Source organism: Sarcophilus harrisii, chromosome 4 (assembly GCF_902635505.1).
Source record: "Sarcophilus harrisii chromosome 4, mSarHar1.11, whole genome shotgun sequence".
In the NCBI taxonomy this organism is placed as follows: domain Eukaryota; kingdom Metazoa; phylum Chordata; class Mammalia; order Dasyuromorphia; family Dasyuridae; genus Sarcophilus; species Sarcophilus harrisii.
In genome coordinates, this window is record NC_045429.1 from 286,407,102 (window position 1) to 286,551,280 (window position 144,179).

Genomic DNA, 144,179 nt, shown 5'->3' on the forward strand with positions numbered 1-144,179 from the left:
CCAGAATGGTTGGATTATTTCACAATTCCACCAAAAATGCATTAGTGTTCCAGTTCCCCCCCCCCCCAAACATTTGTCATTATCTTTTCCTGTCATCTTAGCCAATCTGAGAGGTGTGTAGTAGTTTATCAGAATTGTCTTAATTTGCATTTCTCAGATCAATAATGAATTAGAGCACTTTTTCATGTGACTAGAAAGGATTTCAATTTCTTCATCTGAAAATTGCCTGTTCATATTCTTTAACCATTTATCAATTGGAGAATGGCTTAAATTCTTATAAATTTGAGTCCATTTTCTATCTATTTTAGAAATGTGGCCTTTATCAGAACCCTTGAATGTAAAAATGTTTTCCCAGTTTATTGCTTCCCTTTTGATCTTGCCTGCATTAGTTTTGTCAAACCTTAATTTTCATACAGAAAATAATAGAAACAAAGAAGGAGGATTTCTATGGGAAAATATGATACTCCTTTTCATTAGAAATTGGGAAGGAGAGGTGATTTAGGTATACAAGAGTAACATTACTCTTTGTGTGTGTGTGTGTGTGTGTGTGTATGTGTGTGTGTGTCTAAAATTTTTATTAATTTTTTTTGATCCAGTAGTAAATAGGATAGAGCATGTGGTCCACACAAGTCAATGCAGAGAAATATTTACAGCAGCATTCTTTGTCAGAGTAAAAGTATTGTAAATAAAAGTGATGTGCATCAGTTGGAGAAAGCCAAATAAATTCATATATATTGATACAATGGAATAGTAAAGCACTAAGAAATGAGAAACATACCAACTCCTGAGAAACATGGGAAGATTTTTTTTTTTCAAACTGTTCCAAAGAAAAGAAAGTGAAGAAAAGAGAACAAATGTGATGACTGCAATAAAGTTAAACACTAGAGGTTTTCAGACCACTGTCAGGACTTATTTTGGCTTCAGAAGACCAAAAATAAAATTTATCTCTTCTAAGTTGGGAGAATGTTAGACAATTTGTACAAAATGAAGAATACATTGGCCATGTGATGAGTATGTTGGTTGGTTTTTCTTGAGTTTTTTCTTTTGTTATATATATTTATTTTAACACACATTGTTTTTTGAATAATGTTGTGAGAGAAAAGCAGAGCAAAAGGGAAAAACTCTGGAAGAGATTAAAAAAAGAGAAAAAAGAAGTGAACATAGCATGTGCAGATTTACAGTCTCCTTCTTTTTCTAGATGCAGATGGTATTTTCTGTCCAAAGTCTATTGGGATTGCTTTGAATCACTGAGCCACTGAGAAGAACTAAGTGTTTCATAGTTGGATCATCACACATTCTTGCTGTTATTGTGTACAATGTATTCTTGGTTTTTCTTGTTTTGCTCAACATCAGTTCATGTAAATCTTTCCAGGTCTTTCTAAAATCAGCTTGTTAATTTTTTTATAGAACAATAATATTCCATTAACTTATTTAGCCATTCCCTAATTGATGGGCATCTACTCAGTTTCCAGTTCTTGGGTAGCATTATTATTATTTTTTTTGCCTGAGGCAATTGGGATTAAGTGATTTGTTCAAGGTCACACAACTAGAAAGTGTTGTGTCTGAGGTCAGATTTGAACTCAGGTCCTCCTGACTTCTAGGCTGGTGCTCTATCCATTGCACCACCTAACTGAACTGCCCCATGGGTAGCATTACTCTTGAAAGTTTCTGTGGTTAACTAAGGATTTAATGAACAGTATCTCTGATATTCTAACTTAGGTTATGTGCAGTATTAGTGGAACTCAGGTTATGTGCAGTATTAGTGGAACTCAGTCTGGCTTTACCAAATCAGTTGATCCATCAACAAGCATTTATTAAATATATTTGTTTTTGTAAATGTAAATTTTGTTTAGTCATTTTTCAGTAGTATCCAGCTTTTCATGGAATCTCACAGATATTGTAACAATTCCCTACTTCCTAAGTTAACTACAAGGATCTTCAAGATTGATGCTGCCCATGTAAATGTAATAATAATTACCTAATGATTTTATAAGGAATGGCTTAGATGTTACAGTAGATACTGAGGTACTGGGCTTGCAGTCAGGAAGACTCAACTTCCTGAGTTCAATCTGGCCTTAAAGTCACTTACTAGCTCTGTGACCCTGAGCAAGTCACTTAATTGTTTGTCTCATTTTTCTTATCTGTTAAATGAGCTGGAGAAGGAAATGGCAAACCATTTATTTATCTTTGCCAAGAAAATCCCAAATGAGGTCACAAAGAGACATGACTGAAAAAATGATCAAACAACTGCAATGCTTATATAACATGTAAGCAGTTATTAAGTATGTTAGACAGACATATGCTAAGCATAGGGATACAAAGAATATGCAAAAAATTGTCTGTGATCTCAAGGAGCTTACATTCTAATGAGAAAGACAATATGTACATTTAGAAAGGGTAGTATTTAAGGGGAAGGTACTAGCAATGGTGAAGGGACCAAGAAAGGCCTCCTGCAGAAGGTGGTACTAAGTCTTTCAGCCAGGGATTCTCAGAGACATTAAAATGAGGAAGGTTATGGAGGGCAGGCATTACAAAGTTGAGCAGATGGGAGATAAAATTTAAATATGTGAGGAATGACAAATAGGCTGGGTTATAGAGGGGAGTAATGTGTAAGAAATGTGGCAGCTCTAACTCATGGTAGAATGAAATGAAGCAGTCATAGATCATTAAAATATCAGTTAACAAGATCTTTACTTAGCCATATTATAGAACAAATATTCAACAAGAATATTCTGGCATTTTAGCTTCTATAGATCAAGTATCCCTTCATCTCTGTGTGAAAATTTGTCTGATCACCAGGGCAGAATGTGGTGATTCTACAATCACAAGTTTTAGGACATGCACCAAATCTGAAGGGCCCTCATTTTACATAGGTGGATAACTGGGAATCCACGTCATTATAACACATATAGCAGAAGCTACTGCAAGGGAAGCACAGCTTGAATGTCTCCAGCCTCCATCAAGTTCTTGGGACCATCTTTGTTCTCTTTCAAGGAATAACAATCCATATTGTCAGAGAGAAAGAACTCTTATAGGTAATGATTGTATCATATCTGGAAAACTAGGTAGAGGCCAGGTTATGAAGGACTTTAAATGCCAAACTGAGCTTATATTTGATGCTAAAGTTCTGGGAAACTATATTGGTGTTCATTGAATTGGGGAAAGGGCAGGATGGGTGACATTGTCAAACTTAAATTTTAGAAAAATCACTTTGTCAAGGATGGATTAGAATAGAGACAGACTTGAAGCATAGTCTAATTAAAAGACTGTATATTGTAGTAGAACAGGTAATCACTTGAATTAAGGTTGTGGCTCTGTTAGTAGGGGAAATGTCTCGGTAGAAATATCAATTTTGGCATATTTAAAATTTTAAAATATTAAACATGCACTCACATAACCCCAGACTAAGCTGGTGATGACATAGAGCAATGTTTGTGACCTTCTCTTGTTGCCATTCAACCTGCTCTATAAATAAACCTATGTTAACAGGAATTTCTCATCCTATGAGATGTCAGCAGATAATTCAGAGTATTATGGACTAGAGTACTGGAGAAATGATTGAAAGCAAGATTAGGAAATCGAGAGGTGGTAATAAAAACTTTAGAAAATAGATTGGGACCAAGAAGATTCAGAATACGAAGATGTTGTATTTGCAGATTGAGGCTCAGAGGATAATAGCCAAGAAGCTTCAGAAAGAGCAAGAACTGAAATATGCACAGACTAGAATTGCAACAGAAAGGAAAGAAAGATCTAAGAGTGCTGGACCTAGTGTGGAAATAAGGACTAATGGACTACCAGAATCTAGCAACATACTGCCAGACTCAGAATGGGTAAAGCTTAGTCCTCAAGAGAAGTAAGCACAATTTTGGATTGTTGTTCCATTTCAGAAGTAATCAGAGGTGGGGAAAAGGGGGATAGTGGTAGTAAATTTTTTACTTATTTTCCATCTCAGAAAAGGCAGTATTTACATTGGAAAAAAAAAATCATGCTTTCTCTTTTTCTCTATGTGTGTATCTATGTGTGTGTTTTTATGTATGTACACATACATATATATACACATATATTATCTCTTTACATATAATATCTCTATTATGTATGTACATATATATAATTTGTATTAGTGGCTAGGGGAAAAAACCATTGCTTGAAAAATACTCTTAATTACAATTATAAGTATTTAATTTCTTGGTTTTGAATGTGCTCAAACTTTATGATAGAATTTATTATCTGAGTTATAGAAATAGTTTCCTAAGTTTTAACACTATTGTCTTCTTCATCATTTAGATTATCCTGGGCAAAAAATACCCAAGACCCTCGTATTGCCATAGGTCAGCAATCCCCACTAGAAAAACAAATTGTGGTAAGTTAACTAGCATAGCACTATGTAACAGGAGAGCTATGGTATTTTTAATCAGCAAATTTCTATGCTAGCAACATTTCCCAACTCATTTTGCAGATTACAAAACAAAAATTAATATTTACATAGCGCTTAAATGTTTGCAGAGTGCTTTATAAATATTATCTCATTTGATCCTCATCAGCCTTCCTTTGGGAGGCAGGCTATATCATCTTCATTTTATAGATGAAGGCAGAAACTAAAATGACTTGTCCAGGATCACAGTCAGTGCTAGTTTAAGTGAATTTTGAGACGGAATTTGAATTGAGGTCAAAATATTGGGTTGAAATTTTTAAAAAATAGCCTCAGCTATATAAATTTGGCAGTGAAAGCAGACCAAACCTAACTGCTATTTTTTTTAACCAAATGTAGAGAAAGCCAGCCCCCAGTGTCTTTTCTTTGAGACAGCCTTTACTGTTTTGCTCATGTATAACAGTATAGAAAAATATAAAAAACAAAACAAAACAAAAAACAAACAAAAAACCACCAAAAAATTCCCACTTCATTTTGACAGAGTTTAGGTGGTTTACATACTCCAGCAGCAAGAAATCTGTTAGCTCAAAGATATAAAGAGGAACATGAAACACTTTCTAAAGAAAAGGCTATGTCTTTTGATTACCGACTTGCTAAAGCAGAAAATTACTACTATACAAGAATAATGGAAATGATGGAAGAACAGAATGAATTTAAGAAGCCCCCAGTAGAGCCAGTAGCAATACCAAAAAGCCAGAAAAGCTCAGAAACTAAAGAATGGGACTATTTAGTACCAAAGAGAGAGTTAAAACATATAAAGAATCATATACACAGAACAGAACAGGCCAGATATAGTAAAGATATAAAATATAAATCATTGCCCCAAAGTCCAAACAAAACACATTTTCCCCTAATTCTATTATCTGAAAATAAAAAGAATGATATCAAGAAGACCCCATCCATGAGAAAGCATATAAATGAGTGGGATCAGAAGCGGCAAACAAAAGAACATCTAGAACGAATGATTAGAGGTAGAGAATTTAATGAGGAAAGGATCAAGGAAAGACTTTCTGTAAGAATTCCAAGTCATCCTCCTCCATTTCAAAAGCATATGAAGAAGCAGCACCGTAAAACATTTGAATGGAGCACTGCTTATCCACTTCTCCAGCCTCAAGATGAAAGTCTAATTGAAGTGGATATCCTTAGGGAAGAACCGTTAGAGAAAAAGGATGTGAGAAAAATTAGACAATTTCGTAGAAGATTTTTAACTGTTCCTTCACTTTTGAGGAGTCACTTAGAAAAACTAAAGCGTTATTAAAATTTTATTATTTTTGTGACACAGGTTATCTCTTTCATAGATGAATCTGACATAACGGGATCTCTGGGGGCCCCAGAAACTGTACCCTTTTCAGGGAGTTCCCAGACCCTGGGAAAAGCCTATAAACTCCCAGTTAAGTGGTTTCATTCAGTTGGAGATCTCTGTCTGATAGTCCTCTACTGATTAGCCCAGACAGTTCCCAGACCCAGGCCAAGACTTATCCCATATAGTCACGATTTTGTTAATTCTCTTAAGAGTTTTGGCTGCTAAGAAAGCTTCCTTCTTAGTGAACAATAAAAATCTCCTTTTGCATACAGATTTCGGGTTTGCGAATTCTTTCACATAGGACCTGCACCTGGACCAGGTCTCTTCCCCCTCACCTCATCAAATCTATTTTTATTGTTATTTGAAAATTGTTCTATAGTTATAAAAAGGTCCTGAGGTGTAATGCTGGAGAAACTGAGGCAAAATAGAGAGATTAGAGAGTTTTTAATATTTTATTTCAGAGGGAGAGATTGTGCTGGGGCATGTTGCCCCCAGGGCTGATGTCTCAAAGCATCCAGCAGTGAATGTGAGTTCTCAATGACATATATATGGCTCTAAGCTTGGGTAGGTAGACAAATACAGGAAGTTGGAGTCGGGAATCTCCAGGCAGGGACCATCAATCTAGGTCTGACAGTTTGGGGGTAGGAACATAAATTCTAACAAATTGGGAGGACTTAGGAGGTGTCCAACTAGAGCCAGGAAGTCTGAAACTTAAAGATTTAGACAATGCCAATTAGGTAGCTGAGAGAGGATATTCTGGAGTCTTGTCTTCTGGCATGTCAGATCTCCACAGCCCTAATTATTTCAGTTCTAATGAGCAGAGAAGGGGGTTGCAACCAAGGGGATTGAGGCAGAACAATTCAGGGAAACTGAGGCAGGACAATTAAGGAAACTATAAAATTATTCCCTGAGGCAAGCATGGAAGAGCACTGTTGGGGATCAGTTTAATTTTAAAATTCCAACCTCTGTGGAGGTTGCTTGTGTCCACCTTGCTGTGTCCAGCCAGAAATCCCAGGTTATATCAAACCCTTGTGTTTAAATTTTTCCTAAAAATCTCTCTACAGCTTGTGCTATCTTTGCCAAATCCCTTTTGAGTCAGTTTGACATGGATTTCTCCCTTGTGATGTCTTTCCTCTCCCCTCTCCCCACCAGGGTTTCATGATATCTTTCATCTGCCCACTATGCCTCATGGTATCTTTTTCCTTATAGCTAACAAACTCTTTATGGGTCCTAAATAACTTTTAGGATTTAGCTTGTCAGCTAAGGACATTCCATCATTCCATCATTTGGAACTAGGAATTGTACCATTTGTATATAATATTTGGTGCCAAAAATTGTTTTCCTAAAACATGTTATTTACCAGATAAAGAGTTTAGTATGGTAAGGTTACCATATTAAATAAAATAGTTTATATAGTGACTTCCTGGGAATGGTGACTAATCTGCTAATTTATTGTACCTTTACATAAATTATCAATAATTTTTAAATTTCCTTTTCCTTAGATTTCATTTAAAATTTTCCTTGTGTAACCCTTAAGGGCAGGAATGCTTATAAGCATTCCATTGTATCCACAGTGTTTGCACAGTGCCTGTGGGTACATAATAAATGCTTATTGACTATGACTAGTAATTTTGTTGTTTTCTCTTAAAACAAATTAATTTAATAATAGTTTAGTCTTTTAATGGTCATTTTAAAAACTAGATTTATTGCTTTATCTCCTTTGATTTTCATATATTTTAATTTGGTTATTTAGTTCATTTAGGATACCAACACTGAGGTGATTCAGGCCAGTTCTAATAGACTTGTGATGGAGAGAGCCATCGGCATCCAGAAAGAGGACTGTGGGAATTGCCTGTGGATTTCAACATAGTATTTGCACCTTCTTTTGTTGTTGTGTGCTTGCTTTTACTTTTTTCTATTTTTTCCCTTTTTTGATGTGATTTTTCTTATGCAGCATGATAAATGTGGAAACATGGATAGAATTGCACATATTTAACATATATTGGATTTCTTGCTGTATAGAGGAGTGGGGTATGGAGGGAAAGGAGGGAGAAAAATTTGGAACACAAGATTTTGCAAGGGTGAATGTTAAAAATTATCTTTGCTATATTTTGAGTGATTCTTTTTTTCTTCTTTCTGAGGCAATTGGGGTTAAGTGACTTGCCCAAGGTCACACAACTAAGAAGTGTTAAGTGTCTGAGACCAGATATGAACTCAGGTCGTCCTGATTTCAGGCTGGTGCTCTATCCACTGCATCACCTAGCTGCCCTTCTTTGTATATATTTTGAAAATAAAAAGTTATTTAAAAAATGCCAGCTTAACCTGTATATATCATTTTTAATTTTTAAAAATTTTATTTATTGTACTTTTACAAAATAAGTAAAAAAAAAAAACCAGAAAAATACAAAATAAAACAAGACAGAACATTGTCATTGTCATGTACCCAGCAGAACATAGGGAGGATTCAAAATATATAAGAATAAATTTCCATTTCAAGAAAGCATATATAAATAGAAGAAATTATACTCATGAGTATCCATCTTTTCTTTGCTTCTTTGTAGGTTGTGCTTTTGTTCTCTGCTGCCTACTTTTTAAACTTTATTTTTTTCCCACCCCTTTTATCCCCCCAAACTCCTCCAAGCAGGCTATAGTTAAGCATAGATACAATTACACATACACACACATATACATATACCTATACATACATATAAATATATCTATACATACATATACATATACAAATACATATGCACACATGCATTTACCCATCTGTAAACATTTATCTAAAACAATATTAGTATCACTGACATAATGTAGACTTCTCTCTTGACTGAATCTTTAAGTTTATCTTTGTTCTTAAGATCAATGATTTACTAGCCCTACTTTTTTTTTTTCAAATAGATTTTACTCCTGATTTGCATGGATAATTTTCAACATTCACCATTGCAAAACCTTGTGTTCCAATTTTTCCCCCTCCTTTCCCCCTACCCTCGTCCCTAGATGGCAAGTAATCTAATATATGTTAAAAATGTGCAATTCTTCTATACACATTTCCAAAATTATGCTCCACAAGAAAAATCAGATCAAAAAGGAAAAAATGAGAAAGAAAACAAAAATCAAGCAAACAACAAAAAAAGAGTGTAAATATTATGTTGTGATCCACACTCACTCCCCACAGTCCTCTCTCTGAATGCAGATGGCTCTCTTTATCACAAGACCATTGGAACTGGCCTTTCATTGTTGAATAGAACCACATTCATCAGAATTGATCATCATATAATCTTGCTGTTGCTGTGTATAATGATCTCCTGGTTCTGCTCACTTCACTTGGCATCAGTTCAAGTAAGTCTCTTTAGGTCTCTCTGAAATTATGCTGCCGAGATTGTTTCTTATAGAACAATAATATCCCTTAACATCCATATACCATAACTTATTTAACCATTCTCCAGCAGATGGTTTCTTGCCACTACAAAAAGGGCTGCCACAAACATTTTGCACATTTTGCATTTGTAGGTCCTTTTCCTTCCTTTATAATCCCTTTGGGTTACAGGCCCAGTACAGATACAGCTGAATCAAAGAATGTGTACAGTTTGGACATACTTCCATATTACTTCCCAAAATGGTTCAATCAGTTCACAACTTCACCAACAATGTATTAGTGTCCCAATTTTCCAACATCCCCTCAAACAGTCATCATTATCTTTTCCTGTCACCTTAGCCAATCTGAGAGATGTGTAGTGATACCTCAGAGTTGTCTTAATTTCCAATTCTCAGATCAATAGTGATTTTGAGCACCTTTTCATATAAGTAGAAATGGTTTTAATCTCTTCATCTGAAAATTATCTGTTCGTATCCTTTCACCATTACCACTGGGAGAATGGCTTGGATTCTTATAAATTTGAGTCATTTGTATATTGTAGAAATGAACCCTTTATCAGAACCCTTGAATGTAAAATTTTCCTCAAGTTTTATTGCTTCCCTTTTAATCTTGTCTGCATTGGTTTTGTTGATACAAAAGCTTTTAAGCTTAATATAATCAAAATTATTTATTTTTGCATTCAATAATGTATTTCAGTTCTTCTTTGGCCACAAATTCCTTCCTTCTCCACAAATCTGAGAAGTAGACTATCTTTTGTTCTTCGAATTTGCTTATAATATTACTCTTCAAGTTTAAATTGTGAGCTCATTTTGATCTTATCTTGGTATAGGGTGTTACATTTCCAATTTTCCCAGCAGTTTTTGTCAAATAGTGAGGTCTTATCCCAAAAGCTGGGATCTTTTGGCTTTGTCAAACACTAGATTACTATAGTCATTGACTATATAGACTATATATACGCTTTATAGACATATATAGACATTGTGAACCTAACCTATTCCACTGATTGACGGTAGTTAAGTTTTAGGTCTGGTACAGCTAGACCACCTTCATTTGGATTTTTTTTTTCATTAATTTCCTTGAAATTCTTCACCACTTTGTTATTTTCTCTAGCTCTGTAAAATAATTTCTTGGGAATTTGATTGGCATGGCATTAAATAAGTAGATTAATTTAGGTGGTATTATCATTTTTATTATATTAGCTCAGCTTACCCATGAGCACTTGATATTTTTCCAAGAGATTAGATATGACTTTATTTGTGTGGAAAGCATTTTGTAATTGTGGTCATATAGTTCCTGACTTTGCCTTGACAGATTGATTCCCAAATATTTTATATTATCTACTTTTATCTTAAATGGAATTTCTCTTTGTATCTCTTGCTGTTGGATTTTGTTGATGATATATTAAAATGCTGATTATTTATGTAAATTTATTTTATATCCTGCAACTCTGCTAAAGTTGTGAATTGTTTCTAGCAGTTTTTCAGTTGATTCTATAGGATTCTCTAAGTGTATACCATCATATCATTTGCAAAGAGTGATAATTTGTTTTTCTCCTTATCTATTCTAATTCCTTTAAGCTCTTTTTCTTTTATTGTCAAAGCTAACATTTCTAATACAATACTGAATAGTAATGGTAATAGTGGGCAACCTTGTTTCACCCCTGGTCTTACTGGGAATGTTCCCCATTACATATGATGTTTGCTGATGGTTTTAAATAGATGCTACTGATTATTTTAAGGAAAACTCCCTTTTATTCCTATCCTCTCTAGTGTTTTTAATAGGAATGGATGTTGGATTTTATCAAATGCTTTTTCTGCATTTATTGAGATAATCACATGATTTTTGTTAATTTGGTTATTAACATAGCCAATTATGCCAATTATTTTCCTAATATTGAACCAACCCTGGTTTCTGGTATAAATTCTATTATTCTGGGGATAACTTGTTGTAATCTTTTTGCTAACGTTTTATTTAATATTTTTGCATCAATATTCATTAGGAAATTTGGTGTATAATTTTCTATCTCCATTTTGACACCCTACCTGGTTTAGGTATCAGCACCATATCTGTGTCATAAGAGGAATTTGGAGTAGGACTCCTTTACCTATTTTTCCAAATAGTTTGCACAGTATTGGAATTAATTTTTCTTTAAGTGTTTGGTAGAATTCACATGTAAATTCATCTGGCCCTGGTGATTTTTTTCTTAGGGTCTTATTAATCAACTGATTAATAGCTTGTTCAATTTCTTTTTCTGAAATGGGACTATTTAGGTAATTTATTTCCTCTTCTTGGATAATCTATATTTTTGTAAGTATTTCTCCATTTCACTTAGATTATCTGATTTATTGACATATAGTTGGGCAAAATAACTCCTAATTATTGCTCTAATTTCCTTTTCATTGGTGGAAAATTCTCTTTTCATTTTTGATACTAACAATTTGATTTTCTTCTTTCCTTTTTCTAAGCAAAGTTATCTGTTTTTTTTTAAAGTAAAACCAACTCTTAGTTTTGTTTATTAATTCAATATTTTCTTACTTTCAATTTTATTATTCTCTCCTTTTATTTTCAGAATTTCAAATTTGGTATGTAATTGGGCATTTAAAATTTCTTTTTCTAGCTTTTTTAGTTGCATGCCCAATTCATTGATCTTCTCTTTCTCTGTTTTATACAAGTAAGCATTTAGAGATATAAAACTTCCGCTAAGAACTGCTTTGATTGTATCCCATAAATTTTGGTATGTTGTCTCATTATTGTCATTCTCTTGGATGAAATTATTGATTGTGTCTATGATTTGTTGTTTCACCCATTCTTTAGGATCAAATTATTTAGTTTCCAATTTATTTTTGGTTAATTTTTGCCTGGCCTTTTATTGCATGTAATTTTTATTGCATTATGATCTGAAAAAATGCATTTATTTTTGCCTTTTTGCATTTGATTTTGAGATATTTATGACCTAATACATGTTCAATTTTTATATAAGTTCCATGTACTGCTGAGAAAAAAAGTATAATCCTTTTTGTCTCCGTTCAGTTTACTCCAAAGGTCTATCATACCTAACTTTTCTAGAATCCTATTTACCTCCTTAAATTCTTTCTTAATTATTTTATGGTTGATTTATATAGTTCTGAGAGAGCAAGATTGAGATCCCCTAGTGTAGTTTTGCTGGCTCTTCTTGCACTTAAACTTCTTCTTGAGGAATTTGAAACTACTTGATGCATATATGTTTAGTATTGATATTACTTCATTATCTATGATATCCTTTAGCCATGATGTAGTTTCCTTCCTTACATCTTTTAATTAGATCTAGTTTTGCTTTTGTTTAATCTGAGATCAGGATGGCTACCCCTGCTTTTTTTTTTTTTTTTTTTTAAACTTCAGCTGACGCATAATAGATTCTGCTTCAGCCTTTTATCTTTACTCTGAATGTATCACTCTGCTTTAAATGTGTCTCTTGTAAACAACATATTGTGGGATTCTGGCTTTTAATCCAGCCAACTATCTACTTCCATTTTATGGGAGAGTTCATCCCATTCCCATTCCCAATTAAAATTACTAACTCTATATTTCCTGCCTTCTTGTTTTCCCCAAGTTGTACTTTTCTTTTTTCTTTCCCCCTTTCCTTCCTTCCCAGTTTTGTTTCTGACCACTACCTCCCTCAATAGCCTCCCCATTTTTTAGGCTTTCTCTCTTTCTTATACATTTTCCCTTCTACTTCTGATCTTCCTTTTATTAGTTTCCCCCTTTCTTTTCTCCTTCCCCCTCCTACTCCTCTATAATATGAGACAAGTTTCTCTGTGAAGCTAAATATGTCTGATATTCTCTCAACGAGACTATACTATGATTGGTTCTGATGGATGTGGCTCTCTTCAACAATGAGATTATTCAAACCAGTTCCACTTACTCAGTAATAGAGAGCCCTCTACACCCAGAGAAGAGGATATTGGGAACTGAGTGTGGACCACAACATAGCACTGTCACTCTCTCTGTTGTTTGCTTGCATTTTGTTTTCTATTGCAGTTTTTTCTTCCTTTTTGATCTGATTTTTCTTGTTGCAGCAAGATAACTGTACAAATATGTATACATATATTGGATTTAACATATATTTTAACATACTTAATGTCATCTAAGTACATACCTGTCATCTAAGGGAGAGAGGGGGGTGGAGGGTAGGAGAGGAAAATTTGAGACAGGTGGTTTGGCAAGGGTTAATGTTGAAAAATTACCCATGCATATGTTTTGTAAATAAAAACCTTTAATTTAAAAAAAAAAAAAAGAAAGAAAAGAATCCCCTTTCCTCCTCTAGTTTTTTTTTTAATATCATCACAATAAAATCAAATTATACTGGCACCCTCAAATACCACCCGTAACAGAGATACAGATCTCAAGAGTTAAGCATATCATCTTCCCATAGAGGGCTTTTTAACTTTTAAAAGGAAGTTTTTTTCCCTTTAAACTTTTATCTTTTTATGCTTCTCAAGTTCTGTATTTGAAGATCAAATTTTCTATTTAGCTCTGGTCTTTTCATCAGAAATAAATGAAATTCACCCATATCATTTACTGTCTATCTTTCCTCCTGAAAAATAATGCTTAATTTTGCTGAAAAGTTGATTCTTGGTTACAGTCCAAATTCCTTTGCTTTTTTGGAATATCAGATTCCAAGCCCTTTGATCCTTTAAAGTGGAAGCTGCTAAGTCCTAGGTGATCTTGATTGTGACTCAATATTTGAATTGTTTCTTTCTGTCTGCTTGCAATATTTTCTCCTTGATCTGATAATTCTGAAATTTAGCTATGATGTTCCTTGGAGTTTTCCTTTCTGGATCTCTTTCAGGAGGTTATCAGTGAATTCTTTCAATGACTATTTTGCCCTCTAGTTTTAGGACATCAGGGCAGTTTTCCTTGATGATTTCCTGGAAAATGATGTCTAGGCTCTTTTTTTCATCATGGTTTTCAAGTAGTCCAATAATTCTTAGATTGTCTCTCCTGGATCTATTTTCCAGGTCAGTTTTCATTCCAATGAAATATTTTACATTTTCTTCATTTTTTTTGTTTTGTTTGATTGATTCTTGATGTCTCATTGAGTCATTCACTTCCACTTGTTCAATTCTAATTTTTAGTGAATTATTTTTTTTAGTTAGCTTTTTATTTCCTTTTGCATTTGGCCAATTGAACTTTTAAATGAGGTGTTTTGTTCAATTGTATTTTCTTTCCATTTCACAAATTCTGTTTTTCAATTAATTGATTTCTTTTTCAAATCTATTTTGTAAAGACTGTATGCTTTTTCTCATTTCATCACCTCTGTTTTGTAAGGAGCCATATGATTTTTCCATTTCACTAAATCTATTTTTTTAAGGAGTTTTCTTCAGATAATTTCTGTATTTCCTTTTCCAAACTCTTGCAAAGTTCTCATTTCCTTTCCCCATTTTTCTAATTTCTTCTGAGATCCTTTTTGAATTCTTTCAAGGGAGTCTTCTGAATGGGAACCAATTCATTATCATCCTTTGGGGTTTCTTCTGGAGATGATTTGCCTTTAGGATTGTCAGGGTTTGAAGTCTGTTCTCTTTTTTTAATAAAAGCTATCTATGGTCAGAGTTCTTTTTGCTTTACAAATTTTTCTTTTTAAAGATTGAGATCTTCTCTTAGGGCAAAGGTTGGGGAGGGGAGACTTTGTATACCAAGCTTCCTCTATAGGTGACAGTGACTTTATGCTGCCTTGAGTTGGTGTTGCTAACTTCCTTCTGGTGCTAGGTTAGTGTGACCAAGTCCCACGTTATTCTGGGGTTCAGAGGCTCACTTTTTGCCTTATGTATTTTTGTGGGATGTCTCACAGCTAATCTGCTGATGCACGAGCTTCCAATCAGGACAGAGTAGCCAATGTTACTGTATTTTGGCTAAGAGCCTCCCAATAGATTCTCCTGGGTACCTGTGCTGCACCTGTACCTGCACCTGGCTGCTTTCTCTCCCTCCCTCCCCCCAGGAAGAGCTCAGATGAAGACCTGTCTACTCTCTGCCATCTTTATTCTGCATCTCCCCTTTTTTTTCTTTATAGATTTCTATATAAATTATAGATTTATATAGATATATATAGTGTAATATACTCTTCATGGTATGTATGAATATTGACAATGAATATGACAATGACAAAATCCCATTTCTAATGTAAGTTTTCAGAAATATGAACCCTCCTCTGTTAAAGGCCAACTCTGAGGAATCAGAGAATTCAGGCCAGACCAGGTTTTCCTGTAGCTTGTCTGGAATCCAAAGGCTGTGTTAACTCAGGATGTTGGCCCACTATTCCTCTGTTGTCTCTTGGGAAGTGAATTGTCTTTTTGATAGCAAGAAAGCTAGGAAACAGCCAGGGAAATGTTCTCGTGAGAAAGTTGCTTGTTATGGCTATGTCTAAAGATATATAAACCCCTACCTTCAGATAAATAAATGGAGCTTATTCTTCACATCTCCCACTTGGTCCTTGTGATTCTTTCTCTCTTCATATTCAGTTGGCATTAAATCACTATGGCAGGCATCCCTGGTAAGCCACTCCCAGCACTCCTCTCCCTCCTAATGCCTTTGTGTCTTTCTTTCTCTTCACCTAATTTATATAATCGCTAATTTTACCTTTTCCTTAGCTGGTAGGCTAAATTCTGAAAGGAATTTAAATATATTCTAAAAGAGAAGTGAGGTTTGAGAGGAAAGATACCATGAGGTATAATGGGGTTAGGAGAGATGTGGCAGGGGGAAAAGGGTAAGGGGAAAGAACATGAAACTGAGTGTATGGTGACTGACAAAAAGGAAGTCAACAAACATGGTATGTGTCATAGGTAGATTTGTAGGCAAAATTTAGCTTCAGGGACTAGACATAACTTGGATTTCTGATTAGAATACTTCCATAGAGGATGGGAGCATGGAACTAAACTGATCTCTATCAGAACTTTTTTCCTGCCTTCCCCTGAGAACAATTCTATCAATGCTTCAGGTTTCTTTCTGCCTACCACACCCACCATTCAGAATCTCATAATTACTCTTATATTTTTTCTTTTTGATCTGTTCTCCAGATCTGTCATTTTTCTTCTAAGATGTTTCATATTCTGTTCTATTTTTTCATTCTTTATTTCATCCTCTTATTTGTTCATCTCTTGTAGCTTCACTGGCTTTCCCTTCTGCAATTCTAATTTCCCAAGAATTATTTTTTTCTTTGAAATCCTTATTTCCCTTTCTAGTTAGTTAACTTTTTTCATAATCTATTTTTCTTTGCTATTTTATTTTTTTTAAAAACAGTTTTTTCCCCTCATCTATTGGGAGGCTCTTAGCCAAAATATAGCAGCATTGGCCACATTGTCCTGGTTCAGAAGCCATTGGAACAGCAGACTGGCTGTGAGACCTACAAAGCTATTATAAATGGCAAATAGTGAGTCCTTGAACAGCAGTGAATCCTTGAACCCCAGCATAACAAGTAGGACTAGCTGCATCCACTCAGGACAGAGGAAGGAAGTCAGCAGCACTAGCCCCAAGGCAGCATGAAACCACTGTTGCCTGAAGAGAAAGCTTGGGATAATCTCCCCTTTGCCCCGAGAGCAGACCTCAACTTTTAAAAATGAGCAAAAAAGCAAAAAGAACTTTTTTTAAAAATAAACTTTCATGGGTAGCTTTTATAGAGACAGGGAAAAACAGACCTCAAACTCTGAGGACACTAATGGCAAAAACCTTTCTAGATGAAGCCTCAAAGGCTGATGAGTTGCTCTCCATCTCAAAAGTTTGTCTTGGAAGAATTCAAAAAGTATCTTAAAAGAGAATTAGAAGAAAGGTGGGGAAAGAAAATGAGAGCTTTGAAAAAGGAAACAAACTGAAGAAAATCACTCCTTAAAAATTTGGCAAAATGGAAAAAAAATTACTACTTAAAAATAGATTTGGCAAAATAGAAAAAGAAAACAACTTGAAAGGCAGAATTGGTGAAATGGAAATAGAACAACTCCCAAAAAAGTAGAATTGGTGAAATGGGAAAAAAATCTAATGAACAAAACAACTCATTTAAAAGTTCACTTGGCCAAATGCAAAAGGGGATAAAAAACCATAACTGAAGAAAATAATTCACTAAAAATTAGAATTGAACAAATGGAAGTGAAAGACTCAACGAGATATCAAGAATCAGTCAAACAAAACCAAAAAATAAAGAAAGAAAGAAAAGAAAAAATAGAAGAAAATGTAAAATACCTCATTGGAAAAACAACTGACCTAAAAAATAGGTCCAGAAGAAACAATCTAAGACTTGTTGGACTACCTGAAAATGATGAAAAAAAGCAGTCACAGCATGACTATTTGAAGAATGAAAGTCTCTTAACACAGTTTGCTTCAGTTCTTCGTCTGTAAAATGAGCTGAAGAAGGTAATGGCAAACCACTCCAGTGTCTTTGCCAAGACCACACCAAATGGGATCATGAAGAGTCATACAGCTTAACAGCAACAAGTTTGCTTTAAGGAGGAGGCAATGGGAAGACTTTTCAGAACAGGTTGTGCCTGAGCTAATCCTCAAAGAAAGAAAGGAATTCTAGCGGAATGGAAATAATACATAATTCCCTAAATTACAATTTACAGAACAGGGTTACAAGGCTAAATAAACTTTTCATCTTCTTTTAGCTATTTAGTTGATTCTGTCCCAAAGCTGTTGTATCTTTGAAAATTCTCAGGGAGGGTTTTAGTTTTTTCTTGAATAAGTTTCCCTTTTGTTTTAGGGAATAAACAAGACAATTCATAAAATTCAGATAGAACAGAATCTACTGTAAAAATAAATAGTAGTCTCATATCATTTATGGCAAAGTTTCCAATTTTAACATACAAACCATTTTAAAAATTACTGACTTAACTTTAGTATATGAGATTCCCTAAATTTTAATGAAATGTTCCAGAGTCAAGAAAAGATTAAGTGTCAATTTTTATTAACAGGATCCTCAGAATTCTGACTCTCCATAACTCAAAAGCAGGCTATTTGTTGGCAGAGTTTTAAAGTAACAACTGTGATCTAGGGACTTCTGGCCAAGATGGCAGAAAGGACACACCCATATCTACTTAAGCTCTGTCTTTTCTCTCAGAATAATTTATTTCATGACAAGCCTCAGAATTAGTGCTTGACTGAAAAAAATCACAAATAATTACCAAGAGAAGATATCCTTGAAATTCGCCAGAAAAGATTTGCATTTGCTCATGGATGGGGATGGATAGATTGGGCACAAACTGAATGCAGGCAGCGGCAGCACAGCAGATGGGTAAGGCAGACAGTTCACAGCTGAGCAGATTGGAGGGGAGGGTGGGGTGTGATCTCAGCCATCTCTGTGGGGAGATCTTTAACACAGTGTTGGCTACTTTGCCCTGGCAGCAAGCCAGTAGACAAGCAGAAAAGCTAAAAACACAGGGGGTAAAGACTACAACCCCAAAAAGCTAGCACCACACCCACCCGGAATGTCTCAGCAGCTCTCAGAGTCTCAGAATGCAAATGTAGTGCAGCCATTGCTGCACTGCTAGCGCCTCGTTGCTGCCCCCCCCCAAAAAAAAGCAGACTGCATTTGTTTTTCTTGTTAGTTTGTTTCCTTGGATTCTTCTTTGACAAAATGGGCAAAAAATTAAAATGGACCATAACCACTGATAGCTTCTATATGGATAGAGAGCAGACTTTAAACCCTGAGGAGACTAAAAACAGACTGTCTCCAGATGATTCCCCAAAGGGGGGAATATGATCTGGTTCTCAACATACAAGACTCTCATAGAAGAAATTAAAAAGGCTCTTAAAAGAGAGCTAGAAGAAAAATGGGAAAAGGAAAGGGAAGCTTGGCAAGAGTCTGGATAAGTCATCCCACTCATTTAAAGATAGAGTGGCTAAAGAAATCAAATCCTTGAAAAACAGAATTAGTAAGTTGGAAAAAATTAGCTCTTTAAAAAATAAAATTGGCGAAATGGAAAAAATTCCATAAAACAAAACAACTCATTTAAAAACTCAATTGGACAATTAGAAAAAGATATTAAAAAAGTGAGTGAAGAAAATAACTCATTAAAAATCAGAATCGAACAAATGGAAATGAATAACTCAAGGAGAACACCAAGGATCAAACAAAACCAAAAAAAATGAAACAATGGAAAAAAATGCCAAATGCCTTTGTGGGAAAATAAGAGACCTGGAAAATAGATCTAGGAGAGATAATCTGAGAATTATTGGACTTCCTGAAAAATATGATGAAAAAAAGAGCCTGGACACTATTTTCTAGGAAATTATCAAAGAGAACTGCCCAGGTGTTATAGAAACAGAGGGTAAAATAGACATTGAAAGAATTCGATTACTTACTGAAAGGGACCCTAAATTCAAAACTCCAAGAAATATAGTGGCCAAATTCCAGAACTATCAGATGAAGGAAAAAATACTGCAAGCTGCTAGAAAAAATCAATTCAAATATAGAAGAGCCACAATAAGGATTACTCAGGATTGAGCAGGATCCTCATTAAAGGATCAAAGGGCCTGGAATATGATATTTTTAAAGGCTAAGGAACTTGGTATGCAGCCAAAAATAACTTACCCAGCCAAAATGAGCATCTTTTTCCAGGGAAGAAGATGGACATTCAATGAAATAAGTGAATTTCACCTATTTTTGGTGAAAAGAATCGGAACTAAACAAAAAGTTTGATCTACAAATATAGAACTCATGAGAAACCTAAAAAGGTAAAAACAAATATTGGGAAGAACTATATTTCTGCTATAAAGATATATAAAGAACACATGTATATTTTGTTCTAGAAACAAAGAGGTGGAAAAGGAAATTGTACCCAGAAAAGGTTAAATTGGGGGTACAACATCTTATGAAGAGGCAAAGGAGACCTATTATATCTGAGAGAAAGAATGGAGGGGAATGGCATCAGAATTGGCTTAAAGAGAAAAATATTAGATATATTCGATTTATGGTGAAACGTCTTCCACCTCATTGAAAAGTGGGAGGGCAAAAGTGAAAAGGGAAGGAGTAAGCTAAGTGGAAGGGAGTAAGCTAAGTGGAAGGGAATACAGAAATTGTGAGGAAAAGGGGTAAGATGGGGGAGGAACTCTAAGGTGAGGGGAGGAATACTAAAAAGGGAGGGCTGTGCGAAGCAAGTGGTGCTCACAAGTTTAATACTGGGGAGAGGGGTAAGGGGGAAGAAAAGGAGAAAAGCATAAGTAGGAGTTAACAAGATGGCAAGTAATACAGAATTGGTCATTTTAACCATAAATGTGAATGGGGTAAACTCTCCCATAAAGAGGAAGTGGTTAGCAGACTGGATTAAAAACCAGAATCTTACAATATGTTGTTTACAGGAAACACACTTGAAGCAGAGCGATACATACAGAGTAAAAGTTAAAGGTTGGAGCAGAACCTACTAATGCTGCAGGTGAAGTAAAAAAAGTAGTTGTAGCCATCCTGATCTCAGATCAAGCAAAAGTAAAAACTGATCTAATTAAAAAAAACTAAGGAAGGACACTATACCATGCTAAAGGGTAGCATAGATAATGAAGCAATATCAACATTAAACATATATACACTAAGTGGTGTAGCATTTAAATTCTTAAAAGAGAAATTAAGAGAACTGCAAGAAGAAATAGATAACAAAACTATAATAGTGGGAGATCTCAACCTTGCACTCTCAAAATTAGATAAATCAAACCACAAAATAAGAAAGAAGTTAAAGAGGTAAATAGAATACTAGAAAAATTAGATATGATAGCTCTCTGGAGAAAACTAAATGGAGACAGAAAGGAGTACACTTTCTTCTCAGCAGTTCATGGAACCTATACAAAAATTGACCATATGTTAGGGCATAAAAATCTCAAACTCAAATGCAGTAAGGCAGAAATAGTAAATGCATCTTTTTCAGATCACAATGCAATGAAAATTACATTCAATAAAAAGCCAGGGGAAAATAGACTAAAAAATAATTGAAAACTAAATAATCTCATCCTAAAGAATGATTGGGTGAAACAGCAAATCATAGACATGATTAATAACTTCACCCAAGAAAATGACAATAATGAGACGTCATACCAAAATGTGTGGGATACAGCCCAAGGGATAATAAGGGGAAATTTTATATCTCTACAGGCCTACTTGCATAAAATAGAGAAAGAGAAGGCCAATGAATTGGGCTTGTAACTAAAAATGCTAGAAAAGGAACAAATTAAAAACCCCCAGTCAAACACTAAACTTGAAATTCTAAAAATAAAAGGAGAGATTAATAAAATTGAAAATAAAAAAAAACTATTGAATTAACTAATAAAACTAAGAGTTGGTTCTATGAAAAAACCAACAAAATAGAAAAACCCTTAGTAAATATGATTAAAAAAAGGAAAGAGGAAAATCAAATTGTTAGTCTTAAAAATGAAAAGGGAGAACTTGCCACTAACGAAGAGGAAATTAGAGCAATAATTAGGAATTACTTTGCCCAGCTTCATGCCAAAATTTGATAACTTAAATAAAATGGAAAAATACCTTCAAAAATATAGTTTGCCCAGATTAACAGAGGAAGAAGTAAATTGGTTAAACAGTCCCATCTTAGAAAATGAAATAGAACAAGCTATTAATTAACTCCCTAAGAAAAAATCCCCAGGACCACATGGATTTACATGTGAATTCTATCAAACATTTAAAGAACAATTAATTCCAATGCTGTATAAAGTATTTGAAAAAATAGGGATTGAAGGAGTCCTGCCAAATTCCTTTTATGACACAGACATGGTACTGATACCTAAACTAGGTAGGTTGAAAACAGAGAAAGAAAATTATAGACCAATCTCCCTAATGAATATTGATGCTAAAATCTTAAATAAAATATTAGCAAAAAAAATTACAGAAAATCAACCCCAGGATAATACACCAAGTAGAATTTATACTAGGAATGAAGGGCTGGTTCAACATTAGGAAAACTATTAGCATAATTGACTATATCAATAACCAAATTAGCAAACCCATATCATCATCTCAATAGATGCAGAAAAAGCCAAAAGCCTTTGATAAAATCCAACATCCATTCCTAATAAAAACACTTGAGAGGATAGGAATAAATGGACTGCTCCTTAAAATAGTCAGGAGCATCTATTTAAAACTGTCAGTAAGCATATGTAATGAGGATAAACTGGAACCAATCCCAGTAAGACCAGGAGTGAAACAAGGTTGCCCACTATCATCATTACTTTTCAATATTGTATTAAAAATGCTACCTTTGGCAGTAAGAGTTGAGAAAGAGATTAAGGAATTAGAGTAGGTAATGAGGAAAGCAAATTATCACTCTTCACAGATGATATGATGGTATAGTTAGAGAACCCCAGAGATTCTACTAAAAAGCTACTAGAAATAATTCACAACTTTAGCAAAGTTGGAGGATACAAAATAAATCCACATAAATCCTCAGCATTTTTATATATCACCAACAAAATCCAACAGCAAGAGATACAAAGAGAAATTCCATTCAAAATAATTGTTGATGGCATAAAATATTTGGGAATCTATCTACCAAAGGAAAATCAGGAATTATATGAGCAAAATTACAAAACACTTTCCACACAAATAAAGTCAGATTTAAATAATTGGAAAAATATTAAATGCTTTTGGATAGGCCGAGTGAATATAATAAAGATGACAATACTCCCTAAGCTAATCTATTTAATGCTATACCAATCAGACTCCTAAGAAACTATTTTAATGACCTAGAAAAAAATAACAAAATTCATATGGAAGAACAAAAGGTTGAGAATTTCAAGGGAATTAATGAAAAAAAAATCAAATGAAATCAAATGAAATTGGCCTAGCTGTACCAGATCTAAAACTATATTATAAAGCAGTAGTCACCAAAACCATTTGGTTTTGGCTAAGAAATAGATTAGTTGATCAGTGGAATAGGTTAGGTTCACAGGACAAAATAGTCAATAACTATAGCAATCTAGTGTTTGACAAACCCAAAGATTCCAACTTTTGGGATAAGATTTCATTATTTGACAAAAACTGCTGAGAAAACTTGAAATTACTATGGCAGAAATTAGGCATGGACCCACACTTAACAAGTACACCAAGATCAAAAAGGGTCCATGATTTAGGCATAAAGAATGAGATTATAAATAAATTAAAGGAACATAAAATAGTTTACCTCTCAGACTTGTGGAGGAGGAAGGAATTTGTGACCAAAGACAAACTGGGGAGCATTATTGATCACAAAATAGAAAATTTTGATTATATCAAATTAAAAAGCCTTTGCACAAACAGAATTAATGCAAACAAGATTAGAAGGGAAGCAACAAACTGGGAAAACATTTTTACAGTTAAAAGTTCTGATAAAGGCCTCATTTCCAAAATTTATAGAGAATTGACTCTATTTTATAAGAAATCAAGCCATTCTCTAATTGATAAATGGTCAAAGGATATGAACAGACAATTTCCAGATGAAGAAAAGGAAACTATTTCCATTCATATGAAAGAATGTTCCAAATCACTATTGATCAGAAAAATGCACATTAAGATAACTCTGAGATACCACTACACACCTATCAGATTGGCTAAGATGACAGGAAAAAATAATGATGAATGTTGGAGGGGATGCGGAAAAACTGGGACATTGACGCATTGTTGGTGGAATTGTGAATGAATCCAACCATTCTGGAGAGCAATCTGGAATTATGCCCAAAAAGCTATCAAACTCTGCATACCTTTTGATCCAGCAGTGTTACTAAAGAAGGGAAAGGGACCTGTATGTGCCAAAATATTTGTGGGCAGCCCTTTTTGTGGTGGCTAGAAATTGGAAAATGAATGGATGCCCATCAATTGGAGAATAGTTGGGTAAATTCTGGTATATGAATGTTATGTAATATTATTGTTCTATAAGAAATGACCAGCAGGATGAATACAGAGAGACTGGGAAAGACTTACATGAACTGATGCTGAGTGAAATGAGCAGAACCAGGAGATCATTATACACTTCAGCAATACTGTATGATGATGTATTCTGATGGAAGTGGGTATCTTCAACACAGAAAAGATCTAATTCAGTTCCAATTGATCAATGATGGACAGAATCAGATACTCCCAGAGAAGGAACACTGGGAAATGAATGTGAACTGTTTGGATTTTTGTTTTTCTTCTTAGGTTATTTTTACCTTCTGAATCCAATTCTTCCTGTGCAACAAGAGAACTGTTAGTTTCTGCACACAAATATTGTATCTAGGATAGCTATAAGATATTTAACATATATAAAACTGCTTGTCATCTGGGGGAGGGGGTGGAGGGAGAGAAGGGAAAAGTCGGAACAGAATTGAGTGCAAGGGATAATGTTGTAAAAAATTATCTATGTATATGTACTGTCAATAAAAAGTTATTTAAAAAAATAAAGTAACAGTTGTAATGTCTGGACTAGCTTTTTGGTGGATCTCTGGACAAGCCTTGGTCCTTGGTCTTAGTGGAGGAGTGAAGGAGGGAGGAGACTCACCACAAAGATGGTGAAAGATGGAGTCTGGAGTCTTCTTTGTGTCTGTGGCTGAGACTCTCAGCTCCCAGTCTTCTCAGCCCTTCAATACCTCAGTATGATTACATCACTACAGCAACTGAGCATGTGCCAGCTGCAACCATTACATTACCATATCACACTAAGTATATGCCCAACTAGAGTGATTAACTAGAGAGAACCATTATTCCATTAATCACACTGAGTAGGTGCTTAACTATAAGCACCCTGCTGTCCTTGATTCAAGTATACCTTTCCAGAGTTCTGGCCCTCTACAAACAGTGAACTGCCTTTGTTTTCCTAAGGTTCCCAGATCCTTAAATCTTCTGTTAATGTTGAAGGCCAGTGGGTTTATGCCCATACTGGCTCACCATCCATGTAGTGGGCCAGTAAGTCCATGCCCATGTTGGCTTACCATCTCCCTAATAATTATAAAGACATATTGGGTAAAAATCAGGAATCTTGATGGAGAACACATGCAGTAAAAACAATTAGTAAGTATACTAATTACCCCTTAAAATGGTAAATACATTAGTATGACAATTTCTGCTATTTACTGCTCTGTTTCAACAAGTACCTTAGTATTGATAAAAGATTGCAACTATTCATAATTCTGTTGATCTTCATGGGCATCACAACTAGGCTATTTACAGTTTTGTGTTAAGTAATTGGTATTGATGGTTGGAGTGGGTACTGAAATATCAAAGTATAGAATGTACATTAACCCGGGAGGGATAATGATGTCAGCTGAAGTTAGCTAGTAACATTGTTACACTAGCACATTGTTATACTAGCCTAAAAGATATATTAAGCTGGCACTCGGATTAACAAAATGAAGACTGCAAAGCAGACTTTTCACTTGGCTTCAGGTACCCACACACTTGGTTTTCACTGGAGCTGGACTCCAACATGTTAACATTGTCAATGCAAATAAATTACAATTTACAAATTCCTTTAGTAGGTTTTAATTAGAGCTCCTTTAAAACTGCTTTTACTATCATATTTCAAGTAACAAATTTCACTGAACTGAGTATATTTTCTTTCTCTGCATCTCTGTATCCCTGCTGCAATCAGGGAAGGAGGGAAGGGGGGGATGGAGAAGAGAGACTGACTCTTTCCTCTATGCACTATCCTCCTAGTCCTGGGGAGGCTGACTTAATTTAGTTGAATTTGCTCCCAAATTACTACACACACACACACACACACACAAATTATCTGAAACCCCATGTAACATCAATTATATCCAGTAAAGCAGTTAACATTCATATAACATATTTTATGCTAAGCATTTTTGCAATAACGTGATATTCACAACAATCATTAATTTTCTTTACAAATCAGAAAACTGGGAAGAGAGAAAATAATTTGCCAGAAATCACACAGCTAAAACATCTGCACCTTAAGCAGAGAATGGTGAGTTTACCAAATGCAGAGGCTAACTGTCTTTCTCACCTCACACTGCTGTGCTTGGCACTGCTAGGGGCACCCAGATTCTTCCCAGGCAGTTGCTGGACAGCATCTACTGAAAGATAGGCTGGGGTGACTAGTGTGAGGACCTCCCTTTGATGGTAGTTTCAGAGACCAGGGCTCAGGGAAGCTGACCATAGGGACTGACCCACATTTCATCCCCACTCCTTGAAGCTGGGTTGGGGAGGTATTTGGGCAAGGTTGTGTGAGCCCCATGGCTGTTGCTGCTTTCATCATTTCCTCAGGTGAGGCTGAATTTGAGTTTCCCTACAGTTCTTCAGCATTCTCTTAATCTGCTCTGAGATGAGTGGGGCTAAGAGAGGTACATGGGCTATATCAATATTGTTAGTAATCCTCACCATTAAAATACATTCAGGATTCCAGGGTGAAACATGCTAAGTGATTAGAGTTGTGGATAGATAGGGTCCTTTAATACCTTCTGGAGTACTTTCCCAATGGAGCAGAAGGGGACTCTGTACAAGATAGGCATCAAGGAAGGATTAATAAAAAGTTGCTCTTTGTCCCATTTGTTTTTTCTCCCTGCTACTTCTTCCAGCATGGGGTAAACTCCTGGAATTATCCCCAATATATCAGGAATTTTTTCTTGCAATCTCAAAATGATGAATTGCTAAACTCCTTAATCCTCATTATCAAAACCCTGAGAATTTGCTAAGATGTTATTTTAGCAGGTTTATAATTTTAATTAGCTAACTTTATTTTGAAGCCTCCAACTTGGCCAGAACTGGGGTCCAATAAGAAAAGTCAGGCTTTTTTCCCTTTTTTAAGGTGAGAGTCAAGGATATTAAAAAATCTTTCCCATCTAATTACAGTATAGAAGTTTTTTTTTTTTCTTGCTGGCTGCATTTTAAATCTTTCCAGGTAACAAAATGTAGCTCACAGAACAATCATGATAGACATTCTGCATACAGACATAGGGAAAAAAATGACATGGAAGAGAACTGTCCCGTCTTTAACAAAAGACACAAAATTTCTCTTCTAATGTGAAAAAGGTGACAAGGTTATTTCTTTGCCAAAAGCCACCCTATAGCTTACTGCCTCCTCCTCCAGAGTTCCAGAGAAGGTGAAAAGGTATCAAAAGCTCCCTAGGAACTTTGCCAAAACTTTCAAGAATTTCCAATTCTGAGTGTCTCCAGTCAAGAAAAATTTGCTGAGCATGGAGCTGAAGATGACCTAGGCAAGTCTTCTTCCAGTTTCTTGGGGTGTCCCAACTATAGGATTTGAGGGAGAAAAGAATGAGGGGATTACCTTGACAGGGAGGGGATGAAGCTGGGGACACCAGACTCTCCCTGTAAGGGCCACCAAATTTTGAGGTTCAAAATGAGACCCCAGAAGATTGAAGTTGCAGATTAATGTTATGAAATATCTCAAAAGAATTTGCAGGCCCCTTCCAAGTGATGGGGCAAAGTTTATTATAATTGTAATACCAATTCAATTGGGCTACATTCCAAAAGGATTTAGCAAAGAATCAGGAGCAAGAAAATAAATTTATGGGAAAAGACAGAAAGATCCAATTTTTCATGTTACTGATATTCTAATTTTATGACTTAGAACTGATGAGTGGTTTGGTATGAACCTCAATATTAAATTTTATGGTTTAGAGGTGGGTTCGAAATAATAATCTGGTAGACATCTCACCATTTGTCTCAGAAACCATGTTATCTGGCAGTCAGCAATATTTGTAGGACTATACTATAATATTCCTAAGGCCAGGAGACTTTAGGATCATTGACAGATTGTTAGAACAATAGCACTTCTAAGGATTACTGCTATAAATCTCCTAGAAGTTGCAGTTCATCATCATGACAGGTAGTGTCCATTCAAATATAAACATGAGACAGTCCCTGTCTGCAAAGAACTTTTAAGTATACTAGTGACTACATCACATTGAAAGAGACTGCACTACATCACATTGCCCTTCAGGGAAAGGGGTCTTAGGACAGGCACAGGGATTATGAATAGACCATAAATAGAAGGGCACGTTCTTTCCAGTAGCATTGGAAGTTCTGATTTGACTATTGTTCCCTAAGAAGGAGGTGTTTAGCAGAGGAATTGATCCCTGGAGTCAGTCAGGGAGAAGACTCTGGTAGAAATCAGTTTAGCTCCATAGTCCTACACTCTGGGGTGGTTGTCCATTCTGAAATCCAAATTATATCAAACCCCTGAGATCTCTGTAGAGTTCTGGAGCAGTCTCACCTTGCCATGCCCTGTCAGAAATTCCAGTCATATCCCTGAAGTTCAATTTTTCTTATAAAATCTACTTATGGGCCATCCCATGGCTGCTGCCCTTCTTTGAGTCAGCCTGCCATGGTACTCTGCTTTGTGGTGTTTTCCCCCTTTTCTTCTCCCCATGCCTTCATTTTGTCTGTAATCTCTTCCTTAAATAAATCTACCTTTGCCAAAGAGACTGCACATTCTGAATTTTCCACATGACTGAAACCCAACTTTTGGTGCCTACCATCATCTGGTGTCTACATCACTCATATAATTTTGGTTCTCAAATCACATCATTTATCACATTGATGCGGCTTGAATGGTCTCAATTCCTGGTGGTCAAGTTAATGGCAATAAGAGAGTTGTTAGGAATCCCCTTTAAATTGGCCACAAATTTAGGAGCGAAAGAATTCACTCATTCCTGAATTATTAGCTGCAAAATTAAAGTTTATTGTTGGTTAGAAATCAGTTTACCAAGAGACTGATTTCTATAGTGGCAGATCTATTGGAAAATTATGTTTTGGCACTGAGAATGCTTTCTCAGTGGACAGAATTGTCCTGGCAAATTGCTTAGTCCAACTGCAAATAACTTGGTTGAGAGAGGCTGTTATATTGGGTATCTTGGTAGGGGCTGGGACAGCCCGAGTAGATCAGACCAAGTTGGGGCTGGGACAACTCAGATCAGGATTCCTCAGTCGAATAAGAATTTAGAATTTTGATTCTCACATCCTGAAAAGTTTGGGCTCTGTCTAGACTCCTTGGAGCCTGGAAGATCCTGATCAAAGGGGACATAATCTTAGAGTGATAATCTTAAAGGGAACAGTTCCTCTCCCCCTTCAATATCACCATGATTCATTTATTTTCTGTTTCTCCTAATCTATTTTGTCTTTATGTTGAGGAGAAAGACAACCCAACAAGATTAGAGTCAGTGTCATAGGTTTGGTGAAAGAATTTGCACACTCAGTCTCCAAGTTAGGTGGCAAAGAGTTAAGCATTATTATGCTTAACAATGGGCTAACTTTCAAAGGAGTTTGAAAAAGGGAATCTTAGCAAAGAGGCAGAAGCAAGAAGAAATTACAGGGCTAATTCCAGAGGAACCTAGCAAAAAGGCAAAATCAAGGAGAAAATTTTGTAGGAAAGAGTGTTGTGCCATAGTTCTCGTTTATTGTCCTGACTGTTTCCCTAAATTAATTCTGCCTCAATCCCCTTAGTTGCAAACCCCGACTCTGGCTCATTAAGACTGGTATAACTCAGAGTAATAAATTGTCTGTGTAAACTCAAGATAAGACTATCTCAGGTATCTGACATCTTTACTTCTGTTTTTTCAGACATCCTATCTCTAGCCAGACACTTTCTTACTTCCCAGTTAGTAAGAACAAGATAGAACAAGAACAAGTGGCAGTTTATTCAGGAGGAATGAAGAAGTCCCTCTAGACTTTGTTCCTCTAAAAGCAGGAGGAGCTCTTAACCTTTTCTGTTCCATGGACTCTATGGGCAATCTGGTGAAACCTATGGATCCCTTCTTAGCATAATGTTTTTAAATGCATAAAATAAAACATAGAGGATTACAATGAAAATCAATTACATAGAAATACTTTTATTAAAATATTAATATTTTTAGTTCATGGACTCCAAGTTAAGTGTCCTTGTTCAACAGGACTGTCATGTGTTAGACATAGAGGAGCCTGTTTTCTTTTAGTGAGATGACTGAATTTCCCAACAGCAAGTTCTTTATGATCTCAAGATATAAGACATTCATATTTTCTCTTCATCAAGCATAGTACAAAACTAGGTTCCCTTAACAACTCAAGTCAATCATTAAGTGGAACCTGCCTTTGGAGCAGAGAGTTCAGGGAGAAACTTGACTACCTAACAGAAAATAACTTTGACTCCCATGTTAAACCCCATCTTTGGAAAAAGGAGATGTAGCAGAACTAAAGGGTCAGAGGCTTGAAGAACAGAGCAAGAAGGAAGGAGACACAGAGGCATCAAAGATGAATGAGATTGCAGGGAGGAGGCAAAGGGTTGGAGCACTTGCTAAGAAATAAACTATAAGAACCTATCAGAAAGTGTGCATTAATCCTGGGCTGAAATTACACGGTTCTCAGTAGTCAAGACTGGCAGTACTAGCCATTTGTAGCTCAGGGAAATGAGACCAGCTGAAACAAATCAGGTTACTTCTTTCACATTCTGTAAAACTGTTTATCCAAGCTTCAGTGAGTATGCAAACTGGTTTATTTTTTATTTTCAATTTAGATTTCATTTGCTAGGAAATCTTGATGGCCAGCAGAAAAATCAACCCATGTATGCTTTATCTAAGATTTTGAAATAGTTGATAAGATAAATAGCATTCCTTATTCTAGGGACATGGAAAGTTTGGTTTGGACTGAGTGTGGACTTAGGAGCTAATTTTGGACAGCAATATTGGCCCATTAGAAGACCAGATCTTCTTGCATCCTTTGAATTTGAGATTCATATACCTTTATTTTATAAACTGACAAGGACAGCAGTCAGCAAAGGGATATATGAATTCTGAATTTATTTATCAGTCTTATAGCAGGTCAATATTGTTCTGCCACTTTGTTCTAAATTAGTTCCTATGCTCCCAATGTAAGCCAAACTTGACATCCCCCTAAAATAAGAAATGTTCTCTCTTATGCTATATTTGTATAAAGCTTTAAATACACTGTTTAGCATTTCTGCCGGCCAACAGAGTTGGTAAATCAAATCTAAATTAAAAATAACAGATAAGAGATGAATAAACTGGTACTTTATGCTAGTGTGGAAAAGTGGCCTTGGTAGGATGTAGAAGGTCATTAGATCAGCCATCATTCTTTGACTGGTATGCATCACCCTAAGCTGTGGATCCCTGGCACTGCAGCTTTCCCTCTTGCAACTGAAGTAAAGGCTCATGGCTTTTCTCTAAGCAACTGGCCTTGTCCTGCCTCAGTACGGTGTTTCCAATCCATGATTACATTTCCCTCTGGCTTCTAAGTTTCTTGCTTTCTCAGTTCTTATGTGCAGCTCACAAATTCTTTTTTGGGGGGGAAATCAAGGTCCATCCAGCAGTCAGGCTTCTTTTCCAAGTCTTTCAAATCCAAAGGTAGTTTTTTTTAAAGGAAGAACACCATGGCAATAAAGACCTAGGATTCATGGCACTAAGTGCCAACAGATATTGTGGGATATCTCCTTTTAAAGGATTGATAGAACATTTGCTTTGAATAGATTGGGTGAAGGCCAGGGATTGTGGCTTTCAAAGCTCTGTGATTCAATATTATTGGTTAGTCATTGTTTGTGTCATTCAAAACATAGGTGTTTGATGACATTCAAACAAAGCATTAGACATACATTTCTTAAATCTTAAAAAAAATTACACATTCCTGTTGAGGAAGGGGGAAAATTTTGAAAACTGAAAAGCTGTCAACATGGTAGCTTAGAAGTATAAGATGAAAGATGTCCAATTTGATTTTGTAAGACAAAGAAAAAGTCAATATATATATTAAGGAATGAATGGAATGATTGGAAATCTGGGGATATTTCTTAAAAGTGAGTTTGCAACTATGCTGAGGATATAAAGAATGGATAGCATACCCAAAATGGCAGTCAGGTTGGAGAAGAGGGTTGAGAAGAGGACAGGGAAGGAAGAATCATAAGTGAAGGAAAGGCAAAGAAAATAAGGGGAGTGATAGAAATGGAAAGAAAAAGGAAACTGCAGAAAGAAACTAGAGAAGGATAGAGCAAAAAAAAGGAGTTAGGAGTAAAACAGAGAACAGAAAGAAGAAAGAATCTTTCTTGTTTTGGACCTGAGATCCAGAAAGGACTCCACAAATGTCAATGTGAATGTCTTCTGTCTTCAGTAAGTGGATATGGAATCTTGAGGAAGAAGAGTGCTAGAGGGAGCATCTCTCTTATAGAGCAGCCAGTGACCTGCCCTCCAAGTGAAGAATCAAGCTGGTCATCCTCTTCACTAGTGCTTCAGGGGGAGGCCAATATCACTCAAAAGGGGTATTCTAAAAGAAGAAGAAAACCTCTTTTGGACATAATGAATTAGATGCTCCATGGACATATCAAACTCCATAAAATCTCAATAACTTTCCTCTCAAATACTCCCCTATTCCTAACTTCCCTATCATTGTAGAGTACCACCATCATATTCCCAGTTATTCAGGCTCATAAACTGGCTAAATTCTCAATTCCTCCCTTGCACTCAACACCTCATATTAAATTTGTTGTTCCATCTTGTCATTACTACCTTTATGACACCTCTTGTAGAGGTGTCTTTTTCTCTTATGTAGCTACCATCCTAATGAAGTCTTGTAATGTCTGGGTTGCCACAAATCTTCTACTTGGTGGTCCTACCCCAGTCTTTCCCCACTGAGGTATATCCTTTCTTGAGATGCCAAAGTGAACTTCTTAAAGTACAAGTCCCACCATGTCATTTCCTTGTTACCTCCCTCATTTATTCAAGCTCCAATGGCTTCTTATCTCAAGGATCAAATATAAAGTTCTTTGGCTCCTTCCTATCTTCCTATACTTATTTCACAATATTTCCTTCCATATACCCCATGATATAATAACATTGGCCTTGTTGCCCCCTCAAACATGACAGTCCATCTTCTATCTCATTATCTTTTCACTAGCTGTTCTCCATATCTAGAATTCTTTTCCCTCTTCACCCCTCTCTTGACTTCTCTGGGTTCTTTCAAGACTCAACTCAAATATCACTTTCTCTCTACATCCTTGAGGGCAGAAAGACCATGTATTTGTCTTTCTTTAACTCCCTAGTGCTTAACACTACTCACATATAGTAATAAATACTATAATAAATAGTAATAAAAAATAAAATAAATGCTGTAATAAAATTATATAAATATAAACAGATAAGTAGATAAATAATATAATGCATTTTTGAAAGTTTAATGAATGCTTTTTGAACGATTTACTCTTTTTCAGTGGCATTGATTACAGAACCCAGAGAGGACTTTGCATATTGTGTCCATCTATCTATAGGAGGATTGCTTTAATCTAGAGTAGGATCTCTTTTCTAATGTGCTGATTGTTTTTAGGATTCCCTGCCTTCTTGTCCTTTTGGGTCCCTTCTTCTTTCTTGAGAATGTCAGGAAAAATAGGGCAGTTGTAAGAATTTGATAATTTGTGAATTGAGTAGAAATGAAAAATTAGAATTTTAGATCTAGGAGAGACCTTCACTAGTAATAAACTTAGTTCATTGAGATTATGTAATTTGTCCAAGGACACACACAGCTAGTTATGCATAGAATGGTAAAGGAAGCAACCAATTGCTTTTCTAAGGGTCTTATCTCTAATGAGAAATATGCTTACTACCTTTGTGACATTGGGTAAGTCACTTGTGTGAGCTTCTGTTTTCTCATGAATAAAATGAGGGAGTCTGTGCTAGTTCTAAATCTATAATCCTAAATTGAATGAAATTTGATAGTATTACAAAAAGAGACCTAAGCAATAGATTCTTAAAATAGAGTAATTAAGGGAAAGGAAGTCTGGGTCTTCTCCTCCCCTAGAAATGTCTCCTTATTCTTTTTTTTTTTTCTGGTTATGGGAGAAGTTATCTAAAGGGAAGGAAAGGAGAATAGACATATTTTCACCATAATTTAACATAAAATTAGAAAGACTGTTAGGTTAAGCACTGGATATAAAATTATGAAGATTATCTGAGTACTTTGTTAGATAGTCACTAGTTTTATAACCCTGGCCAAGTTAATTTCTCTCAGTCTCAGTTTCCTCATCTAGAAAATGGGAGTAATAATAGCACCTACCTCACAAGATTATTGTGATGATCAAATGATACAATATATAAAGATCTTTGTAAATCTTAAAGCATCATGTAAATATTAGCTATTATTAAGTAAAAAAAAAAAACCCTGCTGTATTGTATTGTACTGCACTGAAAAGATTATACTAGAAAAATCCCTGTTGTAGATATTAGGATTTCTCTGGGAACTAGAACTCCAAGCTTCAGGAGAATGAATTGGAGGAGAGATGTGGATGGGAACATGTAAAATCAAAACTCATGGAGACACATGGATGGGAAGGAACACGGAACTTACTTAGCTCTTCAAGGAATTGTCCTAAAACAGAAAGAGAAACAAATAGGTCACTGTCAAATGTCTTGTTCAGGTAATTCTTAGCTTGGGCTGATTTTTCCAAAAACCTCCCTGACTTCTGTCTTTTTGAAATAGTCAGAGATCAAGCTTTGCTATCTTTCCACTCAAGAATCTAGAAATGTTTGCCCTTTTATTTTTTGATAAGTATCTCCCAGGACCCTTAGGGAATCACATGTATGTATTGTGTGCATTTCTGGAAATCCAATATTCTTTAATCTTGGCCCCAAGTCCCAGCTTTCCTCTGCACCTCATTTTAAAGAGATTCTACTTTTGATTGCCACTGTTTCCCACTTTGACAGTCTACCTGCTAATCTTCGATGCAGCCAGTTGTAACAGATGATCATGGCAATGAGGGGTCCCAGAACTGGCACTATCACAAAAAGTGTTATCTTCCAGCAAGGCACTCTCAGGAAATGGGGATCTAAATACAGAATCACAGGATAAGAATGACAATCTCAGTGAGGGAAGAGACCTTGGAAACTATCCTGTGACTCTGTAACTCCACCTTAATGCTTCCCCCCCAAAAAAAGTGGTTATTCAAATTTTGTGTGAAGGGATTCAACTGAGATAGAATTAGAACTTTCTTCAGTGACTTATTCCACATTGGGATAGCTCTTATTTCCAAGCATGATTATAATAACCATATCAAATGTAAATCATTCCCAATCTCTGCCAATTTATCAAAATCCTACCTAGCCTTCAAGGTTTAGCTCAGGTACCACTTCAATTCTTTTTTCATCTACTCAGCCCACAGTTATGCTTCTGTCTTTTGAACTCAGAAGGGATTTTAGCAACAATTAGTACAGATAAGAGTTTTCAAACTCTCTGCTTATGAACAGCATTGAGACCTACAAAAATCCCCAAATCAGATTCAAATGTAATTCAGTAGTGGTGGTGGTGATATTTTTTAGTCACATCTGACTCTCATGAACCCATTTGTGGTTTTCTTGACAAAGATATGGAAGTGGTTTTGTTCTTTACTTCTCCAGCTCATTTTATGGGTGAGGAAACGGAATCATATAGGATCAAGTGACTTTCCCAGGGTTACACAGCTAGTAAGTGTCTGAGGCCAGATTTGAACTTAGAAAGATGAGTCCGCCTGACTTTAGACCCAGAACTATTATTTACTGTACCACCTACCTGTCTCAGCAACAAATTCCCTTACATGAATAGCATTGAGACCTGCAAAACTCATCAGATAATTGAGTAATGTTTAACAAAATAAAAATACAATATAACATTGATTATGTTAATTTGTGGTTCTCTAATTTAGTTCTATTTGACTTTGACACCACTAGTTTAGATCCCTCTTTGGCACATATTAGGAGCTTAATAATTGTTATTGAGTGACTGTGTGATTTGGGAGATGATAAAATTGAAATCCAGTGAGATAGAAAAATTTGTCCCAAGACCATGGCCAATAAATTTCAGAACAGGATAGGATAAGGACTCAGGTCTCCTGATTCTAAGACCAGTAATAAGCAAGTCACAGGATGACTTTATTCTTAACCTTATGGAGTCTTCTTCAGGGTGGATCCTTTGCTTCAGCTTGTACATAGCACTTTTGTTCACTTAATGTTTCCTCTTCTATTGTTTCTTTGTTGATCAAAATCCTATACTTGATATGATTAAGATTTTTCTTCTCCAAAAAGTCTACTTTGACTAAGTCCATTCCATTTTGATCCCTTATCCTTGCTCCATGTCTTTACTGTGTAATAGGTAGCCAGTTTGTTTTGATTTACAGAATTTTAGACTACATTGTTGGTGTGGAATAATCATATGTATGTTCCTTCTTTACATCCCATCTTCCCAATAATCATATGTATGTTACTTCTTTATATCCCATCTGCCCCCTTCCCAATGACCAATGCAGTGCTATATATTCAAAATGACATATATATATATATATACACACAGGAAATAATGACCAACCAAGTTCTAATGACCTCACTTTTGAAGAATAAAATATATATTTTCTCTAGCTTACTGACTCTTATATTGATCTCTTTCATGATGTACATATGGGTATATATATATATATATATATATATATATATAATCTATTGAATAAGGAAATAACTGTGTTCTTATGTCCATTTCCTACCATCAAGCCCTTTACATTTAAGGTCTGCCAGGGATTCTATCTCCCTGGTGCCTGAAACAGGAAAGATGAAGTGCAGCTGGTGAAAAAACAATTTTAACTGAAGACATTGGTAGGGAGAAAGAGAGAGAGAGAAGAGAAAGAGAGAGAGATGAACTTACCAAAAGTTCGGTGAAGATTCTCTAAAACACAAAGGAGAATAAAAGTTATTAGTTTAGGTTTGATAAACACCAGGTCCAGCCTACTATTCTCTCTTTTTAGGGAATCTGTTATCTACTTTCTTTCAATTGTTCCTGGAATTATTCAATTTTGAGAGAGAGGAAGTAATTTGAAAATAATTAGAGTCCAGGAAAAAAATGTTTTCTCTAAAGGGAGTAGACTGGATGAGAAGGACCTCTGGTAAGACCATAGAGAGTTTTTTAAAAATAATTTTCTAAACTGAAAGAACTTAGAATAGGAAAAAATTAATAACAATGCAATCTAATTCTTTCATTTTACAAATGGGGAAATTGAGGTTCAGAGAAACAAAGCAGTTTTCCAGAGTTGAAAAGCTGCAATAAGAACTTAGGTCTTTTTATTCTAAATTCTTTCTACTACTCCAAAATGTGTTGGTGAACTCAGGGCTATGGAGGAGGGTTGGAGAGACTATGAATCATCTCAGCATCTACCAGGGCATCTACATCAGCATTAATCGAATTCTGTCCTCACTTTCCTAACCCCTTCCCCACTAGAATTGAAAAAAGGTAGTTTCTGAGACTGTTGGTAGATTTCCAATTTCACCCTTGGTACTACAATAAAATAGGGATACACAGAACTTACCAATCTCTGCTTGGAGTTTACCTAAAATACAGAGATAGAAATATATGTTGATTCCTGTGTTATGAAACTGAGCCCAAGATCATTTCTTCTTCCCATATAACATTTGTATTGATTGATATGTGACCCTGTACATCTTCAGTTGTTTTTATTTCTTGTCTTAATGAATATAACATGAGTTACTAGTTGAGGTTATAAACTACCCAAAGGCTTCTACCATAGAAGTAGACCACAACTTGAAATGTGACTTCAGGAGCATACAACATACTGCTTCACTTTTTCATCTTTTTGGCTAAGGCCTAAAAATCCATACTTTTGTGCTGGAGCCAGCTCAAACGGGAGAAAGCCAATTCTGAAATTTTCAGTGTGAGCATTTACAACTCTGAAATTGACAAAAGCTATAAATTAGGACTTGACTTAATATTTTATTGAATATTTAGACTTCAATGGTTGAGAAAATGTCAGTAATATAGATTTAAAAGCAGATACAGCACAAATTTTTGAAGAGCTCATAGATATTTGCCAGTCTTACATATTCACTCCTGCCTTTGAACTTCAATATGATTTCATTAAAAAGAATTTTAAGTAGGACACAGTGGGAGATTCCAAAATTAATAAAGTATATTATGAGGTAGTATATGAGGGTAGTAGATTGGGGGTCAGATGGAAAGAAAAGCCCTAGTCAGCTGGGGAAAAGACTTCAGAACTGAAAACTGGGATTGTGACAAAGCAAACTTGGTTTATTTCATAATTTTGCCAACATCAAGAACCATATCTTTTCCTTTTATTTCACGGTATTAGAGTTTTGTATATAGGGGATACACACGAAATAATGATCAACCAAGTTCTAATGACCCCATTTTTGAAGAACAAATACATATTTTTTCCCAGCTTACTGATCCTTATATCAATCTCCTTCATGATCTATCATGTACTATAATACCTCTCAGTCTGTGCTGCATGTAGAGAAAACCAAGGCCAATAGTGATTTGCAGGATAAGAATAGGCAGGACAGCAATTAGAACCAGCATTCCAGGATTAATCCAATAAAAAGGATCTGAAATAGGGAACAGTACTGAAGGTTAGTTTCCTGTCGATCTAAAGTTCTAAAACTGCTACTATAGCCACAAGAAATCCTAAAAGATCATTTCACTTATCTTCCTACCTTTTGAAAGGAAATGTTTAAATCTAGAGAGACCTTTAGAAATCATCTACTCCAACTATTTACACATGCAGAAACTGAATGAAGTTACTGGTCCAAGTTCATATAGTTTATAAATGCAAGAGATCTAAATTCAGGCAGTCAATTAGCATTTATTAAGCAACTATTATGTACTGGGAACTATGCTAATTGCTCAGGGATACAAAGAAAGGAAAAAACTCAACAACATATAGTTCTTGCCCTCTGGGAGCTCACAATCCAATTAGAGTTGCAAAGAAAGGCTTCCTGTAGATGATGGGAATTTATCTGGGATGTAAAAGAATGCAGGGAGAAAATCTAGGGAATGTTTTTCATGCCGAGGAAAACTAAGGAAACCATGGAACATGTAGATATATCATTTTACATGTCATTGTTTCACCCACTCAATTCTTTAGAATTAGATTACTTTCCAATAAATTTTTGTTCTATTATCCATGGTCCTTTTTATTACATGTAATTTTTATTGCATCATTATCTGAAAAAGATATATTTATTATTTCTATCTTTCTGCATTTGATGGTGAGGTTTTTATATCCTAATGCATAGTCAATTTTTGTATAGGTGCCATGTACTACTGAGAAGAAAGTATATTCTATCCCTATTCAGTTTTCTCCAAAGGTCTATCATATCTAACTTTTCAAAAATTCTATTCACCACTTTAATTTTTTTTTGTTTATTTTGTGGTTAGATTTATCTAGTTCTGATAGAAAGAGATTGAGATCACCCACTAGTATAGTTTTGCTATCTATTTCTTCTTTCACTTAAACTTCTCGAGGAATTTGGATGCTATGCCATGTGGTACATATATGTTTAGTACTGATATTACTTCATTATCTATGGAACATTTAGCAAGGTGTAGTTTCCATCTTTATATCTTTTAATTGGATCTATTTTTGCTTTTGCTTGATTTGAGATCAGGATTGCTATGCCTGCTTTTTTTTTTTTTCTTCTGCTGAAGCATTATAGATTCTGTATGTATCTCTCTGCTTCAAATGTGTTTCTTGTAAACAACAAATTGTAGGGTTCGGGCTTTTAATCCAGTCTGTTATCTGCTTCCATTTTATGGGAGAGTTCATACCATTTACATTCACAGTTAAAATTACTATTTCCTGCAATCCTATTTTTCTCAAGTTATAGTTTTCTTTCTCCTTTCCCTCCTCAGCAATGTTTTGCTTCTGACCATCACCTCCCTTAATCTGCCCTCCCTTTTGTTTCAGCTCTTCCCACCTTTCTTATGCCTTTCCCCCCTCTTACTTTTGTCCTCCCTTCTAGTAGCCTCCCCCTTTTCTTTCCCCTTTCCCTTTTACTCCCTTGTAGGGTGAGACAAATTTCTATACCAAACTAAGTATGTATGATATCCCCTCTTTGAGCCAAATCTAGTGAGATTAAGATTCAAACAATGCTCATCCCCCTCCCTTCTTTCCCTTAATTGTAATAGGTCTTTTGTACCTCTTCATGTGATTTAATTTACTTCATTTACCTTTCTTTTCCTTTTTCCCTAGTATAATCCCTTTTCTACCCCTAGTTTCTTTTTTATATCATCACATTAAAGTCAACTTATACTTATGGCATGTCATCTTATTGATGAACATAAATGAAAAGAACATATTTGATCAAAGGAACATTTATAAAGTGCTTATGCAATGTCTAACGCATAATATAGATGCTTGTTCAATTAATTCCCTACCATGAAGATACCTGCAGATTTTGTACCACTTTCTGTTGCATGGGATGAAGAGCTAAAGAAAGTCTCCTCTTTCTTTTTGTAGCTGACATTTAGATAGCACTTGAAGGTTTGCAAAGTATTTTATATACCTTATCTATTACATTAAGTTTTCCAAATCAAATAAGCATATACTTTGCTCAACAATTTTAATGTAAATTTTATTAATAATTAATAATTTTATTAGAGAATCAGAAGGTGATTTTCATAGGGAATACTTAAATGTAATTAAAAAAAATCTAAGTATTTTATTAGACTGTAATTTTAATGAGACAACATTATGATAAAATATGATTTGAGGCTGCAGAAACATAGCTTCTAGGAATAAGGAAGTGATAGTTCCACTGTACTCTGCCCTAATCAAACCATATCTGGAACACCATATAGAGTTTTTGATGTCATGTTTGAGGAAAGGTACTGATACTCTGGAGTACCCAGAGGAAAGTAATCAGAATAATGTGGATCTTGAGTTCATGTCATATGAATATTGGCTGAAGGAATTAGAGATATGAAGTCTAAAGAAGAGATCACTCATCTCAGGACTTGAAAGATGTGTTCAGGTATTTGAAGGATAATCATGTTGAAGAGGGATTAGGTTTATTTTGTTTGGTTCCAGATAACAGAACCAGGAGCAATGGATAAAAGTTGCAAAGAGGCAAATTTAGACTTTATATTAGGAAAAACTTCCTAATAATCAGAGCAATCCAGAAGGGAAGGGGAGATAGTGGGCTCCTTTTTGAGGTCAAGCAGAGACTGTGTAACCACTTCTCAGGTAATTTAGTGGAATTTCTTACTTTTTTGGAGGTGTGGGTTGGTTAGATTAACACTGAGATCTCTTCCAACTCTGGATTTTTATGACTCCTGGTGAAATATGTTACTATTACAATATGTGATCCATTTTCTGGTACACTGTCATTAAGATTCATGTGAATTCACATGCCATTCATGTGAAGTTTAGAGATAGAAGAGAAGGAAATGAATGAATGAAAGAAATGAGGGAAATGAAGAAAAAAAGTTATGTTAACTATTAAAAAGATGTTATTGCTGCTCTTATAGAAAAACATTTCGATGTTTAAAGGAAATAGGAAAATTTTTGTGTCAGTAAAAACTTGGGAGGCATATATATATATATATATAAAGAAACAGCTTTCAGATGGGATTCAGGTTATTTTGGACAGAAAATAAATTGTGGCATAAATATAAAAACTCAAATTACTATATGAATTATGTGGAATATGTTGCTTGTGAACAGTTTGATGATGCTTTAAAGAGGCAGAAAAAGCATTAGTATTAAAAATGAATAGAAATGAGTATAAAAAAAATGCAGGTTCAAGGACACAATTGCATTGGGTATATTGGACCATACTGAAGACTTACATCTGCATGGGAATACAGTGTCTCTACTTAATCTTAATAATGTCTCATTGCAGTTTGCATTCAATGGTTTAATTATTATAAAAGGTAAAATTTTTTAAAAATGAGAAATCTTAAAAAACTGCATGGTCAGAGCTCTGGCAGTTAGAATCGGTCAGCTGACAGACTTCAACAGATTCTTGATTGGTGAGAAAGAGAATTGATTACCTCAAGGTAAGAGCTTCAGAATAGTTGTTGATAAGATGAAGCTTCTCCTAAGTGCTTATTGAATTCTGCTGCCATCTATGGCTGAGAAAAAATTGAAGCAAAAACCCAGAGCAACTATTTTTACCCAGATTTATTTACCTTGATTTAAAATGGTCAACTGGAATTCTATGTGCTAAGAGTTTTGTTCTCTTCAGAAGATATAACATCTGGGTGAATGAACATAGAGGTATCCAGTCTGATGAGCTTAGTACTCTGGCATAAAGGCAATTGCTACTCACATTGAGGTTAACACTTTCTGAAATGTCCTTGTAAGTGCAGTTGTAAATTGTAAGAACTTATAAATAAAACATTCCAGTATAGTAGAAGATTTATTTAGTTGGAGAGTGGTAAGGACCAGCAGACAAGCAGTTAACAAAAATAATTTTTTGTTGTTCAAATGATCCTGAAAAGCCTAATTACATTAAGGTTTGAATTTCAGAATGAGTTACTCAATCACAAAGACTTTCCTCTATCATTTGCTTCTATGACAGATTCCTGTGTGTGCACCTACTTTTCCCTATACATACTGAACACATTGACGGGAGAACAGGATCAAGTTTTACATACAGATTGTAATATAGTTTATCATTTATGTGCTTAATTTTATATATAATGACAAGTTGTATTTATATAATGCTTTAAGGTCTGAAAAATACATATATTAACTTATGTTATGTAAAATAGCATAATTATTTCTTTTACCTTTTTTCTGAAAAAATGGTTATGTTTGAGATTTAAAAGTGTATTATTATGAATGACTAGTTGTATAAATAGAAAAATCATATCAGTGGGGGGGGGTTCACAATTGAGAGTTATGGATAGATGCTTGAACTTGGAGTCAGGAAGTCCTGAGTTCAAATCCAGTCTCACTTACTAGCTCACAGTACTCACTTACTACTCACTTACAGCTTACTAGACTTTGGGGAGTTACTTTACCTCTGTTTAATAATAATACTAGTAATAACAACTAGTGCATACAAAACACTTACTACGTTCCAGGTTTTGTGTTAAGAGTTTTTTAAAATTATCATCTCATTTGATTTTCACAACAACTCTGGGAGATAGGCTCTATTATTATCCCTGTTTTACAGATGAGGAAACTGAGGCAAGCAGATTTATAAAATAAGGATAATGATAAAATCAAATTAAAAGAGAAATTGACTAATATTGTAAATAATAACCCAAATAGGAAAAAGACTAACTTAATGAAAAATGACATATAGTTGGATGGCTAGTCCACTAAATGCATATATCTATATGTATACACATGCACACATCTATATATATATGTGTGTAAGTATATATGTATATATCTTTCAGGAACAACACACGGATAGAATTGAAGAAAGAATTAAATGAGAAAAAGAAACCTCACTGGATTGCACTTGTATGATTGTATACTTCCAAACTAATGCCTGATCCAAAAACTCATCTTTTCAATTTAAATGCTCTTCTAGTGATAATATATGTGAAAAAATACTGGAACATCACAATTTGCAAAGAATAAGAACTATAAGTGACTCAAGGGCCAATGGTAAGATATTGCAAGTAGCAGGTAGTGGTTAGCTATTTGTGACTAATTACCCTTCCCCCAAAAAGTAGTATAAGAGATATCACCAGGGAAATGTGTTATCAGAAAAGGAGGTGCACTGGTGAAGTGAAAACAGTAGAAGAAAACAGTTGTATATACTGTATTCCTTTGGTTCTTGTAAAATGTTAAAAAAAAAATCTAGAAGAACTCAATCCAATGTGTTGGGTGGGTCCCTTTGGAGGGTTTAAAAATGTAAGAGGGAATTCACAGAGAACAGGACTGAATGAGAAGGCATGACTAAGATTATTGCACTGAGGGAGGAAATACCTGTATCATGACATAATAGGTTTTCTTAAAATTATTCTCTCTACAGCTTAAGTTTCTTTTATTCTGTTTCCAAGAAGAGAATACAGCTCTTATAATGAGGTTATCATTGACAAGTGGCTGGGATTACAGATCATTCACTTCCTCTTTCTTTGACCTAACATACTCAAAAGTAAAATGAATTTAATGTTTCTTGTAAGCTCCTTATATATTTGTTTAAAAAGTCAAAAAAAGATGAAGACTATGAAGATTTGGCTCTGCCTATTACTTCCTCTATTATCAAGGGCAAGTCATTGAACCTCATTGGTCCTCAGTTTCCTCAACTATAAAATTAGGAGGTTGGAATAAAAGCTCTCCACAGGGGCAGCTGGATGACACAGTAGACAGACCCCTAAAGTCAGAAGGACTTGAGTTCAAATTTGACCTCCAACACTTAATATTAAATCACTTAACCTCAATTACCTTGTAGAGAAAAGAAAAAAAAAATCTCTAGGGTCTCTTCTAGAACTAAATCTTAGTAAAGCATTTATTATTAATTATTGGCTCTTTTACTTTATGCAGTTTTTTGTTAACATCCAGAACAATCTCTATTCTTAATTTAGCATGCAGTCTATATATCCCAGTGGGGGAGCCTTTTAAAACCAAAATAATGAGCAACCTTCCTGTAGGCAGAGAGCACAGAGGAGAGGAATTGAGCAAGTAGCTGGAAAAGCTTCATGGTATGGTATCTTTTCAAATTCACCTGTATAGAACACATTTCTATATAAGACTTTTTATTTTGTTTCTATTTCCATATCTCCAAAGGATCACACAGAAATAGTGCTTTGTTGGCTTGGGTACAGTGAATCTTTACCACAAACTATCATTTCCACTGCTTTTATTAAGAGCCTTCTCCATGCCTATAGAAGCAATGCTGCTTCTGGTCACTATATAAGTCACACTTTTTATGTAAAAGAACATACTTATGCAATGCTTTGCACCATATGTGGGGAGAGAAGAGTAGGAGGTAGTTGTTGCTATTGAAGTTCTCACTACTCTTTTTCCCTGTTTTAGAACACCATCTACTTTTTAATTTCTCTCTCTTCTCTCCAAATCATAATCACCCAGCAGCTGACTTTCACAATAGTTCTCTTGAGATAGGTGGGTGCAATCACAGTCATTTTACAAATGAGAAAACCAAGGCTGAGAGAGGTTAAAAGACTTGTGCAGTTTGACAAGGTAATAAGTATCTGAGATTGGATTTTTAACTCTTATGTATTCCTGACTCCAAATCCATCTTGCTATCCTTGTAGCTAAGTACTCTGAAACAAAATACAGGACACCAAATGATCCAGGGGGCATTTGTCACTCAGGTTGTGGAAATGACAAACCACAGAATACTATTGGACTCTGGAAAAAGCCTGCATTGCAGTTAGCCTTAAATACCTTTCAAACCTACCCTCCCAAGTACTGCCACTTGAATTGGGAATTCTGATCCTTCTAATTCAAGATGGAGATGATAACAAGGAAGACCGCAAAAGGAGTTTCCAAGGTTGTTAGCTAAATTCATCCCTGAAAAAGAAAAAGAAAAAAAAAAAAAAGCAGCAGAGAGGGATAAATCTGGAAATAAAAAAAAACTAAAAGGAAGCAAAAAGCTAATTAAAGTGACTAACCAAGAAAAAAAAAATGATTTGCCTGCTAAAAATGGAGAAAAGTAAAAAATAAAAGGAATCCAGGCCCTGGATCAATAAAAGAGGGGAAAAAGAAAAGTAAATTTGAATGAAATCTTATGCCGTTTTTTTCTGTGGTTTTTAAATTTAGTACAGGTAAATCTGACCATGTCATTCCCATTACTCAATAAACTAGGATGAAATATATTCTCTTTTTTTTTTTGGCTTTCAAAGTCTTTCAAAATCTATCTATGCCCAAGTTTGCAGCGAAGGAATTTTACTAAACTCAAAGGCTATGGTAAAAAGCTTTTATTGTTAAGGAAAACACCAAGATAGATTCTCTTGGTGGGCATATCATTCTCAAGAGAGAAGTGATTTGCCAAGAGACATTTTCTGAAGATCCATTTTATACATGAGTCTAAGAATTAATATCCTGTCAGATTTCCTCCAAGCACTTATGCAGGTCCATTTAGGTTTGTATATCAAAATAGACATTTTCTGAAGACTCATTTTATGCATGAGTCTAAGAGAATCCTGTCTCCAGAGGATGCAAGACCATTTGGGTTTGTATATACATTTTGTTGATGATTTTACATAACTTTACAGGGCTGTCTCAGGTCAAGCAGAATTTTATTCTCATCAAAACCAGCCCCTGATGTTGGAACTTCTCAGAATTATGTGTTCACTACAACTTGTTATGTTAGTGGTAGTTCAGAGCTCTTTTCTAAGAAAAATAATTGATATTTAAATATTGCTTTAAAGTTTTCAAAGCACTTTTTGTACATCATTACAAACATTTACTACTATATGTGCCAGGAAGTATGCTAAGGAATGGGGAAGGCAAAAGAAAGGCAAAACTCAGTCTTTACCCCCAAGAAGCTCATAGTCTAATGGGGGAACACAATATACAAGCAACTATGTATAAACAAGATATATGCAAGATAAATTGGAGATGATTAAAAGAGAAATGGCATTAGAATTAAGAGGGAGGAGCAGCTAAGGTGGTACAGTGGATATGAAGAGGAAGGGAAACTATTCCCTTTATTGAAGCTGTGTTCCCTTTAAGATTATCACTCTGAAGCTGAGTTCCCTTTTAGATTATCACTAAACTGTGTTGTGTCCCCTTTCTGATTTTAGAGATCAGGATCTCCCAGGCTCTAAGGAGTCTAGAGAAGGCCTATCTTCCTAGGATAAGAAAAGCAATACTATTCAAGGGCAAACCAATTCTCATAGATCTTTTTGAAATTCTAAATTCTCATTCAATTGAGAAATCCTGGTCTGATCGGCTCAGGCTGTCCCAGCCCCACAACAAGATGCCCATACAGCAGGCTTCTTTCAGCTCAGCTTGTTGCAGAAGCCCAAATAATTTGCTAGGACCCTGCCCGCTGATCAGTGTAAAATTTCATTTCCCAATAGGACTCTGCCACTATAGAAGTCAGTCTCTTAGCAAACTGGTTTCTATCCAACAATAAACTTTCATTTTGCAATTAATAATTCGGGAATAAGTGAATTTTTTCACTTTAAACCTGCAGCCGATTAAAAGGGGATTTTTAAAAACAACTCTCTTTTTGCCACTAATCTTACCACCATTGGGAATTGAGGGGATTCAAACCTCATCAGATACAGCACCAGCCCTGAATTCAGGAGAACCTGACCTCAAATCTGATCTTAGATACTTAACACTTCCTAGCTGTGTGACCCTGGGCAAATTACTTAACCCCAAATAAAAAAAAATTAAGAAGAATTGGGAAAATTTTTCTATATATGGAAGGATTTTAGCTGAAACTTGAAGGAAGCCAAGAGGCTGAGTCAAATTATGGAATATAGTCTTTGAGGAAAAGCAGAAGAAGGTATCCAAATACTCTATGGGGGGAGTGGGCAGTAAGATGTAAAAAACTGGAAAGGTAAGTGAGGGGGCCCCGGTCAGGTTATGAAAAAGCTTTAAAATCCAATCAAAAGACTTTATATTTAATCTTGGAGATGAAAGAGAACCACTGAAGTTTATTGAATAGGAAGGAGAGGGCTGACATGTTGAAACCTGCATTTTAGGAAGATCAGTTTGAAAGATGAGTGGAGAATAGACTAGGGTGGGGAGAAAGACTAGCCAAAAGGCTATTGCAATAGTCTAAATATGAGGTGATGAGAGTGAGCCAGGGTGGTAGAAGTAACAGAGGAGAGAAGGCAATATATGCAAGTTATTAGGAAGGGAAAAATGGACAAAACTTGGCAACTGATTGTATTTGGGAAAAGGCGGCATATAAAGAGTCAAGACTGACACCTACATTGTAAGCCTGGTTGCCTGGAAGGATAGTGGTGCCTTTGAAAGTAACTAAGAAGTTGGGAAGAGGAGAGAGCTTGAGGGATAAAATTATAAAATGAGTTTAATTTTGAAGATGTTGAGTTTAAGAAATCTGCAAACCTTTTGAGGCAGTCAGATGCAAGACAGGAAGAATGATTAGGGCTTGATAAGTAGATCTGAGAATCATTAGCATAGAGTTGAATTGAATTCTTGAGAGCTAAAGAGATTACCAAAAGAAATTGTATTGAGAAGAAAAAGAAAAAGACCCAGAACAGAGCCTTGTAGGACACCTGGATTAGCTAGCATGAGTCAGGGGTCCTCAAACTTTTTAAATAGGGGGCCAGTTCACTGTCCCTCAGACTGTTGGAGGGCTGGACTATAGTAAAAACAAAAACTTTGTTTTGTGGGCCTTTAAATAAAGAAACTTCATAGCCCTGGATGAGGGGGATAAATGTCCTCAGCTGCTGCATCTGGAGTGTGGGCTGTAGTTTGAGGACCCTTGACTTAGATGAAGAACTAAAGGAGATTTAGGAGAGTACTCAGACAGGCAGGAGGAGAACAGGACAGAGAACACTGTCCCAAAAACCTGGACAGAAGAGAATATAAAGGAGATCTCATTTGAGTTTCACAAAAACTTTGTGAGAAGAAACGGATTCAGAAAATTAATCTGTCCACTTAAAGTTTATAAGAGTTTGGTTCTGAACTTTAGTTTTCCTCAATCTGAATTTGGGCTTTATCTACTATTTCAAACTGTCTTTACCTTGTAACATTTTACAATTTAGGAAAATCTAAATCAGAGACTAAGAGTTGGAAGAGAATCATATTGTTCAAACCTCACATTTTACAATGATGAAATTGGGGTAGAATTTTAATCACTTGTCTAAGATCATACAAGTAATAAACAGCAGAACTGTGATTCAAACTCTGGTTCTCTTACTCCACATCAATCCCTATTTAAGCTAAATTATCCTGATCCCAAATCTTTATGCCAGATAATTTCTGCTGACATTTGCAAAAGTCTGGAAATCATTATCTTGTGTGGAGAGAATTTGATTTTACTTAATATAAAGTTAGTGGCACTTTCTTTGTAGAAGACCTAACAGCTTTTCTATATCCAAAATACTAGTACTTGCTATCCTTTTCTAAAGGGTCATTGCCTCTTAGTTTAATTTTGAATAACAGTTTAAAAAAGGAATACATTTACATGGATTTTAGGTTTTTCATAATAGGAAATTAAAAAATGGGAACCAAAGAAATAAAATCTTGGCTAAAAATAAAAATAAAATAAATGGTGCAGGGAATGGGAAGGAGAAAGATATAGGTATGACTCCTTCCTTACCTCCTACTAGATTCAGAATATTTCTTTTCATCTGTTAATTCCCTCTAGAGAAAGTATATGTTAAATTTATTTTTGTCTATAATTCCTGCAGATTAATAACATAATTTCTAGTAATGTTCTCAATAACCTGCAACTCCACTAAAATAACTTGATATTATATGGCATTTGTTGTGACAAAATTTGACTAGCATATGGATTGAAGTCTTGTGAAGTCTATCATTATTCATTCACAAATTAGAACAAAAACACATTTCAAAAAAGATAGAAAATGGTTGCTTGAATGATTTGTGGCTTTGTTCAGCCTATATTGATATAAAAAATTGTAAACTAATTATGTAAAGCAATTATTTGCTGTTTTGTATTTTTATGCCCTTACTACTCATTTTCTCCATTGATTCATTTATTAGAAGATGAATGAAATTTCAAAATAAAATATTAGTTACCAAAAATATAGCATTTAATTTCAAATAATGCCTGACCTTCCACCTTCAGCTCCATTGCTGCCTCCTCTTGGTATGAATGATCTCGGAAGAAACAGGTATATCCTCCCTCATCAGAGAATCTCACATGCTGGATCTTCAGGACCATCTTCCCTTCTCCTATGCCTTCCTTCAACAGTACTGTTCTCCCCCGATATTCAGGGGCTTGCTCTCCATCTTGATCCTTCCCATTTCTGTAGAGATGAACCACTCTAGAAAAGGGAGGGCGATACCAGCCCACCTCCATTCCTGTTGCATTCTTACCAGGTGAAAGTCGGCATGGTAATTCAATCTCATCCCCTACCAAGGCCTGGATTGGATGAGCTGGTCCTATCACTGAGAATTGTCCTGTTCAGTGGATCAAGAAGATGAAATTAAGGGAAAATAAGCGAAATTTCAGCATGAAGGCATACGTAGCTGCTGCAATTGGGGAAGAAGGAGGTGCTAAATTGTCAGACAGAGTTTAAGATCTAGAAAGGGATCTTAAGCTTCTACTTTTTTTCCCCCCTCTCTGTCTCTCTTTTTCTCTATCAATTTCCAAGGATTAAGATACCTTGTGATTTTTTGAGTTTAAATAATTGCTTTTGCTGTTTCAGAAACTAGAGTGCTTTTTTGGTTACCTCTTTCAATTCAAACTCCTTAGCCCAAAAATGAAAAGGGTTCCCCCCCCCCATTAGGGTTAAGTGACTTGCCCACGCTTACACAGTTAAGAAGTGTTAAATGTTTGAGATGAGATTTGAATTTAAGTCCTCCTGACTTCAAGGCTGGTACTCTATTCACTGTCCCAACTACCTGCCCCTGAAGAGTCTTTTTAGCTGCTCCTTCCCATCAAACAGCTCTCATTTTTTCTCCAGTTCAGTCTCTCTACTCTAGCTTATCCAATCTACTCCTTTTTCATGCTCCATTTCAACCTTCAAGACTTTGCTCACATAATCCTGCCCACTTTAGATGCCTTCCTTTACTAACTTATGATTCCCTTCTTTCAAATACACTCCTACAGCAAAACATCCTACTTTATTCCCATTCTGGTCTCTACTCTGCATTTTCATAAGCACTTATAGATTCAGATTCACTATGTTATTAGATATTTTGAATATGTGTTACTTTATCATTGATTACTTTACAAATTCTCTTACAGGTTTATAATATTTGTCCTCAGTTAAATGATAAGCTTCCTAAAGGTAAAAACTATGTGTATTGGACTGGGAGATTACTAAGGGAGGTGATCCTCTTTCTTTAGATTTGAGAATCAGAGACCACACTGTGTCTTCTTTTTTTTTTTTTCTTTTTCTTTTTTTTTAATCTCTTTACTATGTCTAATAAAGGGCCTTGCTTTAAAAAAGAAAGCAACTAGTGGAATGGAATGTTAGCTTTCAAACATGATGTAGAAATGGATCTCTAGAGTTCTCCTTGGTGAGAAAAAAGGAACAGAAATTTCTTACCTGAGTAGCTGGAAGGAAGTTGGAGAAGGAGGAGGAAGAAGGAAATGAGGTAGGCTGGCAAAGAGGATCCTGGCAAATTCCACATCTCCACTGATACCGGAAACAGGGAACTAAATTATAGGAAACTAAAAAAGTACAGAGTCTCAGACACATGTCCCTTCTGCCTACTGAAAAACTCTGAAGGGATGCTTTTAGAAAGAGTGTCAACTCCAATTGCCCCCACCCCTCCCTTCCTACACTGCAGCTGTGCCAATGGGATTGGCCCACATAACCCCTAGAGCCAACACAAAAGAGCTACAGAAAGGAGGGAAGATGGAGTGCTTTCTCCTCCTTCCTATCGAAGGAATGGAACAGACACTGCCTGGTACTGGGTCTTCTGACTGTTGTCAGAGGCTTGGACATCTCATCTGCCAGATGAAATTTCTCTTCTTCTTTGCCTTCTTCCCTGTGGCCTGCTCAGGATGCTGTGAAAGTTATAAGTAATTAGCTGGAAATCCCTATTGGACTGGACAAAGGTTTTCTGAAGCCTACAGAAGCTAAAACAAGTCATCATGCTCATATCTCAGTAAATTACATCATCTAAAATCTAAGTTTCTCTTTCTGTTTTGTTAGGTGAAGTAGATAGGGAGGAGAGGGAAGAAAGTATATTCTGAGAGACATTGGTGTGTTTGCTGGAGCCAGCTTGTACTGACTTAGGGAGGTGATTGCTTAATTTTCAGTGTAGGTATTTATATCTCAGAAATTAGAAGGCACAGACTGTGCTAAAAATCAGAATTTGATTTATTGGGTTTTTTAAAAAAACTGTTTAGACTTAAAAATGATAGAGAAAATGTCAATAATATAGATTAAACTTTAAAGTATGTTGTATATTTATATCTGAGAGCTGATTGTTAAACACTTTTCTGTATGTCCCTGCTAGGAGATCTTTTAATATATACACTTTTTGAAATTATCCATTGGCAATGAGAGTGGGGAGAAGGGCAGGGAAGGGCAGAAGATTTCCCAACAAAAAATGCAGAAAACGTTGGGACTTCTGTTTGTTTTTCATTATTTTGGAGATCCTAGGAAGCATATTGCTTATTCTCTGCTTTCTTCTTCTTCTTTTTTTTTAATTCTCTTTCCCTTGTTCTTTCACATGCTGTGGTTATAGAGGGTCAATTCTACATCTACATTGTGTGATTTGAAGGGCTTGTTGTTCCACAAACTCTTGTATTTAGGACTACTACGTCAGAAATTCTATTATATTAGGGTTTTATATTTAAGAGTTTCTTGCTGTCATTCTTTTTTAAGATTCAAAGATTGTCTAGAAGTGTCCCCACATTAAGCTAAATCAGACTAAGGTAGTAGTAACTTTTCATATCGACTCCCTTCCTGACTTGAGGTAATTTGAAAGACAAGGTAACTTGAAAGACCAGACATTTTGAGATTGTCTGGAGGGAAATACAGTTTGTGCAATTAAATGGAGGAGATTCTGAAAGTTCCTGTTGGGAGGAGGCGTAGCAGGAGTGTACTGGGAGGGTGGTGAGGGATTGCAGAAATAAATCTTGCCTCTTTTGTGTTTTTGCCTAGCTCTTTCTCTGGTGCCTTTTTTCTAAAACTCCAGCTAATTTTAATGAATGTGAGACTAGATCACAGACAATCAGGATAGATTTTTTCAAATCTCTATCATTTCATCTCCCATCATTTCTTATCTTAGTAACAACAGTTCACAGTTTCTATAGAATTAAATGTATTCTCCTCACACCCTCCCCCTGAGTTAGATAATATCAATAATGTTATCCCTAGTTTGCATATAAAGACACTGAATCTCATTGCATTGAATGAAACACAGATGTCAGAGCTCTTCCTACTATACCATATTGCTTCTCAAGAATCTACAATAGCTTCCTTTTGTCCATTAGGTTCCAGGCAAACTCCTCAGCCAATGATATTTTCTTCCATTTCCATGATACTTAATGATATGCAAAGTTCTTTATTCACAATAATCCTTTCAGAGAAGCAATATGACTATTATTGCTCTTATTTTAGAAATGGGAGAAATTGAAATTCAGAGAATTAAAGGGATTTGCTTAAAGTTACAGGACTAATAATATTAGATTAAGAAGTGAAAAACAGATCTTTTAATCCCTAGAATAGCTTTTTTCCCCCCTCAAATTCCTTACTGTTCATCAACATCCCTCTAGCATGTGTCCCTTACTATATCTCTTCTGCTGATCTTTGATTGTTCTTAAATATGACCCCTCCACTCCAGTCAAGTTAACACCATGCCTCATCACTTATATATTCTCTAATTGACTCAAATTTATAAGAAATCAAGCCATTCTCCAATTGATTAATGGTCAAAAGATATGAACAACTTTCAAATGAAGAAATTGAAACTATTTCTAATTATATGAAAGAGTGTTCCAAATCATTATTTATCAGAGAAATGTAAATTAAGACAACTTTGAGATACCACTACCCACCTGTCAGATTGGCTAGGATGACAGGAAAAGATAATGCTGAATGTTGGAGGGGATGTGGGAAAACGGGAACACTGATACATTGTTGGTGGAATTGTGAATGAATCCAACCATTCTGGAGAGCACTCTGGAACTATGAGCAAAAAGTTATCAAAATGTGCATACCCTGCTGAATGTACAAAGTAGATCAGGGATAGGACAGCTGTTTATTTCCTGGGCCACAAAAAAGAAGCTTATACACAGAAGACTCATAAATACACAGTGACAAGTAGTTGAAGTACAATATAAGTACTGTAGATATTTTCATTCTGTCCTTTTCAGTCCAAAAATCATTCTCCTTTGAAGAGAAAAAAGCAGGATAAGCTGAATATTTTTTCATTCTCTTGCTGAACCAAGTTTTTCATGAGAGCCTAAACTTAGTTTCACACGCTAGATCAAAGTGACCTTGCCTATTTCTATTCTTCTGCTTACCTAGGCATCATACCTGTGAGGTGCTTCTACAGATAAGATTCCATGAAAATATTGACCCTAGGAGGTCCTCTTAAGCTCATTTCCATCATTGTATACATCCTAAACCCATTCCCATCATTGTATGCATCCTGTTACTCCTGTTGTACTAGTCTCCTTTTATTGTTCTGCCTCAGTTTGCCTAATTGTCTTGCCACAGTTCTCTTTTGTTGTCCTGCCTCAGTTTCCCTAAATTGTTCCTCCGTAGGACTGATATAATTTAGGACTGGCTACTCTAAGATTATAAATTGTAAAAGTTTAGTCCAGATAAGGAGAAAGACTTTTTATCTTAGACATCATTGACTCCAGATCTTCCCAATTTATCAGAATGCCCAGTGCCTAATTCCATTCTGTCATTGTTCTTCTTAATCCCAATTTATCAGAATTTATGGTCCTGCCCCCAACCCTGTCAGAACCAGATTGTGATGGTCCATTCCCACTCTCAGTGCTCAGACTCCGCCCCTGCCTCAGTCTACTGGTCCCTTAGAGCCATGTGTGTATATATATATTTCATAGGAAACTCACATTCCCTGCTGGATGCTTTGAGACACCAGCCCTGGGGGCAACATGCTCCCAACACAATCTCTCCCTCTCAAATAAAATATTAAAAACTCTCTAATCTCTATCTTGCTTCAGTTTACCCCTCATTATACTCCCACTATTGTACCCATCCCATCATTATGTACATCCTATTATTGCTTTAGGCTGTGAGAAATATACATTTTTTTGGTATAACAGCTGCCTGATGCCCTAACTACATTCTTTTTGCTTCTATATGACTTAGTTGTAATCCTATGTAAACGCTGTTCCTCAGTCAGTCTGGACTTAATGATTTTTGAATATGAGTTTGATTTGGTTGGCTAGCCTAAACTTTCTACAATTAAAAGATTAAAAACCAATCTCTGTCTTGCCTCAGTTTCTCTGGCATTACACTCTGTCTCTAGTTATTCAGTCTGTGTTTCCAGGCCCCATGGCTGCTATCCATATAGTAGATGAAGATTTTCTCTGTCTCATCTTTTAACACTCTCATATGCCAGCCATGCAAGTTGGTACATAGTACATTTAATAGTGTTGAGGTGTGAGAAATGAGAGTGAGAGATCCCCATGCTGGTGCCACAGATTCTTGTGAAAGAATCGCATAGTCCCAATAGTTGAGGTTTGTGGGAAAAAATGGGTTTATTACACTAAGAAGAAACAATTTCCCAGCAGGCCAAATCTTGGAAGGATTTTTTAGCAAAGGTTTGGGTTTCAACCTTTGATTATATTGGGTTTTTGTGGCCTGAGGCTAGGGAACAATCTCCAGATGAATTTGAGGGATTAATTTTCAATTCAATAAAAGATGGTGGTTATGCCCTAGGCCAAGATCTCCAATTGAATTGTAGGTGGAAATCACCCCTAGAAACAGGAGGGTGGGGCCTCCCAGAGGCCAGGAGAGGTTGAGATTTTAGCATTTCTCTAATCCACGTCCACCACTCCCCCCCTAAAAAAGATTAGGGGACACAGTTTACAACAATAAGATTTTTATTCCCTTTTACCAGGTTAACAATTGCTGAAGTTCAGCTATATATGATCCCCTTGTGGTGAATGGAGCCATGAATAAACCAGGGAAAATGTAATTTCTTAAAAACCATGTCTTTACAGTTGGGAAACAATTAGGCTAGTGGAGAAGGCAGTTTTCTAGGGCCTAAATTGAAGGCCTAAATTAAGTAAAACATTTCTGGTATATTCATCACTTGTTTGTGAAGGATATTAATACAAGAAAGATCGAGGGAATCATGATTCTAGATGTAACAATTCTCTTTAGCAAGAGAAGCCTCCTATGTCATACCCATCTTGTTAGAGGGATCATGTTGTATCACCCAACTCAGTAGGCAGCTCTGGACAAAGGATAATTGTATGATCTTGCTTCATCTGTTCAGTAGTGACTTAGGCCCAATAACAGCTGAGAAGTTGCTTTTTAAAACAAATGCAGTGAATGGCTACTGGAAAGAACTGGTACCTCCAAGAAGTCTAGTGACCATTTATTCTGGTCAACCTTGGCACCTGTCAAAGGTCCCACTCAGCCTGACTTCTTAAAAGATAAGTTTTTATTTATTTCTTCCTTTCACACACACACACACACACACACACACACACACACACATATCATCATAATTTCCCCCCAAATTCCTCCCCCTCCCAGAGAGCTATCTCATATACAAATAGTATTTTTAAGCAAAGAAAAGAAGGAAAAAAGAAAAGAAAGAAGGAAAGAAAGAAGGAAGGAAGGAAGGAAGGGAAAAAAAAGAGGAAAAATTCAGGGTTGGATGACATTGAAAGACCTTGCTGCCATGATACTGCATTTCCCAGTAGAGTATTACCAGCATCTTTATGAGTTGACCATCAGTTGCAAGGTAGAGGAGGAGAGGAAATTCTGATACATTAAAAATCCCTACCTCCCATCCCAAGTGTAATACCCCCTCAAAGACCATCTTCTCCTCTGACACTTGGTTCTTGGCTTGCATTCTTCCAAACTGAAACTCTTAAACAGCTAGCTACTTTCAGGTTTAGCTATTTTAGTCTTCTGAGCAATAACCAATTTCTGGTCCAACCACTCACTTTGTACCTTCTGACTCAGAGTTAGGTGTTTATACTTTGTGAGAACATCACTGGGTATTAATACTTATGACCACATCAATATCTTGACATCTGAAACTATATCTCATGATTATATTAATTGAACTGGGAATGTAGGAGGGCAGGAAGCAAATCTCTCTTCTTCTATTAGCAAAAAATATTACTTTTACCAAAAGGGTTTAGACATAGGACAAAAGAGAAGGGAATGAGAGTGGATGCTGGAGCAGTTCTCTTTCTTTAGCTTTCTTTAAGCTCAGAGCAAATTTCAGATTTTATTTGAGGTCATACTGCCCTGAGTTCTTTAAATCTTTACCATGAAGGAAACTTGTGAGCAGGTGAAGTGGAAGCAAAGCCATGTAAGGAAGATGCAGAGGGGCAGAGATTTTGATCTTAGTGAATGATGGAGAATGATGGAAGTTGGAGGCTATTTAGCAAGTTGTTTTATGTAGAACTTTGTCATTGTAGCTTAAGCTGAGTACCATCAAACATTACTATGTTACCACTCCAGAGGGATACGGGGTCTAAGGCTTCGGAGACTGCATCTAAGAGCAAACTAGCTATCACTAGAGATGTAGAGAGGGAAGGGAAGAGGAGGGAAGGAGAAAGCACATCAGATATTTTTTTGATGCTAGTCCAGAAACTAGAGACTAAATATTTCAGGCAGTTGATCCCTACATTGGCTGTTTTCTCCACCCATTTAAACCTGTGAGAACAAGATATAGTTGGAATGGTCTGAAACCATGAATTGTTATCAGGTTAGGAATTCTGTAAAAGCTAGAAGAGTTTTATTCCTCTCTCTGTCTGACAAGTATTTATTCCAAGCTTTTTCTTTGTCCTTTAAATTGCTTATAATTCCTAATTTGCATATTATTTTAAAAGATAGCTTGTCTCTGATAGAAAATTAAGGCTGATGATAAATGATTTGTGTATATTCTTAAATGCAAACAGAAGAGCAGAAAGAGAAAAAGCTAGTGAATCAATTTTAGTATAAAGAGGATAAATGTTTAAACTTTGGCTTAAAACATTAACTTCTGTCTAAGAATAGAAGGAGAGCTAGAGTTAAAATTTTAAGGGATTCTTTTGGCTTTGATTTATGATTTGCTTTTGACAAATTTCCCTAATAATGCATAATTTAAACTGGGGTTTTTCTGCCCTCAGGCAAAAGTGAACTGTGCTATTAGCAGTCTTATGAGGGAGTAAGTAATGTAAGGCTGAAGAAGTTGGTAAGATATATAACATTTCTTATTATTTTCTCCTCATTCATTCTTTGTGAAACTAGGATAATGACTAATGAGTAGGTTTCAACTAGAGAAGAAAGGTGGAATTTAGGGAAATTTGTTGTTTTTTAGCCTTGTCTTTATGACCCCATTTTGGATTTTCTTGGCAAAGATATTTGAGTGGTTTGCCATTTTCTTTTAGAGTTCATTTCACAGATGAGAAAACTGAAGCAATCAGGGTTAAATGACTTGCCCAGAGTTACATTTACACAGAGTTAGTGTCTGAGGTCAAATTTGAACTCAAGTTTTCCTGACTCCAGGTCTGATGCTCTAATCACTGGCACCATCTAGCTGCCCATGAATCACACTACCAAGTGTCTTCTTCCTCCTCCACTAAGATTCTAAACCTTGCCTGATAATGCCACCTACTGGTTCTTTATTACTATTGCTATATCTTCCCTCCACAAATTTCATCCCCCCCACTCAATGGCAATGTAAACCTTCTCTTGTAATAAAAATCATATAGTCCAGGGCTTCTTAAACTTTTTCCACTTGTGACCTTTTTTCGTTTGAAAAACTTTTGTGCAACTCCAAGTATATAGGGATATAAAACAGGTATAGAAATAAAACATTTACCAATAATAAACTGGTATTTATTTATATTTATTATATATAATAATTTATTAATATATTATATAAATAATTATAATTATTTATATAATATATTAAATAGAAAATATTATATTTATACACAAATATATAAACATATATATAAATAAATTGAGAAATTTGTTAAAAAATTTTTGGTATATATGTATAATTTTTTTTTTTTTTGCCATTTTTTAAAGATGCAAAGGTTTGAAAACAAAGGATTGTTAAGGGCTTTTAATGATGTTAACAATTTTGATAGTACCCAGAAGCACATTTAATGCTGGCGATTTTTTTTTTTTTTTTTGGACTATGAATGCCTCCTGATAGATCAGGCAGTAAATAAAAGTATTATGTTCATTGCTACCAGCTTTAATTTTGAATACAAATACAACATTCTTGCGCATTATTGCTCCCACAACATCTGCACAGACTCCCAACATAATTTTTCAACTGTAAATCTTCATTTGTGAAAAATTTATCTACTTTAAGATACATAGCTTTTCCTCTGTGTGTGCTCTTCCAAAGGGTAACCTGTGATGGCCAGAACTCTTTACTTAAAACAAAGATTCTTACAAGGTGTAAAGTCAGTGGAATTGATAAGAAAATGTTTATCTAGTTTAGCTCGGTGCTCAATCATTCTCTAAGTTCAGTATGATTGATTTTATCTTGTAGCAATTAATGGTTTCCTAGTGATATAACGATCAGTTGACACTCAGTGTAGAGCATATAAAACTGCAACAAACACAGCCAGAGTCAGAGCCAGAGCTCTGAAGGGTCTCAGACTCAGACTCGGAAGGAACACAGAGACAGATTCATAACATGGTCCATCTTTGTAGTGGCTGGAGGCTGAAGCACAAGCCCTGGGATTCAGAGACAGGTGTTAAAGTCCAAATCCTTTATTGTCTCCTTCACAATCTAGTTTTCTTGCCCAGGCCCTGGATTAGCTTTCTTAGAGATCTTCCAGAGTCTTGGGTATGAGATGAAGTGAATCTGTCTCTGAAAAGAAGGCTGCCCCAGAGACCTCTAGAAAACCACCAAGAACACTACAGGTAACAAAACAATAATCCCTCATATATATTTCCTTCATAAACATAAAGTAACAATTATATCATGTTAGAGATATCAGTTCTTTCACCTAATTGAATTGCAAACTTTGCATTGCCCTTAAGCTTGGACTGCTGGAATTGGCCATTGCTAAATTCAGAAATTATTTTGGAAATAGTATCATTTGGTAAAGGAATTCTATGAATTTCATCCACATGCTTTTTCCCCATGAACTATTTCTGATATTTTAATAGCAGCAGGTAACAGACCTCCTCTTTTACAGGACTTTTTGATTTTTGCAATTAAATAAGTTTCATAAAATGCAAATAAATACTTTTTGTTTATAGCAACAGATTTCTCAAAACATTGTTTTTCTTTTTTTTTTTTTTTAAGATTTAAAAAACTATTCAAACTATTCCTTTGGTTTATTGCAGTGTGCTGCATGCTTGGTAATAAGATGTAATTTTAGTTTGGCTGGTGTACTGCTACTCCGAAGCCAATACTTTATTACAAATTAAGCAAAGAGATTTTTTCCACAACATCATCATTATTAGAAGTAAATCCATATTGCAAAAATGATTCAACATATTTTCTTTTTCTTGTCAGTTTAGATGTACTAAAATCTGGTAGTGAAGACTCTGCTGCATTGCCATCAGCATTTTTACATCTTCTGTCATTTATACATTACTGAAAAAATTTTGTTCTAAAATACAGATACATATTGCTAATAATTTCTCAAACATATACTAGCCTTAGTTTATGAAAATACATTTGTGATTAATTTAAAAAATTAATGTTCATACTTACATATATATATATATATATATATATATATATATATATATATACAATGATGATGGAGAAGTATTACCTCCTGCACTCTTAGTTCCTACTCCCAGCAGAGCTCTAGGTGAAAAGGGTCAAGCTCAGAGTTTATATTGGGTCTATGAGGTCACATGCACAGCTGATCAGAGACAGAGACATTTCCCATTCCTGATGCGACTTCAGAGTTCCCGCTCACGAAGGTGGTCCCTGTTTACTCATATCAAATCACGTCCACAGATCTCAGGGCCACTTAGGCCTCTGTTCACATCCTGACCACACCGGCCTGATCTGTCTTTGACTCTTAAAAACCTTTAGTAAATTTGATTAGAAAAAGGAAAGAGGAAAATCAAATTGTTAGTCTTAAAAATGAAAAGGGAGAACTTTCCAACAATGAAGAGGAAATTAGAGCAATAATTAGGAGTTATTTTGCCCAGCTATATACCAACAAATTTAATAATCTAAATGAAATGGAGGAATACCTACAAAAATATAGATTGCCCAGATTAACAGAGGAAGAAATAGATTACTTAAATAGTCCCATTTTAGAAAAAAGCTATTAATCAACTCCCTAAGAAAAAATCCCCAGGACCAGATGAATTTACATATTCCATAATTTATTCAATCATTCTCCAGTTGATGAGCATCCATCATTTTCTCCTTGCCATTACAAAAAAGGCTGCTACAAACATTTTTGCACATGATTTTTCCTTTTTTATGATTATAGACCCAGCAGAGACACTGCTGGATCAAAAATATGCACAATTTGACAGCTCTTTGGGCATAGCTCTAAATTGCTCTCCAGGATGGTTGGATCATTTCACTACTCCACCAATAATATATTAGTATTCCAGTTTTCTCATATCCCCTCCAACATTTATCATCATCTTCTCCTTCCATTTTAGCCAATCTAAGAGGTATGTAGTGGTACCTCAAAGTTGTCTTAATTTGCATTTCTCTGATCAATAGTGATTTAGAGCACTTTTTCATATGACTAGATATGGTTTCAATTTCTTCATCTGAAAATTGTCTATTCATATCCTTTGACCATTTATCAGTTGGACAATGGCTTGTATTCTTAAAAATTGGAGTCACTTCTCTATTTATAAATGAGGTCTTAATCAGAACTCTTGAATGTAAAATTTTCCCCCAGTTTTCTGCTTCCCTTTTAATCCTGTCTGCACTAGTTTAGTCTGTACAAAAAAAAAATTACCTTAATATAATCAAAATTATCCATTTTGCATTTCATAACATATTCTAGTTCTTCTTTGGCCACAAATTCCTTCCTTCTCCATAGATCTGAGAGGAGATTATCCTTTGTTCTTCTTATTTGCTTATAGTACTACTCTTTATGTCTAAATCACTTGAGAAAGAAATAAGAACACTTTTAATTTTATTTTGGTATAGGATGTTAGGTATTAGTTAATTCCTAGTTTCTGCTGTATTATTTTCTAATTTTCCCAGAAAATTTTGTCAAATAGTGAATTCTTACACAGAAGCTGGGGTCTTTGTGTTTATCAAACACTAATTACTATAGTCACTGATTATTTGTCTTGTGAACCTAACCTATTCCACTGATCAAATACTCTGTTTCTTAGCCAGTACCAAATGTTTTTGATGACTACTGCTTTATAATGTAGTTTTAGGTCTGGTAAAAGTAGGCCACCTTCATTTGCATTTTTCCATTAATTCCCTTAAAATTCTTGACCTTTTGTTTTTCCAGATGCCTTTGTTATTTTTTTCTAATTCTGTAAAGTAATTTCTTGGTAAGCCACTGAATAAGTAGGTTAATTTAGGCAGAATTGTCATTTTTATTATATTTGTTTGGTCTATCCATGAATACTTGATATTCTTTAAGTTGTTTTGATCTGACTTTATTGTGTGGAAAGTGTTTTGTAGTTGTGTTCATATAGTTCCCGACTTTCCCCTGTCTCCACCCACCAATTTCATCATTTCCTATACAACACATCAGGACTTGCACAGAGAGTGGGCAGGGACCATTCTTTATCCAATCATGTATATTAATAGAGTATAGTCCAATTACTATTTAACCTCATGTGCTTGGGACCTCAGTGCATGAACTCAAGCCTCAGCCCATTACACTACTTGGTTTAAGGATTACTACCATGTCTCTGTCACAAAAGGAATTTGATAGAACTCCTTCTTTTCTTATTTTTCCAAATAGTTTGCATAGTATTGGAATTAATTGAAGAATTCATTATTTAATTCAAGCACATCAAAGAGACAATTTAGTGCAAACAGTTGCCTGGTTCTAGGAAGCCAGTCAAATCATGGATCATGAAGCAGAGATAATAGGATAAAGGTATTCCATGATGGTTAAAAAATAATGAGTGGCAACATTCCTGCAAATTCATCTGGCCCTGTATTCTCTCTCTCTTTTTTTTTTATTTTATTTTTTATTATAATAACTTTTTATTGACATAACCCATGCCAGGGTAATTTTTTTTTAAATGTCTGAAGCTATTTTTATTTTTATTTATTTTTTTTAAAATAACTTTTTATTGACAGAACCTATGCCAGGGTAGTTTTTTACAACATTATCCCTTGCACTCACTTCTGTTCCAATTTTTCCCCTCCCTCCCTCCGCCCTCTCCCCAAATATGGCAAGCAGTCCTATACATGTTAAATAGATTGCAGTGGATCTTGGATATAATATATGTGTGCAGAACCGAACAGTTTTCTTGTTGCTCAAGGAGAATTGGATTTAGAAGGTATAAATAACCTGGGAAGAAGAACAAAAATGCAAGCAGTTTACATTCATTTCCTATGGCCCTGTATTCTCATTCTCATTTTCTCTCTCTCTCTCTCTCTCTCTCTCTCTCTCTCTCTCTCTCTCTCTCTCTCTCTATCTCTCTGTTGTCCAGTTGGGCTTTTTTGTTTTGAAACGAATTCTATATTCTAGACTGAGGAACAATGAAGCAGTTAGTATATGTGCATTTTAAAACATTCTTGGACTCAGAATACTGAAAGGATTCATCACACAAAAAGGTTAAGAAATATTATCCTAGTTGGAAGCAGGTGAGGGCTTCTGAAAGTTCTAAGCCTAGTCATGTCTGCTTACCATAATAATGGTGTGTTCTGCTGGCTAGATCTGTATGGTGAGAAAAAAAAAACCCAACTATATAATTGGTCTCGACCTGGAAATATTTCCCAAAGGAACTTGTTTTGTAAGTTGTTGTATTCTATGGATGCCTCATTTTTCTTCATGCTGACTGAAGCTGTTTTCCATTAATTAAGCTTCTCTAAGAGTCAATGATTATTAATCAATGAAGAAAGATTTATTAAGCATTACTATGTGTCAAGTACTGTACTAAGTACTGGGGTATAAAAGACAAAACAAAACAAAAGGCAGTTCCCACTTCAAGGAACTTACTTATGATCTAATGGGGAAGATATATATTTGTATATATAAAGAATATGTACAAATCAAGCTGTGTTCAGGATATGTAGGGAATAATTAACAGAGGTAAGACACTGGAATTAAGAGGAGTTGGGGAAAGGTGAGATTTTGTTGGAATTCAAAGAAAGCCAGGGAAATCACTATTCTTAACAGAAGAAAGCAGAGCATTTTAGGCCTGCGGGACAGCTAAAGAAAGTAATGCTGAGAGGAGAGAGAATTTTAGGTTTGTGAAACAGCTAGAAGACCAGTGTCACTCAATTGGAGAATGCTTGAGGAGGAAAAAATAGTAAGACTGAAAAGGTAAGAGAGTGTTAGGTTATGAAGAGCTTTAAAAAATGTTTTAAATTTATTTTAAACTTAATTATAAAATAAAAAAGAAAAAATATTGCCAAGTACACAGCAGAATATAAGAGGATTCACTATAAAGTAATAAATTTCCATTTTAAGAAAACCTATATAATAAATACAACATATTGCTTTTAAATAATTGTTTTCTTTGTTTCTTTGTAGGTTGTCTTTTTTGTTATCTTCTGTGTCTCCTTTATTTTTCCCCTTCCCTCCCCAACCCAAAGAAAGTTATAATTGTGTGAGGATATGCATATGGCATATATGTATATATAAATACACATATGTGTATTTATATATATACAAACACATGTATATCTATATTTATATAGATATACATTGACATCTAGGATCATTTATGTGTAAGATCATCTATGTTCATTTCCATTTGTTATCTAACATCTTTTTTCATCAGTCCAAGTCTTCATGTTTTTCTAAATCAACTAGCGTAATGCCGGAGAAACTGAGGCAGGAGAGAGATTAGAGAGTTTTCAATATTTTATTAATTGGAGAGTATAATTGACTGGACAGGACTCTCGTCTCAAATTATCCAGTCAGATAGAGATAAAGATGTACTGGGACCAAGGAATCCATGTTGGTACAAGGGCTGGAGGAGACTGTCATCTCAAAGAATCCAGCGTCCAGTAGCCAGTAGCCAGCCTCCAGCAATGAATGGGAGAAACTCAACTTCTTAAATACCTTTTAGAAACAAAGAAGGGGTAAGAAGCGCGAAAAACTTCTGTCAGGTTGGGGGGAGACCATAAATCCTAAAAATCCAGAGACAGGATGTCTGAATACACAGAGGTAAAGATGTCAGTGTGGTATCTTGGAATATTTTAGAGGGATATTGTAAATTCTTGAGGACAGAAAGAGGTCTACTCTCTTGTTTATCTTGCTTGCGTCAACAATTTACAACCTTAGAGCAAATAATCCTCAGTCTTAATGGACCAGAGGGGTTTTTACAGTTTAGGGGATTGAGACAGAACAGTTAAGGAAACTGAGACAAGGGAAACTAGTGCAGGGAAACTGAGCCAGGACAGTTAAAGAGAACTGTGGCATAACATTAGTTCATATTTCCTAGATTATTTCCAACCAAATCCCATTCTATCTGAGAGATTGTCTATGAAAAATTTCCCCCATTTTCCTATGTTATTTCTATTCTTGGCTGCATAGGTTTTATTTATACAAGAACATTTTAATTGAAAATAATCAAAATCATCCATTTTATATTTCAATAATGCTTTCACCTTATAATATGGTTTAATGTCTGATACTGCTGAATCTACTTCCTTTACATCTTTTTTTCCCTTCCTGAACTTTTGTTCTTCTTAATATACTTTGTTATTACTTTTTCTAACTCAGTAAGATGATTATTTTTAGTAATTTAAATGGGATGGTGTAGTGTTCTGGTTGGTTTTCTGGAAGTCTTTAGAGTAGCCTTTGTTTCAGCTAAGTAGTCACCAGGAGAATAGCCAGGTGATAAAGTACAAAAGTCTTTATTATCTCCTTGCCTGGGGCTTGGCTACCTTTCTGGAGGCCTTCAGAATGTGTCTTGGTTTCTGTGGGGGAGTCAGTGGGGCTATCACTATGGTCTCTGTCTTGAAGTCTGGAGTCCGGAAGCTTGAGCTCTAGTCTCCAGGGACTGTCTTCCCCCAGTTTGTTCCAGTTCCCTTCTGAGTCTGTCTCTGGCTCAGACAGGCCTTGATCTCAGTGGAGAAATGAAGGAAGACAGGCCTGCTACCATGCTGGTGTGAGATGGATGAATGTCTCTCCTTGGCTCCAAGAGCTTGAGTTCCAGCCTCCAATCCTCTGTCTTCTCTGAATCTGACCCTGGCTGAGTTGGTGCCAGTTTATATGCTCTATTATAATTAGATTATTTACAGTATACTGAGTATAAACCATCATTATAACTAGGGAACCATTATTTGTGGTAAGATTAAATCAATCATACTGAACTAGAGAACAGTACTAATCACTATGCTAAACTAGATAACCATTGTATTATCAACACCTTGTTTAATCAATCATACAGCATTTCAGCCCTCTACAGGATGGCATTACATAAATAGATTAATTAATTAAAATTGTCATTAAAAAATTATATTGGCTTTACCAATCCATGGTAAATATAGCTTCAATTTAGATCTAACTTTATTTTACCAATCCATGGTAAATATAGCTTCAATTTAGATCTAACTTTATTTGTATAAAAAGTTTCTATGTTTATATTTGAATAATTCTTGTGGGTTTTTTGACAGGAATTCTCTTGGGTATTTTACATTATCTAGTTATTTCAAAAGGTCTAAAACAATATTGAATAATTTGACTGATGCATAGTACAGCTTCCCCATTTTTCTCTGATTAAATATATTTTAGTTATAACTTTTAAATCATGATCACTACATTTGCTTCTTCTTCTTCTTTGTGAAATATTGTTATTTATTTTATACGTAAATACAAAATAAGGAAAGAAAAAAATGAACATTGTCATAGCCATAGGCACATAAAAGAGGATTCAAAATATAATATAATAAATACCACACATTCTGTTCAGAGATGTCCATCTTTGCATCATAGTCATAGGCACATAAGAGAGGATTCAAAATATAATATAATAAATACCATACATTCTGTTCAGAGATGTCCATCTTTGCTTTCTTATGGGTTTTCTTTAGTTCCCTACTGTAGACTTTTTACTTTATTTCCTTCCCCTCATTCTTTCCCCCATCCCTACTATAAGTAGGGGTAGAACCCCATTACAATTAAATGTATATACATACATATACATGTATATACATGAATATTATACACTTATATGTAAGACCATACTATGCTTATTTCTATTTGTCCTCTTGTTTTCCTAAAGGGGAATAGCATCTTCCTTCCTAAGATCAAATATTTCCATATTTTTCTAAATTCCCTAGCTCATCATTTCTTACACCACAGTAATATTCCAATCTTATACTAAAATTACTAGATTTTAAAATTTAAATACTTTAAAACAATATTGATTAAGATGGCTGATATACTTTCCCTAATTTTTTCTCTTTTGATTAAATCCATTTTAGTTTTAACTTTTCCTAAGATCATGATTACTGCCTCTGCCTTTATTTACATAATATATTATATTCCTTAGCTTTATTTCATGTTTGTGTATATCTCTCATTTTTATAGCATTTCCTGAAAGCAATATATTGTTGAATTCACAATTTTAATATATCAGTTTTCTTTTATGGTAAATTCATCTCAGTTTCATTCTAAGATATAATTGCTTGTTATATATTTTTCTCCTCCCTCTTTTTCCTCACTATTCTTCTCACCCAATTCCTAACCCTCCTCCCTCCTCTGCTTTACTTCTATTCTTTACCTTATCCTCCTGAACCTTAAACTACTGTTCCCTCTGAATTCCTTTTATGCTATACACACACACACACACACACACACACACACACATATATGTATATATAGCATAAAAGTCTTGTAAATTCAGAAAGAAAACAGGGCAAGGGGATAGGGGAGGATAAAAGAGGGATTCAACCTTTTTTTTTTTTTTTTTTTTTTTTTTTTTTTTTAGCATTATTCACCCTCCCTCTGCTAGTTTCTTTTGTAACTCATTAGTATAAATGTACTTTTTTATCTCTCCCTACACAGCTATATATATATTTAAATTCACCCCATCATACTTTCTTAACCCAAGCTTTTTTTTTTTTTTTCAAATTACCCAAATAAAAGTTTCAGTCATAAAAAAACTGATATTTTTATATATAAGAAGCAAATAATTTGACCTTATTAAGCCCCTTATAATTGGCCAATAATGTATACTTTATATTTCTCCTGGATGTTATATGTTGATTTTCCCTAAATTCTGCTGTTTTTGTTACAAATATCTGATATGAAAGTCTTTGGATGACAGAGTATTTTGTATTTACTCTTGGAAGCAATAGGAAACCACTGTAGTTTATTGAGTCCCTATTCATGAATGATCCTGTGCTTTAGGAAATCACTTTGGTATCTGGAGGATGGATGGATTGTTGATAAGCAGGGGAAAACTTCAGATCTACTAGCAGGCTATTGCAGTAATTCAGGCATAAATTGATAAGGGCTTTCACTAGAGTGGTTTCAATGCCAAAAGAGAGAAGGGAAGAGTATGTTTGGTACTCTTGTTGACTTTTGCTCCAAATATCAATGACTTAGTTGCAAAGAGGAAGCTGGTTTTGAAATGATCCCATGGTGGTAATAAATAATTTTCTATTCTTTAAGATAAAGTTAACTTATATTTATGTGTTTGATGTGTTTACCACATCTAGTACTTTCCAATTCTCTCTCTCTTTTAAAAAGGTGTGAGATTTTTGAGAAATCTATAAGTTTTTGACTGCTTTTATTTCTTAATTCTGAACTACATTTCCTAAAATATTATTTTGCCATTTTTATGCCCATTTTTGCATTACAGTCACTGAATATTAAAGTATATATTGATTTGGTTTGAAAGATAAATTCTGTATTATTGTTCTGTAAGAAATGACTAGCAGGATGAATACAGAGAAGCTTGGAGAGACATACATGAACTGATGCTAAGTGATATGAGCAGAACCAGGAGATCATTATACACTTCAACAGCAATACTATATGATGATCAATTCTGATGGACATGGCTCTCTTTAACAATGAGAAGATCCAAATCAGTTCTAATTGATCTGGAATTAACAGAACCAGCTACACCCAGAGAAAAACACTGGGAAATGAGTATGAACCACAACATAATGTTTCCATTCTTTCTATTATCGTTTGCTTGCATTTTTTTATTCTCAGGTTATTTTTATCTTCTATCAAAATCCAATCTTTCTTGTGCAAAATATAATTGTGTAAATATATATACATATATTGTATTTAACATATTTAACATGTATGGGACTACTGCCATCTAGGGGAGAGGGGTGGAGGGAAGGAGGAGAAAAGTTGAAACAGAAGTTTTTGCAAGGGTCAATGTTGAAAAATTACCCATACATATGTTTTGTATATAAAAAGCTATAATAAAAAAAGAAAGATAAATTCTAATTCTTAACTTTCTGTGGGGGATTGATGTCTGAGATGTTCTTTCCTGTTGTTTAATAACAACAATAATAATCTATTACTTCTAGGATGGAAATATTATAAAATAGCAAAATGGCATAGCAGATAGAGTACTGGATATCTGAAATCAAGAAGACCAATTTCAAATCCAGCCTCATACCCTTACTAGCTATGAGACTCTAGATATATTACTTAATTAAGATTATGCTTCAGGTTCCACATCTGTAAAATGAGGATAAAATAGCACCTACCTTCCAGGAATTTTGCTTTACCCCATCTTCAAACTTATTCAAGTCAAGTCAATAAACATTTGTTAAGCACTTATGTATCAGGCATTTTATTAGGCTTTGTGGATGAAGAAAGGGAAAAAAAATAGCACCTGTTTTCAGGTAGCTCTCAGTCTAATGGGGAACCAACATATATAACAACTATTTACAAACAAGATATAGACAGAATAAATGGAAATAATCTTAGAGAGAAAGTACTGTATTAAATAGGAAGTTCTTGTTGTTTGGTCAATTGCAGTTGTGTCTCATTATTTGTGACTGTTGTGAGGATAAAGTGAACTAACATGTAGGGCAGCTAGATGGCACAGTGGATAGAGCACTAGCTCTGAAGTCAGGAGGGACCTGAGTTCAAATCTGGCCTCAGAAGGCTAATATTTCTTAGTTGTGTGACCCTGGGGAAGTCACTGAACTTTAATTGTCTCAGCAAAAAATTAAAAAATTAACAAAAAAATAACATTTGTAAAGTCCCTTGCAAAAATTCTATGTAAATGTATAGCTATTGTTATATATAAACTTGTCTGTCTGTCTTTTAAAGATTTCATAACCTGTCCCTTTCTGCCTTCAGTTTCCTTATAGCTTTCACTTCATATGCTCTATGGTCTGGTCATAGTGGTCTACTTACTATTTCCTACACATGACACTATTATATTGCATCTCCATGCATTTGTACTGGCTGTCTCACATTCCTTGGATGTTCTCTCTCCTCACCTCCATGTCTTGAGAATTCATGACTTTCTTCAAGATCAAATTATAATTCAATTCACAGAAAGGGAAGGCAAGCAAGCCTTGCTGAAGCAATGACAACAGACAGACAGACACAGAGACAGAGATAGAGAGAGGAGGTCTCATGTTCTAGGCAAGTCAAACTAATAACATTTTAACCACTATCACCTATGAGATTCTGATGGGACAGCCCAGGACTCAACTGAACTTAAGACTCTTGGGAAATAGCAATATTTCTAGCCCAGTATCCTTAGCATCCCCTGTGGAGATAGATGTAGCTGGGCAATTGCTCCTCTAAGTGCAATAGCCAGTTATGGGAGATCCAGAAAGAAAAGTTTAGGCTACTAGTCTTTGACACTGTTGAATAGTTCAACATCAGAAACTGATACATTTTTTTTTAAATCTTTGGAAATGACATTATAGAAGAGACATCAGCAACTTTTTTGCCTAAGGACCATGGGATCATTCTAGCAGACTTATAGCTGAAATCTTCCATATACATCTTGTCTCCTTCATCAGAATGTGAACTTCTTGAGAGCAGTGACTTATTGCACATAGTAAGCATTTGTTAAAAATTTTATTAATTCCTTCAAAAGTCACTTTCTACAGGAGGCCTTTCCTGCTCCTCTAAGCAGGTAGAACCTCACCCTCTGATATTACTTTTAACTTGCTATGTACACATTTTGTGTATACTTACTTATTTATGTTTTCTCCTCTATTAGAATATAAACTCCTTGAAGGCAGGAGTTGTTTTTGGTTTTCTTTGTACCCCCACCTCTTTGTTAAAAATAGTATTTTCTTTTCTCCCCCAATTATATGACAAAACAAATTTTAGCATTCATTTTTACAAGATTTTGAGTTCTAATTTTTTCTCCCTTCTTCCCTCTTCTCCTTTCTTCTTTTTGAAAAAGGTAGGCAGTTTTACATAGGCGATACATATGTTATCACATAAAACATGTTTCCATATTAATCACAGTTGTGGAAACAGATCAAAAGAAAAAAACATGAAAAAGAATAAAGTAGTGAAAAAATGCTTTGATATGCATTCAGAATCTATCAGTTCTTTATCTGCATGGGTATAGCATTTTCCTTCCTGAGTCTTTTGTACTTTTTTTGGATCATTGTATTGCTGAGAAGAGCTGAATGATTCATAGTTGATTATCACACAGTGTTGCTGATACTATGTATATATATGATACATAGTATCATGTACAATGTTTTCTTGTTTCTGTTCATTTCATTTTGCATCAGTTCATACAAGTCTTTCCAGTTTTTTTTCTGAAATCTGCCTGGTCATTATTTTTTATTGCAAAATAACATTCCATTATATTCATATACCACAGCTTGTTTACCATTTCCCAATTGATAGGCATCCCCTCAATTTTCAATATTTTGCCACCATGAAAAAGGCTGCTATAAATATTTTTGCACATGTAGGTCCATTTGGTACTGGCTAAAAATAGAGTAGTAGATCAGTAGCTTAGGTTCACAAGAAATAACAGTCAATAACTATAGTTATTTAGTTTTTTAGAAACTCAAAGACTCCAGCTTTGGGGGTAAGAACTCACTATTTGACAAAAACTGCTGGGAAAATTGGAAAATTAGTATGGTAGAAACTAGGCAGTGACCAACATGTAATACTCTATATCAAGATAAGGTCAAAATGGGTTCATGATTTAGACCTAAAGGGTGATAACTATAAGCAAATCAGGAGAGCAAGATATACCTGTCAGATCTCAGGGAAAGGAAGGAATTTATGACCAAAGAAGAACTAAAGAACATTATGAAATGTAAAGTGGATAATTTTTATTACATTAAATTAAAAAGGTTTTGTTTAAGCAAAAACAATGTAGCCAAGATTTAGAAGAGAAGCAGAAAACTGGGTAACAATTTTTATAGCCAGTGTTTCTGACAAAGGGTTCATTTCTCAAATATATAGAAATCTGAGTCAAATTTATAAGAATATAAGTCATTCCCCAATTGATAAATGGTCAAAATATATGAATAGTATTTCAGATAAAGAAATCAAAGCCATCTCTAGTCATATGAAAAGATGCTCTATATCACTACCGATTACAGAAATGCAAATTAAGACAATGAGATAACACTCTACACCTTTCAGATTGGCTAAGATGACAGGAAAAGATAATGATAAATGTTGAAGAGGATGTAATCAAACTGGGACACTAATACATGGTTAGTGGAGTGAACTGATCCAGCTATTCTGAAAAGCAATTTGGAACTATCCAAAGTGTTATAAAACTGCATATTTTTTGATCTAGTAATCTCTCTGGGCCTATATCCCAAACATATTAAAAAAGAAAGAAAAGGACCTGTATGTGCTAAATTATTTGTCTCATCTTTTTTTGTTGTTGCAAGCAATTGGAAATTGAGTGAATGCCTATTAGTTGGGGGATGGCTGAACAAGTTATGGTACATGAATATAATGAAATGTTACTTTTTAATAAGAAATTGTGAACATGCTGATTTCAGAAAAGTCTGGAAAGGCTTATGTGAATTGATACTGAGTGAAGTGAATTGCATCAATATACATTAGGGAAATTGGTTTATAATTTTCTCTCTGTTTTAGCTCTTCCTCATTTAGGTATCAGTACCATATTTGTGTCATAAAAGGAATCAGGTAGAATACCTTCTTCACCTTTTTTTCCCAAATAGTTCATATAGTATTGGAATTAATTGTTCTTTGAATCCTTGGTAAAATTTACTAGTGAACTCTGATTCTGGATTTTTTCTAAGATGGGACTATTTAGTCATTCTATTTCCTAATTTGTTAATATGAGTAATTTATATTTTTATAGCTATTTACTTATTTTAATCATATTGGCAGACTGAGTGGCATATTTCCAAATGATTGCTTCAATTTCTTCTTTGTGTGGTGATTTCACTTTTTTCATTTTTTGTAACCTCCCACCCAGAGGTTACTGATTGCCAGTCTTACCTAGTCCCAGGCCTTCAGAAATGTTACCCAATCATAAGTCCTCAAAGATTTCTGGCCACTGCCTTTCTGAGCAGTGGTTCTCATGTCTAACAGAGCGCCCAGACACAGCAGTTTGCAAGCACAAGACTTTATTCCGTGTATTCACATGCTGCACTCCTCCTGCACTCTTACTGACTCTTATTGAACTCCCATTGAACTACCAATGAACTCCACCTACTTCCTGGTCCCCACTGCTTACATAGGGTTATGAGGTCACACACATAGCCAATAAGGGAAGGAGATAATGATATCTCCCATTGATAATGAGTCCTCAATACGACCAGAGCTTCTGCTCATGAGGTTAGTGCTGGTTGTAGAAAAATACATCCGGGTATCTCGGACATTAAGGTCTCTTTACTTCCTGATTGCGCTGTGCGAGATTCCTCTCCGGACCCTAACAATTCCCTTTTCTTGTTTAGCGGGAATCGCTCATCACATCAAACTAACTTTAACATCAACAATAACTCTCTTAATTAATGAGATTACAGAGTGTATAAAATAGAACAAAGGCAAACAAAAGTAAAATAGTAAGAACTAGGTCCGACAGGGGCCAAAACCAAGAAAAGACAACATGGTGTTTGACCCACTCAAGAAAGTCATGTTCAAGGAGGTAGGATGTCATAAATCTGTGGTTTCAATTGTACACATCCTTTGGTATCTAGTAAAGAAAGGCACAGAGGAAAGGTATATACAAGAAAAGTCATGTCCCGAAGCACTGCCTCACTAACTTTGGCAGGTGGGCATGTTGGTTTTTCACCTATTAATCTAGAGGCATTGCCTACAAGCGGAAAACAGGGCCTTTCCCCAGGCCACCATATGAGTCGGGTAGCCATGGGAGAAGCATACAAGCCCATTGTCCAGTTCTGTCAGGCTCTAGGTGTTGTACATCACCCAAGACAAGCCAATCCGCCTGTGGCACTGGTGCGGTGTCTGCCGTCTCTGGTGTCACGGTCAGGAGGGACATGGCTGTCATCAGTGTCTGCAGGGCTGCTGACATCTGGCCAATCTTTCTGGGCCGACAGTGGCGGTGACATCATCGTTGTTTGTTCTTTCTCTTCTTGGTTCTCCAGGTCATAGATGTTTCTGGTTGGGATCCACTCCTCTGCTGTTGGGTCTGCATCTGGAATGACGAGAGCATACCTGGAAGCCCAAACCTTGACCCAACCCAGGCCCTTCAGATGCCATCTAAGCCCTTCCACATCACTGTGGAGAGAGAGAGCTCTCGTCCTTGTCAGTCAGTCTGTTAGTTATCCATGCTTTCTATGTGTGCCAGAAACGCATTGCTGGGGTAAGATTAAAAAAATATGAAAATTGCGGGCAATTGTATGTATGTATTGTTGCATCTAAGCGAGCCTGCGTGAGTCGTGTAAAGAGTCACGCAAACCCCAACACTCCCTTTTCTTGTTTAGATGGGAGCATCTTGAGGGTACGAATAGCTTGTCCAATGATAGCTTGTCCCATAGGGTTATAAGGGATGCCAGTGGAATAGGCAATACCAAATTCAATGCAGAAGGACGTAAAGGAAAAAGATGTATAAGCCGGTCCATTATCTGTCTTAAGTGCATGTGGGACTCCTGCAATGGAAAAACAATGATAAAGATGGCTGATCACATGCCTAACTGCTTCCCCAGATTGGAGTAAAGCCATGAGGAATTTAGAGTGTATATCCATGGTTACATGGATGCTCTGCTTCTTTATATGAATAATGTCCATTTGTTATAAAGCATTAGATCTCAAACCACAAGGTTTTTTCCCTGGAGAAAGTGTAGGAACATGGAAAGGAAGGCAAGCTGTACAGCTTTTTACTATGCTTCTAGCTTCCTCTTTTGTTATCCCAAATTGCAAATTTAAAGCTCCAGCAGCCTGATGATAAAAAATAGGATCCGAAAGTTCGCTATGAATGTGGGCATGCAAGATATAATACTTGAATGCTTTCTCACTTGCTCTCAAAGTTCTTTAAAGAGCTGATAAACATTAGAAGCTACAAATTTTATTTGGGCTGTGGCAATTTTTGGTACCACATCTGCTGAATGAGTCAAATCAGATATATTTACATCAAAAATCCATTGCCAATTATATAATAACCGGGTTATCTTTAATGGAGACCCATGTGCAAGGTTTGGAGCTATGGCCAATAAACTTTTCCACTCTGGGATGGTTTCACAACACACATCAATCTGTGCACTGGCACAAAAGGTATATATCTTGTCAGGTCTTATCCCCGATAATTGTACTACTCTCTTAATGGCCTTTAAGAAGATTCTAGCCACAAGTACTGGGTAAGCAATAAGGCTTTGGTCTGGTTGTGCTGGGAGGTTCACACACTCCATCACACTGTCTCTTTGACTGTGGGTGCCTCTTTTGTAGCAAAAACTGATATTTCCAAGGCTTTTTGAGTGACTCTTTCAACCACATTGGATAAAGCCAGTTCAATCTCTCTTAGAGCCACTTAATCTTTTTTTTTGTAAGCTGGTATGGTGGGTCTAAAGCACTGTCTCTCTTTTAAAATGTCATATAATGGTGGTAACAACATAATTTTTGAAATGCTTTTCTTACAGGAGTAAGAACAGCAGCCACCTACATTTGACTCCTTGTGGCAAAATTGTCCATTCAAATTTTTTATAAGGCTCAGCTAAATTAATGCTAGACACTGAAAAGGCAAATCTTTTCATATCCTCCTTATCTAGAGGGATAGAATAGAAACAATTCTTAATCCAAAGATGCCATTCCCTAGGCAATTGAGGAAATGGAAGCCCAAACTGAAGAGCTCTTACTGTCTCCATCTGTTCTTTTACTTTTCTCAAATCAATAAACATCCTCCATTTTCCAGATTTGTTTTTTGTAGCAAATATAGGGGAATTCTAATGACTTAGAAAAGCTTGTAAATGTCCTTGGTCAAGTTGCTTCTGTTCTTGCTCTAATAAGGCCTGAATTTTTTTCACTTAATAAGATGTCTCTTCCCCACAGATTGATGGATATTTTTTTAAACTACAAAAGAAATAAAAACTCCTGTCTTATCTTCAAATTTTTGTCTCAAAGGAGTAGTACTATTTTCAGTTACTATTGATCCTCCTATGCCAGACATATAGGTGTTTGCTATAATCTTTGGCCAATGACTGGGCAATTGGCACCTCTAATGACTGTATGATCTGCACCTGTGTTTACCAACTCTTTCAATGGTATGCCAGTCACATAGATAGTGAGCATAGGATATTCAACTGTAGAGCTGCAGTCCAGAGTATTCCTGAATTCTGTTGTTGGGAGTCAAATTGCATTCCAGAAGTATGAATCAATAAACCTTATGCTATTCCTCCTCCTGGGTCATAGATCACACATTGTCTACCTATATTAGTGATTGGATCAATAGCTACACATTTCTCAGTTTCCCAAATCAGTATATGGATAGACACCGTTATGTCTATAGACACTCTCAGGGGGTGAAATGGTCAAGCTGACCGTGTGTGGAGGCAAAGGATCTATAAGCTGAACAAAGACAGATTTCAACTCTCCAGGGGATCTCTCAGTAGTCCCAGTGGCATACAACTTTCCTCTCCCTAACTTCAATCCCCTTCACCTACAGGCTTGCTGATCAGGTTGAAGCACTGAACTTGTAAAAACTCTCTGAATATAACAACTGCCATTAAGCCACAAGTGCCTTCTGCTTGGTACCTTGAAGCCTAGCCCTGCTTCTTATAATGAGGTTATAGGGAGTGGGCAGAATTGCTTTATGGGCAGTGCTGATGATATCATCACCCCTCCCACTCCTCTTCCTTCTCTTCCTACCCAGGAAGGCAGAGTTAAGGGAGAAGGGTCAGGAAATAAGGAATACACTAAGGGTGCATGCTAGACTGTAAGCAGAATTGGAACTGAGTTTTGAATGTGAAAAGAACCACACCCTTTCTCATCAGCTAAGTACTTAACATACCTAATTCCTTTTCTGCCCAACTCACCATGGAAACAAAAGTACTTATCTCTTTTCTCTACCAAATGGCTATGCCCTGGAGATATCCTAGAGCTGTAGCAAGCATGATAAATGAGTAAAATACTAAAAAAAGATTTCTTTAGCTATGCTCCACGTGCTTTACTCTCCCAGGCTATGGTCATCAACTCTCTGCTTGCTTTTCTTCTGATACTTCCTTGTTTGGCTGCCCAAGTTAAAATCTTTCCTAGTTTTAAAACTTGTGGGATTCTTTAACCCATTGTATTTACTTGGTTCTCCCATTATTAACTGCTGTAAAGTAACTTTTTGCTCCTTCTCTGCCTCAGCCAGTAGACTGAACTCTTGTTTTTTTCTGTTCTAGTTGCTGTAAAGTAACTTTTCATTTCTTCTCTAACTGGAGCTGTACCTTTTGTACTGCTTGTTCTAGCTGTTGTAAAGTGATCTTTTGTTTCTTCTCTAACTCAACCTGTAACTCTTGAATTCCTTGTCCTAGCTGGCATATAATGTGATCTTTTGTTTCTTCTCTAACTCATCCTGTAACTCTTGAACTCCTTGTTATAGCTGTTGCAAAGTAATCTTTTCCTCAGCCTGTAGTTCTCATACCATTTTTTTTTCTAGCTGCTTAATTGCCTAGTTCATCTCCTGATGTGATCATGGGTAAACTTAGGCCCAGATCCATTATGCTTCCCTACCTTCTCCTCTCTCTAGAATAGGCTGTTGGACCTTCCCTTGTAGGGCCTAACAACCTTAAAAGCGCTGCCCCACATTGGGCACCTCTTGTAACCTCCCACCCAGAGATTACTGGTTATCAGTCTTGCCTAGTCCCAGGCCTTCAGAAATCTTACCCAATCATAGGTCCTCATACATTTCTGGCCACTATCTTTCCAAACAGTGGTTCTCATATCCAACAAAGCACCCAGACACAGCAGCTTGTAAGCACAAAGCTTTATTTCATGTGTTCACATCCTCCTATTGAACTCCCATTGAACCTCCACCTACTTTTTGGTCCCCACTGCTTATATAGGGTCTATGAAGTCACATGCATAGCCTATAAGGGAAGGAGACATCTCCCATGGATGATGCATTTTCAATGTGACCAGAGCTTCTGCTAATGAGGCAGTTATTGCTGGTTGCAGAGATCACATCCGGGTGTCTCAGACATCAAGGCCTCTTTACTTCCTCTTACACTATGTGAGGTCCCTCCCCTGACCCTTACAATTTTTGATACTGGATATTTGGCTTTCTTTTCTCATTTTAAAACTCAAATTAAGCAATAACTTAATTTATTGTTTCTTTCCTCCTACTTTCATTTATTAATGCTATAGTTTTCTTACTTTCAATCTTATTATTCTCACCTTTGATTTTCAGGATTTCCAGTTTGATGCTCAATTGGGCATATTTTCCACTAAGGTTTTTTAACATTTTTTAATTGCACACCTAATTCATCAATCTGTTCTTTTTATATTTTGTTGATGCAAGAATTTAGAGAAATAGATTTTCTCTTAAATAGTTCTTTGGCTGCATCCCATACATTTTTGGATGTTATCTCATTGTTGTCATTCTTTTTAATGAAATTATTGTTTCTATGATTTGTTCTTTGACAAGCTTATCTTTATGATTAAATTATTTAGCTTTCAATTAATTTTGTGTGTATAAGGCAATTGGGGTTAAGTGACTTATCCAGGGTTACACAACTATTACCTGTTAAGTGTTTGAGGCTGGACTTGAAGTCAGGTCCTCCTGACTTCAGAGCTGATCCTCTATTCATTGTGCCATCTAGTTGCTGCCTTCCAATTAATTTTTAACCTATTTTCCCACTGCTCTTGTTAAATGTAATTTTTATTGCATTATGATCTCCCCAATTACATTTACTTTTTAATGCTCTAATATATAGTTTTTGTGTCAATGTCATGTACAGCAGAAAAAATGGTATATTTCCTTCTGTTTGCATTCAGTTTTCTGCAAAATTCTGTCATTTCTGACTTTTCTAAGACTCTATTCATCGACTTGGTTTCTTTCTTATTTTTTTGGTTGATTTGATGAGTTCTGAAAGAGAACCTCTAGTGAGATCCCTCACTAGAATAACTTTGCTCTCTGGATGTTATATTTTTACCATGTTTAACATATATTAGGGGGCAGCTAGGGGTGCAGTGGATAGAGCACCAGCCCTGAAGTCAGGAGGACCTAAATTCAAATCTGGTCTCAGACTTAACATTTCCTAGCTGGGTGATCCTGGACAAGTCATTTAATCCCAGTTGCCTCAGCAAAAACCAACAGCCAAACAAACCAAAAAAACAAAACAAAACAAAACAAACCAAACATATGTTAGATTACTTGCCATCTAGGGGAGGGGGATGAGGGGAAGAAAGGGAAAACTGGAACACAAAGTTTTGCAAGAGTCAATGTTGAAAAATTATTTTTGCATGTTTTGAAAATAAAAAGCTTCAATAAAAAATAATATGAATGTTATAACACTTGGTTCATATATTGTTAGTATTGATAATGTTTCATTGTCTAGGGTACCTTTTAGCAAGATGTAGTTTCCTTTCTTATCTCTTTTAATTACTTATTTTTGCTTTTAATTTGTCAGGATTCCTGACTTCAGACAAATTAAAAGCAAAAATAAGTAATTAAAAGAAGCTTCTTTTTACTTCAGCTGAAGCAGAACAGATTTTGTTGCAGTCTCTTATCTTTACTCCATGCATGTTTCTCTGCTTCAAGTGTATTTTTCATAAATAACATATTATAGTATTATAGTTTTTGAGACACTTAGCTATCTGCTTCCACTCTATGGGTGATTTATTCCATTCGCATTCACAGTTATGGTTATTGACTGTGTCCATCCTATTTTTCTGTTTGTCTTCTCTGTCCTTTCACCCTTTTCCTCCTTACCAGTATTTTATTTCTATCACCTTTCCTATTTGCCCTCACTCAGCTCTTAAAAATGTCTTTTGATGACTTTTTTTGCTTATGTTCATTATGAGTGATAAAAGTTGAGATGATCCTGTATTCTGTAAAAACAATGTATCTTCTTGTTTTCAAGTACACAATAAAACAAACTGCACCAATTCCTTTATTTGCCTGAGGAAGGAGAAACTAAAATATTTGCTTTTCCATTTAAATGTAACATTTTTTAACCTTCTGGTTTTATTTATATTGGGAATATCAGTGTTGATACAATTCATTTTGTTTCATAATGTATCAACTTGTTAGACAATGAAGGATCTTAGAGAAGCAGTAGGAAAATTAAAGTTTGTAAATGGTCTAAAAGTCATTGAATTACTAAAGAAGTAAGATGGATTAAAAACAGTTCCTTGGTGAACCAATTTAATTGGACACATCTTCTTTCCAATCCTTTTCGCCCTTGTCATGTAACTGATCTTGATCTAGTTAGATGCTGCTGTGGATTGTTCTCATCATCTGCTATCTTCTCTCATATTCCTGTGGGGTTGAATGAAACTGGAGAAAATAATGACACTACAAATTAATGTTAACCTCAACAGTACACTCAAAGTTTCAAGGCAATTTTTTTTATACTCCACACTTTCCCCCAAATAGATTCACAATTCCACTCATCATTGGTGATTAATTTCAGGACAGAGAACTATAGAACTATATTGGTGTTATTAAAGAACCCTACTTCCCCTTAGGAATATTATATTTTATGACCTGACAGAGATAAATAAGTTAGCCTTGTTCTGACTTATCCCTATAAATACCAAGTTAGAAAAAAGGTTCACAAAGATTATAAAGGCTATGTATGTTATAATTTGATCTATATCTCCTGGTGCTATGCCACATATATTTTAAATTAAATTTTATTTTTAAGAAATCTTTTTTTTTTTTTTGGTTTCTCTTATCTTTCCCCCCCAGTCTCCATTGAGAAAGCAAGAAAATAACCCTGTTGCAAATGTATAGTTAAGCAAAACAAATCCCCATTATTGTTATTTCTCAATCTGGATCTAAGACTATCACTTTTCAAGCAAGAAGTAGTATGTTTCATTCCAAAGCCCTGGAATTGTAGTTGATCATTTTGTTGATCAGAATTCTTAAATCTTTCCAAGTTATTTGCCTTTACTTTACTGTTGTTCCTGTACATATTGTTCTATTTCTGCTCATTTCACCTTGTGTCAGTTTAAGTCTTTTCAGGTTCTTCTGATATCATCAAAATATTATTTGTGTTATAGAAGGACTTTGGTGTAAAACCTCTTCTTTTCCAATTTTTTTTTTTTTGTAAATTAATTTGGTATTGGATTTTTTTTCCTTGGGAGTTCATTTATGGCTTATTCAGTTCCCACCCCTCACTAAGATTGAGTGATTTAAGACCTCTATTTCTTATTCTGCTAATCTGGAAATTTTATTTATATAAAATAGTTGGATGAATAATGGATAAAATAGTACTTAGTAATTTATTTCTTCATTGGTTATATGTTAGGGGGCAGGTCAGTTCTCCAAGAGCCTTCATAGCTGTGGATCATAGCATCTGAAGGAGTTGCAGGGCAACCTTTGCTAACATAGGTGTTGTGGACTGGGAATGAAATAAATTGGAGGCACAGAGAAGAGGAGAGAAATCAGACATACACACGGCCTCTTAGTCAGAGAGGTCAGAGAACAACAACTGCCTCTCAGTCTCCTTGTATCATCCTCTCACATGAGGAGATCCATTCTGCAGCTCTGGGTTAGATCTTCAGCAGTCACTGTCAGGTGGCTCCTGCATTACAACAATTGTGAATTAACTTTTTCATTTGTTGATACTAGAAATTCAGTTTTGTCTTTATTTAGAAAAAATTGGCTTGTACAATGTTTGTTTTTCTTTTAGTGATGAAAGTGTGTGTGTGTGTGTGTGTGTGTGTGTGTGTGTGTATGTATGAAAATTTCCTCCAAAGACTGTTTTGGGGACATCTCAAAATTTTTGACATGTTATCTCATTATCATTATCTTTTAATAAAATTGTTTTCAGTATTTTAAATCTATATATTCTATTGGTGAGGAGGAAAAGGTGAAAGGACAGAGAAGACAAACAGGAGGAAAAATAGACAGGAATAAATCTATACAGATTTAAATCTATATATTTGGGTGCATTGGCTTGTATCTGATTGGGAGTTTCAATACCTTATCACTACATCCAACCACTATTGGCATATTGGGAGGCTCTGCAGGTTCAGAATGATTGAACTAATAGCTCCTTTTTTTTTTTTTTTTTTTTTTTTTTGTCTGGGATGCTGCATTCTACTCCCAGGGTCGGACCCACACAGCTACCATGTGCTTTCCAAAAGTCATTTTAGACTCAGTAACAGCCAGTGTCAATGCTCACTTCTGTGATCTGTAGCCCAGAACTATGTGGTGAGAGGCACTCATTCCTGCAACCAATACTTGTTCAGAATTACCTGGGATCTTTTTTTGTTATCTTAATCTGCTGAAAATGGAGCACTTAGGGCAAAAATATTCAAATCAATAAGTTTTCTTTTTAATTGAAGTACAACAATACACAATGAACATAGATGCTCTAGAACTTCATTATCTACAAAGGTACACTGAATAAGTCTGGATGGTGGTGGATTGTAGAGTCCTTCAATCACATCTGAGTAGCTCCAGGAGAGCAGATAGAAAAGTTCCTATACTCTTTTCAAGATGGTCACATATCTGAGGTCTTGAGGCTGTACTCCATTAACTACTGCCTATCACACAAATATACAAGGAATTGGAACAGCTTGGTAGTACAATGAGTAGAATGTCAGGTCTGGACTCAGGAAGACCTGGGTTCAAATCTGGCCTCAGACACTAGTTGTGTGACCCTGGACAAATTACTGAACCCTTTTTGCCTCAGGAATCCTATTTGCCTCAGTTTCCTCATCTGTGAAATGTACTGGAGAAGGAAATGGCAAGCCACTTCAGTATCTTTGCCAAGAAAACCCCAAATAGAGTCATGAAGAGTTAAACTTGACTGAAAATATATCTGAATAACTCCTTCCCCCAACCCCCCTAGAAAATCTTAATGAAAAGATTTATAAGCTTGTTCTTATGAGTTGGAGATCTGGTTACTTAATAGTTGGGAACACAAAGCCCAACAGATGGCTCTGATGGTAAAGGATAGCAGATAGGTAACCACAAGACCAGCAGACATTTAGCTTGAAATCAGTACATAACATTAGAAGCGTTTCAAGATGTAAATTGCCCTGGACATGTGTTCCATATATAAGTACACACACATATATCCTCTATGCATGTTTTCTAGGTTATAAGTGTTTTCTAAATGTAAATTTTGCTTAATAGTAGTATGGTAACTTGTGGGGAATATGGGGAATATGTATTTCATGTACTCAAATGGGGATCTTTGTCTTGTCATTTGCTATGCCATTTCATTAAATATTATCTTCTTTGAACTGTGTTCTTCTTGATTGCCTTACAAGTAAAAACATCGATGAGGACTCATGATGGCTTGGTTTGGCCACTTCTTAGTAATCAATGAGCCACATTGAATTTAGCTTATTTGTGTATTGTTATGCCTCTCTTCCCAACTAAATTATAAAGTTTCTCGGGATAGGGTCTATGCTTTACCTAAACTTTTAAAAATTATCTCAAAGCTCTACACAGTGTTTTGAACATAATAGAAGCTTAATAGATGCATTTTTGGGTGAATTTTTCCTGGTTTCTTTCTCCAGTTTGCATTCTTACCAAATATTGGTTCAGTTTTATTTAGTATCTAGAACTTTGTTAGAGACTGTTGGAGCTACATAAAAAAGTATAAGATATGGTTCCTACTCACATGAAGCTTGCAATCTCTTTCCTACTTGAGTTCTGCCTCCATTTACTCAAACATTTTACCCATTTCTCCCACTTTTCCCTCACCTTTGCTTCAAGTGCTGAATCTCTTTCTGAATCCTGCCCTGTGTATGTGTAATAGAATATCAGAACTGGAAGGTCCCATTTGAAGTTAGGCTTTCTGACTCCAAATCTGGTACTTATTATCTCAGCTTGGTCTCGTCCATCTATCCCCATGCTACTTGTTCCTTTATTCATCTGTTCCTATACCTCTCTTTTTGTCTCGGATCTCTCCTTCTCTAAGTTACTTAATTTCTTCTTTTATATCTTCAACCCACTTCCTTCACTCCTACAATCTCTATTCTTCATCCCCCATTCTCCTATTCTATTCCCAGACTTAGTGTCCTCCAAACCAACTCTGCTTCTATTTGTATCCATCTCTTTCCGTACTCTCTGCTTTACAATCCTAGTCACTCATTTATCTCAATACCTCGGCCCAATTTTCTTCTTTGGCTTGAGCTCGGTTTCTCTCCTTCTTATTCCCGGTTTTCGAGTATTTCCCCCCATTTTCTCAGTTCTAGACTCACAAGTCGATTTCTCTCAGCTTGTCTCACATCGCGGTGGGCGGTCCAGGGCGAGGCTGGGATCCGGGGCGGTTCCCGGGGCTCCGGTTGTGGGCGGTGCCCTCTCGCCGTCCCCCTCCCAGTCCTCCGTTCCACCCTCCCTCTTCCCTCCGCCCGAAGGTTCCCGGGTCTCCGGCGCCGCCTACTCTCTTCCCGGCTCTGGGCTCCCGCTACAGCCGCTGTCCGAGGAAAGGGAAGACTGGGGGGAGGGTGGGGGGGTGGTTGAGCAGAAGAGAGAGGAGGGAAAAGACCCCTGCTCGGCCAGTCGCTGTGTACCTGGAGGCAGAAGGGAAAAGAAGAGGAGGAGGAGAAAGGAGTGGGGGGAAGGAGGAGCGGCCCGGCCTGGAACCCTGAGGCCCGGGGAGAGGCGGGGAGCTGGGCCAGGGAAAGAGCCGGGTGAGCTGGGCCAAAGCACTGAGGTAAGAGAGCCAAGGGCCTGGAGGGAGGAGGGCAGGAAGAGAGACTGAATAGAGGAAAGGACATGGGAGGAGATGGAGGAAATAAGGGAAAAGGAAAAAGGAACAGAGGAATGGGGAAGGGAAGCAGAAATGTGAGGAAATACAGAAGGCCAGGGGTGTTGATAGGACTAGAAAGTGGGTAATAAGGAAGGTGAAAAATGAGGTAGGGGACAAATGGTGCGGAGAAGAAAGATGAAAAAGGGGAGGAGATGCCTTATAGCAGATGGGAATAGGAAATGGAGGGGGACCCCGAGGAGGGGGACAAAGGGGCATGGAGATGATGATGGTGAGATAGAGTCCCAAAAGGATATGGGGTTCCTAGCAAAGGAGAAAGAGGGAGGGGACATAATGTCTCTTCTCCTCTTCCTCATCCCGACTTTGGCGCGGTGCTCTGCTTCTGCCTACTCCACGGGCGCTGTCCACACGTCTTGATGCTGAACCAAGCAGCAGTCAGGCAAACACTGTAGGATCTAGGAGGAAAATGAAAGACAGAGCCGCACCCTGTCCGGTTGGATTCCAGTGAGGTTCAATTCTGTCCTAACTAAGGTGCCTCTTATCCAGATGCTGCTGCTGCTGCTACTGCATTTCCTTCTTCCCTTGGGTTCTGATGGGGCCCAGAACTCCAACACAACCTCAGAAGGTGCACTTTTCTGTAAAACCTCTCCAGATAACTGACAACTTCCACTTGCATTTTCCTGTTTCCATGCTCTCACATTCACTCTTAATCCAGCCCAACTCTTTCTTCATTTTAATTAAGCCCAAACAATCCATTTTATCCTTATATGCTCCATTTCTTTCCCTCCCCTACTTGAACAACTCCCTAATTCTTCCCCTGATCCTATTGGCTTCTTGTTATCCTCCGGAATCATAGTCTGAGTCTTTCTGTTCCCATCTTCCTTATGGCTCCTCTTCCAAAACTCTAACACCAGTCCCATCCCTCCCTTCCCTGTGACATTTCCCATTGATCCTCTCTCTCTTCATTGTTTTCTTAAAATTGATTACCTTTTCCCTTTCCCCTACACTTCTAACAGGCTGCCAAATCATACACCCACCATGGGAAGGGGGGATCCGCTACAGGGGCCTGACCCGGGATCAGGTTCGGGCAATCAACTTCCTGCCCGTTGACTATGAGATTGAGTATGTGTGCCGGGGGGATCGTGAGGTTGTGGGTCCCAAAGTTCGAAAGTGTCTCTCCAATGGTTCTTGGACAGATATGGACATGCCAAGTCGGTGTGGTGAGTAAACTTGCAATGCCCTTCCTTTTCCTTAAAAAATTCTTTTCCTTCCCCCTTTCTACTCTTCCCAAACTCCTTGGCATTGCAATCTTGCAAGTATGTATTTTAAATGATATAAAAATAAATATAGAGCTGTGCTATATACTGTTAGAAATATAAGGAAGTCATTAGTTTCCAGCATTCTTTCCATACTCTCCACATAGTCTATTATGATTATGGCTAATTGAATTTTTGTTTTACTTTTCATTATTAATGGTGGCACCTTACAAAAATAAATCCATAATTTATCCCTCCCATCCCACTACACTCTTGTATACTCCTGTCTCCCAATGTAGCCACTTTTGTTTACTGCATCATGGTGAAATAGAAAGAGTCCTAGCTTAGTTAGAGGAATTGGGTCAAAGTCCTGGCTCTGCCACTTGCTAGCTGTGTTACTTAGGGCAATTATCTTAAGCTGATTAAGTCATCAGTTTCATTATCTGTAAAATGAAGATATTAGATAGATGACTCCCAAGATTACTTCTGACTCAAAAGCTATTATTCTATGAACTTAATTTTAATATTATATTACATAAACTTTCAGAGAGATTTATCTATTACATATAAAAAGAGAAATTATTGTTGCATTATCTAGAATTTACTATTTAATTAGTATGTACAATTGACTTTCAACTATTTTAATTAACTAAACTTCTTGAGAGGAAGAACATCTTATTTTTCCCCATTATCATCAGGACCCAAAATAGTTAAGCACACATAATAGCAATTAAAATGCTTATTTAACAAATTAATATTTAAAAAGGGCCTTTCTCTGGTGTGCCTACAGATTCTTTCTCTCTTGGGATCTTGCCCTTTATTTCCCCCATTTACTTGGAAAATATTCTGTCCATGTCTCCAGATCCCCAATCCAGATTCTTTCCTGTTCACTGAAATGAAAGTGCTTTCTTCTTTGATACATATATCAAAAGAGATACATGATTATATGTATCAAAAGACAAAACTCACAATATATATATATGTGTTCATATGTATGTTTGTATATACTTGTATATTTTTCTTTTTCTTTCCCTGTTTCTTTACAGTACGTGCCTGTTCCAAGTCTTATCTGACACTGGATAATGGAACAGCTTTCCTCAGGGGAGGGAACCGTCCAGCACTAGATGGTGCTTGGGTGGATTTTCGATGTGACCCTGGTTTCCATCTAGTGGGCAGTTCCCGAAGCATCTGTGCCAGGGGACAGTGGGACACCCCGAAGCCCTCCTGCCAGGGTGAGGGGAACAAGCTCTTGGTTGTATACAGTTTTTAGAGGACAGGTTCTAAGTATGGTTGGGAAGGGATGGGTAGGGAAGAAGATACAGATGTTGGGGGAAATGAATTACTGCCAGGGAGAGGCTGAAATAATATTTTATTCCCTCTTTAAAAAACCCAACCTTTACTCCTCTAATTACAACTTTGCTTCTCTCATTCTTTTCCATGTCTAGATTCTTTTTACAGCTATAATCTTTTTCTTTTTTTTCCCCTCTTCATCTTTGACCCTCAACTTTTCCCTTTCTCAATCTGTCACTTCACTCTTATAAATATTCTGTTTTCTCTGTAGTCTTATTGTTTCTCTAGGAGTTTCTCTTTACTTTAGTTTATTTTACTTTAAGGCTCTTTCCCCCTGTTCCCTGGACTTCATCTTCTTATTTTAGCCACCAAATTTCCTATATACCTCCCTGAAATATTCAGGTCTCCTTAAAGAAAATGTTTCCAAAATTTACAATGGGGAGGTTGGGTTGGGAGGAGAGGTGGGGAAAAAAGGGAACATAACATTTAGGAGCCAATGTAGGAGGACAAAGATTTTAAAGTAAACTTATTTTAGCCACTGAAGTTTTTCAGTCCTTAAGTCTCCTTTAGCCTTTCTCTTAAAGAGATTCTGGTATTTGATCCTCCATCACCCTTCACTCACACCTCATATGGTTTTCCCCCACTCTACCAAAACTTTACTCTGCCCTGGAGAAGCCTGTTCCTAAATCTTTGGTTTCCAGTACCTAGGCATTATGTTTCTTTGCCCCAGCTTTCCTAACCTTATAGACTGTTTTTTCCCCTCAAGATCCTGTTCTTGCCCTTTAATCCCTGGCTCTTCTCATTGCCCCAAGCCTCCATGATGCCCATTATTTCTTGACACAGCAATCTCAACCTTAGCTTTTGCCTTTTGTTCCCCAAACTGAGAAAATACAAATTCTGACTTCCAGCCCCAACTTGCTCTTATCCCCAGACACCCTCCCCTCCCAGAAACTCAGGTGTTCTCCTCTCCCAAGTGCTTGACTTGCACAGGTGTGTGTTTGGGGTGATGGGGATCGGGCCTGGGAAAGCTGGGCATCAGTGATAACTCTTCTCTGCATCCTCATCTTTCCTGCTGCCAGTGAAGAGAACCATATACACAGGTGAGACCAGCAAACATTAAAGTCCATTTAATGCACCATCTTCCCTTTCTCTGCCCTAGACTGTGAGGTCCCTTCCTCTTTCTGCTTTCTTAGCTCTCTCTCATTCTACCTGATTCCTATTCCCCCTACCAGTTCTTCCTTTGGGCTGTGGTGTCCACTCCCATTTCCCTCTCCCATTCTCCACTTCCAGATACCCTGCCTCCCCTTAACTTCTCCTACCCGATCATATTCAGCTAAATGTCTGGATACCAGCTGTAGAACATTCCTCAGTTCATTTTCTTAACCTCTACCTTTTCCCCAAACTTTGCCTCTACCCTCACTGAAATGCTCTCCTAACTCAAGTGACCTTTGCCTTATTCTTACTCACTCCTCTCTTTATCAATTTCTACTACTAATCTTAAATATTACTGCCAAAAATCCTTTATAGCTTGGCCATCACTTTCCTTCAAATGCACCGAGTCCTTTTCCCAAGGTCCCATTTCTTTGCGGCCACCCCCCTCCCAACACTCCCATCATTTCTTAACCTTCCAATTTTTCTTAACTCCCTTTTCTATTCATTCCCCAATTTCCTTTTCATTCATCTCCCCCTAAACCCTTCTCCATTCCATGTTCTTGGCCTCCCACTCTATTCTCCTCTCTCTCTCAATCTCTCTCTCTCTCTCTCTCTCTCTCTCTCTCTCTCTCTCTCTCTCTCTCTCTCTTCCCTTTCTCATTTTCTTCAACTCTTCACCCATCCTCCCTCTCCCCCCCACCCAGCAGTCCATCCACCTTCCCTCCCCCCACCTAGCGCTCCACTACGTCCTTTCCTTACCTTCTCTCACGTGCTCCCTTCCCTCACTTTCCCCACCTTCTCTCTTCCCTCTCCCCTCTCAGCACGCCGCAGCTCCTAGCTTCTCGACCAGAGAGCTCTTCTTCCCTTTCCCGCCCCACATCTTCCCTTTCAATCGCCGCCCCTCGCGCCCCCTGCGGCCTTGCCGCCGCCCGTGACGTCAGAGCCCGCCCCCTCCCCGCCTCTTGCCCCCTCCTCTCCGCTCCCCATAGCTTCCTCCTTCCTTCAGTCAGTCAGCTATAGGAGAGTTCGCAGCAGCAGCAGCGCAGCAGCAGCAGCAGCGGCGGCAGCGGCAGCGGCGGGGACTTAGGGAGATTAGACCTTTCGAGTTTCCCCATCCCCCCTTTTCCCCCAAATTTGGGATGGAGGCGCTTCCTCAGTCTCGATTACCCCACCGTAGCCCCCCCTAAAAAGTGTCTCCCTGAGGTTCCCCACTCCTTCCCCCAACAGCTCCCTCCGCTGGCCATGGGTCCGGGGTCTCCCTCTCTTAGGGTGGGTTGGCCGCTGCTGGTGGGGATGGTGTTGGTTGTTGGGGTGCCCCCGGTGTGGGCCCCTCACTCTCCTCCGCAGCCAGAGCTCCCGCACCCTCACCCGCATCTCCGGGCTCCCTCAGCCCCCTCCTCAGGCCGGCGCTCCGTCTATATCGGGGCGCTGTTCCCTATGAGCGGGGGCTGGCCTGGGGGCCAGGCCTGCCAGCCGGCGGTGGAGATGGCGCTGGAGGACGTGAACAGCCGCAGGGACATCCTTCCCGACTACGAGCTCAAGCTTATCCACCACGACAGCAAGGTAGACCCCCCCGGGATGGGGGTTCAGGGGACAGTGGCGTTTGGGCGGCGGTTACTGCTGAGGCTAGGGAGATGGATATATTTGGGATTTAAGCTGAGTCTCTAGAATCACGAGGCAGAGCCCAGCCCCCTCTTTCTTGTGGGGGTTTGGAGTTTTGGAAGATAAAGATTTAGGAATCATTTTGAGAATCTACGGGTTCAAGGTAATCTATCTAACAAAATAATCTGGATTTTCTCATGCAGAGAGTGTGGGGTATGGGAGAGGAAATGGTATATGAAGATTGGAGAGGGGAGGAGAGCCTTGGAGGGGAAAATAGTTTAGGGGTACAAGCTGAGCTTACACAATATCAAGGTAATTGTTATGATGTAGGAACCTGAGGTGGGGGTTGGAGAGATTTAGGTTATGAAAAGAAATAAGGTACAAGGGCTAGAACAGGATTCAGAACAGGATTGGGGTGGGGGAGACTCAGGGACACCCTTAGTTAGAAACTCAGTGACAGCAAGATAGATATCCCTTCCTGGGATGGTTAGGGGAGGAAATATGGGGAAATAGGATGGACGTGGGGACAAGATAGGAATGGAAGTAATTGCAGAGCAGTATCTAGGCTCAAGCTCATTACCATTAACTCCAAGGTATCCCCTGTGTAAGTGAGGGGGGTGGTAAAAGGAGGGTATAGGGATAGGTTACAGGAATGAGAAGAAACCTTGATCATTATGAGGAACTAGAGATCATGATTATTTTTCATAGCAGTGAGATGGTGGTTAAGAGAGAGATGGTTTCTAAAGAGAGCTAGAAACAGGGGACCAAGTTTATCTTTTCAAGGAGCAAAAAAATCTCTCCCTAGCAATGTGGGGCATGTGATAAAAAGATCTGGGGAGAAATTCAGGGCCATTCTAATGGACCAGGCATATTCCATGACAATTAACCTTAGATACAAAGAGTGTATTGGAAATGTATGAAAAACTATGGGATAGAGGAGTAAAGTGGTATGCAAGGTATAGCATTAACTTAGTGATATCATGTAAGACTAACCTTATGCTGATTCTTTAGGGCAGCAAAATAAGCCCAGAGATATGAGTTTCAGGGTAACTTGAGTGAGGGGGGGGAAGTAAAAGAATGGCAAAACTAACTGGCTCTTGACTAATACCTGAGAAGGTCAGATAACCCCCAGGTTACAAGGGAAGAACATGAAAGAAGCAAAAAAGTACAGGGAGAATTGGAGGATAGGTAAGAAGGAGGCTGCCAGGATTTCATTTAAGAAGTCATACTGAGCATGAGATGCAAAACAATTCTTGTTTGTAAGAGAAAGGGAGATAAGTGGATACAGGAAAGAGTCACGTTGAGGGTTGCAATATAAGAAGATCCCTTCTGAGACAAGATCACAGGGAAATAAGAGAGACCTGAGTATGAGCTCAGCTTTATGCACTATGACAGGTGATTTCCTTGAGGTATTGAGGAAGCAGATGGGGGGATATGGGAGCTGAAACTGGAGGAAAAAAAATAGAAGTGGAAGGGAGAGGGAAGGAAAGTAAAGAGACAAGATGTAGAATATGTAGAAAGGGAGAAGTGGTATTATATGTCTCTTATTCCATAATGAGCCAAATGCAGATAGGTGGAAGAGAAAAAGGAAGTGTAGGAAAAGGTCAAAAATATGAAAGGGAGAGGGAGAGAAAATGTGTGTGTGTGTGTTAGTGCCCACTCACAGAAAACAGTAATATTATATAGTACTTTATTTTTCAAAAAGAACTTTCATATATACTGTTTCACTGAAATGAAGCTTATTGTTCATGACAACTTCTATTTTGGACAAAAAATTAGGGGAGTATTGAAATATAGGGGAGTTCAGAATTTGGCACTAGGGAGAGGTAAGGAAAGGAACTGAGATAAGTGATGGATATCTTAGAGAAGGGATCTCCAGAGAGTGAAAAGTCTGGAAGAAGATTCTAGAAAGTGAGGGAATGAGGGAAAAATCCCAACACATCTGAATTGTTGAGACACTGACCTTGATAAAGGATGGGTGGGTGGTGTTAAGTTTCAATTGAATGTTGTTTTTCATTTTGTGCTAACTTCCTCCTCATTTCCTGATTTCCCATAGTGGCCCAAATCAAATGTCAAACCTTAGTGGGGAAGGAGGTATCTCCAGGGAGTCACTTTTATTTCCTTTCTACCTGCTTCTATGTTTCACCATCTCCAGGCCCCTTATGTTTCCTCTCTCCTTTATGCCTCTGCTCCCCATTGGGTTTCTGCAGCTTTTAAAAGGTCAGGCTTCAGTGTGAAGAGAACATGTACCGAGACCTGTAGCTCATACTTGCTCCATTTAATTCTTTTTCCTTCTCTTTATTCACCCTCCTCCCTTTATCTTCTTTCTTCTATACCCTATATTCTACCATCTATTTCCTCTTACAGATCCCAAAGTATCTTTCTATTCTCTTCTGTACTCCTTATTTCTTGTTCACTTGTTCCTTTTTAAACTCCTGATTCCCCCATCCCCCAGTTGTTTCTCTTTTCTAAAGTATCAGTCAAAATGTCAGGACACAGTAGGGGGAGATGGATAGCTGAGATTCCCACAGTGTCCCTCCTCCTGTCCTTTTTTCTTATCTCTTACCAGTGCTGAAAAGAGATAAAGAAAAAATATGGAGTGTGGAAGACAAAATTTAAAGTGGGGTAAGGGCTTATGGTGATTTAATTTGTATTCTTATTAATTCCTTTCTATTCATAGAGAAATCTTGAGATATCAAGGTCTAAGGAAGGAGGGAAGAAAGTATCTGGGAATCAGCAGAAAAGGACAAAAAAGAAAATAGTATCATGCTTAAGGGAAGTGGGAAATGGCATGAGAGGATGCTATTTGAACAGTGTAAGAAACTGTATGATAGGCAAGTACATCTGGAGATGGAAGAGGGACAGAAGGAAGGAATCTCAGAGCAGGGAAAGGGGATAATGATGTCTTAAATTGAAAGCCAGTGTGAACAAAGGAATCTGAAGTAAGATTGCTCCATGATTTCCTATCCTTACTATGCAGTGTGATCCTGGACAAGCCACCAAGTACCTGTATGAGCTACTTTACAACGATCCCATCAAAATCATCCTCTTGCCAGGCTGCAGCTCTGTCTCTACTCTTGTAGCAGAAGCTGCCAGGATGTGGAACCTCATTGTGGTGAGTTAGGGTGTGGGTATTCATCTAAGAAATCTAATCTATAGTTCTATTGGGGAAAGGGGCCATACTCTTGGACTGTGGAATGAATGCTTGGGATTTTACTATTTCTGAGAATATTGTTGAGAAAATGGCTACAGGTTCAAAGACTACTGAAGACCAGATCAACAAATCTCTCACTTTGGTATCCCAGGAATGTTCAGTCAGTTGCAGTTGTTTGAAATGTAGACAGTGTTGGGGCATAGCTAGTTTCTCTAGCAGGATGATTTAGTTAAATCTGGGGAAATGACTGAAGGAGTCAATAGTATCTCTTTGCATGAAATTATCTTGGCACAGAAAAAATCTTGTTTGTATGAGTAATGGGGAAGGAGCAAAGGAGAGGGATTGATTGACTTAATAATCTGGACTCCATGTTGAATAAGTCTTATTGTACTACTCTTATCTCTTTCAGCTTTCTTATGGTTCAAGCTCACCAGCCCTATCAAACCGGCAGCGTTTTCCTACTTTCTTTCGAACTCATCCATCAGCCACACTCCATAATCCTACCCGGGTGAAACTCTTTGAAAAATGGGGCTGGAAGAAGATTGCCACCATTCAGCAGACTACTGAAGTTTTCACTTCGGTGAGGGAGGTAGAGGGGGGAGGTGAAGCTTATTTAAACCATAGTAGGGAGGAATATAATGGAGGTCATTCCCCAATTATAAATGAATGAATGGAAAAGCATTTTAATTAAGCTATGTGCTAAGTACTGTGCTAAATTCATAAAAAGAGAAATCATTTCTTAGGTGTAACAGCTGACCTTTCCAGTAGGGTTCTGTAATTCTCTTGATACTTTCACCTTGTAGATCAGAAGATGAAGAATTGTTCAGAACTTTTGGAGTTTCATCCCCAAACTCAAATTAGGAGAGGAACACAGAAACAAAAGTGCAAATGGTTAGAAAGGAGAAGCAGGTGTATATGTGATTATGAAAGTGAAAGGGGAAAAGGAATGAGCAAATAGAAAAGACAGGTAGACAAAGATACATGGATGATCACACATATTGGGTGAAATAGACATGTAGAGAAAAATACTGACAATGTTGAGAGAATTAATTGAAGGAAAAATGATGGAAGGTGAGTGGAAAGAGAAATACATAGCTGTATACCTGAAGTAGAGAAATATCATCAGTCTGTATTTAAATCTCTGACCTTATTCTTTTGGACCTGGGTCTACTTCCTATTTAATATTAATGCTTTCTGTTACTCTGGATACAACTCTGATTTTCTTGTTCCTGTTTACTTTTGTTTCTCCTTGTCCACTAATTATCTATTTCACACTCTATAATGGAAACCCTACATGGTTCCCGCCTAACTTTTGTGGACTTTCTAATGACTTCTAGTCATAGATGTCCTGTTCTTAATACTCTATTGATTTAAAAATCTTATCAATTTTGTTATAAAAGTTCCATTGGCAATTCCTAATCTTTTTGACCCCTTTAATCCTTCCTACCACATAGGAATACCCCTGGATTCAATATCTATTCTTTTTCTTAAGTCTCTTATTTTCTTTCTTAAGCATAATTAGTAAAGGAAAGTTTATTTACCTCATTAAAAGATAGCAGACAGATGCTACAGAGGGCACCAGATATTATGTTACTGGGATAACTTTGAAATTATCTGACCTTTGTGATTACTGGACAAATCTAAACTAATGACTTCATCAAACCTCATCTAAAATTTGGGCTTGATATTGAGGCCTCATGGCTTCTACCATGAATAACTTGGGAGACAAATCCATTCTTCCTTTGAGTGTGTGTGTATGCTGAACATGTTCTTTTTGCATTCCCCTTCTCTCATTGGTTTTCATCAAAGATATTAACTACACAGGGTAGTGAGTAAGTAGGGAAACTGCCCTGAACATGATTCTGTACATAGATACTCTGTATGTATGAATGCTATTCTCTCTTAATCACAATCTCTTTTTCCTTTCCTACCTCATATGACTCTGTCTTAGGGCAAAAGAGATCTTACAGGGGAGAGTATACAAAAGTGCTATTTTAGGAATGTGTATTGGGTAACCAAGTCTCAAGTTAATACTTTTTGGTTTTACTCAAATATGGAACGTATCCCAATATTTCCCCCAATTGTTTGTTGCCCTTTCTATTAGACATTGGATGATCTAGAGGAACGAGTGAAGGAAGCAGGAATTGAGATCACTTTCCGCCAGAGCTTCTTTTCTGATCCAGCAGTACCAGTCAAGAACCTTAAGGTATGATAGAAGAATAAATTGGGGTCTGAGACTTGAAGATAATGAGAACTGAGGTAGTAAGGAAATCAGCTTGGGCAACAAGAAATAGAAGTCCTAGAAGTTCCAAAAGGGACATCTCATTAATTCAGTTAGGATCATTCAGACACTTACTTTATGTGGATTACTGTGTTAGAGATTTACAGATGCCTTTCAGGATCTCTGCCTTTCTTCCTTCTGCAGCGCCAGGATGCCCGCATCATCGTGGGACTTTTCTATGAAACTGAAGCTCGTAAAGTTTTCTGTGAGGTGGAGCTGAAGAACTCTGAAAAGAAAGGGTGGACAGGGAATACACATCAAACCTTGATTTCTTATGTTATCATTTTTGTACTCTTTAGTCCCAGCATTATTATGATAACATGCCTTTGTATGTTATGTTCATATCTCCTAGTTTTCTTAGCATTACTTTCTTCAAATACCATTATATTTCATTTCAGTTTTCTATGGGGTCCTATGAATTAGTAGAGGGCTTTAAGGAAGAATGTCTGAGAGGAAATTTATGGGCTTTCCCTGTTTTTTTTTCCCTCACTCCTGAAACATGTGCATGTCATGTTTGCCTCTTTTCCTCATATTCTCAAGAGGATGATCTGAGGTTAGAACCAATCTTAGCCATCCCTCTTCTCTATACTCAGGTTTACAAGGAGCGTCTCTTTGGGAAGAAATATGTCTGGTTCCTCATTGGCTGGTATGCTGATAACTGGTTCAGAACCCCAGACCCAGCTATCAACTGCACTGAGCAGGAGATGGCAGAAGCAGTAGAGGGACATGTCACTACTGAAATCGTTATGCTAAATCCCGAGAACACTCGTGGTATCTCTAACATGGTGAGAACTATTTGGGGTTGGATAGTTAGTAGGTATGTAAAGTGGGTCAGGGGTCTGGGATCTGGGTGCAGGCGTGTTATAACTAACAGAATGTTGTTGTAACTGGAACTCGGGAGTTGGGGTTAGAAAAATTTTCCTCTTATGGCTATGCTTAAATGGTATTGTATGGTCTGCCTCTGTTGTCATTGTTCTGGAAATGGATGGAGGTAGGGAATCAAGTTCTTAGTATGCTCAGTGTGCTACTAAAGGTAGGGGGTGATTGTCACCATGGAGATGAAGGGAACTTGGAGACTTGTAAAGGGAGGGCAGTGGAGTTAATAATTTAGTTCCTTGGATGTACAGCTGTACCTTGCTTGGCAGTCATTCTGTTCCTGAAAAGTTGAGTATAAATCAGATTTTATTTTCCCAGGGACTTATATTACTTAGATGTTTTATCCTTCTTTCTGATTGCTATTCATTTAGCCTGGTTTCTAATGTTTTCTTAAAATTTTTATCCTAAGTAGTTAATGGGTTGTAAATAAACATTTAAAATAAGTAACTAAAGGAGTTAGTTGGTGAATATTTTTTCCCCCTTTGGAAAAATAAAAACCTTTGACTTTATCTGTTTTATATGTTCTTAATGTACAGTAAACATTTACTGAGGGCTCAGAAAGCAGGATCCTTGCCCTTTAGAAATAAATAGTATTTAGGGAAACACAGTGAACTGTGTAAAACATTTATGGTAACAATTCATGGTACTATAAAAATGCCTGTATGAATGTTACAACTAAAGCCATGGGAATTCAGAGAAGGGGAAGAATTTATATGGGTTGAAGAAGTTGGAGAAACCTTTGTTGATTTGATATAAAGAGGTTTGACCTGGTTTTAAAGGAAGATATTTAGAGAAGTGGATGACAAATTATACATTTAGAATTGGAAGGGAACTCAGGAACCATCTAATCCAAACCTTTCATTTTGTAGGTGAGGAACCTTTGAGGCTTGAGAGGTTTGCTCGAGATCACATAGGTAGTAACAGAGGCAAAGTTTGAACCTAGGTCTTCTGATTCCAAAAACCACCCTAAGAGATAGTCAGTTAGTTACAGAAAATAATTCCATCAAGAAAGGAATGAATCGACATAACTGTCCCCAATTCTTTCTTTTTTACCTCTTACCCTCAGAGTGTTGATTGAATTTGGAAAGCTCCTAATCCTCAGATGGTAAGACCTGAAAATTGTACACTAAAGGGATTTTGGAATAAAGGGAAATTTTGGATAGAATCAGTAAACTGAGCCAGGAAAAACTTTCTCATTCATTAAGTTCAGGACCTGTCAGTCATCCTTGCTTTGCAAATGAACTACCAGTTACAAGTGCTCTCAGATAGAAAATTTAATTTAATTTAAAGGTCTCTCAAAAAAAGATGATTAAGCTTTGAAGTAAGAAATAATAGGGAATTTGTTTTTGCATGTTTGAGGGAATTGGGGTATGTAGATAGGTTCTACAAAAAATGACATTCACCCAGATTTCTAGTTGTAACACTAGACTTGTTTGCTTGCTTAGAATATAAACTAAAGTATTTAACTTTACTAAAGGGTATAATTGGCCTTAATTGCCTAGTGAGGAGGCTTTAGGCATACTGAATAGGACATGAAAATGGGGGAAGGTCAGTGTAAGATAGTTTGAATCCTAGGGGGAAAAAATCTTCCAAGTAATGTAGGAGATCTTTTGGCAGGGGCCCAGAGTGACTATACTGTGAAATGTAGGGATCACCAGAGCCAGAAACAAGACTAGGAAGCAAATTCTGAGAGATACTGAGGATTTTCTTAGACCTTATATTTGGTTCTGGGAGGGACTATGAATTCTATCAGGCCTAGCAGCTGTTTTTGATGGGATTGTGAATTCCACCAGCTTTAGCAGCAGTGCCAAGCCAAGTCTATCTTGGGCCAAAAATTTCTGAATTTTGGTCTAGCATTCATTCTCATGCAATCTAACCCAAATAAGGGCGAGGTGAAGAAAAGAGGAAAAAGCTGGGTTCCTGTGATATTGTGCCAGCCAAGCTGATCTCGGGTAGGTGGTAGGAACAGAAGACTTATTTATTTTAATACATTTTGTTTTGCTTATTGTTTTCTACTAATTCCTTAGTAAAAATTGTTTTAGAAAATTGTGTCCTTATCTTGGCAAAAGGAATTTTTCCACAGTTGTTAAAAGGCTAGGTAAATTAGGCTAGACAAGAGTGGCTGGGAATGTTTATCTCAACTCAGAAATCAGTCAAACTGGGGCAGATTTAAGGTAGAAAAGTGGGAAAAGAGATTTGAGAGTTCAGTGGAGCTGAACTCTTGTGGATGCTGATGTCTTCTTCTCAAGGCATTCTTATATAATGTTTAAGATAGATTGTAATGGGAGAGAATGGAAAAAAAGAAGCCATTTCAGAGATGGATATCATTGATCAGGCTTTGAATAGAAGAAACACACACACACAGTGGGAATAAAAAACAAATGTGAGTGAGATATCAAAGGGATAATTGATAGGATTTGGTTATTGGTTATAGAGAACAAAGATGTGTCATTGAGTATAAGATTTTCAAGCTAGTATGTCTGGGAAAATGGTAGAAATAGAGAAATTCTAAGGGAGAACTAGTTTTTTGGTGGGAAAGACTAGTTCAATTTTGGTCATTCTGAGTTTTAAGTAATGAGAGATACACAAGTAGAGATGTTCTGTAGGTGATTGGTAATAAAAAACTAAACCTGTGAGGTATAGGACTTAAAAACTGGAAAGGGTCTGGGAAATCATATAGCAGAGCAGTACCATCATTTCAGAGGTAGATAGCAAAACAAGAATTTAAATTCATGTCCTCTGACTCTTAAGTCCAATTATCTTTTTACTCTATTTCTAGGCCTTAAAACCAATGAGGTCTGAGGGAAGTTTGTATATTAATATAGAAGGAACTTTTTTGAATTTCTGCCTATCCCCTTTTCCCCTGTCCACATATATTTTTCACCTTTTTCTGATCATCAATAATCCAAACTCTTTGGATTGGAATTAATTTGTTTATATGTAGTTCTGTGCTAGGTGCTAATGAAGCCAAATTAAAAACCTAGTGTCCTTGTTCTATGTATTTGTCTTATAAGGTGTGACAGGCAAATGAATACAGTCCAATACAAATATATGACAACAAAGAAGCATAGGATGATGGAAAGAAGAGCAAGGATTCTGGGGTCAAAGGACTTGAGTTCAAATCTTTCCTGTGTAACCTTAGCCTTCCTGGAACTCAATTTCCTTATCTGTAAAATGATGGGGTTTAAATTACATGGTTTCTGAATTTCCAGTTCTAGATCTCTAGATCTTTATTCACATATTAAGTGAATAAGCAAATGAATTGAAGGGGGAATGAAGCAGGAATCATGGGAATTGGATATACCATTTGAAACTGGCATATTAATTCCTTCTCTATTCCTTCCTTCATTAGACATCCCAGGAGTTTGTACAAAAACTGACCCAACGGTTGGGGAGCAAGAAAGCTGAGGAGACTGGTGGTTTTCAGGAGGCACCACTGGCCTATGATGCTATCTGGGCTTTGGCTTTAGCATTGAACAAGACATCAGGGGGCAGTGGTATCCATTCGAGTGGTGGGGTGCGACTGGAGGACTTCAACTATAACAACCAAACTATTACCGATCAGATCTACCGGGCAATGAACTCTTCATCCTTTGAAGGAGTTTCTGTGAGTCTTGTCCCATCCTTCACTTTCCACTAGGATTTTTTTCTCAACAGACTTTTGCCCTTTAAAATATCTTTCCTCCTCCAGACTTGGTTGTTATTCAGAATAGATTTTTTTGAATTTCTTTAGACAGTATGAACCTAACCTTCCTTTGCCCTTAATCTAATTTTTGTCATTTGTCTATTTTTCATTCCCTTAAAAAGTTACAGAAATACCTAGTATAAAGGCAATTAGATGGTGCAGTGGATAGAATGTTGCTCCTGGAGTTGGGAAGACCTGAATGAAAATGTTGCCTCAGAAAGTTATATTTATGAGACTTTTGATAAGTTATTTAATCTGCCTTTCTCAATTTCCTCATAAAGCATAATCATAGTACCTATTTCCCGGAGTTGTGAGGATAAAATGAAAATATATGGGAATGAAATGAAAATGTATTTATAAAGCTCTTCACAAACCTTAAAGCTCTATTTATATTTTATTGTTATAAAAGAAAGAGTATTCCATTTCCTTTAGACCTCTTATCAGATTGTCATCTGATTTTCACAAATCTCCTTAATACCATAGAATTTTTATTACTGGAAGAGAATTTAGAGAGCATCTACACAAACTTCTTAATTTTATAGATGAAGAAATTGACGCTCATAGAAGTTTATGACTAGCCCAGGGCCATACAGCTAGCTAAAGGCAAAGGCAGAACTAGACCACAGATCTCCTAACTCAATCTAGTAGTGCTCTTTATAATTTGGAGGTGATTTACTGTCACAGATGCTTCAATCTCTTTAGAGGAATGATGTTTTAAAATCTAGGGTACTGACAACTGGAGTGTGTCCTACATGTAAGAAATACCATAAATAGAATTTATTGAAAACACAAGAAATGAAAGTGTCCCTGATTTGCTTTTTTTTTTTTTTTTTTTCTGTCCTCCTTTTATCCATCTCTCTTCACTTCCCCCCATCCATCCCTATTTCCTCCCTTTAGGGCCATGTGGTATTTGATGCTAGTGGTTCTAGGATGGCACGGACTCTCATTGAACAGCTGCAGGGTGAGGGCAAGGTTTGTGGAGAGGAGAACTGGGATGTGGGGAGGGATCCTGAGTGGAGAGGAAGACACCAATGGGGAGAGCTGTCAAATGGAACACTGAGAAAAATTGCAAGGTTATTTTATTTCCTTTTCCCCTATGCCCTGGCTTATCTTCTGTATTGATAATATTGAAGAAAGTGACAATCCTAAAACTCCACCCTCCCTCCTCCCTCCCCTCCCCTCTCCTCTCCCTCCCCTCCTCTCCCTCTTCTCTCCTCTCCCTTCCCCTCCCCTCCCTCTAAGTTTGCATATATATAACTCACTTTAAGATTTAATAGCTATGTTCCTAAAAACTATTGTTTGTAAATGGAATTAAATCCTATTTTTCCAATAACTTATAATATCATCTCAGAGATCCTTTAACCTCATTCCTGATAGACTTTAAAATGCCAAGTCTGTATTAAATTTTCCCCAATCTTATTTTCACCAAGCTCTTCTAATCAAGGAGTTTTAATCTGTAAACATATGTTTTAAATTTATAAAGGAGTCTAATTATTTCAAACAACATTGACATTTAAATGAATTTATTGAATTTTTTGGGGGGATGTCAATAACCATCCTGCTTTTTAAGTTTAACATTTCTATAAATGTATGAATCAATATTGCATTAGGTTTTCTTAATGTAAGTTTCCCTGTATGGCCAAATAAGGTTCTTTGAATTAATTTGTCTTCTCCATTCCTTGGTAAAGAGAATTATTTCTTGGGCTTCTTTGAAAAGCTCCTTTTCCCCTATCCCATTCCCTTCTTTTTGTGTCCAGGATGAGAGTGCTCATGGAAGCTGCCTAGAGCAGAGAATGATAGGGAAATAAGTAACTAAGAAAAGTTATGGAGCAACCCTTCTCTAAGGAGTTTTAAAGTTAGGAGAGATTCTTATCTGCCTGAACTATCTTAGGTGTCTTACTTAGACTTAGACTTAGGTACTACTTTTATGGGGATAAATGAAATGACCACTTCCAAAATCCCTTCAGTTCTAAACTTGACATCCCTAGGATCAGATAGAAATCAAAGACAGTGCAGTGTGACTTTTCAGGAAATGGGAAGAAAAAGGGGATTCAAGTTCTGTTTTCTAAATTCGTCTTGTGCTTGCTCTCTTCTTTCTTCCTCCTAGGTGGAAAATATATGCAGATTGGCTACTATGACAGCACCAAGGATGACCTGCACTGGCTGGGTGCTGACAAATGGATCGGTAAATGAAATCTGTTAACTTCTGTGACTTTATTTCCTATATCCCGTCCCCTTCTGAGAAGGGAAAAATCAAATAGGTCTTTTATGTTTGCAGAGGTGGGGAAGGGCTGTGGCTGAAATGTGGCAGCTGTATGTCACAGGCCCTGGGATCAGGGAATTGAAAAAAATTCTTAGTTGGTGAATAATTATTGAAGTAGTTCATGGAGTAATAAGAGAGTCACAGATCTTAGCAGTAAGTATACTGAAGAGGGTTGGGGACCACCACATTTGGTGGTTGAAGGAAGGAAATGATTTTCACATTGAAGGTTCTGATATAATAGAAAAACTATGAGCATAAGAAGAGATCCGGTGTTCTTTTGATCTTCCTTCTTCCACTAGTATGAAGTCTGGGTTAGCTCCCTGGAGGCCTCAGAATCAGCCAGACCTAGGATAAGCAAAAGTCCTTGGTTTTTAGGGGGAGAAGTGAAGGAGATGGAACTGCCAGGAGTTTTGCCAAGGATCCTTCCTTGATTCTAGAGTTCAGAATCTTCACGAATCTCTACACCTTTTTCCTCCTTCTCCTTAGGCCAAGTGAAGTTCTTTGCCTCTCTCACTCTACCCCCTAATCCTTCCCTACAGTTCTCTTAACGTCAAGCATTGAGCTAGCATTAACTGTGAGAAGAGAAATTCCAAACATGCGAATAGAGTTATTGTCCAGTAGGTAATTAGCCTTACGTGCTCAGTTGTCTGATTCAAGTGCACCTATTCAGAGTTTCAGCCCTTTACACACACTGGAGGTGTGACCTTAAGCAAAATATTTAAGTTTTCAGTGTTTCATTTTCCATATTTGTAAAATAAGGTGATTGATTTAGACAATATCTAAGACTCCTAGGTCTAATATTTTATTCTTCTTCTACAATTCTATCTTCTGGTGTTATCATGGAAATATTTCAGGTAATCTAAACCCCTGAATTAGAGATGAAAATTCAGGAAGCAAACTGAGGGCTAAGGAGTGACCTAATCTTTGTCTGCAAGCAAGTAAAGAGTTTTAAATGGGAAGAATGTTACATAGTACTCTTCATTTATTTGGAAATCAGTTTAAATTAAAATAGAGAAAATGAGTGGATTAAAAAAAGGATTTCAGAGGGGAAAACCTTTAAGCTGGTCAACTGAGGGTCCTGAAGATGTTTAAGAAAAAGATAAGAAGCTAGTCAAGCATCTATCCTAACTGTTTAGGCTATTGATACTCAGCATTTTTTTGGGGGGGGGTTTGATGTTTTGGCATCTTGTTATTATTTAAATACAAACCCTCTCCCTTCCTTAGAATTGTGTGCATATAATATGTATGCATATATGGGTGTATATATGTGGGTATATACATACATATTATATGCACACAATATTTAAAAAGAGAAGGGGTATACATACTTATACACACATGTATAATTTAAATTAAAGGTAATAACTTTGGAGAACTTTGGGAGAATTTTGTGATACCCTTAAAGAATTTGTAGATGTTCTGAATATTGTTGGTCTAGATATTCTTTCTAAAAGCAGATGTTGGACTTGATAATATGTTCGAGATTTTTTCCAGTTCTGAGATTCTATAGTTCTCTCAGTTGATGACTTTTTGACTTGTCTAGAAGAAACTTCTTTCCATCCTTTTGCCTGATCATGGCTATAACCTTCTCCTTTCACTGTACTACTACCCTTTGCAAAAGAAGTGGAAACTTTACCATAGACTTTGATGATGAAACTCAACATACTGTCCTGTCTAATAGCAATATTTGTTCCTACTGTAATATCTAGATCTTATAACCAGAGTCATTTGCTTCAGACCTCTCACCTTTTAAGATTGTCTCCTAATTTTTCTTTTTGATTTCATTTTCCTTCCTCGAATTAGGAGGAAATCCCCCAGCTGACCAAACCTTGGTCATCCAGACATTCCGCTTTCTATCTCAGAAGCTCTTTATCTCCGTCTCAGTACTATCCAGTTTGGGCATTGTGCTGGCCATCGTTTGTTTGTCCTTTAACATCTACAACTCTCATGTTCGGTCAGTTTTTCTTTTTCTGTTGTTGTTGGGTTTTTTTTGTCCTTTCAAATGACCACTATGGCCTCTACCCATCAGTCTATTCATAAATGGATATCATGATAGGAGCAAAACTCTCATCATAATGATACATACCCCAAAAGTGTTTGCCCAGTGTTGACTCACTGATTTCCCAGTAAGTTCTGGAAATAAAAGTAGGGATATAAAATATAAATTCCTTTTTATCCTTCAAGTCACATATCTGGGAGGGAAATGCCCCTTGTGATCACATTAAAGCACTAATAGTTCCTAAGCAAAATTTAAACTCAATAACACTTGTGACACTGATAGACCCTCTGTAGCCCCACTTTTATGGGGGAGAGAAATTTCTATCTATATCCAAAGACTAATCTTCCCTTAACCTGATTTCTCTCAAGCTTTTTAAAACCTGCTTTCTTGTGATCCCATGCATGGTCTTTGTGCGTGGGTTTAGGTCTGTGGTATGGTGTTGAGTGGGAAAGGTTGAGTCTATCCATAAATAGGTAATTGATCTTTCCCTTCCCCCTCTATTCTAGGTATATCCAGAATTCACAACCAAACTTGAACAATTTGACTGCTGTTGGTTGTGGCTTGGCACTAGCTGCTGTCTTCCCACTTGGACTGGATGGCCACCACATTAGGCCAGGCCACTTCCCCTTTGTTTGTCAGGTAAGAAGATTTTATCCTTGAAGTTGTTTTTTATTATCACCTTTCTTTTACTTTTTCTTCTTTCCCCTTATTCTCTATATTAATTTCCTTCATTTGGAATGTCCCATGTTTATTTCTGTCTGACAATTTGAGTCCTTTCCAACCTTTTTCATTTGGTACTAAATTTCAGGGAATGGCATAGTGACAAAGAAATGGCCTTAGAATCAGGATGATTTGGTTTCAAGTCCTACTTTTGGCTGTGGGATCCCCAGGTCTGTTGCCCCCAGTGCCCCAGATAATTCTGCAATTATAATGCAAAGCAGATGCCAATGGCATAGTAACCAGCTTGGCAGTTCCCTACATGGATGAAATTCTTTACAGTAAAAAAATGAAAAGGATTCCAAAATCACTATCACCTTGAAGGTAGGGGATGAAGTAAAGGGAAGGAAAAACTGTGCATGGCCAAGAAACTAGCTAGGGTAATATATCCATGGTGTAGGGGCTCAGGATAAGAAATGAAAAGTGACAAGAAAGAGTCCCACATTGGGTTCAGAAAGATGGAAATTGTTGATTGAAAGAGAAGGCATGAGAAAGTCTAAGTTAGTATAAGGAAGGGCCTTAAGACCCCTCTTAAGTCTCAGGACCTCAAGAGTAATATGTACAGAGCAAGATTCAATACTCTGGGGAAAGCCTACTTGCCAAGACACACCAGTCATGTAAGTGTGACATGTAACATTCCTTATATGCTGGTTGAGGAGTACTTTATCATAACTAACTCATGTCCATTTTCTTGGCACTCTTCACTCTCTCCCATCTCCTTTTCTCCATCTTGTCTGAATCCTTATATCTTGTGTGTACTCTCAATCTTCTTCCTTTTCTTATCTCCTGTGCTCTACTGCTCCAGCATCTTCAACTCCTCTGTTCAAATTTCTCCCTTATTTCCTACTTTTTTGTTTGCCTTGAATCCCTCCTTTTCTTTTCTCCACTTTCCAAAATGTATGTATACACTCTTTTTTTTTTTTTTCTTCTTAGGCCCGACTCTGGCTTTTAGGCCTGGGCTTCAGTCTGGGCTATGGCTCCATGTTCACTAAGATTTGGTGGGTCCACACAGTATTCACAAAAAAGGAAGAGAAAAAGGAAAGACGGAAGGTGAGTTGACTTGCTCTCCTAACTCTCTGCCAAACCAGACCTCCCCCACCTCAATCCCCTCATCCTTTTCAGGAATCACTGATAGACTTTTGGCAGTAATGAAGGTCGGGAATGGCTGGATCCTGGGTGGGGGTTGTGGGTGTGAAGTGCTCTCTTTATTAGTAATTACCATATCATATCCTCTTTGACCCAGACACTAGAGTCCTGGAAACTTTATGCTACCGTGGGGCTGCTGGTGGGACTGGATGTTTTTACATTGGCTGTTTGGCAGATTGTGGATCCCTTACATCGAACAATTGAGGTATACTTAAAAGCTATGGAGTTGGAACTGAAGAGGCTGAGGCATCATAAAGGCATTGATCTTGTTAGAAGTTAGTTTAGAAGACCTGAATAAAGATAACTCCCTAGATCCTACTGACATCAAAAAGAACTTTTTCATCTTAGAAGGAGCTCTTATTAAGGCTTATTAATTATACAGTTTAATAACTGTATGATTAATTTGGTAAATTTGGTAACTTTGAGGAATAAAAGCAGCAGAAGGCTTAAGGTATTATGTTGATAGCAGTCAGGTAGGGTACATTTTAATCAGTTGTCAAAAGAGGGGAGCTAAAATTTTGGGGTTGGGATTTGGGAAGGGAAGCTCATATGTACAGACTGGGAACTGAGGATGTTGTTGAGTGGGAGGAATTGTTTTTGAGGATAATTTATTCAAGCAAAGGGGAGAAGTTGGAGACCATATGCTAGACAAGAAGTAGAATGTGAGAAGTGGCACTTTTTCTACCTATGGTCCCATTTTTTCCTATAGTCTTTCACCAAGGAGGAACCAAAACAAGATATTGATATCTCCATTCTACCCCAGCTGGAGCACTGCAGCTCCAAGAAGATGAATACTTGGCTCGGTGGGTGGGGCATGGGGGACTTGGAGATGAAAATGGTCTTGAAAACAGAAGGGAGGAGGACAGAAACAAACAATAAAAGGGGGTTGGGGAGAACGGGTGGGATTCATGTGGGGCAAAGATACACAAAGTTTTAACATTTTCAACAACATGGATTGCTTACCTCCCCCCAAAAAATATTTCCCACATAATAAAGACCTTTCCAATAATGGAAGTAAATTTGTCTCTGCCTGTAAGGAACTGAGACTCTAAGATAGATTAAAAGTCACACTTCTGTAATGACAGAGGAATAAGCTAGGACTATTTTATTAAAAAATATACCATCTTTGATTGGCAAGTCATAGGTTTTGTTCTCCTTTGGTTCAGTTAGTTTGCTGTGTTCTGTCTGTAGCCATAATTTACATCCTTAGCCCTGGAAAATCCCTTTAAACATACACCATATTTGTTGTTGGCTGCTAGGGCAGGTGATCTGGTAAGCCAGTGTGTACTGTTCAGTATAGTCCTTCATCATTACTGAGAAAAAAAATTGGAGCACAAAACCTTCTGAAAAGAAACCAGAAGTATCACCTTATAGTCAAAGGATAGTATAGTAAAAAAAGAAGGAGGTTTAGAGAAGATGAGTGGGAGGTAAGGTCAGTGTAGGAGGGAAGGAGGATCTGACAGCTATATCTCCTGGAGAGGCTAAAAAGGTCATTTTTCACTTTGCTTTAATGGAGCTATTGAAAAAAATTGGTGTCTGATGAAGGATTGGGAAATAGGAGGGACTAGAGAAGGAATAGATGTTATGAGGGAGTGAAGATGAATGTTTTTCCATGTGACCTTTTTAATCCCTAGGTATCTTCTATGGGTATAAGGGACTGTTGCTGCTTCTTGGGATTTTCCTTGCCTATGAGACCAAGAGTGTCTCCACTGAGAAAATCAATGACCACCGTGCTGTTGGAATGGCAATCTACAATGTGGCGGTGAGCCATATGTCTACATATGATATTATTATCTATCTACATATATATCATACATATTATTATCTACATATGGATTATGGTCCTTTTTTTTTTTTTTTTTTTTTGCTGAGGCAATTGGGGTTAAGTGACTTGCCCAGGTCACACAGCTGGGAAGTATTAAGTGTCTGAGGCCAGATTTGAACTCAGGTCCTCCTGACTTCAGGGCTGGTGCTCTATCCATTACACTATCTAGCTGTCCCTTGTCCTTTGTTCTTGAAGAGGACCATTATATCAGGGAGAGGATGCCATGGCATGCAAATGAATCAGATTTATGAGGGTGGGCTGTGCAAAGTCACTAATCTCACTGCTACTTATGGGTAGATAATCTTAGGTCTCAGAAATGGAGATCTGATAAAATAAGGTCACAGGCTTAACCAAGAATTTGTGATTCTAGAGCAAATTGATTTAGAGTAGGTAGGGAAGTGGGGAAAGGAGGGGAGGTGGAAACAGAGGAAGTGGCCCAGTCCTCTGTAGGTGCAGTTAACTGGGAAAGGAGTTGACTTGTCCTCCAGAGAACCTCTGTGGCATAGAAAACAGTCCCTGGCCTTTCCACAGCCCTTCCATCCCTCCCTTCCCCCATTTAAGAAGCATTACAGAGGAGAGATAATAGTAAAATGATGTCACCTCTAGGAGACTGAGGTGGGTGGCCTTGTACTGGGATGGATTGAAATGGGAGACACAAGCTGGAAACATACCTCCCATTCTTAGCATCCTGGGAGAGGGCCCACTCACCTCATCCTTATTATAGCTCTGGTTCTGGCTAAGATTCATAGTAAGTCTAAAAGAAATGGATTTGATGCTGCCTCTTCATAGTACTTTATTCACAAAAGTCACTTAATAAGTGATTATTGAATGAAATGAAGTGTTTTTCCATTTCTGAGGCAGAAGGGGCATACCAAATGTATGTAGACTAATTCTGTCCCTATCTATTGGCTCAACTCATATCTCTGATATGAGAAGCAGAAGGGAGAAGGGGATTAGTTAGAACTAAGGAAATGATTAGTGGGATAAGTTTTTTTGAAGCTCGTTTCTAAATCAGTGGTTACAATCCAAATCAATGCCTGACAGAGATTATTTCTTATGAGATAGCCAACACCAACATACTCCCTCAATAGTTCCTCAAACTGGCATTGTAAGAATTATAGAGGGAGAAAATTTGTCCTACATCTTATTGGACTCATGAATGTCTTTGTCTTTTTCAGGTCCTATGTCTCATCACTGCCCCAGTCACTATGATCCTATCCAGTCAACAGGATGCTGCTTTTGCCTTTGCTTCTCTTGCCATTGTATTTTCCTCCTACATTACACTAGTTGTGCTTTTTGTGCCCAAGGTGAGGCTTTGAAATAGGAAGGAGCTGTTTTTCTTACTTTTTTTTTTTTTTTTGCTGGGGCAATTGGGGTTAAGTGACTTGCCCAGAGTCACACAGCTAGGAAGTGTTAAGTGTCTGAGGCCAGATTTAAACTCCGGTCCTCCTAACTTCAGGGCTGGTACTCTATCCACTGTGTCACTTAACTGCCCCAGGAGCTGTTTTTCTTAATTAATGGCTCTTACTTAATGTGTATTTATCCTTATTTTCCAACTCCATCCTGATCTCTGTCTTATGTTTCTCTTTTCCTTAATCCTCTTATTTCCCTTTTATTCTATTCCTTCCCATAATCCAGGAATTCCCTTTCCCTCTCCCCTTACTTTCTGGACTCTTTGATTCTACCCTTCCCCCTTGTTATCCTTGTCCCTGTGCTGCTGCCATTTCTGTCTCCTTAACTTTACTCCTTGCTTTCTCTTTCCCCAACTTTGCCATTAGACTTAGCTGAGTGTGTTGTTCTTCCTTTCTGTACCAACTATCCTCAGATGCGGAGGCTGATCACCAGGGGAGAGTGGCAATCTGAAGCCCAAGACACTATGAAAACAGGTTCATCTACTAATAACAATGAGGAAGAGAAATCACGACTCCTAGAGAAAGAAAATCGGGAGTTAGAAAAGATCATTGCTGAGGTGAGTGGAGGAGTATAAGGGAAAGCCAGCTTGTGATTCTGAAGGACAGGTAGTTTTGGGAAGAAGGGACTTTTATATTCTTTTTTTTTATATTTATTTTGTATTATTATATCATATATGTTGAAAGCTTTCAGATCTTATCTTTCTCCCTTTCATTCATTTCCTTATAACTATTTCTTGTCATTCTCCTAGTATTCTCTCTCTTCCCTTTTCTCAATTTCTTCCTTTTTCCCCCCCTTATATCTTCCCCTTTCCTCTTTTAACATCCCTTCTCTATTCCTTGTCAACTCTTTCCCTTCTGCTTTTATATTTCTACCACTAGAAAGAGGAACGTGTCTCTGAACTTCGCCACCAACTCCAGTCTCGGCAGCAGCTCCGTTCACGACGTCATCCTCCAACACCCCCAGACCCTTCAGGGGGTCTTCCTTGTGGTACTTCTGAGCCACCTGACCGGCTCAGCTGTGATGGGAGCCGGGTCCATTTGCTCTATAAGTGAGGGAGTGGGAGTGAGGGGAAGGAAAGTAAATAAGAGCTTTTATTGGGAGGGGGAGAGCAGGGGAAGGGAAGCAGGTGGGGTGAAAGGAGGGAAGTAGAGAAAAATTTGGAGAACTTTGGGAAGAAATAGGGAGAAGCCCTCATTTCCAGGGGACAGGAATTTTTTTTTTCCTAATCCATCTCTCCTAGGATGGCTTGGATTTCTAGTACTTTGGGAAACAAGCCTCTTTCCACTTACCTACGCATCTTCATGTCACAGCTTTATTACCTCAGCTCTAATTGCTCTTTGTCATTTCTTGATGCATATGTACATAAGTGATAACACTGCCATGTCTAGTTTTCTTGTGATTCACATCTAACTCGCATCACTTAGCTAATCTAATTCATACTTATTGTGTCCTCTGGACCTTTCCTCCTACATTCCATGTACCTTTTTATACTCTATAAACATGTGCTTTTTCTAGCATTTTTTTTTCACCAGTGTTGGACCATTCCTATGTATGGTACCTGTGTACTCTCTCATTCTTTTTTCTGCTTCTTTCACCCATTTGTTCTTTTTACTTTGCTCACTTCCTCGTTTTTCTTGCCCAGATTTATTTGCCCTTTGCCTGTGACTTACTCTTGCTCACCATTGCATTCTCATCTTTCTCTCCACGACATCTTTGCTCTCAAACATATTTGGTTTTAATTCAATTCAAGAAATGTATTTTAAGAATTTAATATATACAGGAAAAGAAGAAAAACTACCAAGTCCCTGTTCTTGTGGAGCTTACAGTCTAGTAGAGATTAGATATATTAATAATCAGTTTTAATACAAGTTAGAGTATTATAAACATACAAGAAAGGTCAGAGTAACATGAGCAATTAAAAGAAAATTTGTAGTTAGAGATGTCCAGCAATCAGAGAAATATTTGGGAGCTGACCTTGAAACCAAGAGACTTGGTTTAAAGTCCTGTCTCTGACATGTACATGCTATATGACACTGGGTGAATAATTTAAGCTCTCAGTGCTCTCATCAACCCTCTAAGACCATAAGTTGCAGAGAAGGTGCCAATCTGTAATGATAGAGTTTCCTCACTTTAGAGTTCCCTCTACCAATAAAATCACAGATTCAGTCCTTATCCCTTTGTTTAGCATGTGTGCTCTTGTATATGCTTATGGTTATGTGTGTTTTTACATATACTCCTTACATATACATATAGCAAGTGCTATAACCAGCGCTTTCCCTAAAAATGCTCAGTTACCTTTGTCTTCTTTGCACTTTTATAGCCACATGTTCAATATAAACCCATGCCCTTTCTACACATTCCTTGCCATGTTGATGGATTTCCTCTCCTATGCTCACTTGCTTCCTCTTCTCCATATCTGTACTCATTCTATAATCACAATTTTTCTCCCCTCACATAATACTCTTTTTTCTATAGTCACAACTACTTAGCACTCTATCCATATTCATATTTCTTCCCTTCTGACACAAATCCCTTAGGTTTGGGGAAGAATTGAGAATTGAGGCAAAGGGGGGATACAATTGAACTACTTCTAGTGGCTAGTTGGCAAGCAATCTTGACCTGAAGGAGAGGTACCTTCAACAACTAGGATGAACAGATGGATGTATGGGTATGGATATTTCCTCATATTGTGGTATCTTCTGGGGAAAATTCTTCTAGGCCTTCAATAAACCAGAGATCAATGTGACACATAGCATTTCTTCCTTCTGTTATTGAGAAAGGATCAAACACTTCTTTGGAGAAGTGCTTGGAGAAGACTGAAGGAATTACTTAAATTTATAACTCAATGAGGAGACAAAAAGAGAAGGGTTTTTGTTTGTTTTGAGAGAGAGGAAGGTTGTTAGCTGATGTTTAGAGTCATTGAAGGGAGGAAAAACTTCTTAATATTCCTACTTCTAGTCTTCATATCCTGAAACATGTTTTCATCAGAGTTTGAGAAATCTCCTCTGCATTTAAAATATAATAAGAACATATATGGGAGATGAATGAAATGGTATTATAAGGGATCCTTCAGCAGTAAGATTCTTTGAACAAAAAACATGAGAGCAGTGAAATAAAATCTTTTATTATTTAAGAACCAAAAGATAAGACTATGCTGATTATATTTTTGTATCCTGTGAGCTCTCAGGCACTTATTCTTTGTAGGGAAATATCTCTTGACTCTTACTTTTCTTGTTCCAAATCTTAAGATTTATTGCCTCTCCCTGAACACCTGTCTTGACATAGAAGTGCTTGACCCCAACATCTTATTAAAGCTAAGAGAATTAATTATTCCCAATTCTCCATGTTGTTATTGAGATAGAAGGAACATAGAGAGTTGAAACCTACTGAATTCCACCTGATATAATTTCAAGGGAGTAGATGAGAAAGAAGAAAATAACTATGGCCTTGGATAATTCTTGTTAGAGCACAGAAAGAGAAAGGTTTATAACTGTCCTTATGCAAAAATTAAAAGTTTGAAGGTGAAGTTTTTTCAGTAGCTGAGCTCACAAAGCAGAAAATCAGTTTTCCTTAACATGAGTGGTGGCATTGGAGAACCTAGCTGAGAAATAGAATCTGGTGAAATGAAAATATATTGATTTCAGAGTAGTAGTTAGGAAGACTTTTCTCCTCCCCATCCTTCATTCTGGGAAAAAGTTACAGAATCACGGAACCTTCAAAATGGAAAGGACTTTACAGTCTCTCTATTGGAACCCTTTCCCCTAAGGGAAACCCATCTCCATGCCCTTCCTAAATATCTCCAATGGGTAATCTCACTTTTCTCCAGGGGAGTCTATTCTACTTGAAGATAGTTCTAATTATTCGGAAGTTTTTCCTGACATCAAGTACAAAGGGATTTCTGCAACTTCTACCCAGTTCTCCTCATTTTGCTTTCCTTTAAATAATATATGTTTCCTCCATTTATCTTTCTATTCTTCTCTTGAGTCCTGTGTTTGTAGATTAAATTTTCTGTTCTGGTTTTTTCAATAGAAATGACTGAAAGTCTTTTACTTCATTGAAGCTCCATTGCCTCCCCTGAAAGATGCTGGTAAATCTCACTGGGTAGTTTTTGGTTGCCTTCTGGAATATGGTATTCCAGGCCCTCCAGTCCTTTATTATAGAAGCTACCAGATTCTGGGTAATCCTGACTGTTGCTCCTTGATATTTGAATTGCTTTTGTCTGGCAGCTTGCAGTATTTTTTGCTTGAGATAGTAGTTTTTGAGTTTCACAACAATGTTCCTTGGGGTTTTCCTTGTGGGATCGCTTTTTGAAGGTGATCAATGGATTCTTTCAATTACTATTTCCCCTTCTGTTTCTAGAATATTGGGGCAATTTTCTTTAATGATCTCTTGAAGAATGTTATCCAGGCTTTTTTTTTTTTTTTTTTGGTGATGGCCTTCAGGTAGGCCAATAATTTTTATATTGTCTCTTCTGGATCTTTTTTCCAGTTCAGCTGTTTTTCTAATGAGGTATTTCACATTTTCTTCCATTTTTTCATTCTTTTTATTTTGTTTGACTGATTCTTGCTGTCTCACATAGTCATTAGCTTTCATTTGCTCTGTTCTAATTTTTAATGAGTGATTTTCTTCAGTTAGCTTATGTGTCTCTTTTTTCCATTTTGTTAATTCTACTGTTTAAGGAGTTTTCTTTAGAAATTTTTTTTCTTTTCTTTTCCAAGCTGTTGACTCTCTCATATGTACCTCTCATATTCTTTCTCATTTTTTCTTCCCTTTTCTATTTGCTTTTAAAAGTCTTTTATAAGCACTTCCAAAAAGTCTCTTTGGGCTTTGGGTCTTTTGGCTGACCAATTCATATCATCATTTGATATTTCTTCTGTGGATATTCTGTGCTCATCTGAGTTTGGGTTTTGGTCTGCCCTGTCACCATAGTAGCTTTCTGTGGTCAAGGTTCTTTTCTGTTTTTTGCTTATTTTTCCCCCTTCCTTTAGGTATTTACTTTTTTTACTTTTTTATTTTTGTTATTTTAATTTTTTTTTAAACTTTTATGCTGAGCTCTGCTACTGGGGTAAAGGTGGTGCTGTCCTAAGCTTCCTATATAGCTCTGAACTTGGCTTTGAGCACAGGGGCCTCTTGTGTTTATAGAGCGTAGTTTTGCCTGCTCTTTTCAGGAAACAGCCTGATTTCCCAGAGTTTGCCTTCTGAGCTGAGACTGGAAAGTGCCCTACTGATTTGCTCTTCTACTGAGCCAGAACTGATGGCTCAGTAGTGGCTGATTTGCTGTGATTAAGACCCTCTTATCAGCTTTCCCAGAGTTTAGCAGAGCAGGGCTGAACACCCCTTTCACCCTAGTGAGATTGACCTTTCTTGAAGTTTTTCCAGTCTGCCTTGAGCTGAAGAGTGGTTTTGTTCCCTCAGACTCTCTTCAGAGGTTTGGTTTCATGTGGTTTTTCAGGGGAAACTGAGGAAGCTTCAACAGATCCCTGACTTTACTCTGCCATCTTGACTCCATCCCCAGAAGTCTCATATTCTGCTTTCTCTGATTTAATCCTTCCTCCATATGACAGATCTTCAGATACTTAGGGTCATTGAAGATGAGATAATTGAGGTCATGAGAGGTCACTCAAGTAATATCAGAGATGAGATTTGAACATAGGTGCTCTCCAGAGTGAGTGCTCTTTCTGAGCATGACTATCATGTCTCTGCTCCTTCTTCCCTGCCCTCTGCAATCTTCCTGAGGCTAAATATTCCTAGTTTCTTCAATTGAAACTCTTGTGGTAGAATCAAGGTCCTTCACTATCCTGATCTCCCTTAAATGGAGGTTTTTGGGCTTAATGACCAATATCCTTCTTAAACTGATACAGAACAATACTATAGATGTCATCTGATCATGACGAAATACTGTGGGATTTTCACTGGTTGTAGTGAGCTATGCTTTTCTTAAAATACCTCAAGATCACATATCACATTATTGACGTAAGTTGAGCTTTCAAGTATATTAAAATACCAAGATTTTTTTTCCCCACACAAACTACTATCTAAACATGTCTTTTTCATCTGGTGCTTGTGAAGTTAATTTTTTGAACCTAAGTGCAACACATTACATTATTAAATTTATTCTTCAAGATTCAAGTATGTCTAGATTGGATCCTCTTGTCATCCAATGATTCAGTAAGATTTATTAAGCATATCAGGACTTGTAGTAGGCATATACAGAAAAAAAGAAATAATTCTTACCATCAATTCATCCTGTATGTAATTTGTTTGTACATAAGTATTTGCATGTTATCTTCCCAATTAGACTATGAGTTCCTTGAGATCAGGAGTATTTTTTCCCTTTCTTTGTATATTTGATGCTTAGCACAGTGCCTAGGCACAAGTAGGAACTTAATAAATTCTAGTTGACCAACTGAAAAAGAAATCAAAACAATAATGAAGCCTAAAGCAGTGCTAAAAGGCACAGAAAAGAAATAAAGCAAAGTAGGTGTAGTAAATAAGGCCTAAGAATAGTCATAGAGGCTGATTTGTGGCCTTCTAGCTACTTTCTAGCTGTGTGATCTTGGATAAGTCACCTAACCCTGTTTGCTTCAGTTTTCTCATCTGTAAAATGAGCTGGAGAAGGAAATGGCAAACCACTTTGTTATCTTTCCCAAGAAAATCCCAAATGAGTCATGAAGAATTGACCATGACTGAAAAATTGAACAACAAAAACAAGTTATCTCCTATAAGCCAGATCACAATGTTCTCACCATTGAGACAGCAAATTTTTTCAGGCCAAAGATCTTTTCAGTAGTCTCAATGAATTACATTAAAAAGGGGCAATATTTGTACTCCCAAAGAGGGAAATCAACAACAGCAACAACAAAAAAGTAAGTGAAAGCTTCAAGTGGGAAGGATCCTTTATATTTTTTCTGATAGTTGGGAAGATCAAAGATGAATCATGATGAGAAAGTGCTGGAATTAGTAGGAATTTCTGATATCATACTTTAGGTGACCATCAGAGAGCAAGAGAATCCCTATTATCAGGCTACCTTGTAAAATATGGTTAGGGGAAACTGTCCCAGTGGTTTCTCACTTACTAAGCATTGACTTTTTATAAATTTGATTAAGCCCTTGACATTTGTACTTGTACCCTCTAAAGTATTATGAAAGATTTTCACAAAGCAGATGGCAAAAAATCATACTACTCCTTATCCTTAATCTAACCCTAGACTATATAATAGTTGGGAATTTGATTATTGTGTGAAAGTAGACAGCTATAATAGGAAAAGTGTTATACTGAAAGATAAGAGATCTAAACTTTAGACTTCCTGACATTTTATGTGAGCATAAGCGGGGTGGTAAACATTTCTGTACTTCAGGCAGCTAGACAGTTCATAGATAGAGTGCTGGGCTTATAGTTGGGAAGATATCATTGCAGATCTTGCCTCAGATATTAGTTGTGTGATCTTGGGCAAGTCACTTAAATTTTCTTAGTTTCAGTTTTTTTTTTAGTTGCAAAATGTGGATAATAATAGCATCACCAACTCCATTGTTGTTGTGAGGATTAAATGAGATAATGTGTACAAATCTTAAGTGCTATATAAATGCTAGCTATTATACATTGGAAGAGTAATGAACCTGAAAGCAAGTTGCTTTTGAATTATGGTACTGCTACTTAAAATTATAGATTTAGAGCTAGAATGGGTCTAAGAGGTCACCGAATTCAACTCCATTATTTCCAAGATGAGAAAACTTAGGCTGAGAGAGGTTCAGTGATTTATCCAATTTTACAAAACTAGTGTTTAAGGAAAGATTTGGATTCAAATCTTTTCAACTTTAAAAGCCAGTTCTTTATCTGCTATAAAACCTTGAGCAATCACTTAAGGCAATCAATTTTTTTCTTTCTCTAAGAGTCATTTTCCTCCTCTGTGAAAGAAGGGGCTTGAACTAGATGATCTTTAAGATTCTTTTTAGTATTAACATTTTCAAACAATAAATGTCATTTCTTTTATTTGAAGTCTGCAAGATAAGGTTTTTACCAAAAAGATAAAAAAAGAGAAGTATCTATTATGTTCAGAAATATTTGTAGTTGTTCTTTTTGTTATGTCCAATGTCTTCAATCTCCAAGAAATTGGAGATTGAGGGGTGCCCATAAATTGAGTAATGGCTAAACAACTTATGAATGTGATAGAATACTATAGTGGTATAAGAAATAATGAGGAGGATAGTTTTAGAAAGATTTGCAAAGACAGAAACTGATGCAAAGTGAAGTGAGCAGAACCAGGTTAAAAATGTATACAATGACAATAATATGGCAAAGAAATAATTTTGAAAGACTCAGCTACTCTAATCAATATAATAGAATCAATTCTAAAGGGCATATGATGCAACTTCATGTAGAGAACTAATGGCTTCAGAATGCATATTGAATCATATTTCCTTTTCTTGGACATGACTAATGAAGAAATTTATGTTGCTTGGCTATCTATATTTTGTAAGTTTTTGTTTTGTTTTTTGGCTTTCTCCATGACTTGGAAAGGAGTAAGTGGGAGGGAAAGAATTCAGAATAAAAAAAAAAAGGTAATCAAAAAGAAAAGCCTGGACAGATAGTTTGTTGGATATTTTTGAGCAGATATTAGTTAAATTAGATAATTTCTATCCATGCCCAGACACTGTCTTTGAATCTGTTAAAAAAGATCCATTAAGGAAAAAAAAGGAGTGGAGAAAAAAAAAGGAAAAATAATAAAAAAGGAGCAAAATAGGACTAATATATATACACACTACTGAAAAAGATGATAGGATCAGAGAATCACTGATTTCAAATCTGAAGTTACTTCAGAAGTCACTTCCTTCATTTTGCAGATGAGGAAATATAGAGAATGGGTGACTTGTTTAGGATCACATAGGCCAAAGAAGATTCAAGGAGTAACAGAGAGATGGTGGTTGGAAATAAAAGAAATGATAAGAGATGACCAGTTAAGACAGAGCTAGCAAAACCAGGGAATATTATATAGGATAAAAATTCAAGTGAAGCCAGAGGAAGATAAAGATGGATATAGGGTAGAGGAGAAAAACAAAAGGAAGTTAGACATATATGTCTTATATTTAACAAATTCTCATCTTAAACAGCCCTTCCTCACTCTGAGGTTATGTGTTGAATTGGTGATTGGGTAAGGCAGTTAATTGTGGATTCCAGATACAATCGAAAAACAATGGAAACTTTAGAAAGATCTCAGTATTAATGTTTCAGCTTTCCCCTAGTTGCTTGATCTTCCCCAAAAGTCTCCTCAGTGCTTCCTTCACCTCCTTGTCTCTCAGGGTATATATGAGGCATTTTAGTGCAGGAGTCCCTACAGCAAAGAATTTTCCTTGGTCCTAGGCATAGGAGTTCTTGGGCTGAAGGTAGACAGTGATGACAGAATTGTAGAAGGAGACCTCCAGGAGGTGGGAGGAGCAAGTCCCCAAAGCTTTTTTTCCATCCTACTGCTGAATTAATCCTTAGCACAGCCTGGACAATAACACCACAGGAAATCAAAATGAGTGTCAGCGGCACAATCAGGATGGGTACACTGGCCACAGCCATCTGTGAGGTAGTGTCCTCACAGGAAAGATGGATAAGAGCTGGAACTTCATATACAAAATCATCAACTCTTCATCAGGAGCAGAATGGTAAATGAAAAATGGATGATGTCTGGGCCATAGACTTTAACAGTCCAAAGATCCAGGCTATAGCTGCATGTCTCTGCTTAAGGTGGGAGTACATGATGTTGCCACATATTGATCAAAAGTCAAGCAGCAGGATATACTCAGTGGTCCCTAGGGATAGGAACACAAATAGCTGAATTGCACAACCAGTAAAGCTGATGGTCTCTGGACCTCAGAGGTTGGACAGTAACTTGGGAACACATCTTGTGGTGAAGCATAGATTCAGGAAGAAGAGGTTGGAAAAAAAGAAGTACATGGGAGTGTGAAGTTTGGAGTCCAGAATAGATTAGTAAAATGATGAATGTATTGTCAACCGAAGTCAGAAAATAGGAAGTCAGTACCAACACAAAAAGGACTTTCTATAACCTGGGGTCAGAGAAGTCCAAGAGAATAAAATCTCCTGGGGAACTTTTATTATTCATGGCTTTACCTTTGACCTGGACTCTGAAGAATGACAGAGAAAAAAAGAGAGATGAGATATTTCACAAGCTTTTACAATTTTTGTTTGTACTTGTGAGCTTGTCAAAACATAGCAGTGAAGGTATTTTTTCCTCCCTTTTCTTATCTAATGATCCATCTTCATTCACTTCTCTCTCCACTGACATCCCATCATAGACACAATGTTTCTTTCAGCTCTGTTAATTATCATCACCATGTTCCACCCTTTTGATAAGAAAGTTGTAAATGTAAGAAAACCCATGATGTCCTAATTAATTAATTGAATAATGGAGAGAACATCAACGATGTCCCTTCTCTCCCACTCTTCTATGTTCTGCTTTTTTTTTTAAGATGACTAGGATATTCTCTAAAAATTATAATGGTAAAAAATTCCTTTGTTTAAGAAAATGAAGTCCATGACCCGAGTATACATACACATAGTATAGGATATATGATTGGTATTTGTTTTTTTAGGAGCAGGACACCACCCACACATTTTAACCCTTTTCTCCTTACAAACTTGAGGCAAATGGCTAGATTTGGTCATCTGTTCTGAGCCTGAGAAATAGAATTTTCCTCTTTTAGGAACCTAATTGTATTAGAAAGTGTCTTTTATACCATATGCAAACCCAATGAAATGATCCAGAAAAAAGAAATGGGAGATATGATTTATGCACTTGAAAAGTCTTTGGTCTAGTTGGAGAGACAGAACAAACATAATAATGGAAAAAACAGGAAAGAAAATTGTGACATGGGAGCCATCTGCCAGTGGCTGCTGGAGGTCTAACTCAGACCTCTACAATGGATCTCTTCATGTGAGAAGATGATGATGATGATACAAGGAGACTGAGAGGCAGTTGCTGTTTTCTGACCTCTCTCCTCTTCCCTCTTGTCTCCAATTTATTTCATTCCCAATCCACAAGGAACATCTGCGAAGGCTGCTTTGCAACTCCTTCTGTGGAGGTCTCAGAGAACTGACCTACCTCTACACCGAGGCACAATCCTTAACAATACACCAAAATGTAGCGTCCTTCTGGAGGTCCCAGTTCGGGCGCCAAAATGTAGCATCCAGACTAGCTCTCTGGAGGATCTTGGGATCAGCCTTGGTCTTAGTGGAGTGGGCAGGAGAGCCACCAGGAGGATGGTCAAGGATGGAGAGTCTCATTTCCAGTCCTCTTAGCCCTTAAATACCTCAGTATGTTAAACATCATTACAGCACACTATATGCAAACTAGAGAACCATTATCCCATCAATCACACTGAGCAAGCTTATAATTAATAAGCACCCTGCTGTAAGTATCCCTTGCTTCAAGTAGAACACAGGTGGTCGTGCCCTCCCTGACTTCTCAGGAAAGGAGGTAAAAACACAAAGGCAAATGGAGAGCCAAACCAGACATTGTCAGCAAGTTTCCTCTGGGCTGAAGGATCTTATACTTTATCCAGAGTTTCCCCGCTATCTGTGATCCTCTACAGAAAATGAAAGATAAAACACACACATACACACATACAAATAAATTCAATGAAAAGTACACAGGTTCATGAAGATTAAAGTGACATGAATTGGAAGGTTGTTGGGGAGGAGGCCTTTATCTTTGGAATAAAGAAGGGAAGAGTTGAAACATGGCAGAAACAGAAGGAAGGCTGCTTAGGTCAAACCTCAGAGGTAAGAGATAAAGATCAGGCCATTGGTCAGGTTAGCTGAGGGGATGGATGGGTGGATAAGTATGGAAATGCAATAGGCAACCCTTAATGTTGGAGTCAATTGGCTTTGAAAAGCCATGTTAGGAATGATCTTACTTCTAGGTAGGATTGCAATTAGGATTGCTTAATGGTGGTCCATCATGTGTTTGAAGGTCCTTTCCTTGTGGGATCTAGCAATTTTTTTTTTTTTTTTTGGTATCTGTCTTTCCATTTCATGGTTGAAGGAATCTTCATTATCTAGCGAGCTAGCAAAGAGATCATTATTTCTTTGCATACTTACCTCACTTTTTTTCTTCTCTTTTTTTCTCTCGGTCTTTCTATTATTACCTGTTTTTCTCCTTTTTAGGCTTTCTCTTTGTCTCTGTGACTTCTCTTTGCCGTTGTTTTTCTGCCTCTCTCAAGGAAGACCTCATCTATAGTACTTGAGCGTGCACTGTCTTATATGATTCATTTTATCTGCAGTTCTCCCCAAATCATCTCACACAGAGATCTTGTTTATTCTACAAATAGGAGACAAAAATTCCTTTTTGCTAACTGCCAAACTTATCCTCAGAACAACTAGGGATCAAATTTTCTACCCACTCCCAGTCAGTGACAGAAATCTCCTAGATGTTCAAAGAGTCTTTCAGTCCAGTGCCTAGCTCTAACTAACTCATCAAGACAAGCAGAAAAGAGAATAAGGGGAAATCGCTATAAACTATAGTTTTGGAGGCATTAGGGACTTTGCTTTAGGTAAAACTAGTAAGACCATAAAAAATCAGGAGTTTATCTTGTTAGGGAGCTCTTACTCAGCAAAATCTCCTTGGTCTAGGTGTAAAAACAAAGGGTTGGGGATTGGCAAAATTTTAAGTAATGGTTGATTTCTTGGGTGGTTGTGATGTGATATGATTTTGTTTCCCCTGATTTTAGGGAGGCTTCTGTTTTAACTATAAGTCAGGAAATCCTAAATTTTTTGGTTTTGGAGTCAGTCTCAGGAAACTTCCATGCCCAATCTATCTGATTCTGAATAGATTATTTCTTAGTTCATTGCTGCCTCATGATGTGGTCAGTGAGAATCAAATTTCAGAGACCCATTCGGAGACTCCACTCAATCTGAACACTCCCTAGCCCTACCCTTGGGTCATATCCCATGCCAATAATAGACTCTCTAACCCTACCCTTGGGCCATAGAACTAACATGCTAGTGATAGACTCTCTAGCTTTATCCTTGGGCCACAAAAAGCTGGATAAATATGTTCTCTGTCCCTCAGCATTATGCTATTCCAGTAAAGAATCTAGCCCATTGTTCTCAGCATCAATAAATCCTTTGCCACTTAACTTGGAGACTGGGTCTGTAAATTCTTTCACCATATCCGCTGCACCAACTTGGGACCCCCAAATGTTGTTAGGGTGTCTTATCCCTCAACATTTGGTGGCCCGCATGGGGATTCCCCCCAAATTTTACATCCTTCTTGTTAAGATTAGCCCCTTTTTGTCCCTATTCTTTGGCTGGGACAACCCAGGCACCTATGAAGTGTCTTGTGTGTCAGGAGCTTCACACTCAGCAGATAGTTGGGACATTTAGACTTGGAAATTCTTACACTTCTTGGCAGAAGTACCCTCAACCAGGGAACATGTCACCTATCATCCTCTGGGATGCCTGAAGAGAACAGGGCGCTATAGAACTAGGAAAATCTAAGATTTGTGGCAAAGATGGGACAATCCGCCTCTGTCTCTATCCCTAAGAATTCTCCCTTAGGCTGTCTCTTTAAAAACAGAGACAAATTTGGCCTGAAAGAGCTGAAAACCAAGAAACTTATTTTCTTCTGCAATACTTCCTGGCCTCATTGTATCTTGGGGAATCAGGAAAAATGACCCATTAATGGTTCAATTAACTATGGTACTATCCAACAACTTGACTTGTTATGCCATAGACAAGACAAGTGGGCTGAAGTTCTCGATGTCCAAGCCTTTATGGCCTTGTCTCAACATCCTAAATTAAGCTAGCACTGCAGGACGCTGCTTGTTGTGTCCTGTTTTCTAGAGCCCCCAAGTTGGGGTGACAAAATGTACAGTGCTTTCTAGAGCCCCCATGCGGGGGTGATTAAGTCCTAGTGAAGAAGTGATGGGGCGGAACTCCTAAGGATGGTGAAAAATGGAGCCTGTTTATTCCAAGTACTTTCCCCTTTTTATACCCTCATAGCCTTATGTAACAAAAACAACACTGGGCATGAGCCAAGTATGTACTGCACATGTGAGACCACAAAACCAACTTGCTATTGAATGTAGTTTGCCGCCTTGTATCACTTTTCCGTCTGGTATCACTCTGCTTGTTACTGCCTCCTGACTTCTGGGAAGGCCGAGAGCTCTTAGGGGAGATGGGGAGCTGAAGCAGACATTGTTAGCAGGTTCCCTCTGGCCTGAAGGGTTTTATGCTTCACCCAGAGCTCCCCCACCATCTGTGACCCTCTACAGATGCTGGTAAAAATTTACTGCAGGGAAATTGAAAATAGATACTGACCTCCTAGATGACTCCCTTCTTTTCATTCCTCCAGGGATACAGGATTCCTTCTCTGTTCCCCAACCCCCCATGCAGTTCTTATCAGGAGGCCTGTGAATCCCTGCCAGAACCACTCCCTTATCAAAATTAGGACCTTATGTCCAGCAATATTTCTTCAACTCAGTCCCCCTCACTTCCTGAACCAGCTTCTGAGACTTCCTAGCCCCCACTCCTCAGTCCCTCTAATACAAGGAGTAGGACCCCTTTTTCTCTTCCTCAGGATCCCAATTCAGCCACCTCTTCTAAGCTTTCCCACTAAAAGAAGTATCCAACTCTCAGGGAGGGACACACCTTAAGTTGCCTTCCCCCCCCCCCCCCCCGAAGCAATTGGGATTAAGTGACTTGCCCAGGGTCACACAGCCAGGAAGTATTAAGTATCAGACCAGATTTGAACTCAGGTCCTCCTGACTTCAGGGCTCATGCTCTATCTACTGCACCACCTAGCTGCCCCTAGGTGCCTTTTTCAATGTCAGACCTTTCCTAGACTAAGGAAAAATTTGGTTGTTATTCTGAGGACCCCACTAAATGTATTGAAGGGTTTAAGGCCATTGCCCTCCGATGTGATCTTTCCTGGAAGAAGGCTCAAATTCTAGCTGCTGGCATATCTGGGAACCATGGGGAATGGTGCTTCAGATGTCATGGCTAGGGCCACTGGGCTCACAACTGTCCTTTGAGGAAACCCCCCCATCCCCTGCCCTTGCTCCAAGCAATTAGGAGGGGCATTGGAGGAGAGACTGCACAAGGAGGGGTAGAGCTGTTGCCACCCCCAATGCCCTGCCTTCTGATCTCCTCATCTAGAGCGATGGGGCCGGAGTTTGGCCAGGCTCCCTCTTACTCCATCACAGTGGCCTAACCCAAGGTATTTTGGATGTGGCAGGTAAGATCATTGAATTCCTTTTTGCTATGGAGCCTCCTTTTCTGTTTTGCTCTGGCACTCTGATCTCACCCGCCCCTCCCCCCATAGGATAATAGGATTGAAGGAAAATTTAAGAATTGCTTTGAGACCTTCCTTCTGCCCTGCCAGTGTGGTGACTTGTTTTATAAACACTCCCTTATTATTCCCTCCTGTCCTGCTCCCTTATTGGGCATGATTTAATGGTGAAATTGGAGGCCCAATTTTCCCTTTTCAGACCTCTGGGTGAACTTTTTGTGCTTCTCTCAAAGCCCTCTCATATTCTCTCTGAAATCTGGGAGGAAATAAATTCCTCTGTCTGGGACCAAGAAATCCCTGGGTGAGCTACTCATGCCACCCCAGCTTTAATACAGTTGTTGGACCCCAGTGTATTCCCCCATAAACACCAACAGCCAATAAAGCCAGAGGAAAGGGAGAGCCCCTGATTGAGAAATTTCTTGAGCACAAGTTTTTAATTCCTTTCAAGTCTCCCTGCAATACTCCTATTCTCCCTGTTAGAAATGGAGAGTTTCATATGGTGTGATCACCATGCTAGCACCCTGGATAACTTAGAATCAGCTGGAGTCAGGATAAGCAAAAGTCCTTAGTCTTTATTCTTGGTCTTTAGGGGTAGGAGTGAAGGGGATGGAAGCAGAATCTCTGCCACCTCCTTCTTCTTCATCCACCACCAAAGTGACCCTGGCTAGTCTTACTCCATCCACTAGTCCCTCCTACAATTCTATATATACACCAATCATAGAGCCAGCACAGATAGTGGGAAGGGCCATTTCCCAAGCACATGCCCATAGAGTATTGTCCAATAGGTAGTTAGCCTCAAATGCTCGCCTGTCCTGACCTCAGTGCATCCACTCAAGAGTTTCAGCCCTCTACAATATGGTACATGACCTCAGAGTCATGAGGTAGTTAATGAGGCAGTTATTCCAATTTACTTCATTGTGCTCAATCCCCATACTATTCTCATTCAGCTCTCAGGAGACACAAAATGGTTTTCCACTCTAGGTCTTTAAGATGTTTTCTTTTGTATATTATTGCATAAAGAGTCACAATTTCTTTTTGTCTTCAAATGGGCAAAGTTAGGGGAGCATCCCCACCAATTAACTTGGACAGTTTTGCCCCAAGGCTTCCGAGATAGTCCACACATATTCAGACAGGCACTAACTAAAGATTTAAGGGATTTGAAGTTGCTTAACAGCAGTCTCATCCAATAAATGGATGATATTTTGATCTGCAGACCAACCCGAGAGGCTTCCTTTCATGCAGCCATAAAAACTCTTAATTTTCTGGCCTCTAGGAGCTACAGGGTTTCCTTATCCAAAGCCCACATTACCTGCCAGTCTGTCAAATATTTGGGCCATGAATTAATTCCCACCTCCCATTCTCTCATAGAGGAGAGAAAGCAGACAATCTTCTCCCTCCCTGAACCTGCCCCAAAGAAACAGCTACACATGTTTTCCTGGGCATGGTTGGTTTCTGCAGAATCTAGATACCTAATTTTGGGATTATTGCCAAGCCCCTGTATGATTCTATTCAAGGCCCTGACACACTTCTTCTTAGCTGGGGCCCTGATCCGGCCAAAGCTTTTAAGACCCTGAAAACTAAATTGATCTCTGCCCCTGCTCTAGCTCTAACTTAAAAAAGCCTTTTACTTTGTGTATGGATGAAAGGTGGGGGCCAGGCCCTGGGGGAGGTCTTAACTCAGGTTCTTGGACTTGATCCCAGACTGGTTGCCTACTTCTCAAAGAAACTGGACTCATTGTCCTTAAGATGGCCCCCTTGCCTTAGAATAGTGGCTGCTATGGCCCTTTTAATTGAAGAAGCCTCAAAACTCACCCTATGTCAGCCATTGGCGTTTACCACCAAGTTCAGAGCATTTTGGAAACCAAAGGTTATCAGTTGCTTGCTAGTGGGAAGCTTACTAGATTTCAGACTCTCTTGCTAGACAACCCCTGATCTGACTCTCTGGATATGCTGCACTCTTTTTTTTTTTTTTTTTTACTTACTAAACACATTTAATTTTGTATATTGATAGTCAGTGTTACATATTATGCCTTTTAAAAAAAAAATTTAATAGCCTTTTATTTACAGGTTATATGTATGGGTAAGTTTACAGCATTGACAATTGCCAAACCTCTTGTTCCAATTTTTTTCCCCTCTTACCCCCCACCCCCTCTCCCAGATGGCAGGATGACCAGTAGATGTTAAATATATTAAAATATAAATTAGATACACAATAAGTATACATGACCAAACTGTTATTTTGCTTTACAAAAAGAATCAGACTGAAATATTGTACAATTAGCTTGTGAAGGAAATCAAAAATGCAGGTGGGCAAAAATATAGGGACTGGGAATTCAATGTAATGGTTTTTAGTCATCTTCCAGAGTTCTTTCGCTGGGCAGAGCTGGTTCAGTTCATTACTGCTCCATTGGAAATGATTTGGTTGATCTCATTGCTGAGGATGGCCAGGTCCATCAGAACTGGTCATCATATAGTATTGTTGTTGAAGTATATAATGATCTCTTGGCCCTGCTCATTTCACTCAGCATCAGTTCGTGTAAGTCTCTCCAGGCCTTTCTGAAATCATCCTGTTGGTCATTTCTTACAGAACAATAATATTCCATAACATTCATATACCACAATTTATTCAGCTATTCTCCAACTGATGGGCATCCACTCAGTTTCCAGTTTCTAGCCACTACAAAGAGGGCTGCCACAAACATTCGTTATGCTGCACTCTTAATCCTGCCACTCTGTTCCTTGACAACACTCAGTTGTGTGACATTATTCATAATGTGAGGAAGCTTTAGATTCTGTCTACTCCAGGTGACCTGACTTGAGGGACATTCCTCTTGACAACCCAGATGGTGAATGTTTTACAGATGGGTCCAGTTTTCTTGAAAATGGGGAAAGAGAAGGTGGCACAGAAGATAGAGCACCAGCCCTGAAGTCAGGAGGACCTGACTTCAAATTTGGTCTCATGCATTTAACACTTCCAGCTGTGTGACCTTGGACAAGTCACTTGACCCCAATTGCCTCAGGGGAAAAGAAAAGAAAAAGAAGATGGGGAAAGAAAAGCAGGTTATTCTGTAGTGACCCTCACTGCCTCCTGGAACTTCTGCTCAGAAGGCTGAATTCATTGACCTAACTAGAGCTTTAGAACTGGGGAAGGGAATGAGAGTGAACAGATCTATACAGACTCCAAAAATGTTTTTTCATATTTTGCGTGCTCATAGGGCTATATGGAAAGAAAGGGGACTTTGGACAGCAAAAAATTCTCCTATTAAATATGAAGGGAAATTCTACAATTATTGCAAGCTGTCCACCAATCTAGAGAGATTTCTGTCATATTTTGTAAAGGACACCAGAAGGGAGATTCACTTCAGGTCAAGGGAAACAGGTTCACAGATTCAGCTGCCTGTGTTGTTGCCTCTTTGTCCCTGACCATGGAACCTTTAATTCCCCAGATCTCTGATTTTTATACCACTTTATATAGCTCACAGGAACAAAACATGGCAGAAGAAAGGGAATATACCCTTTCTCCTTCTGGCTGGTTTCAAACACCCTCAAGCCAACTTTTAATCCCAGAGGTAAATTGGTGGAAACTTGTTCTTGTCCTACACCAAGCTACCCACTTGGGAAGAAATGTTCTTAAGTCCCCTATGAAACATATTTTTATTGGTCACAAGCTGGGAGAAACAAACAGGTCTACCAGGCCTGCCCAGTCTGTGCCCAAGTAAATTCTGAAAGGAGCTGTTAAACCTCCCTCTCTCCTGAAGCCTGTTCAGAGAAGGGGCACATATCCAGGGGAAGATTGGCAATTAGACTTTACCACATATGACCCCTTGCAGAGGTTTCAAGTAGCTTTTGTTCTTTGTTGACACCTTTATTAATTAGGTAGAAGCTTTTCCCTGCAGGACTGAGAAAGCTCAGAAGGTATCAAAGTTTTTGCTAAAAGAAATCATAGCTCTCTTTGGTCTACTTAACTTCTTGCAGAGTGACAATGGCCTGGCCTTCACTTCTCAAATAACTCAAAATGTGGACAAGGCACTTAAAATCACTTACCATCTCCACTCTGCCTGGTGTCCTCAGTCTTCTGGGAAGGTGGGGAAAATGAATCACACCCTCAAGTGAGTCCTTACTAAACTATGCCTGGAGATTCTATGAGAGGACTGGGTGAAGAATCTCCCATTAAGGCTTCTTAGAGTCCACTTTGCACCTTGGGAGAACATTAAGCTGAGCCCCTTTGACCTTCTGTATGGGAGGCCCTTCTTAACCTCTGACATTCTTGTAGATACAGAACAGCATCTGGTCACCCAGTTTGCCACAAAGTTTGGTGCGATCCAGAAAGTCTTTTCTGAATACACAAACAGAGCATCTCCCTAAACCTGCAGATACTCATACTCAGACTGCCTTCCCTGTAAATCCAGGGGACATGATCTACTTGAACTCTTGGAAGGCTCAAGGTGCTGAGCCTCTGGATATAAAGTAGAAAGGAACATATAAAGTCATTCTGACTACTCTGACATCAGTCAAACTGGAAAGGTTCCCCAGCTGGACTCATGTTTCTAGGATTAAAAGTGCTGCTTCTGTTACTTCTGCCTCAGATGTTTCTGAATATTCCTGTGAACCCAAAGAGGACCTGATGTTTCTCTTCTGCAGGACCCCTGAAAACACTCTGGAGAAAGAAAGGAGAAATTGTCGAGTCCTTTTCTCTCTCAGTCTAGTCTTCTTTCTTGTAACTTTCCACTCCGAGGATGAGAACTTTGCTCCTAATATTTTCTCTCCAGCTTTCTTGGTGTTACTCTGTGGGACTCCACCAGTGGGGAGATAACTTCTTAGTCAGGCTAGGGAACTCTGTGGGCAGTGGGGGCATTCAGGATTGTTGGGTATGCCCTCAGCATCCCCAAGGCAGCCCACAGATGCGACCTAAAGCATTTTTTGCAGAGGTCCTGTGTGTGTGTATAATTGAAGAACTTCCAGCAGCAGCCTATAGTAAAGATAAGGTAAAGAATTTCCAGCAGCTTCCTGCAGTAAAGATAAGTGAAGAATTTCAAAGGATGTATCCAACCTAGAATGATGGCGTTTATTGCTGTTCAAACCATTGATGTTTAAACAAATAGTTGCTTGATGTATGGTTCCTCCCGGAACTAGGAGTCTACTGTTTTTGGTACGAATAACATCCAATAAAAAAGGGGGGGGCACCTACCTCTTAATGTAATCCTTTGTATCTAAAAGACCCTATGAAGACTGTATACCTTATCCCCTTCTTTAGCCCTTCTACCGTGAGCTTTCTCTCTTTCCCTCCTCACGGTGGAATTGCTCATTCTCATGAGAATTTATTAAATAAATAACTTTTCTGCTTTTTACTTCGAGAGGTCTCTGAGCAGTCAATTTTGAATAGGATTTTCTATCCCTCACAGTCCCATTCCCCAATGCTGCCATTTCCACTCTGGACACCACCCCATTTGTACCAGCTATCCCCTAGGCTGCAGGGGTCCTCAAACTTTTAAAATAGGGGGCCAGTTCACTGTCCCTCAGACTGTTGGAGGGCTGGACTATAGTAAAAACAAAAACTTTGTTTTGTGAGCCTTTAAATAAAGAAACTTCATAGTCCTGGATGAGGGGGAAAATCGTCCTCAGCTGCCGCATCTGGGCTGTGGCCGGAGTTTGAGGACCTCTGCCCTAGGGGAACTACTCTCACCTGACTGTCCCCCCTTTTCTTGCTGGAAAGGATCTCATACCTACATATCTCAACACCTATATTATAGAGACAGTAGATGATACAGTGGCCCATCATGGCCATATTTACATCCCATATATTGGGACACTGACTTATACCACCAATACTGTTGGTGCAAGTGAGTATAACTCCTCCCACATCTGCCACAATTTCACCTCAGCAACCTGTATTAGTTGTACAGGTGGGTCAAGGGCTAGTTGTACTGGTGACTGTGGACTATTCCGAGAAATAATTGTTGGGTATCCATTCCAAGAATATCCTGGCAAACTCACTCATAATGCTTCTACACCACCTTCCTTGAAGCTTCTTCATAACCTCCCAAGAACTAACATCCATTGATATTAAACTACTACAAAATTTGATCTCAGGTACCATCTGTGCACCTAAGGGATCTCTACCTGATGCTTAACCCCTCTTAAACACTATGGTACTTGCACTTTAGGTCATTTGCATGCTCCTTTCACTGTGTATAATGCCACTGCTTTGAACACTATCCCCACCCCTTCAAGGAGATAAAAGTGGGCATTTGGGGAACATGTATTTAAGGAAGGGCATAACAATGTTCCCTGGGATACTTAGAACATGAGAATATCCTCTCCAACCTGACTGTCACAATTAAACCAGCTGGCCAATGAAACTGCTCACTCTCCGGGAGATCCAAAAATCTCTGGACTCTCTTGCTAACATGATTTAAGATAATAATTGGCCTTGGATTATCTTCTTGCCTTCAGCTTAAGTGTTTGTGCCCTTGTCAGTACCTCCTGCTGTATGTACAACTGGGAAGGTTGAGCTTCATACTGAGAGAAAAGCTGCCTGTATGCAAGACATTCATGGAAATCTCATCTCTATTAACCTTTATACTAACTCCATTTTTAATTATTCTTTTTTTTTACTCATATTTGGCCCCTGCATTTTTAACCTACTTGTGAGGTTTGTTTCCTCCAGGCTCCAAGCTATGAACTTCCAACTAGTCATTCAATCTGAATATCAAGGACTGACTGACTTGGACACTCAACACCCCCTAGATATTGCTGCTACCATCTTCAAATTGCATACTTCCCCTCCCAGTCTGAATCCCGCTGTGACCTGCATTCCTTTGCTTGAGGAGGGAAAATGATATGATAATTTTGTGGTCCCCTGATTTTAGGGGGGCTTCTGTTCTAACCATAAGTCAGGAAATCCTAAATCTTTTGGTTTTCGAGTCTGCCTCAGGAAACTCCCACACCCAATCTGTCTGATTCTGAATAGACTATTTCTTAGTTCATTGCTGACTGATGATCTGGTCAGTGGTGATCAAAGGGCCCTACTCCCTAGGGCCATAGAACTAACATGCCAACGATAGATTCCCTAGTCCTATCCTTGGGCCATAGAAGGCTGGATAAAGCTGGATAAGTATCCAGCTTAGCACTCTGCTATTCCAATTTGGAATCTAGCCCCCTGTTCTCAGCATCAATAAATCCTTTGCCACTTAACTTAGAGACTGGGTCTGCAAATTCTTTCACCATACCTGCGACCCTGACTGGCGACCTCCAAATGTTGTTAGGGTGTCTTATCCCTCAACAGTTGGGGGGAAAACTCAGATGCAGAGTAATGATCACTTTATATCATACCAGCTATGCAGGAGGAAATGAAAGGCACTAAAGAAAGTTATTATTGTGGTATTAGAAGGAGGTAACAGTGTTTGAGGAGTTCCTAGATCTCCTATCCCATAGAGAGATGTAGTTCATGAATTCTTTGAAAATCCTAGGAATAGGATGGGGTTGACTCAAGATTTAGGTTCCATTTGTTTCTGAAGAAAAAACCAGAACTAAACAAAAAATTTGATCTCCAAGAATAGAACTCAAGAGATGCAGAAAAGGTAAAAATAACTCTTGAGAATTGTATTTCTGTTGTGGATATACAAAAAGAATACATGTATAATTTGATTGTACTGATATAACATAAAAAAGGGAAGTAGATATGGAAAAGGGATGATGGCAGTAAGGTGGGAAGGAGGGATAAAAAGAGGGAAACCACATCCCACAAAGAGGCTAAGGAAACTTATCATATCTGAGGGAATTTAGAGAGGGGGAGGAACATTGTGTGAATCTTACTCTCATCAGAGTTGGCTCAAAGAAAAAATAATTGACATTTGTTTTAGAGAAAATTCTCTCTCGCCTCATTAAAAACGGGGGAGAGGAAAAGGGAAAAGAAAAAGAGTAATAAGGGAAGGAAGGGGGAAAGACTCAAAGGGGGGGAGGGAGGGATTATAAAGAGGATAAGTATCGTGATACAAGAGGGGTACATAAGTTTAAAAGGGGGAAAGAGGGTTGGGGGAGGCAAGAATAAGTAAAGCACAATCTGGGGTTATTAGGATGGCAGGAAATACAGATTTAGTAATTCTAACCGTAAATGTGAATGGGATGAACTCCCCCATAAAGAGGAGGCAGATAGCAGACTGGATCAAAAGTCAGAACCCTACAATATGTTGTTTACAAGAAACACATTTAAAGCAGGGGGATACATATAGAGTAAAGGTAAAAGGCTGGAGCAAAATCTATTATGCTTCAGGTGAAGTCAAAAAAGCAGGGGTAGCCATCCTTATCTCAGATCAAGCAAAAGTAAAAATTGATCTAATTAAAAGAGATAAGGAAGGAAACTACATCCTGCTAAAGGGTAGCATAAACAACGAAGCAATATCAATATTAAACATATATGCACCAAGTGGTATGGCACTCAACTTCCTAAAGGAGAAGTTAAGAGAGTTGCAAGAAGAAATAGACAACAAAACTGTAATAGTAGGAGATCTCAACCTTGCACTCTCAGAATTAGACAAATCAAACCACAAAACAAATAAGAAAGAAATTAAAGAAGTAAATAGAATATTAGAAAAATTAGGTATGTTGGATCTTTGGAGAAAATTGAATGGAGATAGAAGGGAATATACTTTCTTCTCAGCAGTTCATGGAACCTATTCAAAAATTGACCATATATTAGGACATAAAGACCTCAAAATTAAATGCAAGAAAGCAGAAATAGTAAATGCTTTCTTTTCAGATCATGATGCAATAAAAACTACATTCAACAAAAAGTTAGGGGGAAATAGACCAAAAAGTAATTGGAAACTAAACAATCTCATCTTAAAGAATGATTGGGTGAAGCAGCAAATTATAGATACAATTAATAATTTCACTCAAGATAATGACAATGATGAGACATCATACCAAAATTTGTGGGATGCAGCCAAAGCGGTAATAAGAGGGAATTTTATATCCTTAGAGGCTTACTTGAATAAAACAGAGAAAGAAAAGATTAATGAATTGGGCTTGCAACTAAAAAAACTAAAAAAAGACCAAATTAAAAACCCCCAATCAAATACTAAATTGGAAATTCTAAAATTAAAAGGAGAAATTAAAAATATTGAAAGTAAAAAAACTATTGAACTAATTAATAAAACTAAGAGTTGGTTCTATGAAAAAGCCAATAAAATAGATAAGCCTTTGGTAAATCTGATTAGAAAAAGGAGGGAGGAAAATGAAATTAGTAGTCTTAAAAATGAAAAGGGAGAACTTTCCACCAATGAAGAGGAAATTAGAGAAATAATAAGGAGTTATTTTGCTCAACTTTATGCCAATAAATTTGATAACCTAAGTGAAATGGATGACTACCTCCAAAAATATAGACTTCCCAGACTAACAGAGGAGGAAGTAAATTGCTTGAATAGTCCCATTTCAGAAAAAGAAATAGAACAGGCAATTAAACAACTCCCTAAGAAAAAATCCCCAGGACCAGATGGATTTACATGTGAATTTTACCAAACATTTAAAGAACAATTGGCCCCAATGCTATATAAATTATTTGATAAAATAGGGAATGAAGGAGTCCTACCAAATTCCTTCTATGACACAGACATGGTACTGATACCTAAACCAGGTAGGCTGAAAACAGAGAAAGAAAATTATAGACCAATCTCCCTAATGAATATTGATGCTAAAATCTTAAATAAGATATTAGCAAAAAGACTACAGAAAATCATCTCCAAGATAATACACTATGATCAAGTAGGATTTATACCAGGAATGCAGGGCTGGTTCAATATTAGGAAAACTATCAATATAATTGGCCATGTTAATAACCAAATTAACAAAAACCATATGATCATCTCAATAGATGCAGAAAAAGCATTTGATAAAATCCAACATCCATTCCTATTAAAAACACTTGAGAGTATAGGAATAAATGGACTTTTCCTTAAAATAATCAGCAGCATCTATTTAAAACCATCAGTAAGCATCATATGTAATGGAGACAAACTGCAACCATTCCCAATAAGATCTGGAGTGAAACAAGGTTGCCCACTATCACCGTTACTATTTAATATTGTATTAGAAACGCTAGCTATAGCAATAAGAGCTGAGAAAGAGATTAAAGGAATAAGAATAGGCAATGAGGAAGCCAAATTATCACTCTTTGCCGATGACATGATGGTATACTTAGAGAACCCCAGAGATTCTGCTAAAAAGTTATTAGAAATAATCCACAACTTTAGCAAAGTTGCTGGTTATAAAATAAACCCACAAAAGTCATCAGCATTCTTATATATCACTAACAAAATCCAACAGTCAGAGTTACAAAGAGAAATTCCATTTAAAGTAACTACTGATAATATAAAATATTTAGGAATCTATCTGCCAAGGGAAAATCAGAAACTTTATGAGCAAAATTACAGACCACTTTTCACACAAATTAAGTCTGATCTAACCAATTGGAAAAATATTAAATGCTCTTGGATAGGGCGAGCAAATATAATAAAGATGACAATATTACCTAAACTAATCTATTTATTTAGCGCTATACCAATCAGACTCCCAAAAAACTATTTTAATGACCTAGAAAAAATAACAACAAAGTTCATATGGAAAAACAAAAGGTCAAGAATTTCAAGGGAATTAATGAAAAAAAAATCAAATGAAGGTGGCTTAGCTGTACCAGATCTAAAATTATATTATAGAGCAGCAGTTACCAAAACTATTTGGTATTGGCTAAGGAATAGATTAGTTGATCAGTGGAATAGATTAGGTTCAAGGGATAAAACAGTCAACAAATATAGCAACCTAGTCTTTGACAAACCCAAAGATCCCAGCTTTTGGGATAAGAACTTACTGTTTGATAAAAATTGCTGGGAAAATTGGAAACTAATATGGCAGAAACTAGGCATTGATCCATACTTAACGCCGTACACCAAGATAAGGTCAAAATGGGTTCATGACCTAGGCATAAAGAATGAAATTATTAATAAATTAGAGGAACATAGGATAGTTTACCTCTCAGACCTGTGGAAGGGGAAGGTCTTTATGACCAAAGCAGAACTAGAGATCATTACTGATCACAAAATAGAAAATTTCGATTATACCAAACTGAAAAGTTTTTGTACAAACAAAACTAATGCAGACAAGATTAGAAGGGAAGCAATAAACTGGGAAAATATTTTTACAGTCAAAGGTTCTGATAAAGGCCTCATTTCCAAAATATATAGAGAATTAACTCTAATTTATAAAAAATCAAGCCATTCTCCAATTGAAAAATGGTCAAAGGATATGAACAGACAATTCTCAGATGAAGAAATTGAAACTATTTCTAGTCATATGAAAAGATGCTCCAAGTCATTATTAATCAGAGAAATGCAAATTAAGACAACTCTAAGATACCACTACACACCTGTCAGATTGGCTAAGATGACAGGAAAAAATAATGATGATTGTTGGAGGGGATGCGGGAAAACTGGGACATTGATGCATTGTTGGTGGAGTTGTGAACGAATCCAACCATTTTGGAGAGTAGTTTGGAACTATGCTCAAAAAGTTATCAAACTGTGCATACCCTTTGATCCAGCAGTGTTACTACTGGGATTATATCCCAAAGAGATTATAAAGAAGGGAAAGGGACCTGTATGTGCACGAATGTTTGTGGCAGCCCTTTTTGTAGTGGCTAGAAACTGGAAACTGAATGGATGTCCATCAGTTGGAGAATGGCTGAATAAATTGTGGTATATGAATATTATGGAATATTACTGTTCTGTAAGAAATGACCAACAGGATGATTTCAGAAAGGCCTGGAGAGACTTACACGAACTGATGCTGAGTGAAATGAGCAGGACCAGGAGATCATTATATACTTCAACAACAATACTAGATGATGACCAGTTCTGATGGATCGGGCCATCCTCAGCAACGAGATCAACCAAATCATTTCTAATGGAGCAGTAATGAACTGAACTAGCTATACCCAGAAAAAGAACTCTGGGAGATGACTAAAAACCATTACATTGAATTCCCAATCCCTATAGTTATGCACACCTGCATTTTTGATTTCCTTCACAAGCTAATTGTACAATAATTCAGAGTCTGATTCTTTTTGTACAGCAAAATAATGTTTTGGTCATGTATACTTATTGTGTATCTAAGTTATATTTTAATATATTTTAACATCTACTGGTCATCCTGACATTTAGGGGAGGGGGTTGGGGGGGTAAGAGGTGAAAAATTGGAACAAGAGGTTTGGCAATTGTTAATGCTGTAAAGTTACCTATGTATATATCCTGTAAATAAAAGGCTATTAAATTAAAAAAAAAAAAAAGATTTAGGTCCCAGGCCAGCAATTAACCTCTAGGGCTCTTGATGAAAGTGAAGAGGAAGAAAAAGCCCAGGGAAATGCAAAAGTGCCAAATATAGCTAGCTGCCTTTTGTATGATAGCAAAGACCTGAACATCCTCATTCCCTCTGTTTTTCCTTTCTCAAGTACTTGAGAAATCCATGAATCCTTATTACTTATTATTCCTTTCAAAGTTTTTAATGCTTCTGTTATCCCTCCCACTATGTGCTTTTCCCAGAGAGCACATAATATAGGTAGGACAATTTTGTTGTGAGTGGGAAGTGGAGGAAGGGAGTAGTAGTAGTAGAAGGTTTTTTGAAGTAAGTTAAATAATTTTCTTCTATGTAGATGATCAGGATTAAAGTCTTGGCATATAAAGTTGTTTTTGCATCTGTCCAGGGTCCAGAGCAACTTTCTGACCAAGCTGGAATTATAGAGACTACATCTCAGAAATTAAACTCATCAGTAAAAGGGTATTGAAAATTGTTATGGGCCAGAACTTGAAACAAAGTGCTAAGTAAGTGGAATTGAGGAGACAGTGGTTAAATCTAGTTTAGTATTGATTTAATCCTACAACAAATAATGGTTTCCTAGTGATATAATGATTGGTGTATACTCAGTGTGGAACATATAAGGAGTAGCTCTCAGGGCCAGAAAGGACAAGCCCACTAGAAGCTCTTGGACCCTCAGCCAGGATTCAGTCTGGGAGATTCAGAAGCCAGAGAAGGCAAGCCTCTCAGAACCAAGGAGAGAAATAGGCACCCAGAAAAACTAACCAAGCCCCAAGTGAAGGAGACAAGACTTTGAAGGAGACAATAAAGGATTTGGACTTTAATACCTGGCTGCATTTGGGGTAATTACACTGAACTGAAACTAAGGGTACTCCCAGAAGTCCCCCAAGAAACCTGCTCCCAGAGAAGATTACATTTTAGAGAAGAATGTTACAGAAAGTGAAGCACTTTGTAAGACTTTAAAATACATTTTTACTTCACTGAAATTGTTGAGGTATCAGGCGTGTGTTTCGATGTTATCTTTGAAAAAAATTTAAACTCAAATCTCCATATCAAGCATGAGCATTTATTTGGAGTAATGCGCCCAATGGGTTGCACTCCTTAAGGGAAGCAGCAGCCTGGCAGAGTAAAGCATTGGTTTATATAGAGAAGGGAAAATAAGAAAAACAGAATTGAGTGAAACAGGAAAATTGGATTATATCAGAAAAGATCTGCATATATTTGGACAATCTCAGATGAGACATACATAGGGAAAGTCCCATTTGTTCTAGTAAGGAGAGAGAGAGAGAGAGAGAGAGAGAGAGAGAGAGAGAGAGAGAGAGAGAGAGAGAGAGAGAGAGAGAGAGAGAGAGAGAGAGAGAGAGAGAAAGAGAGAGAGAGAGAGAGAGAGAGAAAGAGAGAGAGAGAAAGAGAGAGAGCTGCGATAGTAAATATTCTATCAAAATGACCTGGTATAAAATTAGCTTCAACTCAAACTCAGGGCTTCTTCCTTCAGTCAAACTCTTTGCCATCAGAACATGTCAATGCAGAACTTTTGAAAAGTTCTAAGTAGTTTTATAAAATTTTTTTCCTAGATAAGCATTAATGAGAAGGAAGAAAGGCAACATCCTAGGAGTAGGGGTAAGACTAGAGATAAGCAAGGTAGGTAGCTACTTAAGGTGAACACAAAATATGAATGTAGGAAGTGTATTTAATAGAATTTTAAAAATCTTTTATTGACAGTTTTTTTTAAAAACATCATATTATTTCCCTACTGTTTCACTTCCCATTAAGGGCGAATCCTTTGCCAAAGGTTTTTAAAAGCAAAGGAATAACAATTGGCAAAATAACCAGTACAATGATCATGTATGAAAACATTCAATTTTCCTACCAGTAGTCATTTACTTATGCGGTAGAGGGAAATGCATTTTCTCATTTTTTTCTCCAGGATTGATCTTGGTCCTTATTCTATGTCTATATTTCTCTGAGTGGATATAAGGTGAATGGTGCTAGGAGTTCTCTAATGCCATGCAAAGCCAGATACCAGCAATAGCTGTGTTAAAGGTGCACTTAAATAAAAAAAATCACTGATTATAAACTTTGACCATCCTGTCTCCATTGTCAGAAATGATGTGACATTTAACCAAGTCGATCCTTTTCCCATAATCCACTTTATTATGCACAAAGAGAGGTCAAATTCTGGAACTGTCTTCTCAGCATGACTAGGGATATTCAACTTACCACATTGGATAAGAAGTCCTTCTTTCCTACAGAGGTGTACTAGGCACATTCTTGCCTTACAAATGACTTACCAAGGCAACTTCATTATCCTGTATGATCATACTCTTATTTCCTCCTGATCCATCATGTAGTTGCTGTCATAGACATAATGAGCATGTGAATTTGTTTGCAACTAATTCCTAACTTTTTAGATCCCTCCCTTACTTTCCTTCACTTTCTTTCCTCTGACTTTTAAAATGCCTCCTTCACTCACAGCTTGCTACTAAAAACATTTCTATTAGCCTGTGAGCCTTTTTATGTTATTAACATAACAAAGGGCATGTTTTAGCTATGAGAATACCTTTGTGAGTTTTTCACATTCCCAACTGCTCTTCCAGTATCTGCTACTTCATCACCACCAAACTCCTATCTGCTCTGCTTATAGGCTCAATTCCTTGCTAAATTTTTGCTCTTGATTCATATAGACAGTCTAGGGTGTACTCTGCAATATGATAAAAAATTATCCAAATTGCAGAAACTTTTAATCAGCACATGCTGTCTACAGGAAAAATTCTCTTCTCTGGGATAGCTTTCTCTTTCTCAGTCCTTAATTGAATACTTATAGACTTGGACATAAATCCTAGTTAGTAGCCAGGTATTTTTAAAAATTAAATCTTTTTATTTTCAATACACATGTATGGATAATTTTTCAACATTTTCAACACTGACCCTTGCAAAACCTTGTGTTCCAAATTTTCCCTCCTCTTCTCCTACCCCCTCCCTAGATGGCAAGTAATCCAATATATGTTAAGCATGTTAAAAATATATGTTAAATCCAATATATATATATATACATATATATATATATACATATACACACACACAATTATCTTGCTGCACAAGAAAAATCAGATCAAAAAGGAAAAAAATGAGAAAGAAAACAAAATGCAAGCAAACAACAACAAAAAGTGAAAATGCTATGTTGTGATCCACACTCATTTCCCACAGTATTCTCTCTGGTGCAGATGGCTCTCTTCATCACAAGATCATTGGAACTGGCCTCAATCATCTCATTGTTGAAAAGAGAGTGGCCAGGTATTTTAATAGCAATGCAAAATAATATAGAAATACATGTAAGATAGTAGATAAATATGAAATGGAAAGGATATGAACTTATTTGACCCTCACAATAATCCTAGGAAGTAGATGGTATTATTAGTATCACCCCATTCACTCTTGAGGAAACTGGGGCAGATGGAGGAAAAACACTTGCCCCAAGTCACTTAGGCTATGTTTGAGTTCTGATTTGAACTCAAATCTTACTGACACTAGAATCAGGCCTCTATCTACTTACTGTGCCACTTAGTTGCCTCAGCTATATATGTAAGTATTAAATATTTATTCTGTTGTAGATATCACATTAAGTGCTAGGAAGACAAATAAAAACAAACCAAAAACCTCCCTAAAGCCTGATCCTACTCTTGAGAAGTTTACATTGTAATGGAATAATACAATAAACAAAAGGGATCTTTAAAAGGAGGGGAATAAGAAGAGAAGAAGGTACAAAAGTAGTGGGGAGAGCCAGGAGCTGGTATGGGAATTTCTTCAGATGGGGAGAAACTCAACTCGAGGAAAAGGCCAATGGGATGGGTACTGGCTTCATGAGAAGACTTCTGGAACACAGGGAAAAGTCATCCTGGAATTTAGAATAGAATAGTTATAGCTGAAAGTATTGGATTGTTCTGTCCTTTCCGCCTTCCACTCTTCTGAAACTAGACGAAATGATTATAATGTCTTTCTGGATGAAATTCCTACAAATATTTAAAGTCAGCTACTATTACTCTCTGTCCCTCCCTTTTAGTCTCTTTCCATTCTCCTCACCTTTTTTTCTGTTTCATTGCTGGAGTTGGTTAAAGGGTAACAGAAAAGGGAGTGGAAGGGAGAGGGAAACCCATCAAACAAGCAAACAAGCATTTATTAAATGCTTATTATGTTTGGGGCTAGATTAATGCATTGTAGAGTGTTATATCTGAAGTCAGAAGACTTGGATTCAAATCTTGGTTCATGTTTTTCTTCCCTGAGAGAAGATAAACTCCTTTAGAATAGAGGTAGTTTCATTAATTTTTTTTTGTTGTTTTTACATTACTTAGATGTGTCCCTCCCCTTTCCAATCCCCAAAAGCCCATGCAAAAAAAATGAGTTATAAAAATTATATAAGGATTATTAATAATATCTATTTATTATTAGGAATATTATAAAGATTGGTTATAAGAACTATTTTTAAACAAAAGGAAAAAATTAAAGAAGTTGAAAAGAAGATGCTAGCTTCTGTACTATGTTCGGTATCTGTGGATCTCTGAAAAGTGGTTTGAGTAAAGATGTATTTTCATATCTCTTCTTTGGAGCCACATTTATTCAAAATTTCAAAACATTCATTTGTGATTTGTGTTTTTTCCTCTTCATTGATAAATTTTTGTTTTTTGGCTGTGTTTACTTCACTTTACATAAATTTTTGCATGCTTTTCTATTTTCACAATATTCATTATTTCTAACAGGACAACAATATTCTATTACATTAATATACTATAATTTATTTCATTTCTTTGTATCCCTAATGCCTAACATAGGGTCTGAAACATAGTAGATACTTAAAAATTCTGGTTCTGTATTAGAGATGCCATTAAAGCACAGCAAGTAGGGACTAGGGGCTAACCCAAAAAAAGTTAGAGTCCTAATAGGTGTTAGCTATTGTGAAAGTTAACAGGAAGACTAAACCCAAAAAGGAGTTAGTAGGAGCAGGAGATTCTTCTGTTCTTCTTATATTATTATTTTATTAGCTCACTCATGCCCCACCCTTCATTTTTTTTCCTCCACAGTTTCTAAGCTTTCTCATCATTCTCTAGCACCTTCCCTTTTGTTCCCTGATCTAAAAATTCCCAGTCCTGAGACTCAGACTCCATACCCTTTCAATCCTATTAATATAATTAAGTAATTATGACAATGTGGTCCTTGTTTTCCTGATACATTCATAACGACAAATATGTACTGAGATCCATAAGTGATACCAAGGAAAGAAAGACAAGGGGCTGAGCAGCTACTCTGCAGAGAGGAAGGAAAAAAGGAAGTAAGAGACATTTGGACTACATACTGCCTTTTTGACACAGAATTCTACATGATAAACCTATGTTAGAAACATACACAAAAGTCTACAAGTTTGTCTAAGGGCAGAGGAAGTATGGTTAAACAATAATGGAGAGAACTTTGCTACAGAAGGTAATGGAAGGACAGAGGGAAAATCTTAGTGATTTGGTCCTGGATAACTGGCCGAGAGAGCCTGAACTATGTATATAATCTGGAAGCCAAGTTACTCCCTGAGTCAAGCAGGAAAGAGCACTGATAATATTATACATGGGTTAAGTGGACTTTTAATACAGTCCCATCCCAGTAGAGATCTGAGGTAGAATTCTTAGCTCAATTTTTTGCATTGACAGAATCATAATAATCCCACAGTTACTTATCCAATCAGTGTTATGCCACAGTTCTCTTTTATTATCCTGACTCAGTTTCCCTAATTATCCTGACTCAGTTTCTCTAAATTATCCTGTCTCAGTTTTCCTAATTGTTCTGCCTCAGTTTATAATTGTTCTGCTCTACCACCCCTCCTTTCTAATCATGATGATCCAGATAAGGAGAAAGACCTTTTATTTTAGGCATCATCAGAATGTTGGATGTCTCTCCCCATTATGTAATCCCAATTATCAGATGTCCCTATGTCTCCCCTCACCCTGTCAGAACTAGTTCCCGTTCCTGCTCTCAGCACTCTGACTCCACCCCTGCCTTGATCTATCACTGTGTGTGAGCCACGTGCATATAGGTCATTGAGAACTCACATTGTTTGCTGGATTCTTGGAGATGATAGTCTCATTCAGCCCTGGGACCAAACCATGGATCCATTTGGTCCCAGTAAATCTCTCCCTTTTAAATAAATTATTAAATACTCTCTAATCTCTATCTTGCCTCAGTTTCTTAGGTATTACATTTTGGAGACTTCCCACCAAGATGTTAGAAAATGAGAGCAGAATTAGAGAATAGAGACATTTGGGTCTCCTCCTTGGGACTCAGGGCATCTGGGGATCTGGGTTTTTTGCTTAGAGAGGCCCACCCTCTGGATTTTTTTCCCCCAAAGCCTCTGGGAAAGAGCAGTTTTCAGCCACAACTGTGCCTGATGCCTGACGGTGGACACTCTATTTGGCCAAGGGATAATCTGGTTTCAAACCCCTACAGGGTGTTTTCTGTCTGGCCTGATTGCTAGCAAATCTGGTCCCCAGAAAAGTTGGGCTGATGAGCCATACAACTCTGGGAAGTGCCAGTAGGACTCTGTGTGGCACTATCTGGTTCTGAATATCTTTTGGGTACTATCTGATTCTGAGTACCTTTTGGTACTATCTGGTTCTGAGTACCTTTTGGGTACTATCTAGTTCTGAGTACCTTTTGGTACTATCTGGTTTTAATCTAGGCATTCTCTGTGAAGGCAGAGAAATGCACCAAACTGGGGCTTGGGGAAAAAAAAAAAACTCCTTTGGATTCTGGGAGGGAAGACTCTAGAGCTGACAACTTCCCTGAGGTCTGTCTAGGGTTTCCAGATGACCCCTGGTCTGTGTGTTAAATGTTTTGTTTGATGTTGTAGCTGCACAGTCTATGTCTGTGTGTTCTGTGTGACTTGTCTGTTTTGTTAATTTAAGAGC

General features: G+C 37.2%; 3 protein-coding genes and 1 pseudogene across 9 annotated transcripts; 2 read left to right on the plus strand and 2 right to left on the minus strand.

Annotated features, from left to right (window-relative positions):
• The first annotated feature begins 3,057 nt into the window (after window positions 1-3,057).
• Window positions 3,058-74,432, plus strand: LOC100931331 (putative uncharacterized protein ZNRD1-AS1). Of its 2 annotated transcripts, none has more exons than XM_031965243.1 (3): window positions 3,058-3,853; window positions 4,285-4,360; window positions 4,911-5,952. In XM_031965243.1, exons 1-3 carry the CDS (start codon window positions 3,642-3,644, stop codon window positions 5,685-5,687), a joined length of 1,065 nt encoding a protein of 354 aa, XP_031821103.1. In that variant the 5' UTR covers window positions 3,058-3,641; the 3' UTR covers window positions 5,688-5,952. The 2 variants fall into 2 exon arrangements, with proteins under 2 accessions (XP_031821103.1, XP_031821104.1); XM_031965244.1 differs by lacking the exon at window positions 4,911-5,952 and adding an exon at window positions 74,193-74,432 and having other exon boundaries at window positions 3,065-3,853.
• Window positions 29,679-51,258, minus strand: MOG (myelin oligodendrocyte glycoprotein). 2 transcript variants are annotated; one of them, XM_012548852.3, is made up of 8 exons: window positions 50,960-51,258; window positions 49,518-49,865; window positions 38,296-38,409; window positions 37,356-37,376; window positions 36,698-36,718; window positions 34,740-34,856; window positions 34,379-34,399; window positions 29,679-32,305 (listed from the first exon to the last, which is right to left on the minus strand). In XM_012548852.3, exons 1-8 carry the CDS (start codon window positions 51,042-51,044, stop codon window positions 32,292-32,294), a joined length of 741 nt encoding a protein of 246 aa, XP_012404306.2. In that variant the 5' UTR covers window positions 51,045-51,258; the 3' UTR covers window positions 29,679-32,291. The 2 variants fall into 2 exon arrangements, with proteins under 2 accessions (XP_012404306.2, XP_031821105.1); XM_031965245.1 differs by lacking the exons at window positions 34,379-34,399; window positions 34,740-34,856 and having other exon boundaries at window positions 50,960-51,241.
• Window positions 74,433-84,548: 10,116 nt separating the features above from the next.
• On the plus strand, window positions 84,549-112,184 carry GABBR1 (gamma-aminobutyric acid type B receptor subunit 1). Of its 5 annotated transcripts, none has more exons than XM_031965247.1 (23): window positions 84,552-84,866; window positions 85,350-85,545; window positions 85,937-86,140; window positions 87,223-87,408; window positions 88,546-88,566; window positions 90,009-90,181; window positions 93,201-93,335; window positions 93,784-93,954; window positions 95,479-95,580; window positions 95,800-95,865; window positions 96,249-96,440; window positions 99,884-100,138; window positions 101,114-101,177; window positions 102,324-102,401; window positions 104,283-104,433; window positions 104,985-105,117; window positions 106,129-106,245; window positions 106,439-106,546; window positions 107,051-107,144; window positions 107,976-108,103; window positions 109,345-109,473; window positions 109,992-110,135; window positions 110,458-112,184. In XM_031965247.1, exons 2-23 carry the CDS (start codon window positions 85,467-85,469, stop codon window positions 110,629-110,631), a joined length of 2,904 nt encoding a protein of 967 aa, XP_031821107.1. In that variant the 5' UTR covers window positions 84,552-84,866; window positions 85,350-85,466; the 3' UTR covers window positions 110,632-112,184. The 5 variants fall into 5 exon arrangements, 4 of the variants coding, with proteins under 4 accessions (XP_031821107.1, XP_012404309.3, XP_031821109.1 ...); XM_012548855.3 differs by having other exon boundaries at window positions 85,353-85,545; XM_031965249.1 differs by having other exon boundaries at window positions 85,467-85,545.
• Window positions 112,185-118,743: 6,559 nt separating this feature from the next.
• Window positions 118,744-119,714, minus strand: LOC100914648 (annotated as a pseudogene).
• Between the last annotated feature and the right edge of the window lie 24,465 nt (window positions 119,715-144,179).

What these genes read in the sequence shown, in the direction of transcription:
- LOC100931331 (XM_031965243.1), top strand. Translation starts at nt 3,642, where the DNA reads ATGTTGTATTTGCAGATTGAGGCTCAGAGGATAATAGCCAAGAAGCTT. An exon ending in AAGCTTAGTCCTCAAGAGAA is followed by an intron (nt 3,854 to 4,284) that starts GTAAGCACAATT and finishes TTCATCATTTAG; the next exon opens with ATTATCCTGGGCAAAAAATA. An exon ending in CACTAGAAAAACAAATTGTG is followed by an intron (nt 4,361 to 4,910) that starts GTAAGTTAACTA and finishes TCATTTTGACAG; the next exon opens with AGTTTAGGTGGTTTACATAC.
- MOG (XM_012548852.3), bottom strand. Translation starts at nt 51,044, where the DNA reads ATGTGGAATTTGCCAGGATCCTCTTTGCCAGCCTACCTCATTTCCTTC. An exon ending in CATGCAGCACAGACTGAGAG is followed by an intron (nt 37,377 to 38,295) that starts GTATTATAGTAC and finishes TCTGTATTTTAG; the next exon opens with GTAAACTCCAAGCAGAGATT. An exon ending in GAATCTTCACCGAACTTTTG is followed by an intron (nt 34,857 to 36,697) that starts GTAAGTTCATCT and finishes TTCTGTATTTAG; the next exon opens with ATCCCCATTTCCTGAGAGTG.
- GABBR1 (XM_031965247.1), top strand. Translation starts at nt 85,467, where the DNA reads ATGCTGCTGCTGCTGCTACTGCATTTCCTTCTTCCCTTGGGTTCTGAT. An exon ending in GGACATGCCAAGTCGGTGTG is followed by an intron (nt 86,141 to 87,222) that starts GTGAGTAAACTT and finishes GTTTCTTTACAG; the next exon opens with TACGTGCCTGTTCCAAGTCT. An exon ending in AGAAAAAGGAAAGACGGAAG is followed by an intron (nt 106,246 to 106,438) that starts GTGAGTTGACTT and finishes TCTTTGACCCAG; the next exon opens with ACACTAGAGTCCTGGAAACT.